The 134,221-nt window shown below is 39.8% G+C and overlaps 1 protein-coding gene across 4 annotated transcripts; it reads left to right on the forward strand.

The window, feature by feature from the left end:
• The first annotated feature begins 15,749 nt into the window (after positions 1–15,749).
• NFU1 (NFU1 iron-sulfur cluster scaffold) lies at positions 15,750–69,267 on the forward strand. 4 transcript variants are annotated; one of them, XM_043980247.1, is made up of 8 exons: positions 15,750–15,877; positions 29,558–29,661; positions 36,544–36,679; positions 52,142–52,208; positions 55,218–55,332; positions 58,740–58,800; positions 66,238–66,412; positions 68,983–69,267. In XM_043980247.1, exons 1-8 carry the CDS (start codon positions 15,819–15,821, stop codon positions 69,025–69,027), a joined length of 762 nt encoding a protein of 253 aa, XP_043836182.1. In that variant the 5' UTR covers positions 15,750–15,818; the 3' UTR covers positions 69,028–69,267. The 4 variants fall into 4 exon arrangements, with proteins under 4 accessions (XP_043836182.1, XP_043836183.1, XP_043836184.1 ...); XM_043980248.1 differs by lacking the exon at positions 29,558–29,661 and having other exon boundaries at positions 15,763–15,877; XM_043980249.1 differs by lacking the exons at positions 29,558–29,661; positions 36,544–36,679 and having other exon boundaries at positions 15,819–15,877.
• Positions 69,268–134,221: the final 64,954 nt, after the last annotated feature.

The raw sequence follows: 134,221 nt of genomic DNA on the forward strand, positions 1-134,221 counted from the left end.
CCGGTGCTGCTGACTAGCAGGTATGTCTGGTTGTGACTATTTAATAATTAGCATCTACGGGAAACCTGCAAGTCTTCCAAAAGCTTTGCACACCCCTCATCTGACCCTCATCACAAGCACATAAGCAAAGTACCAAATACTTTGGTCTGAACCACTGGCTAGAATAGTATAGAGAATGAGTCCTCAGATAAGTAACCCTCTTTACCAGTGCAGATCAGCAATTACTCCGCAACTTAGGGAATTTTCTGGGGCTCTGGAAGGTTGTTCCTAGCCGAGGTCATAGCCAATATTTCAGAAGTGAGGCTTGGAAGAAAGCCGCTCAAAGACAGAAGGTTAACTCACTGTAGACATTAAACACTTACTATGTGCTAGGCAGTGGGGAATAAAAAATGAATTAGCTCTGTAGGCATCTGAGAATGCGGGAAATAAGGTTGACCTCCAAGGAAACTAGAGAGAGATCTTGCTGCAAGGAATTCTTGAACCCTGCCCAGATTTTGTTTTGAGTTCAGCTGGGTTTTGGGTCCATCCCAAATTCTTATGTTTGGGGTCTGCCTAATAGCTTGTTTTATTGCAATAGCAACAACTTTTATTTAATGTTTATCCTTACCTGCTGGTGTATGTCTCAAGCAACATCTGGAAACTGCCCTCTTTTAAAACTACCTATTCCATGTCCCTCAGTTTGTATCCTCCCTTGAACTCGATGTGATGTAAAACTCACAGAGACTCCAGAGTGGGAGTCAGCCACACTGTAACCATCTCTCCTCTGCAGAATGACTAAAAAAAATGATTTCTATAAATTTTAAAAAGAAAAGAAAGGAAGGTTGAGACTGTTGGCAAACTTAGAGAATTATTGCATTATCCCATCTTAAACCACAGAGGTCTGATCTAACCTTTTTAATTCGGCAAGCTTTAAGTGCTTTCTATTGGCTAGATGCTGGGAGGGATATCGAGATTAAAGGAAGATAGAGCCCCCACTCTTGTGGGCTTGCCATCTAGAAAGGGGATTGTACACAGATAACGATAATACTTGCTCCATGAATGAAGAAAATGAGGGCCAAAAGGTTAAGTGATTTCCTCCCAAGATCAAAACATTAATGTCAGGGCTAAGGTTGGATCTGGGCTGCCTGTGTCCCAGCTCAGCGCCATTTTAACTAAACCGCATTGTGCCTAGCCCAAGAAAGAACTGAGAGTTTTTCAGGTGGCCAGGTTTAGAAGCAGGTAGAAAGAGGTGAGCCAAAATTTACATCAACACATTTCACTGCAGTAGGAACTACCTCCATTGGCATATATTTTAACTGCTATAATTTTGTCAGCAAGTTTTGGGAGTTGTTTGAGGATCAGAGAATTAAGTGGGTTGTACATGTTCATGTCAGACAGGATCTGAAGCCAGATCCTTCTAATGCCAGACTGGACACTATATAACACTGCCTAGGCAATGAGGCAGCAGGTGGTGCAGTGATTAGAGTCTGGGCCTAGAGTCGGAAAGACCTAAGTTCAGGTCCAGCCTCAGATACTTGCTGGGTGACCTTGGGCAAGTCATTTAACATGTCTGCCTTAGTTCCCTCAAATGTAAAGTTACGATATTGGTGCCCATCTCCCAGGGTTGTTGTGAGGATAAAATGAGATAATTTATGTAAAGTGCTTAGCACATTATCAGATAGTATTTAATAAGTCCTTCCTCCTTCCCTTCCTTCTTACATACATACATACATATAAACTATGTATGGAACATATAAAATATATGTATATACAAATGCATATATGTCTATGCATATATATATATATATACATGCACTAACAGGAAGCTTCTACAGTTCAGGGGGCAGGGTTAGGAAGCTCATTTTGACAGCTGAGTAGAGGATGAACTGGAGTCAAAAGAGATGAGGCAGGGAGACCCACCAGATAGCTGCTGCAATAGTCTAGGCATGAGGTGAAGAGGGATATGAGTGAAGAAAAGGAAACACATAAAAGAGATGGCGTGAAGGTAGAAATGATAAGACCCAGCAGCACATTGGATATGTGGAGTAAATACAATGGGGGAACCCATCTAGGTTATGAGCCTGGGTGACTAGGATGATGGTGATGCCCTGAGCAATAATTGGGAAGATGGGAGAAGGGAAGGGTATGTATAGAAATGATAATGACTTCTGTTTTGAACATGCTGAGTCTGAGCTGTCTATGTGGCATACAATTCAAGATATTTAATGGATGGCAATGCAAGTGTAGAGGCCAAGAAAAAAGTTGAGGCTTGATAACTAGATCTGAGAGTCATTTACATAGAGATGATCATTGAACCCATGGGAACTTTAATCACTAAGTGAGAGAAGAGAAAAGGACCCTAGAAAGAGCTTTAGGGGCAACGTATGCTGGTAAATGTTAAACAATGAACAATAAACAATGAAACAAAAAAAACAGTATGCAGAACACACTTTTAAGTTTAATCTCCATTATTAACATTTTCTCCATCATGTTCTTAAGTCTAAACAATCAACAAAACTAAATAAAGCCCTGGTTTATCATTGCCAATGGTCACATTAAAAATTTACCAGCTCTCCAGGTTCAAAACCCAGCAAACCCCTCCTCAGAAGACATCCATAATCAGTGGATATGACCTGGAGGAAGAACTTGCAAAGGAGACAGAAGAAAAATTATTAGACATGTAGGAGGAGAACTAGGAGAGAACAGTTTCATGAAAACCTAGAAAGGAGAAAATGCCTAAGAGAAGGGCGTGTTTAATAATATAAAAACCTTCAGAGAGGTTAAGAAGCAGGGCAGCTAGGTGGCGTAGTGGATAGAGCACCAGCCCTGGAGTCAGGAGTACCTGGCCTCAGACACTTAACACTTACTAGCTGTGTGACCCTAGGCAAGTCACTTAACCCCAATTGCCTCACGAAAAAAAAAAAAAAAAGAAGCATAAGGACTGAAAAAGGCCAGTGGATTTGGCAGTTAAGAAAGTATTGGGGCAGCTAGGTGGCACAGTGGATAGAGCACTGGCCCTGGAGTCAGGAGTACCTGAGTTCAAATCTGGCCTCAGACACTTAACACTTACTAGCTGTGTGACCCTGGGCAAGTCACTTAACGGCAGTTGCCTCACTAAAAAAAAAAAAAGTATTGGTGGGGGCAGCTAGGTGGCACATTAGATAGAGCACCAGCCCTGGATTCAGGAGGACCTGAGTTCAAATCTGGCCTCAGACACTTAACAATTACTAGTTGTGTGACCCTGGGCAAGTCACTTAACCCCAATTGCCTCACCAGAAAAGAAAGAAAGTATTGGTAGTTTTGAAGAGAGCAGTTTCAGTTGATTGATACCATCAGAAACCAGCCTGCAGAAGGTTAAGAAGAAAGTAAGGAGAGAAGTCCAGATACTGATTGATCATAGCTTTCTGTCTTTAAGACAAAAGTGTTTATAGGCAGATTGGGAGAGATTGAAGTTTAGTGAGAGTGGGGATGATAAAGGGGGCAATGATAGAAAATATAGAATGGAATGGGATCAAGGATGCATGTAGAGGAGTCCTGCTGACTACAAAAAAGGACACCTCTCCATGTGAGACCAGGGGGAAGGAGGAAATAGTGATGGAAGACATCTGAATAAAGTGAGATGAAGAGGAAAGAAGAGGGAGCTCTTGACAAATGGCCTCAGTTTTCTAGGTGAAATGTGAGTGTTCCACATTTGAGGTTTCCATCTGAAATATTGAGATATTCACATTCCAGCTTTCCCAAATGCTTCATGCCCTCCATGTTCTTTGTAAGATGCAATATTACAATTGTTTTTTAAGCCTCTCTTGCAGTAAAGCACTGTGCTAGGTGGTAGAGGGTAGAAAAAAATGTAAAACGTAGTTGAGGGGGCAGCTAGGTGGTGCAGTGGATAAAGCACTGGCCCTGGATTCAGGAGGTCCTGAGTTCAAATCCAGCCTCAGACACTTGACACTTACTAGTGTGATGTTTACAATCTAAATTGTGGTCACCTTAAATTAGAAGCTTTAGCACCAGTCCTTGGGCATTAAACATTTATTAAAGCATACAGGTGTTCACAAGGAGTTCAGAAAATTAAGAAAAAGCCTATCTTGCATAGAGTTCAAGCCTGGTTGGGTTCTTCCTCAAGTCCTCCTCCAGGAGCCTGCTTTAATCAGGAACTGTCCAGCAAGCTGTGGAAGCTTTTTATAGGTCTGAAACAGAGGCGGTCCTTACACACTGCTTCAAGCTGATTGGTTGGCGTCATCCAAATCCATTGGCTTTGAAGGTGTTCTCAAATTGAGTTCACAGTCTAGTTTCTGAGAACAATACATTCTTAAGGGCTAGCCAGGTGTGATTACAATGCAGTTAACCTGAAGTAGGCTTAATCGGCAGTCAATCACTCTCACTTGATTCAATCAGTATAGATTAATCTCCAGGTGGGTCTTTGAGTATCTGCTAAATCCCATTATTTCATCACACTAGCTGCATGACCTTGAGCAAGTCACTTAACCCTCATTGCCCTGAAAAACAAAAACAAAAACAAACCACACAGTCGCTACCCTCATGGAACTTACACTCTAGTAGGAACCTGATTTCATTATACTTTCCCCTAACTCAGACATCAACAATGAAAGGGAAAGCATCTCTGGAAGCCCATAATAATATCCTGGAACCAGTCTATTAAAATTCTACCTAAGGAAGAAGAGCAACATGCTGTTGCATAAGTTTATTAGCATATTATAAGACCAAGTGATGTATGAAGTCAGAAGTTCAACATTCAAGAACAATGTTACCAACTGGGAAGTAACTGGTCAGACTTCTTGAAAAGTTGGCATTTGGGGCAGCTAGGTGGCACAGTGGATAGAGCACCAGCTCTGGAGTCAGGAGGACCTGAGTTCAAATCCGGCCTCAGACACTTAACACTTAATAGCTATGTGACCCTGGGTAAGTCACTTAACCCCAATTGCCTCACTTTAAAAAATTTTAAAAAAAAAAAGAAAAAGAAAAGTTGGCATTTGAGTTAGGTTTTAGGGGTTTGAAGTGGTGGTGGATAAGGCATAGGCATTATCCTAAGGTACCTAATACTATCAATCAAAATGCATTTATTAAGTGCCTACTATGTGCCAGGCACTGTGCTAAGCATTTGGGATATAAGTGCAAATCAGAAAACAATCCCTAATTGCATAGAATTTACATTCCAATGGGAGAGATTAGAAACACATGCAAATGTATATAAAATATATGCAAATGGGGGGCAGCTAGGTGGCACAGTGGATAAAGCACCAGCCCTGGATTCAGGTGTTCCCGAGTTCAAATCCAGCCTCAGACACTTGACACTTACTGGCTGTGTGACCCTGGGCAAGTCACTTAACCCCCATTGCCCCGCAAAAAAAAAAAAAAAAAAAAGAAAAGGAAAAAAAAGACTAAAAAAATATATATATATATATGCAAATGTATACAAAAGAGTAAAATATAAGGTAGTTTGGAGGGCATTCGCAGTTGCAAGGGATGAGGAAAAGCTTCAGGCAGAAGATTATATTGGAGATGCACATGAAGAGAGAGACTGTGAGGCCAAGGATGGGTATTCCAAGTGTAGAGGATACCAGGGGTACAAGGTACAGAGACAAGATTTGGGGCATCCTGTGTGAGGTACCTAAAGAAGGCCAGTCTGGCTGGATTTCAGAGTGTGGAGGAGGAGTCATATTAATCCAAAGAAGATGGAGAGACAGAAGGGAATAAGATAAAAGTACATTAAAAGGAGCACAGTACGTCATCTATGATTTTCTGGGGAAGGTTCTTACCAGCCAGGAGTCGGGCAAAGCTTTGTGAAGGAAGTGGCATTTGAGGAGAGTAGCCTGACATAACAGAAAGTACATTGGCTAGTTAGGTTTTAAAGGATAGGTAGAAATTCAGTGGATGGAGAGAAAGCGATCATTCCCCAAATCCAGGGAATGATAATGAAAAAAATGATAAATGGGAGACAAGCAGACCGGGGGCAGATAGTATTACAGTTTGGCCAAAGCAGCCAATGCATGAAGAAAAGTCATATGACATAAGGCTGAAAACACAGGAAGATACCAGACTATGGAGGGCCAACTGCTAACCCAAACAGTAGGAACAACAAACCCCTATATTTGCTGTGTGCTTACACGGAATCTCCCCGACAGAAAAAAACCCAACATATCAATTTAATATTTTGTCTCAAGAAGAAAGATAACACAACACGATCATGTGGAGACTCCCCTCCTCTAAGAGAGAAGCCTGGGGGACTCCCCATTTCTGAGGGTATATATGGTTTTAGTCCACTGACTACAGGGCGTTGTCAGTTTCAATGGTATGATACAGAAATCAACGAAGAAGCAAAAAGCAGTTATAACAAGTATGGAGGAACTACAGAAGCATCATAAGACTACAGGATTCCAAAAAAGGGTTTGGTAAGGATGAGGATGCCCAGATGTTACCATAAGATAGGGACCTACTATCCTGAGGGAAAAGAAGTCCAGAGGTAGGGTTTTTTATCTGCTAGCTATCTGAGTTCAGTTTGGAGTTCAGTTGAAGGACATTTTGCTCCTATTAACCCAGGATTTCATAAAAAAAATACTTTTGGATAATAAGGCACCTCCATCAAATCCAAGTGATCCATATATTCATATTAACATTCCCCACTTTTGGTCAAGGGGTCAATTTCAATGACAACCCCCCCCCCCCAGACCAAGGAGCTTGTTTGGAACCTAACTTTTACAGGAACACCATTTAATCTGGCAAAGGCATGGAGGTTCACTATAATGACACATGAGGGATCCCTGTCAAAGGGGTACTGATCCATAAATCAGAGTGGAATGGCCAGGCTTCTGAGTAGGTATACAGAGCCAAACAGGCAGATAGATTCAGGAAGGTTATAGCCTAGGGGTCTGAGAGGGTGTGGGGTCACATGAGAGGGACTGATCATTGTCAAATGGAGGGGGCAGAGCTGGCCACGAAGAAAGCCCCCACAAATACCAAACTTCATGTTGTAAATTAAAGGAGCCCAGCTTTCTGGGTGGCTGCTTTATTATTTGTTTGACCAACCACTATCTAGTTAACTAATTACTTTGCTTCTCCAAGGAAAGAGTAATCTCTAACTGACCCCAACAAGCTGATTAACCGTATTTCTCCATGGTCATAGTGTCTCCCTCAGGGCCAGAGCATCCCTAACTGGACTCAGGCCTACGAGGCTGCTACTACACTATACAAAACCCAGTCCAAGGTTTCTTTCCTTTCTCTCTTTCTCTCTCTTTATTCCTCCCTCTCTCCCTTCATTCTTTCTTTCTTCCTTCCCTTCCTTTCCTTCTTTCCTTCCTTTCTCTCCCTTCCTTCCCTCCCTCCCTTCTTGCTTTCTCTTTCTTTCTTTCTTTCCTTTCTAAGACCAACTAGAAGATACATTAGTTCAGAGTAAAAGACATTTAATTAAAAAGTCAAGCAAGATAAAAAACATGGGTAATCTATGTAATCTACATAATGTGGATATACTCTCCCATCATTCCCACATCACCAGTGGGAGACAGCATACCCATATGGAACATACATGGCCAGGGAACATAACATGCATTGGAGAGGACCCAGGCATAGGGAGTATAGGAGGCTATGCCAAGTCACACTGATAAGATTAGGACTCCTTTCTACTTCAAAGGCTAGCACTTAATATTTCCTTCAGTGTGCTGAAAACTGCTGTTATCCTCTGCCAAGGTACTCTATCTACTCATTCCCCATTAAATTACATCTGCCATTTAGCTTCTTTCCCACATGGAAGGGACCTCAGTTCTTTTTACCTCTTGTCTCAGGGGTTTTTTCAGCATTATCAGAGACACAGCTGTATCCATGCCAAACCCTATATTGAAATATTCATCTCAGCTCCACAGTAGAAATGCTTCATGTCTAGTACTGTGTTAATCAAATTTTAGGGATTATGTGAACCAAATCAGATGAACTGATAACTTTCTCTACCACTAAGAAAAACAAAATTGACACCTCTACCCCCAGAAAGTGAGGAAAGCCATAATCCATAATATTGCTACCTGGAACTACAGTCTTATTAGGACTCTACCAAATGAATGAGAAGATCCTAGGATAAATCTCATTTCTAAAGCAATTTGAGATTTTTTTTTTAATCCCCACTATAACCTTACGGGGTTGGAAGTAAAAGTATATTGTCACGGGGCAGCTAGGTGGCACAGTGGATAGAGCACAGGCCCTGGAGTCAGGAGTACCTGAGTTCAAATCTGTCCTCAGACACTTAACACTTACTAGCTGTGTGACCCTGGGCAAGTCACTTAACCCCAATTGCCTCACTAAAAAAAAAGAAGTATATTGTCCCCATTTTACATTGGGGAAAGCTGAGGCTCAAGGAAACATACCCAGGTTAACAAAACCAGTATCAGAGCTAGGAATTCAAACCACACTTGGACTATTGCAATAGCCTTCTGGTTGTTCTCCCTGCCTCAAGTCTCTCCCCACGCTAGTTCATCCTCCACTCAACTGTCAAGCTGATTTTCCTAAAGCCCAAGTCTGACCATGTCACCAGTCCATCTCCCATTCCATCACTGGCTTCCTATCACTTCCATGATCAAATATAAAATCCTCCTCCCTGCAAATCTTCCTAGTCTTCTTCCATCACTCTCCCCACTCAGGTACTCTATAATGTAGTGACACTGTCTTCCCTACTGTTCCTTACAAAGGGCATTTCATCTCTTGACTCCCTTCAGTTTGTGAGCTGCTTGAGAGCAGCCTGGCTTTGTCTTCCTTTGTGTCTCCCCAGTGCTTAAAACAGTTTCCAGCACATAATAGGTGATTAATAAATGCTTATTGATTGTTAACTGCTAGATTGACTCCTGACTCCAAAGCCAATACCCTTCCATAACTACTTCAAAGAAGATTGGGAGAAGGGTAAAAAAAATGGGTTTCAGTTAAAAGTGATTATGCTATTATAACCCCATGTTTTTACCTGTCATTCTAGTGCCAAATTCTGGTGGCTACAGATGTCTCTGTGTATATATCAATAAATCCTTTAGTTTATTTTTCATTTCCTTGGCATGGGTACTTCTCTATAGAGAAGCCTGTGATTTCTGTTCATATATCTCCATAAATCCCATGTAAGTTTGTCCATTGTGGGGAAAGTTTTCCTCTTAGATTTTTAATATCTGAGGAGTTCCACTTGGGCTATAAATAGCATTCACTAAAACTACAGACTGCAGTTGTGGGCCATCTCTACTGACATAAAGTTTAATTAATCAACAAGTATTTCTTCTTCTTTTTTTTTTTTTTTGCGGGGCAATGGGGGTTAAGTGACTTGCCCAGGGTCACACAGCTAGTAAGTGTCAAGTGTCTGAGGCCGGATTTGAACTCAGGTACTCCTGAACCCAGGGCTGGTGCTTTATCCACTGCGCCACCTAGCTGCCCCCTCAACAAGTATTTATTAAGGACCAATTCAAAAATGTAAAGTCATAGCATGGTTTCTAAAAGTCAGTGGCAATGGACAGAATGGGAAATGCATGGCTAAGGAGCAGTTCATGTGAGAAGAACCCAAGTTGGAGTACAGCAAGTGCTTAGCAGAAGACAAGCTTAAGTCAACAGTGTGAGGTGGCAATTTACAAAAGCTAATGAGAGCTTAAGCTGAAGTGACAGAAGAACAAGATGAGAGTCCTACTTTTCTCTATCCTGGTTAGTCCATATCTGCTGGATTATGGACATTTCTGCACACCACATTTTTTTTGGTTTGTTTTTTGCAGGGCAATGGGGGTTAAGTGACTTGTCCAGGGTCACACAGCTAGTAAGTGTCAAGTGTCTGAGGCTGGCTTTGAACTCAGGTCCTCCTGAATCCAGGGCCAGTGCTTTATCCACTGCGCCACCTTGCTGCCCCCCTGCACACCACATTTTAAGAAGGTCATTGACAAACTTGAATGGGTCCAGAGGAAGGTGATCAAGATAGTGAGGGGACTTGAGACTATGCAATCAAAAGGGTACCAGAAAAGTGTTACCTACTTGAGAGAAGCCTCTGCTTTATTTTCTTCTTTGTATCTCTAACACCTAGCACAGTGCTTTGCACATAGTAGGTACTTAATAAACATTTGTCGAATTTAGCTGATTGGTTGTAGAAACTGAAGCAGGTTGGCTTGAAGAAGGGAATATAGGAGGTAGGGGATGTTGTTCAGTCATTTCAGTCATGTCCAACCCTTTGTGGCCCCATCTGGGGAGTGGTTTGCCATTTCCTTCTCCAGGTCATTTAACAGATGAGGAAACCAAGGCAAACAGGGTTGTGATGATTAAAATAATGAGAAACATAGTATCTGGATAATTTAATCCTTTTATTAAGATGGCTGACAGTTTATTAATAAAATTGAGGTCCATTGCCACTTCTCTCAAACCAAAGATCCCTTCCTCGATGTCAGTTCTGGTTCATATACTTTTCCCACTATAGGAGGTCCATCACACAGCAATCAAATCTAATTGGTTAGCATAATTTGGAAGTGGGTTATATTAAAATGAAGTGGGGGAGGAGATACATGACTCAAGTAAAGATGATATCGGAGAGAAATGTAGAGACCCCTACCCCACAATGGTTCCCACCTGGAACTGCTTCATGCAGGACAAATCTCAACAGTAAAGTCCTTCAGCTCATCTAGACAAAAGAATCTGTCTTCACCTAAGGCCCCTTTTGTTAGCTTCAGTTTGGGTTGGGTTTGACCTAGATGAGATTTGAGGAAATCTCTCAAGGAGACCTTGCCTTTGAGTGGGGGAATAAAGAGCTTGAGAAAGAAAGGGAGATCACTGGGTCCCTCAACATATTGATTAGTAATCATTATTTCTCACAGGGTTAAGTGACTTGCTCAGGGTCACATAGCTAGTAAGTGTCTGAGGCTGGATTTGAACTGAGGTCTTCCTGACTCCAGGCCCAGTGCTCTATGTACTGGATTGGAGGGGGGAGGGGAGGATGGGAGGAAAAGGGCAGTGTTGGAGATGATAACTGTCATCAAAGATTTTAAGGGTTATCATGTGGAAAAAAGGTTAGTCTAGTTATGCTTGGTACCAGGAAAAAAACAACTGATATAAATTGGGAAACTTACAAATAAGCAGATTGCAACTCAATCAATATAAGGAAATTCTTTCTAACAATTAGGGCTGTCCAGAAATTGAATAGGCTGCCTCAGGAAGAAGTCAATACCACTAGAAGTCACTGGGCAAAGCTGGATGAACATTTATCAGAGATGCTGTAAAAAGTTGTGCTTGAAATAGGGATTGGTTTAGACAGCCTATAGAGTCTCTGTGATAGATAGTGCTTTGCACCACACATCAGGGAGAATCACAGGACATCAGAGCAAGAAGAAGCTTTCAAGATCACTCAGCCCAGCCTCCTTATTTGTCTCATAAGATCCACAGAATACAAGAATATTTATAAGAAGTTTTAGGATTTGCAGTTTTATATACAGGCAGATATGCAACCATGTATGTGTGTATAAAAATTATGTCTATACATATGTCACATATGCATGCATGTATTTGTATGTATCTGTGTGTGCATATATGTATGCATATAAACACATAATCTCATTTAATCCTTGCAACTCTAAAGAAGGTATCCACATTTTGACAGATGAGAAAACTGAAAAGTAAAGTGACTTGCCCAGGGTCACACAGCTACCAAATGTCTCTGTCAGGATTTGAACTGAAGTCTTTCTGACTTGAAAAAGAAAATTATCTTTGCTTTCACAGAGTATTCAGCAGATTATTTTTTTTTTTGGTAATCTTTAAAAACTGGTTTTATATGAAGAGATAGACCAACCATTCAAATCAAATTAAATAATTTTTATAAAGGGCTCTGTAACCATTAAATACTTTGTTAAAGGTAAGAGGATGATCATTACTATTATTGTTTCATGCAAATATGTCTCACCTCCTCAACGAGACTGTAAATTCCTTGAGGCCAGGGACCCAGACTTATACTAACAGTGCCAACACTACCTAGTACTTTCCAAAAAAAGTAATGTTCGAGTTGTACTTTCAAGGATGAATAAAATAGGATTGAAGAGAAGAGAAAAAGTAAAAAAAAAAAAAAGAGAGAGAGAGAGATGAGAAACAAGATCAATCAATAAACATTTATTAAGTGCCTACTCTGAGCCAGGCATTGTGCTAAGCATTGGGGATAAGAGGCAAAAGACAGTCCTTGCCCTCAAAAAGCTTACAATCTAATGGGAGAAACGACTTGCAAACATACATCCATATACATATATATGTTTTACAAGCTATGTACATGATAAATAGGAAATAATTAACAGAGGGAAGACAGAGGGTTTGGAGAAGGCTTCCTGTAAAAGGTAGGATTTTAGTTGGGTCTGAAAAGAAGCCAGGAAGGTCGGTAGTCTGAGCATTCCAAGAATGAGGGACAACCAGAGAAAATGCTTGGAGCTGAGAGATGGAATGTCTTCTTTGTGGAAAAGCCAGGAGGCCAGCATCATTGGGTTGAAGAGAATATGTTGGAGAGTAAGGCATAAGAAGACTTAAGGCAGGAGGGGACTAGGTTATGAAGGGCTTGGAACGCCAAACAGAGCATTTTGCATTCTATTTTGGAGGCAATAGGAGCAACTTAGAATTTAGTTGGGGGCGGGAAGGGGATGACCTAATTGGTCCTGTGCTTTGGGAAAATCACTTCAGTGGCTGAATGGTGAACAGACTGGAGAGGGGAGAGACAAACCACCAGGCATGAGGTGATGAGATCCTACATCAGAGTGGTGGCAGTGTCAGAGGAGAGAAGAGGGCATATTTGAGAGATACTGCAAAAGTGAAATCAGTAGGCCTTGGCAACGGCTTGGGTATGGGGAATGAGGAAACCAGGATGACTATGGTGTTGCCCTCTACAGTAATAAGGAGGATAGGGGCAGGGAGAGTTTTAGGGGGGAAAGATGAATTCCATTTTGGACACACCAAGTTTAAGATGTCTACTGGACATTCAGTTTGACATGTCTGAAAGGCAGAGAGGTGAAACTGGAGGTCAGCTGAGAGAGCAGAGCAGAATGGGCAGATTTGAGAGTCATCACCATAGAGATGGTAATTAAATTCATAGGAGCTGATGAAATTACCAAATGTAGTATTCTAGAAAGAGTAGAGAAGAAGGCCTAGGACAGAATCCTACGGGACACCTATAGTAAGAGGGCATGATCTAAATGATCTAGCAAAGGACACAGAAGTGGTTAGATAGGCAGGAGGAAAACCAGGAGAGAGAATCAACAGTGTCCAAGGCTGCAGAGGGGTCAAGAATTGAGCAAAGACCACTGGATTTGGCAATTAAGAGGTCATTAGACAGCAGTTTCAGTGGAATGATAAGGAGAGAAAGTGAAAGCACCTATTGTAGCTGGTCTTTTGGAGTAGAAGAGATATAAGGATGACAGGGAAGACATGGGCATGTAAGTAGTTGGGAATGAGCCACTACCCAGGGGAAAATTAAAAATAAGTGACAGGATAGTGATGCCAGTGGAGGCAATCTGTTGGAGGAGACCGGATGAAATGGGATCATTTGAAGCAGTAAATCAGTTAGTCTTGGCAAGCAGTAAGGCCACTTCATGGTCTAAGATGGGGCGGAGGAGTTAGTGGCAGAATGCTTCTAAGTGAAAGGAGATAAGGAAGAGGGGAGAAGAGACTTCTCTGAGAATGGCTTCAATTTTATCTGTAAAATATGAGGGAGCTGAGAGAGTACAGGGCAGGGGAAACTATGGGAGATTTGAGGAGGTCTGAAAAGGTTTGGAAAAGCTACTGTGGAAAGTGGGATAGTGAGTTGCCTGGAAACAGTAAAGATCCAGTTAAGATTATGTAACAAATCATTCTAGTCAGGATGCATGATTTTCTCCACTTTTGTTCAGCAAGGCTTGTGTATGAAAAGGCAGCATATAGTGGGAATGATTTAAGACTGAGCATTGTGGGGCAGCTAGGTGATGCAGTGGATAAAGCACTGGCCTTGGATTCAGGAGGACCTGAGTTCAAATCCAGCCTCAGACACTTGACACTTACTAGCTGTGTGACCCTGGGCAAGTCACTGAACCCTCATTGTCCTGCCCAAAAAAAAAAAAAAAAGAATGTTGAGGGGCATGGAAATGAGGAATTGGGTGGTGGTTAGAGAATGGGGTGTGGATGATGACCTACAAGAGTTCAGAGTCATTGGAATAAAAAGGGTATGACCAGGTATGAGAATGTTTATCATCAAGTAGAAAGTGCCACTCTTCTTCAAGTTGAAGATAAAGGTAGAAGCAATATGAGATGGGAGGCACAGGGTCAGATGAGAGGTCTTGCTTCACAAGTCCTCTTCCCTCACAAGACTGGAGATCAGGCAGGACAAGGGCACAGCTGGAGATGGGAAATTGGGAAGTCCCATTTCCCACCAGCTTTCCTCTTTTACTTCCCTCAAAGAACAGGTCCAGTAGGAGATGGAGGGCTTGAAGTCAGAGGGTAGATTGCTTTTCTTTTCACCTATGGAGGTTCTTGACATCCCTGTTGGAAGATTGGGCTGGCAGGAGGAGTTTGGAGTTGCCTTGTGCTGTCACAGATGGAAATCATTGCTTTCAGGTAGATTGAAGATACCCTGACAGGTCACTTTCCTCAGGGGACACACTTCACCCAGCAAGAGATGGAAGTCCCAAGGAGCTCTGGAGAGGGGGTCTGAGATCACCTCATTTGAGGAGCCTGTCTATGAGGTAGCAGTAGGGAGCGGTAGAATCAAGTTAGCTAACCAAGACCAGGATTATAAACTAGAGGATAGTAGGAAGATACACCAGGGTTTAAAAACAGCAAACTGGGCATCTGGAGGTGGAGTTGGACCCAAAGGGGACAGCAAAAAACACAGTGGTTTCAGGCCAGTTGGTCTAGGTTTGGATCCCAGCTCCTTTATGCATAACCTATGTGAACATGGGCAAATCTTTAACCTCTCTAATCAGAATTCAGGCCCTTCATCTATAAAAGGAAGGACCAAAGTTTTTTTTTAATTAAATTAAATTTAAAAATTAAAATAAATAAATAATAAATACATTTTTAAAAGAAAGGATCAGACCATCTCTAAGAAAAATAATAGCTCTCATTTAGATAGCATTCCAAATTACAGATTAGACCTATTCTGATAAATGTTTAACCTCTGACTGGAGGAAAAAAATGTACCCCTCACTTGTAAATTTCATCTGCGTTATTGACATTTTCTCAGTCACTTTTTAATGTATGAGACAATCAACTAAATAATAAATCAATCCAATTTCCTCATGCTGAACATTTAACAAGAGAGCTAGCTGCTTCCATCTGACTCCAATCCATCCCTGCCAGAATGCTTTCGTCACTACAGTCCTGGGAGGCAGAAGGGGAAGGATAATTATCTTTATCTTATGTATGAAGAAGAGGAGGTTTGGGGGATGGGGAAACAGCCTAGATTATTAAGGGTCTAAGGCAGGTTTTGAATTCAGGTCTCCGCAGTTTTCTGTCTCTATGGTCCTTTTCCGTAATATGTTCTATTTAACTTAGGATGCACCCTATATGAACTTCACAGATTTGTGTTGGTGTTGCTACGCATCTGAATTTTCATTCGTGGTAAAGAGCAAGCAACAAAACCACGTGGTTCCCCACGGGACCCGGCCACAACTTTCCCCCAAGGGCCTTGCAGTTTCTGCATTGACCAGCAGGGGGACATCAGTTCCACATACCTCTCCCCCGCCCGGCTTCTTTAAGGAGGTTTGGCCCTTGTCCGCCTCATTTCCGGCCTTTCTGAGCAGGCGTTTGGTAGGGCCTACCACTCGGGGGAGGGGGGGGGAGAGAAAGAAAAAAAGGTCCTCACTCCACGCCTGCGCAGCTAAGTAACAAAGATGGCTGCCGGCCGGCTGGCTTCGGGAACGGCAGTAGCTTTTGCTGGGCTGCGCGGGCGGTAGGTGATACTCCCGGAGCCTGTGGGCGGGGAACGGGAGGACGTGTGGCTGAGACAGCTCTGGGGGCTGCCTCTCCACCACACCCAGGCTAGGGACCGGAGTCGGCTGTGTCTCCTAGTGACACATCCTCGAATTTGCCCTGCCCTCTTGGGGGGCGGAGGGAATGGGACCCCCGGCTGGCCCCCTCTCCCCTCCCAGGCCCCGGGCGGAAACGGCGCCCTCGAGGGGCGGGGCTGCTTCAGTCCCTCCTGCCCCAGCCCGTGGAGCCTTGGGTGTCTGGGGCCCGCCTCCAGTGTTCTCTTCCGCTCCTTTCCCTAGAATCCTGGACACCCTGACCTTCAGTGCCTCCCCTTTGCTGCTGCCTCGGTTTGGGGTGGGGGTGGGGGTGTGCAGACCCTGGGGAATGTCAGCAGCAGGGGGCTTTCAAACACGGTAGAGCCAGAGAGAACTTAGTAGGGCCCAAGAGCAGCTGGAAGGGACAGATTATATCATAGATTATATTAGCACATAAATTATATCCAAGTTGGAAGCGGGTCTGCTTAGGATGCAGAATTTTAGAGGTGGAAGGGTCTTTGGAACAATTGGAATATTAAATTGGGAGGAACTCTAGAACATAGAATGGCCGAGTTGCAAGAGATCTTAGCAGACAGAATTTGGGGAATAGAAGGGACTGTAGAACGTACAATGTTAGAGCCAGAAGGGACCTTATATATAGTGGGACAGATAACCTATCAGAGCTTATAGGGACCTTAAGATTCTATAATGTTCGACCTGCCAACCAAGAGCTAGTCTGGAAGGGACCTTAAAACAGAATGTCAAGACTAGAAGAGGCAATAGCGATTGAATTTCTTAGAACAGAATTTCAGGGAATTTAGTTGCTACTTTTCACTGGTAAAAATTGACTCTCCCTCCAGCATTTCTGTTTAAACCTATTCTTGATATTTCTCACTCTCCCTCACAAGTTATTTGTGTCCCTATCACCATGTATCTATATATGTACATATCACCCCTAATAAAATGTGACCTCTTCAAGCAGCAAGGTGGCACAACGGATAAAGTGCTGTCTAAGAGTCAGAAAGACCTGAGTGCCAATCTGGTCTGAAACACTTTCTAGCTGTGGGACCCTGGTCAAGTCGCTGAACCTCAGTTAGCTTTATTTCCTCATCTGTAAAATGGTGACAATAATAGCACTAGCTTCCAACTGGCCCAGTGTAAATGTTGACTCTCATTATTGTGAGCAGAACTGATTTAGTTCTGTCTTTGTATCTCCAATAGGCAACACAGTGTCTAGAGTGCAGTAATTAGTAAAAACACTTCTTATAGGGCAACTAGGTGGTGCAGTGGATAAAGTACCGGCCCTGGATTCAGGAGGACCAGAGTTCAAATTCTACCTCAGACACTTGACACTTACTAGCTGTGTGACCCTGGGAAAGTCACTTAACCTTCTTCCCCCCTCCCCAAGAGTAAATGACATCAACAATAACAAAAAAAACACTTGTTGACTGATATCTCCTCATTCCTCCCTAATCCCAACCATTAGATTGTCAGCATCATCTAGCACAGTACCATTGTAGGTAGATCTTTGTGAAATTGAACTAAACTATTAATGCACCTCAAGTTAGCTTGGACTTACCAAACATGAGGAAAACAAGAATGTAATAATAGCTCATTTACATAATAAGGATTTATAGTTTATATAGTTCATTATATGCATGACTTCATTTGAGTCTTAAATTCTGTAAAGTAGCTACTACCAGTGTTACTGCACCCATTTTACAGATGAGAAGACCTGGGCTCAGAAAGAATAAATAAGTGACTTGCTCAAGATCATTCTCAGACCAAGGTCTTTTGACACAAAGGCTAATGATTTTGCTACTTTATCAACTATGGCTTAAGTAAGGGGAAATCCCTACCCAGGAAAAGCTTAAGTCAGAGAGAAAAGAGTTAGATATAGTAGAAAATAATTGTGGTTTTTTTATTATAAAATTATATAGGATGGTATTTAGTTAAATGCTCATGTATGCATTTTGCCATTCTTTCCCACCTTGTAATTTCTCATAGAATAATATGATCTTAGACCCGTGTTGTTCAAAAATCTAAATGTGGGTTCTAATCTGTCCCCCCCAGTTTTGGGAAGAAACTAGCTAAAATCACTGATAAATTCACCAAGAGTTTAGGCTTTTTTTTTTTTTAAGTGAGGCAATTGGGGTTAAGTGACTTGCCCAGGGTCACACAGCTAGTTAAGTGTCTGAGGTCGGATTTGAACTCAGGTACTCCTGAATCCAGGGTTGGTGCTCTATCCACTGCGCCACCTAGCTGCCCCAAGTTAAGGCTTTTAAGGGTTTATTAAAAGATATAAGATGGGGGCAGCTACATGGCGCAGTGGATAAGCACCGGCCCTGGATTCAGGAGTACCTGAGTTCAAATCCGGCCTCAGACACTTGACACTTACTAGCTGTGTGACCCTGGGCAAGTCACTTAACCCCAATTGCCTCACCAAAGGGGAAAATATATAATATATATATATATATATATATATAAGATAGTGAAGAGAGAGAAAGATTGAGAACAGATTCCTTATAGCATGGAAATCCTAGCATTCCTAACAGCCCACATGAAGTCCTGCCACCAAGTCTTTGAACCAAAAGAGAAAGATCCCATCCACTAGCTTCAGCTAGTGGTTCAGTGGTTCTGATGCTTCATCGTAACATGGAAATAATCTAGGGTTCATCAGAGTGTAAACTCTGGCAGGTTGTATCAAGTTGTAAAGGCCTTGAGAACAGGCCCAGGACTGGTACAAATGAATATAAAAAGCATTTATCAAATGCCTACTTTGTGCCAGGTACTAGGGTTAGGGAAAAGGAGAGACAGGGGAGGGAAGAAACATATATATATAGCACCTACTATGTGCAAAAGTGAGATGGTCTTTGCCTCAAGGATCTTATGTTCAAATGAAGGGGAGACAACACATAGGGGAGTGGTGACCAAGGAAGGCAATTCTGATCTGGGATTAAAAGGATTGTAAGTGGAACCAAAGGGTAGTGAATTGTTATTTCCTTTTTCAGTAGTAGTGGTATTATTGATTTAACTCTTTTGTCCAAAGCATTGGGCTTAGCTAAATTTAGAAAGACTCATCCACAGGTTGAGTTCAGGGTCATAAATTTTTTAGCCATTGAAACTTTTGAGGTGTATCTGTAAAAGTAATAATCATTTATTAAACACATACTATGTGTCATGCACTTCACTAAACATTGGAGATACAAAGAAAGTTAAAAGACAGTCCCTGTCCTCACAGAGCTCAAAGTATTATACCGGTTTTGTGACATTCCTCAGGAGAATGATGACCCACATTAATAAAATCATGGATTCTTAAATTATTGAAATATGTGCAGTCTGCTTTGAGAAGATTAAATAATTTGTCTAATATTCCACAAATATTTAATGCTTGATGTTGGACTAGCAACCAGATTTCCTTACTCCTGGCTCAGCATTATCTCTATGATAATGTTGATGCCACTCCCACTATTTTTCCATCTTCTTTCCCAATTCCTCCTCTATTCCTAAACCTGCTAATGACACCCACAAATGTTTAAATAGGTAGCACTTGGAATTCCTTTAACAGCTGACCAGTTAGCTATTAGTAGTAGAGAAGAACAAAGACAGCTGATCAAATTTTTGACATCTCATTGTTGCTGCAAATCTTTGGGAATTTGATGCCAAAACTGCTCAAGAAGTGTAAGTTCATCACAGGTATCACTATTCCTAATAATAATAATAATAAATAGCTAACATTTATATAGTTCTTACTATGCACTTAGCACTTCACAATTATTATCTCACTTGATCCAACACTGCATAGTCTAGACATACATATACAGTATGTATTTGTTGCCTTTTTATCTTATAGTTGGGGATGTTGCCCTTAGAAAAATCTTCTTGTATACTGCTGCTTTTGTAATGAATCCTATGGGTTTCCAGTTATCAGTGATTTCTTCTAGTCTGCTGATAATGGGATATCCATTTCATTTAGTTATACCTGTTTGTGAGTTGTATTCGTGTTCAACGTGCCCAATCACTGAAATTATTTAATATTCAAATGTATCTGTGATTTCAGAGATTTTAAGTCCTTTCCAGCACTATAGATCACAACTCATTCATACCTTCCCATCTTTCATGATTCTTGCTCTTCTTCTCTCATAAGGTCATCATAAGAGTCTATTTAAGGAGCTAGAGACTTTGCTCATTGTGTTGGGTGTTTTTTTTTGGGCGGGGGTGGGGGGGGTGGGGGTGGACAAGGCAGGTTAAGTGATTTTCCCAGGGTCACACAGCTAGTGTCAAGTGTCTGAGTTCAGATTTGAACTCAAGTCCTCCTGAATCCAGGGCTGGTGCTTTATATCCACTGCACCACCTAGCTGCCCCACATTTTTTCCCAATATAAGAGTTAACAGTAGAGCACTTTGGACTATCTTTCTATCATCCCCATTCCACATGACCAGCTCATCTTCTCTCTCTGTCATGCTGTTTCTTGATGAGACCTTTATGCCTCTTCTTCAGAATTCCTCATGGGTTCTATGTTTCAGATTGTTCATACCCTGATCCTCTCCATTGCTCTCTGGGTGAAAGCTATTTTTAACTTTTTTAACAATTGCCTCACTAAAAAAAAAAAAAGATGGGCTTTACTTTTTTTTTTGCAGGCAGTGGGGGTTAAGTGACTTGCCCAGGGTCACACAGCTAGCAAGTGTCAAGTGTCTGAGGCTGGATTTGAACTTGGGTACTCCTGAATCCAGGACCAGTGCTTTAACCACTGTGCCATCTAGCTGCCCCTTGGGCTTTACTTTCAAAGCTTGGGGTCTTTAAAGTAGCTTTGCAATTTCCTGAAGTGTTGGAGGAGGATAATGACATGATTGAAAAGGAATAGATAAGTGACCACTGTAGGAAGAAGCAAGAATTTTAACTCTGAGCAGAACCTGGATCTCTTCCAGGAAGCTCTGCAGTGTTCTGGGACTTGATGCAATTAACATAATATCAACAAATGTACATCTGAAGTACCTTACAATCCACAAGGAGGCCCTCCTCAACTTGGGACTCTGTGTTGGATCTCCTCCATCACAGTGGTGAACTTTTCTTGGCAAGCGTATATCTCCCTGTTTCTGCCTTACCTGATGTTTAGATTGGAGGGTCATTGAACAGGATTGTTTCTATTGCATATTTCTTTTTTTTTTCATTTAGAATTTTCTTTTCCAAATTACATGTAAAAGCAAATTTTGACATCAGTTTTTTTTAAGACTTTGTTTTCCAACTTCTCTTCCTCCCTCCCTTCCCAACCCCCCACCCCAAGAACTCAAGCAATTCAATTTAAGTTATACATGAGTAGTCATGGAAAACATCTCTACATTAGCTAGGTTGTGAGAGAAAACAGATAAAAACAAGACTTTAGATTAAGGAGTTGTCAAAAAAAAATGTGTTTCAGTCTGTTTTCAGATACCATCAGTTCTTTCTCTGTAGGTGTATTGCAATTTTCATAAGTCCTTCAGAGTTATATTGGATCATTGCCTTGCTGAAAATAACCATGTGCTTTCCAGCAGATTATCTTTAGACTATTGCTGTTATTTTGTATACAGTACATTTCTCTCTACTTCAGTTCATTTGGGTCTTTCCAGGTTTTTCTGATAGCATCCTGTTCATTATAACTTTAATATAGTACCTTAAACTTGATAAAGAATTTTCTTCACAATAGCCCAGTCGAGTAGGTACCATACATTTTGCCATTATAGTCAATCATCATAACTATTTCCCTCCATCCTATTCCCTTCCAGTGATATTTACTCTATTTTCTATCTTATTTTGCCCTATTCCTCCTCAAAAGTGTTTTGTTACTGACTGCCCCCTCCCCTGCTCCACCTTCCCTTCATTCACCCTTCCCTCCTTATCCTCTTCCCTCCTACTTTCTTGTAGGGTTAAATATACTACTCCTCCCAATTGGGTGTGTATGTTATTCCCTCCTTGAGCCCACTCTGATAAGGTTAAAGTCTTTGAGCTAATTCTGTTTTCTTAAATTTTTCTTCCTCCTTCCCTCCTCAACTCTCCCTATGAAATCAAGAAATTCAGTATATGTCATACATGTGCTGTTATGCAGAATATCTTCACCTTCCTTGAAAGTGTTTTGCTTTTGGGGCAGCTAGGTGGCGCAGTGGATAGAGCACCAGCCCTGGATTCAGGAGGACCTGAGTTCAAATCCGGCCTCAGACACTTAACACTTACTAGCTGTGTGACCCTGGGCAAGTCACTTAACCCCAATTGCCTCACCCAAAAAAAAAAAAAAAGAAAAGAATAAAATGGTCTTAAAAATAAAGTGTTTTGCTTTTTACAGCTCTGTCCCCCAAATTTCCCTTCCCTCCTTCCCTTCCTCTTCTCCCACCCTCCCACTACCCCTTATTTCCCTCCCCACCCACTTTTCCACAGGGCAAAAATATATTACCATACCCACTTGAGTATGTATGTTATTCCTTCTTTGAGCCAATTCTGATGATAATAAGGTTCACTCACTACCCTATTCCTTCCTCCTCTTCCTCCCTTCAATAAGCTTTTTTCTTGTTTCCTTCATATGAGCTACCTCTCCCCAGTCCATCTCTCCCCTTCCCCCTCCCCCAGTCCATTCCTCCTATCCCTCAACTCTATTTTAAAGATGTCGTCATGGGTTAGCTAGGTAGCACAGTGGACAAAGTACCAGTCCTGGACCCAGGAGGCCCTGAGCCCAAATCTGGCCCCAGACAAAGGATACCCCACCCTGTTTGCCCCACAAAGGACAAGGATAAACAAAAAAATGAATGCTTTATAGATATCATCCCTTCATATTCAGTTCAGACCTGTGTCCTCTGTGTATTCTTTACTGAGAAAGTTCTTATGAGTTGGAAGTATTATCTTCTCATGTAAGAATGTAAACAGTTTAAATTTTTAATGTCCCTCATGCTTTCTTTTTCCTTTTTACCTTTTTATGCTTTTCCAGGGTCTTGTATTCGAAAGTCAAATTTTTTATTCAGTTCAGGTCTTTTCATCACAAATGCCTGAAAGCCCTCTTTTTAATTTTTTCCTCTAACAGATTATACTCGTTTTTTCTGGGTATGTGATTCTTGGCTGTAGTCCCAGTTCCTTTGCCCTCTGGAATATTATATTCCATGCCCTCTGGTCCTTTAATGTAGATACTGCTAGATCTTGTTTTATCCTTATTGGAGCTCCATAGTATTTGAATTCCTTTTTTTTTAACTGCTTACAATATTTTCTCTTTGAACCGGGAGCTCTGGAATTTGGCTATAAGGCTATAATATTCCTGGAGGTTTTCCTTTTGGGATCTCTTTCAGGAGGTGATTGGTGGATTCTTTCAATTTCTATTTTACCTTCTGATGCTAGAAGATCAGGGCAATTTCCCCTTACAATTTCTTGGAAGATGATGTCTAGGCTTTTATTTTGGTCCTGGTTTTCAGGTAGTCCAATGGTTTTAAAATTATCTCTCCTGGGTTTATTTTCCAGGTCAACTGTTTTTCCAAGGAGATATTTCACATTGCCCTCTATTTTTTCCTTCACTTGGATTTGCTTTACTGTGTCTTGATTTCTCATAAGGTAGCTTCCATTTGTTCAATCCTAATTCTTAGGAAATTATTTTCTTCAGACAGCTTTTTTATCTCCTTTTCCATTTGACTTTTCAAGCTGTTGACTTTTTTCTCATGACTTTCCTGCATTACTCTCATTTCTCTTTCCATTCTTTCCTCCATCTCTCTAAATCTTCCTTCTATCTCTCCTACTTTCTCTTCAAAGTCCCTTTTGAGAACCTCCATAGCCTGAGACCAGTTCATATTTTTCTTGGAAGCTTTGGATATAGGGACCCTGAGGTTGTTGTCCTCTTCTGAGGGTACACCTTGATCTTCCTTGTTGCTGAAGAAACTATAATTCTGAACTTTCTTCGCTTACTCATCTTGTTGTCTTTTACTTGACTTTTAACTCCCCACTGGGGGGCCCTGCTTCTAGGCTACACTACTGTCCCCAGCTTCAGAGGGTCCCAGGTGTTTTGATTTGAAGGAGGGCAGATTTTTCTCTCTCCTGGCCTGTTCTCTGGTCTGAAGATAACCTCAAGCCTACTTACTTAAACAACCAACCAGCAAAGCTTTCTGTTGTGGTAAAAATTAGAGAACTCTCCATAGGCAGCTTTTGAAGGACCTCCCCTTTGTGGGAAGGAAAGATTGAATGCTCCCTGAAGGGAGGCGAAGGGTGCTTCCAAAACGTTAGGCTTAGGTGTCTTCTGGGACTTGGCCTTTTTCATGCTTGGCCCTTGTGGTGGTGGTACATGTTCGCTCTTTCTCTGGTGGCTGCTGTTCTGGTGGCGCAAGCAACTGTAGACTTTCAGGTTTGTGAGTTAATTACGGAAAACCCTAAATTCCTTTGAACTAGCTTAATTGGAAATGGTCTGGATATTGAATAGGTTAAGCTTAGAGTTAAGAATATTTATCTGTATTTCTATTTTCCTATTTCCTTATCTTCATAAAAAATTAATTATTAATAACTATATCTAACCTGGAAAATATATAATTGGATTTATGAAAAATTATAATTATATGAAAAATGATATGTTTAGGAAAATTATAATTGGGCCATAAGTCCCATCTGGGTCGCCATTCAATGTGAAATATTTTTAAATTGACTAGCTTAATTTTGGGGTTAAAGCTGACTGGAGGACTAATCTTGGGACTTTTGACTATTTGTCTGACTGCTGCTGTTAATTTAATGTAGGCCGATTATAAAGTTCCACCACACTGCTCCCAAATTGATAAGAAAAATATTAAGAAGCCTCTTAACTAAATAATCAAAGCAGAGTTTATTTATGAGATACTATTTAAAATTAAGAATACAGGGAAATAAAATGTACAACCTGACTGGTCTCTTTCCACTGTGTCTCTTTCCCACCTTCTGCGCTTCGAACTTCTTGAATACAATAAGGGCCTTAGCTGCCTCTTGCCTCAGGGCACTCAGGTACTTTATTCTAACTCCTCTTAATCTTCACTTTCTCCAACCTATACCCTGTGCTGTCCGCTTCTGTGCTCTCCGCTGCCTCCTGTTCAGTCTGTCTTCTGCCGCCTTTGCTCCTAGTCCTGCATTGCTGTTCTTCTCGTCCCCTATCTCTCCTTTATAATCTTGTCAGCCGCCACTTGACCTCTTCTCAGCCTCTCTCCCCCGTCCTTGTCCGAACCCCCCCCCTTGCTGTCTAACTCCCAGGTCTATATATACCTTTTCTTCTCTCCACTCAAATCTCGGGGCTTCCTGTGCCCCCACAGATCAAGCTAATCCGCCAGCCAGGGCTGTGGCTGGGGGGAGGGGGGGAGGGGGGGGTGCTCCAGCTTCACGTGCTTCAGCACAGGCTATGCCAGAGCCCAGCATCTCTCAGATACCTCCGCTCAGGTCGGAGGGAGCTGGGGGCTTTTTCCCCCAGCTGTCTGACCTGGCTTCTTGTATAGCCCAAGGGGCTTTTTGGCTCAGCTGAAGCTGAGGAGGAGGGGCACCAGCCCATCCCACACAAAAGAGACCCTGAGGGCCTAAGGCTTTCCAATCTCAGCCCAAAGTAGGGTCCCCAAATCAAAATAAATTTCCACATGTTTGATTTTTATTAGTTTCACCTTTGTTGTTTAATTAATTCCCAAGTAATAAAATCTGATCCTTTTGTGAACTAAAGCTTAGAGGCTCCTTTCTTATTGGCCTGAGAGAAATATCTGAAAAGGGCAGTTCAGAGGGGAGAGTGAACCTAAAAGGTCCCTCATATTTCCAGGACCCCAATATTAAGGCGAGTCACCCAAATAACACTCCATATATCAAATTTTGGCCCTCACACTGTGGTGTGGTTCTTAGCTTTGACGAGCCGGTGCCCCTCCCCCACCTCAGCCTCCTGCCGCTCAGGATTTCTTCCTAGTTCCCCCCTGGGGAGGGACAGCTGAATTCCTCCCTAGGTCCCACTGACAGCCCTGCCCTCCCCCCCACCCCCACCCCGGCCAGCCATTCAGCTCTCTCACCTGACCACAAGCTCAGTTACAGAAGATGCTGGTGCTGCAACTGATTTGGAGGCTCGGGGGTTAAGTTCCTCTGGTGAGGTGTGCCTGGGTCTCTGTCAGTAAGATCGCAGGGTTGGACTTTACTAGTAGCTCAGCATGGCCCCTTTTACTCTGTCTATGGCTGGAAAATAATCTCAGCCTGTATTTTTGTGCGTTTTTCTGCTCATGGGGTTCTTTTATTGCTGTTTTGGGGATAATTGTATCAGGAGCTCTGTGCGTTTAATGTCTTTCCTCTGCCATCTTGGCTTCTATTGCATATTTCAAGAGATCTTGATAGGAGACACACTGTTGTAAAAGACCCTGTAAGGTAACATTTTGTTCTACCAAATCCAGTACTCAACAAATGGAAAGCTCAGAAAGGATCTTAAGTACTCTATATCTTTCAGTTAATTATGAAATGATAAAGATGTAGTACATTGTTGAATATCATTTATAAAAGTCTCCTTGCTTGCTTCTAATACTCTCATCAAGGAAGCCTTCAATTCATGTATAAGTGACTGAAAGTGATTTTGTATAGGTGGGAAAGGAGGCATATAAGTTAGTAATTATTGATGATTTTCTTAGTCACTTTTTTGGACCTAAGATTTTTTTCTATGATTTTGGTAGTTTTCCCATCTTAAGTTATCTTGTATATTGTCTTTTCTTCTTATGATTATCTCTCCTGCAGTAGAGATCTCCTATGTACACTTGATCTAAACCAGCTGTTTTCCCATCTTTGTTCTCTTTAGTATCTTTTTTTTCCTTTTTCTGTAAGTACATTCTGGGCTATGACGTTAAGGTCCAAGTATGGGGATTCCATTGTTCTGAATGGAAAAAAGTTCAGATTTTTACAAGTGTTTTTCCATTTTTTTCTCTTTGTTGTCTTTCCATTTTTATCTTTAGATGTCTTAAATGACTTTGCTTAGTTGGGCATCTTGCCAAACTTTCTTTAAACTGGTTTTGCACTCCTTTTCTTCTCTCTGCTTTCTGAGCCAATAGTACCCTTAATCATCCATCTACCTTCTTTGTGAGATTTTACAAATAAAGTTATATTATAATCTGGTATTGCCTTTGGTTGCTGTTTCTCTATTGTTGGCAAGTAAGGCTCATGGTATATGTACTAAGATGCTTTCTGGGCTTTGTAGGTCTTATGGCAATTAATTTACATTGGTTAAATTTCTGTATAAAACTATAATTGGTGTCATTATTTTGGTTGCTTATTTCCCATTTTTGATTGTCTAGTTTGTTTAAATATTCAAGATTAAGTTATTTCAATTACCTTTTTTTCTCATTCTTAAAAATTAATTCTGTTATAAGCTCTGATGACTCAATGGTCTTAGCTAACACAAGGATAATAACTCCCATATCAGTACATCAATAACAACTCTTTTCCTCTTAAGATTTTTTTTTGGTGAGGCAGTTGGGGTTAAGTGACTTGCCCAGGGTCACACAGCTAGTAATTGTTTAGTGTCTGAGGCCGGATTTGAACTCAGGTCCTCCTGAATCCAGGGCCGGTGCTCTATCCACTGCACCACCTAGCTGCCCCCCTCTTAAGATTTAATATGTTTGATTTTTACTGTATTATCTAGATACCTAACATGACCAATATTTGGATTCTTTGACTTTCTCATTCTGTCTTCCTGAGTCATGCTTTCACATTTATTTCTCCTTGTTCCTCCTTTTTCCCATTGTTGCACCAAAGTCATCATCACTAAGTATTAGTGTGTGCTGATTTGATTTGAAGAGTATTAAGAAATTCCTCATAGAATTTCTTTACATATTTATCTTTAGCAACTGATGTTGATGTAAAAGCTGCAGTAAGTTTCATGGTAGTCTTTTTTAAAAATAGTTATCATTGAGCAGAACCAGGAGAACATTGTACATAGTATCAACAGCATTGTGTGTTGATCAACTGTGATAGACTTGACTCTTCTCCAAGATAGTTCCAAAGAACTCATGATGGAAAATGCTCTCCAAATTCAGAAAAAAAAAACAAAACAAAACTATGGAGTCTAGATACAGATTGAACCATACTATCTCTATTTTTTTTCCTTTTTTTCAGGTTTTTCCTTTTTGCTCTGGTTCTTCTTGCACAGCCTGACTAATGCAGAAATATGTTTAATGTGATTGTACATATATAACCCATATCGGATTGCTTGCTGTCTTGGGGAGGGAGGGAGAAAAAATTAAAACTAGTGTGAGAATTGGAATGACACTCCCTGCTGGGAGGGACATTGTGAGCTCTGGTCATGAAAAGAAAGCATGTGACTTTATCATCCGGAAGTGACCTTTTCTGGGGTTTCGAAGGTCAGATTGGCATTGGGAAGTGATGTTTGCCACCTGTGGGTCCTGTCAATCAGTGCTATCAACCATTTTGCTTGGAGCTGTGTATGTGGATGGCCCTGTTTCCTGTTTCACAGGATGCTTCTGGGAGAAGCAAAGCTTTTCATTTCAGGACCTCAGCTTGACAGGAGGACAGATGCTGGGCTATCTTAGATAGTTAGATGAAGTTTGCTTTTTACCTCTCTCTCTTCACTAACTTCTGATGCACTTTAATACATACTTAGAAGTCTAAACTCTTGCTAAAGCTTCTAATTTAAGGCAACCACTCATTAGATTTTAGACATCATAGCTAGAATTTTAGGCCCTTACACTAGAAATATTTGGGGGGGGGGTGCGCAGGGCATTGAGGGTTAAGTGACTTGCCCAGGGTCACACAACTAGTAAGTGTCAAGTGTCTGAGGCCAGATTTGAATTCAAGTCCTCCTGAATCCAGGGCTGGTGCATTATCTGCTCACCACCAGCCGCCCCCTAGAAATCTTATAAAAACAAATTTTGCAAACTATCTCTACATGTAACTGGAAAATAATAATATACTTTTATGGGAGAAAAATAGTTATAATTAGTACTACAATCCATGTTGACCAACTGTCCCAGGAAATGTTTCTTATTGCCTTTGAGGTTGACTCCTTTGACTCTCTGGAATAACTGAGTCATCTTTCCATTTAGCAATGTTCTGGTTTTGTTTATAGCAAGAATGTTGATATATAAGATTCAGCTCCTCAGCAGTATGTCCACCTATTCATATTGTATTATGGTCTCACATTTAAAGTACTAATAGATTAAAATTTGTTGACAAGTGTGAACACTGGGATTCTTGTCCTCTACCCCTACTCCTACTACTCTGTCACCACTGTAGAAGCAGAAAGGGGACTCGTAGTGTTGAAACTATTTCTTATTTTACTTTAATTCATTTCTTCATTAAGTGACCAGCCCACTGGTAATGTGCTTTTCTATACTTAGCTAGGTTGGTCCTCCGAAAATAGACTATGTCTATTGTCTGCCCATTTATAAAACCTTTCCAAGATTATAGAACTTGCCAGCCCTCATGTTCCACTGGCATAACCTTTGAAAACTCTGGTTACCTTCACACTTCAGTGAAGCATTGGAGTAGGACTTTATGGAGAAATATTATTATAACATGAAATGAAAAGCGAGTCCCATAATTATTGTGATTTTAATGCTTTGCATTGCTGATTACTTTTTACTTTTATGTCTTTTTAACTTTAAGTAATTGAAACTTAGATGTAATTTCTTTTTTTTATTTAGATTTTGTAATGTAAAGCTAAATACAAACAACAGTAGGAAGCAGCCTCTGCATCAATTTGTACAAAGACAACTTTTGCCTCCATTCACAGCATTATATAATACAGGTAAAGTTTTCCTTTCTAATATAATTGAGTTTCATAAAACTTAATTAAACTGTACTAATATTTACTTTCTCCAACATAAGAGAATAAGCTGTATTTTTTTTAACATATAAGGTATTTTATTTTTTTTGTTACATGTAAAGATAGTTCTCAACTTTTGTTTATACAAGCTTTACAATTTCAGATTTTTCTCCCTCCCTCCCCCCTCCCCTAGACAGCAGGTAATCTGATATAGGTTATATCTATATATCTCTATACATATACATATATATATATATATATATATATATACACACACACACATATATATATCCATAATAACATTAATCCTATTTCTGCATTAATCCTGTTATAAGAGAAAAAATCAGGGCAGTAATGCAAAACCTCAAAATAGGAAAAAAAAAAAAGCAGCACCCAAAACAAAAGAAATAGAATGGTTCAATCAGCATCTATACTCCACAGTTCTTTTTTTTTCTTGGATTTGGAGATCCTCTTCTATTATGAGTTCCCTGGAACTCTTCTGTACCATTGCATTGGTGAGAAGAATATAGTCCATCACAGTAGGTCAACACTCAATGTTGATGATACTGTGTACAATGTTCTTCTGGTTTTGCTCATCTCACTCATCATCAGCTCACGTAAGACCCTCCAGGTTTCCCTGAACTCCTCCTGCTCACCACTTCCCACAGCACAACAGCATTCCATTGCATTCACACACCACAACCCGTCCAGCCATTCCTCAATTGATGGGCACCCCCTCAACCCCCCAACTCCTTGCCACCACGTAAAGAGCAGCTATAAATATCCCTGCACATGTGGGTCCCTTTCCCCTTTCCATGATCTCCCCCGGAAAAAGACCCAGAAATGGAACCGCTGGGTCAAAGGGCATGCACAGCCCCATCACCCCCTGGGCATAACTCCAAACCGCTCTCCAGAATGGCTGGATCAGTTCACAGCTCCACCAACAATGAATTAGTGTTCCAATTTTCCCACAGAATAAGCTGTATTTTTTAAAATTCAAAGATCCATAAAATAAATGCATTATTTCATAGGATTATAGAATTTAGAGTTGTAACAGCAGCATTGTATGATGAACAATGGTGACAGACTTGGCTCTTTTTAGACCAAAACAATTTCAGAGAACTTCATAATAGAAAATGTTCTCAACATCCAGAAAAAAAAGAACTGTGGTTTAGGAATGCAGATTGAACCATACTGTTTCTACTTTGGGGCTGTGATTTTTTTTTTAAATTCTTTTTGTGTGTTATTTCCCTGGTGCTCTGACTTTTCTGTCACAATATGACTAATGCAGAAATATGTTTAATGTGATTGCACATATATAACCTATATTAGATTGCTTTCTGTCCTGGGGAGGAGGGAGGGAAGGGAGGATGGGAGAAAAACTTGGAACTGAAAATCCTATGAAAACAAATGTTGAAAACTATCCTTATATGTAACTGGAAAATAATAAATTACTGAATAAAAAAAATAATTCAGAGTTGTAAGAGACTTAAAAGACAAACTTCATCCCCATTTTACAGATTTTTTTTTTAGCATTTCCTTTATTGGGCAAATATTACTATCTTAGCCCATAATAAGGTGATTTTTTTTGGTTGTATTCTCAAATAGATGAAATTTTTCTTTATATATACTTTCTCTTGGTTCTTTCTGCTACCTTTAATACTTCATTGTTGTATACTCCAGATGACAACTTGTTAAAAGGCAATAGAAGGGGCAACTAGGTGGCTCAGTGGATAAAGTACCGGCCTTGGATTCAGGAGTACCTGGGTTCAAATCTGGCCTCAGACACTTGACACTTACTAGCTGTGTGACCCTGGGCAAGTCACTTAACCCCCATTGCCCTGCAAAAAAAAAAAAAAGGCAATAGAAGTTTAAGTTTTTATTTAATTCATATACACACATACACATACATAAAAAATTAGAAAGGGAAAAAGTATTTATTAAGGTAGCTGCTGTGCTAGGTTCTTTTTACAAATATTATCTTGTTTGTTCTTCACAACAACATTACAAGATAGGTGCCATTGTTATCTCCATTTTTACAATTGAAACTGAGGCAAACATATTAAATGACTTGCCTAGGGTCACATAGCTTGTAGGTCTCTGAGGCCACATTTGAACTCGAGTCTTCCTGACTGCAGGCCCAGTGCTCTATTCATTAGTGCTCTGCCTCATTAGGGAAAGATTTAGACAGAAAAATGAATATTTCTTATTTTCTAGACTGTCTTATTTCTTTAGTGACTGATAGAGATAAAGGTTTCTAGTAAGAAAGGTGGTCAACAGTGTAAAAACCTTCAGAGGGTCAATTACTAAGAGAATTGAAAATGATAAGTGTATAGGAGAGGTCAAAAAGTATAATGAGACAACGTCTAATGCAGAAATATGTTTATTGTGATTGTACATATATAACCCATATCACATTACTTGCTGTCTTGGGGAGGGAGAAAAATTTGAAACCAGAAATATTATAAAAACAAATGTTGAAAATTATCCCTAAGTGTAACTGGAAAATAATAAAATATTTATTTGGGGAAAAAAGTATAATGAGAGATTTGAGAAGAAAGGAATCACTTTAAGCTTGGAGATCAAAAGAATTCACACCTGAATGGAAATGTTTTGCATGACTATACAAGTATAACTTATTTTTAATTGCTTGCCTTCTTAAGTGGGGAGTTGGGGGGGGGGGAATTTAATTTGGAGCACAAAGTTTTAAAAATAGAAGTTAAAGGAGCAGCTAGGTGGTGCAGTGCATAAAGCACCAGCCCTGGATTCAGGAGAACCTGAGTTCAAATCTGGCCTCAGATACTTGACACTAGCTGTGTGCCCCTGGGCAAATCACTTAACCCTCGTTGCCCCACCAAAAAAAAAATGGATGTTAAAAATTGTTTTTTACATGTAATTGGGGAAAAATAAAATTCTTAATAAAGATTAAAAAAAATAAAAAGAAGGAAGTTTTTTTTAGGCATGGAGGTGAGGTCAGAGGGGTACACAAAGGATTGTAACTGGCAGAAGTAGGGATACAATCTTTACACAATTATAGTTCATGTGGAACATAGAATACCGTGAAATAAGGCTATCTGGATTCATATTTTTGTGGACTTTGCAAGCCAGCTTAAGGAATTTCTATTTTATTTGGTAGGCTGTGGAGGGGGAAAAGTTGAAGTGGATTTGGGGAAGGAGACCTAGGAATTATTGGAGTAAGGTGTTGGAAGGGATAGAAGAGTGTGGGATTTGAGGACACAGGGAAAAGGGTTAATGACAAAATGAAGAGCTATCTATTTCCTTGAGACAAGAGGGAAGGAGTAAAGAGGGTATAGTTATATGAAAAAATGGAGGATAGAAGTAGGTAACTTACCTCTGATGGTCTCAGTCTTCTCAGTAAAGTAGTATATGAAATTATTTCCTGTGAGTGAGGTGGGAAGAGGTGGTGTTTGGGTCTTTGAGAAGAGGAAATGATTTAGAAGAGCTTCTGTGAACAGTGTGATTGATAGGGAATCCATAAGAGCTGAGTAAAAGAATTGCCCTGTAAAAGAAGGGCCCAGTTGAAATCAGATAGTATTACTTTGCATTGGACCCAGTTAATATGATTGATGCAGAAAAGTAAGACCTTCCCCTGTCTCAACTATTTTCTTTATCCTCCTTGTATTTAGGTAGATGAGCCACCTTCCAATTACCTTCCCAGTGGGACTGGTTTCCTCAAATACCCTTTTGTTTTTTGCTTTTCAACAAGCATTATTTTTTTTTTCAGTTATGTAACGATTGGAATAACGCCACCTGCTGGAGACTTACTGTAGAAGAGTTCTGCCCATGAAGTGAAGGTCTTTAAGGGCAAGACCAGGAGTCTTTTCTTTGGCATCAGGAAGTGACGCGGGCTAGTGGGAGGAGGAAGGAAGAGACTGGCATTCGCTCTCACTCTCTTTCCTGAGGACTCTGGTGGAGAGCGGAGCTAGAAATGTGCTCTCCCTTTAATAGATAGGAATCTAGGCCTTTCTTCTCTCTTTATCAAATTCTTATTCTCCTTAATAAATGCTTAAAAGTCTAACTCTTGCTAAAGCTTATAATTTATTGGCGACCACTCATTAAATAGTTTAGACAGTTTAGCTAGAATTTTAGCCCTTAAAAGTTACATGTAAAGGTAGTTTTCAGCACTCATTTTTATAAGATTTAGAGTTCCACATTTTTCTTCCTTCCTCCCTTTCCTCCTCCCTCCACAAGACAGCAACCAATCTGATATAGGTTATATGTGTACAATCCACAAGTACCTTTTTTTTTTAGTCTGTGTTCAATCAATATCAGTTCTTCCTCTGGAGGTGGATTGTATGCTTCATCATTAGTTCTTTGGGATTGTCTTGGATCATTGTATTGCTGAGACTAGTTAAGTCATTCGCAATTACTCATAGAACAATACTGCTGTCACAGTACACAATGTCCTGGTTCTGCTCATTTCACTATACGTCAGTTCATAGGAATCTTTCCAGGTTTTTCTGAAATTATCCTGCTTGTCATTTCTTATAGCACAACAATTCAAATACCCTTTTGTTATGGGGTTAGGACTACTAAAATTTAAATTGACCAACTTCTCCTTGGGAAAATGGACACACACTGAAGCAAGAGAGATAAGCCCCATAAGGCGTGGCTGCTGCCTGAGTGGCCATGGAGAGATCAGAGCCACCTCTTGCCCAACTTCCCCCAGCCCACCACCAGTGGGGGATGTGTCCCTTGGGTGATCACCCCAATAAGGGAACTTTCCACTGTCAGATTGATGTAGTAGGAAAAAAAGGGGTTAACAGAAAAACCTAAGACCCGAGTTCTAATTTAGATCTGAGCTCCAAGAGGGGCTATAACTTACAGACCCTAGCTCCAAAAGGGGATTAATGGATTACTTGGGCCTTCATTACAAGTCAGGGCCTAGGCTCTTGTTACCCACATTAATCACCACTCATAACAAGAACATAAAGAGGCAGGTCATAGAGACCTTAACTCTAACAATGATATACAGATAGGGCATAGAAATTCTAATTGGTAAATGAAAATATTTTGAAACGAGGCATGGGAATGAAAAAGGTGACAGCCAAGTTTGTCTCCAGATTCACCTTATGACAGGTAAACCCCAAAAACACACCTCCGCGGAAAAAGGTACCCACATCGGGGGTTGGCTTAAGCCCCCAGGAACTCCAAATTAGGATAACTTCTTCTCTAAGGAGGAGATTATTATAATGATACTGATAACCAGTTTATCCATACTATAAATATAACTATCTTTTCTTTCCTTATTTGAGAGACACCTCCATGAACCTCTCCCTGTGGTCACTCACAGTATTGCAATAAAACTTGGGAAACTGAGTCACTGAGTATTGTGATTCTTTTAGGACAACTCACAATCAATCTGACCCTAAATCCATCCCACATCATTGAAAACTGAGTCACTGAGGTTTTTTGGTTTGTTTTTTGGTTTTTTGTGTGTGTGAGAGGCAATTGGGGTTAAGTGACTTGCCCAGGGTCACACAGCTAGTTAAGTGTTAAGTGTCTGAGGCCGGATCCGAACTTAGGTCCTCCTGACTCCAGGGCCAGTGCTCTATCCACCGAGCCACCTAGCTGCCCGTCACTGAGTTTTGTAATTCTTTTGGGACAACTCACGATCAATCTGATAATTAATTCCAACCCACATCAAGGTGATCACCCCTTCCATCCCTCCACCATTGGTCCTCTATAAAAGTATTTGCCTTTCTCCTGCTTGAGGAGATAGATATCTTCAGAGAACCAAGTCTCTGAAACTATCTCCCAATGAAAGAAGCATGACTTCTTTCTTGGTCTCCTTTCTCCAGAGCCTAAATAAATATTATTTTATTCTAATTGGATTTGTGTGCAAGAGGTTGTAATTCTTAAAAGAGGAATTAATTCCTAAGGACCCACTCACCCCCAACACCAATTTTCCCCATAACACTTTCAATACAGAATTAAAACAAATAGTAAATAATAATAGATACCGAGATACCTCCTCCCCATTTTTTCACTCCCCTTATTCCCTCACATCCCTTCCTTCCTCTTCTTCTCTTAAATAAGGAGAAAGGGTCAAAATACCACAAGCTGACAAATTTGGAGTATTTTCAGAATGGTGAATATAGAGCATTTCCATGGAAACCACATTTTTTGCCAAATAGTCTTCCTTTTAAACTTCAAATAAAGTGTGTTGTTACCTTGTTATCTCACCATCTCCCTAAGATATAACACTTGTTCATCTATTTGAGTAGTTTTGCTTGTGCTAGGATAATTTTGATTTTTTTTTTCCAAAAGAATTGTTGCCATGATGGGTACCTGGACAGACAATTTAATACTATAAATTCTCAATTTATCATTTCATCCTAACTAGTCGTTATAATTGCAAGACAGGAAATGAAAATTACAGTTCTTTCTTCATCTCTGAGCAAAAGTAAATCCATTCTCAACCTAATCTGGGAACTGGAAGAAACAGTAAAAGATAGAAATCATCCTGATTCTCTGAAATCAGTAGTCCAGAAAGCAATTTGCATTCCCACTTATAAATGTTCTCCGTGTTCAGCTGCTAATCTTATTATATTTTCTTTAAAGAAATTATGCTGCTTTAGACAGAACAGAGTGAAGCACTTTGCTTCAGGATCAGGATTATAGAGAATATACTTGAGTGGCACAAGATGCTAAAATATGGTGCTAAAGCCACTCCGCAAAATGACCAGGGATTCTTTAATAACAGTGTTAGCTAGTTTATTAGACAACTACAATCTAGCTTTGAGTATATTTAGAGTTCTTAAGAGAAAACTTGAAAAACATTGAGCTTTGTAATGACCATTTTTTCCAGAATAACATAATTTTCTTTCTTCTGTCTTTCAGTGCGATGCATGTTTATTCAAACACAGGATACCCCCAACCCGAACAGTTTGAAATTTATCCCAGGAAAACCAGTATTGGTATCACAGACCATGGACTTTCCTACACCAGCTACAGCATTCCGCTCCCCTCTGGCTAGGTACTTTAAAATGTTTCATATATTTCCCCAAGTAATATGAATGGCTGATGAACTATTGTTAAGATAGTATATTTTATGTGATCTGGTTTTTCTCATTATAAAGTAGATATGTTTTCTCTCTAGAAGCTTTTATACTTTTGGGTTTAACCCTTATAATGTGGATTAATATTATAAGACATTTAGGGGCAGCTAGGTGGTACAGTGGATAAAGCACCAGTCCTAGATTCAGGAGGACCTGAGTTCAAATTCGGCCTCAGACACTTGACACTTACTAGCTGTGTGACCCTGGGCAAGTCACTTAACCCCCATTGCCCTGCAAAAACAAAAACAAAACAAAACAATAAAAAACCAAAATATTATAAGACATTTATCCCACATAGTGATATATTTAAGTAATTATAACACTTCCTCTCCCTTCTTATTGCTATCATCTGCCAGCCTCCATACAACTTCCTAAATTCCTCCATGTCTTTAGCACATTCTTTTGTGAGAGCCAAAATTAGATATACTGAGTGTTATTTGGGTGACTTGCCTTAATATTGGGGTCCCAGAAATATGAGGGACCTTTTTTTTTAAGTTTAATCTCCCCTCTGAGCTATTCTTTTTAGATATTTCTCCCAGGCCAATAAGAAAGGAGCCTCTAAGCTTTAGTTCACAAAAGTATCAGATTTTATTTCTTGGGAATTGATTAAACCACAAAGGTGAAACTAATAAAAATCAAAGATAAGAAAATGGGAAAATAGAAATACAGATCTCTTAACTCTAAACTTAGCCTAAGCTGGTTCAGAGGAATTTAGGGTTTTCCATAAGTAACTCACCCAAGCCTGAACAGCCTGCCAGACTGAGAACCAGCATGCTGCCGCCACCATGATCTCAGTCAACACTGGAGAGAGCGCATCGCCTCCCTTCAGGTCACATTCAATCTTTCCTTCCCCAAAAGGGGAGGTCTGGGGGCAGCTAGGTGGCGCAGTGGTTAAAGCACTGGCCCTGGATTCAGGAGTACCTGAGTTCAAATCTGGCCTCAGACACTTGACACTTACTAGCTGTGTGACCCTGGGCAAGTCACTTAATCCCCATTGCCTAAAAAAACCCAAAACAAAACAACAAAAACAAAAACAAAAGGGGAGGTCCTTCAAAAGCTGCTCATGGAGAGTTCTCCTTCTCATCTCAGTAGCATAAGTAATCTCAGGGTGGGCCAGGTATGGTCCCTCCCAAATGATTCAGCTAAAACTTGCAATATTAATTTTTACCACACTTTCTATATAGCTCATTTATCACCTTCCATCTTTGTGGACTTTAGTATTTATTTTTTAAAATAGAATGTATTTATACATCAATAATGAAGACAACTTAGTTTAAAAAGAAGAAAAATGGAAACACAGTCTGTGTTATTGAATCCTGTACAAAAAGAAGAAAAATGCTGTCCATACTGGAGAGGTGAGGGTGCTGGGGATAGGAAGACACAGACACACTCACCATGGAGGAAAGTGAGTCTTTATTACCAACCAAGAGTCAGGAATCATTTAATAAGCACTTACTATGTGCTTCCAGGCAATGTGCTTAGAATACAAAGGATACACTGGCATACAAAGAAAGGCCCCAAAACAGTCCCTGCCCTCTGGGAGCTTTTAATGTGTTGGGATAAATAAATAACTACATAGAAAATATTTTTTTTCCTTTTTTTTTCTTTTTTATTTCAGCAACAAACATTTATTTTATTTTCCATTTACATGTAAGGGTAGTTTTCAACATTCATTTTCATAAGATTTAGAGTTCCAAATATTTCTCCCTCCCTCACTCCTTTCCCCGCCCCCCCTCCACAAGATCACAATCAGGTTATATATGTACAATCCACAAGTGTTCTTTTTATCAGTTCTTTCTAGGGGTACATAGTAAGCTTCCTCATTAGTTCTTTGGGATTGTCTTGGATCATTGCACAGCTGAGAGTAGTTAAGTCATTCACAATTGCTCATTGAACAATACTGCTGTCACTACGCACAATGTCCTCCCAGCTCTGCTCACTTCACTATACATCGATGTTCATTAGTCTTTCCAGGTTTTTCTGGGATCATCCTGTTTGTCATTTCCTGTAGCACAACATAGAAAATATATACAGTGAAAATGGAAGGTAATCTCCAAGAGAAGGCTTAGCAGTTGGGTCAGAGGGACAGAGGGGCCTAGAGAAAGGAACCAGGAAAGGCCTCCTGCAGAAGGTGGGATTTGAGCTGAGGCTTGGAAGAAAGCTAGGGAACCCAAGAAGCAAAGGTGAGGTGAGAGCATTCTAAGCATGGGGGATAGTGAAGAGGAAGGAAATGAAGAGATGGTATGTGTGAGGATCACAATCCTTGGGATGGGGAGGGTTTGAGGTAGGGGAGTATGCTAACCATTGAGGAGTGAGTTCAGGCTGAGAGAGAGGCTGATGATTAGACTGATCAGAGTCCTCCCTTGAGGTCTGTGTAATTTAAGATTCTAAATGTGGATTCTAATCTGTTCCCCCAGTTTGGGGGAAACTGACTAAAAATCACTGATAAAACGAGTTTAGGTTTTTAAGGGTTTATTGGAAAATAGAAAGAAAAAGATTGAGAACAGAATTCTAACAGCCTGGCATTCCTATCTTTCCTCAAATTTCCTGTGAAGTCCTCTGCCGCCACCACCATCAAGTCAGGAAGCCAAAAAGCCCAGCGCTCTCTGCGTAGGCTCCCTTTCCTCCTTCCTGTCTCCTCCCAGACCATAGGAGGCTCCTCAAGTTGATTGGCTGGTAGCCTTGATAGACAGCACCCATGAGCAAACATCATTTCCTGACGCCAAGGAAAAGCCACAATGCCTCTGAGGCATTTCCTCATGGTGGAGCTTTCCCACAGCAAGTCTCCAGTAGGCGGCATCATTCCAATCATTACAGTCCCCCCTTTTGTTCCTCAAGAAACAAAATGTTTCCTTGACGGAACAGTAAAAATATAATAACTATTGCTAACTAATAATATGTGAACAACAATATCTGTTAAGGGCTAAAATTCTAGCTAAACTGTCTAAAATATCTAATGAGTGGTCGCCAATAAATTATAAGCTTTAGCAAGAGTTAGACTTTTAAGCGTTTATTAAGGAGAATAAGAATTTGGTAAAGAGAGAGAAAGGCCTAGATTCCTATCTATTAAAGGGAGAGCACATTTCTAGCTCCACTCTCCACCGGAGTCCAGAGGAAAGAGCCCGAGAGCGAGCGCCAGTCTCTTCCTTCCTCCTCCCACTAGCCCGCGTCACTTCCTGACGCCAAAGAAAAGACTCCTGGTCTTGCCCTCAAAGACCTTCACTTCATGGGTAGAACTCTTCTACAGTAAGTCTCCAGCAGGTGGTGTTATTCCAATCGTTACAGGTCTAATCTTGTGGCAGCTAGGTGACCCAGTGGATGGAGCAATGGGCCTGGAGTCAGGAACACCTGAGTTCAAATGTAGCTTCAGATACTTACTAACTACTAACTGTGTGAGCCTGGGCAAGTCACCTAACCTCTGTCTGCCTCCGTTTCCTCAACTGCAAAAGGGGGATAATAATTATACCTGCCTCCCAGGGGGGTCGTGAGGATCAAACGAGATTTTGTTTATAAAGCACTTATCACAGTGCCTGACACATAGTGCTATAAAAATGTTATTATTATTATTATGTTGTTGTGGTTGTGGTTCTGGTTGTAATGTTGTGTCCTGTGAGCACCTTGGGAGGCCTCTTTCACAGCAGAAAGAGAAGGTGGAGATAAGCAGGCAGGAACAAGTGGAGATATCGTTCAGGGGAGTCCAGGTGGGTCTGGTCCAGGGATGGCCTCTAGAACCCTGCTGAAAGCCCAAGATTATAAAGGCCAGATGCCTGAATTTGGGGCTATTCCATGTCAGCTGGTGGGAAATGATGAGGTCAAGTCCTTGAGAGCCCTCCTTAAATGGTAGAGAATTAGGGAGGAAATCTCCAGTGTCCAACTTTCACCCTCTCCAAACAGTGAGAGGAGCCCCTGGGATAGAGAGCAAACAAATAGCATATACAGACTCCCACACTATCTTGTCTTGATTCCTTTGCTCAAGCTATTTCCTATGCTTAGAATGCCTTCTTAACTTCTCCAGTCTCAACTTGTTGAAATCCTACCCATTCTTCAATGCACAACTTAAATATTTCCATTTGCATGAAGTCTTTGAAGATCATCCCTAGTCAGTAATAATTCTTCCCCTCTTAAATCTTATATAACATTTGGTTTGTACCACTATTATGTACATATATATTTTTTATTATAGTTATGTGTGTGTGTGTGTGTGTGTGTGTGTGTGTGTGTGTGTGTGTGTTATTTCTTCTAGATTGTGAGCTTCATGAGAATAGGAACTCTCTCTCTGGAAAAATCTTTGTTTCCCATCTATTTCTTAGCACAGTGCTTACCATTTAATAGGTGCTTAAAAAAATGTTCATTTAAGTTTGTTTAAGAAGTTCTACAACTTGGAGCAGCTAGGTGGCGCAGTGGATAGAGCACCGGCCCTGAAGTCAGGAGTACCTGAGTTCAAATCCGGCCTCAGACACTTAACACTTACTAGCCGTGTGACCCTGGGCAAGTCACTTAACCCTCCAATTGCCTCACTAAAAAAAAAACAAAAACAAAAAAGACAAAAAGTTCTACAATTTGAATGAGATTAAAGCTTCTAATGTTTCAAAATATTTTATTTTCCCTCAGTTACATATGAAAATAATTTTAAATATTTGTTAAGTTTTGAGTTCTTTCCCCCCTCCCTGAAATGGTGAGCAATCCAATATAGGTTATACACGTGTAATCATGTCAAATATTTCCATATTAGTCATTTTGTGGGAAAAACTTAAAACAAAAAAGAAAGGAAGGAAGAAAGTAAAAAATATTATTCTTTGGTCTGCATTCAGACACCATCAGTTCTTTCTCTGGAGGCAGATAGCATTTTTTTGTTTGGTTTGGTTTTTTGGTGAGGTGATTGGGGTTAAGTGACTTTCCCAGGGTCACACAGCTAGTAAGTGTCAAGTGTCTGAGGTCGGATTTAAATTCAGGTCCTCCTGAATTCAGGGCCAGTGCTCTATCTACTGCACCACCTAGCTGCCCCCCAGATAGGATTTTTCATCATGAGTCTTTTAGGATTGTCTTGGATCACTATTGTTTGATAAGAGAGAAGTCATTCACAGTTGTTCATTGTACAGTATTGATGTTAGCTATGTACAGTGTTCTTCTGGTTCTGCTTGCTTCACTTTGTATCAGTTCATGTAAATCTTTCCAGGTTTTTCTGAAATCGTTCTTCTGCTCATGATTTCTTATGGCACAATAATATTCCATTAATATCCTGTATCACAACTTGATCAGCTATTCCCCAGTTGATGGGCATCCCCTCAATTTCCCATCCTTAGCCACTACAAAAAGAGCTGCTATAAATTTCTAATGTTTTTAAGAAAAAAATGTGAATTGGCACATTACTGTGTTAAGTATGCAAAAAAAAACCTTTTCCATGTTTTTGTTGTTTAAAAGCAATTGAAACTTTTCTCCATATATTTAAAGATAGCTGAATTTCTAGACATTTCAAGACCAAGTTGTGAACCCATTCCAACTGGAACCAACCCAGAAATAAAGAGCATAAATGATACCAATTCTATTACTGACATCAGAAATAGCCCAGCTTTTGGAAGCTGATAAGGGAAAGTAATATAGAAAAGCCATTTTCTAAGTGTGAAATGTCACATCATGAAACTGTGAAAAGGGGAATGTTGGATTAAATTTCTTCTTGCTTGGTTTTCAGAGAAAGTATGCTAAGAGATTTTAGATTCAAACACCATCAAAATAAACTTTTAAGAATCTATAACTGATGCTAAATGCCAAATATAATTAGATAATATACATCCTCTTAATCTTTCTATCCCTCTCCAATGTATACCTGATTCAAGGCACCCAGAACAGGTATAGGTTCATGTGTAATTTTTTAAAATTTCTAATTAATTCGCATTCTAGCTCAAGTGATGTCTACCAAAGCTCCAGGTGTAAAACAAACAAACAAAAAAACTTTTTTTTTTTTAAGTGAGGCAATTGGGATTAAGTGACTTGCCCAGGGTCACACAGCTAGTAAGTGTTAAGTGTCTGAGGCCAGATTTGAACTCAGGTACTCCTGACTCCAGGGCTGGTGCTCTATCCACTACGCCACCTAGCTGCCCCACAAAAAACCTTTTTAAGTTTAGTCTTTTAGAATGTAACGATTGGAATAACGCCACTTGCTGGAGACTTACTGTAGAAGAGTTCCACCCATGAAGCGAAGGTCTTTGAGGGCAAGAACAGGAGTCTTTTCTTTGGTATCAGGAAGTGACGCGGGCTAGTGGGAGGAGGAAGGAAGAGACTGAGGCTCTTTCCTGAGGACGCTGGTGGGGAGTGGGGCTAGAAATGTGCTCTCCCTTTAATAGATAGATGAATGTAGGCCTTTCTCTCTCTCTCTTTACCAAATTCTTATTCTCCTTAATAAATACTTAAAAGTCTAACTCTTGCTAAAGTTTATAATTTATTGGCGACCACTCATTAGATATTTTAGACAGTTTAGCTAGAATTTTAGCCCTTAACAAGAAGCAATGTCATTTCCTGAATTTGAAGAATTCAGTTATAGGCTTCTGCTACCTATAGGAATTATTGACTTAATAGTGGAGTCAGGAATGAGAATAAGTTTTCATGCCAAACTAATGTCATTTCTAGGTTACTAAAGTGTTAGAGATCACAGGAGATGCCACAGATACAGTATAACTTGATTTTTTTTTTTTCGGGACAGTGAGAGTTAAGTGACTTGCCCAGGGTCACACAGCTATTAAGTGTCAAATGTCTGAATCCGGATTTGAACTCAGGTATTCCTGAATCCAAGGCTAGTGCCTTATCCACTGCACCACCTAGCTGCCCCCAATATAACTTGATTTTAACTAAATACTTGCAGAGGTTCTTGTAATAGTCTCATGAACAAGATAAAGCAATGTGAACTGAATAATAGCAGGTAAGCTTGATTTGGGACATATCAAATAACCATACATGAGAATATTGGCTAACTAATCAATGTTAAGGGGCAGCAAAATGGTGTAGAGCACAGGGCTTGGAATCAAAAAGATTCATCTTCCTGAGTTCAAATCCAGCCTCAGATACTTACTGTGTGCCCTTGAGGAAGTCACTTCACCCTTTTTGCCTCAGTTCCTCTTTGTAAAATGAACTGGAGAAGGAAATGGCAAACCACTCTAGTATCTTTGCCAGGTGGGGTCATGAAGAGTTGGACATGACTGAACAACAAAAAAATCGCTGTTAACCTGGAAGGAGAAAACAGTGACATGTCACACTCTATCCTCATGCCTCTTATTTGTACTCTTTTTTAAATGACTTGGATAAAAACAAACAAAAATTTGCAGATAATGCAAAACTGGAAGGGACAACAGGTTTGTTGGATGAGCTGATGACAATCAGAATTCAAAAAGGTCTTGACTAGTCAGAAAATGAACTGAAACTAACAAAATTTTATTTAATGAGGGTAAGTATGAAGTCTAAAAATGTTTGTGGCACATGTTCAGCATCCTTAAGACTTGGTTCATATGAAAAAAGACCTGGGGAATTTAGGTGACAAGGAGCTTAATCAAATCCAAGCCCAAAGTATAACCAGACTTCTAAAACAGATAGTACGTTCTTAGATTGTGTCAATAAAGAAATGGTGTTCAGATTGAAGGAAATAGTATTCTCAATGTACGTTGGTAAAACCATGATTTAGTCATATGTTCCATTCTAGGGGCCTCATTTTAAGAGGAACACTGACAAACTGGAGTTTATCTGGAGCAAGGTGACTGGGGAGGCAGGGAATGGAAACCCCTTGTGATGAGCAGTGCTTGGAGGAACTGAGGATAGGTATCCTGTATTATAGAAGATTTGGGGTGGGGGTCAGAGGCTGTATTCTAGGTTCTTCCAGGACCTTGCACAAAAGTCATTCCTGCCACCTCAGTAATCTTCAATCTCTTCCCCACTGCTGGCTCTTTTCTCTCTACCTATAAACATACTCAGGTCTTTCTGAGTCAATTACTAACCCATATCTCTTTTCCCATTATTAAATTTCTTTTAAAATTTGTAAAAACTATACCTCTACTTTCTCATTGTCTACTCTTTCCTTAAACCTTTTCACTCAGATTTCTTCCCACACTCCTCTACTGAAATTGTTCCCAAAGATCACTATTCCCTAGACTCAGAAGCTTTTTTCCAATCCTTGTCATCAACTTCAGTAGCTTTTGACACTGTTGACTACCTCCTTATAATATAGTTTCTTTTCTTCCTTAGTTTCAGATGCATTACATTCTCCTAGTTCTAGTTCTAATTGTAATTTCTTTGGATCTTCTGACTCAGTTTCTCCTAACCACTTACTATAAAGCATTCCAGAAAAGTCTGTCTTTAATCCTGTCTCTCTACATACCCTCCCTTGTCAAGCTTATCCACTTTGACTGCTTCAATTACCACGTCCATGGAGATCATTCTTAATTCTATCTATCTGCTCTTGACTTGTCTTCTGAGCTCAGCCTCACTTCTCCATCTGGCTTCAGGTAATCTCCATCTGGGTGTGCCACTAACATTTCTAACTTATTAACATGTCTAAAACCTAGTTCCTTATCACTCCCTCTTCTGATTTTATTATTTATTATTTCTGTCTTTGTCACTGTTATTCACTCAGTCTCTCATACTGGTCACTTTTAGATTATCTTTGTTTCTTTTCTCTCACCTCTCATTTAGTCACTTATGAACCCCTATTTATGAAATAATCTCTCAGATCCATCACCTATATTTTTTTTCCTATTGCTGTCAACTTGGTTTGACCCTTGTTACTTCTCACCTGTGCTGTTATATCACTCCTTTCTGGTTTCACTACTTTCAGTCTCTCCTACCTCCAGTCCTTCTACCATTCAGTACCAACCCAGGCAATCACTGCTGCTTTGGCTCCACTTTCCTTCCCCATCTTGATTTGGTTAACTTGTTCAACTTTGAATTGTTTTCTGCTTTATCTAATCATAATCTCCTTTCATTGTACCTGTGCTTCATTCCTCATATATCTGTTCATTCTTACTGTAGCCTCCAAGATTTAGCTCAAGTTCCACCATCTACAGAAGACCTTTCCTGGTCCTTCTAGCTGTTAATGCCTTCCCATCCAATAGTCATTCTTCTTTCCATTGTATCACATTGCCTTAATCATTAAGACTGTCACAAAGCTGTGACCCTGGCAATGATTGGACCCCGGGCGGTGAGAGGGCCAACATATGGGGACAGGACAGGGACCCATATTTGTCCCCTCCTGCCACTTTATAACAATATTAGCAGAAATACTGGTGATGAAATGCTGTAAAATTTATTTCATATAGCATGTCTGAAGCATAAGTTTTGGAGCTCCTAATAATAAGAAATTGCTTGAAAATCATAACATATGGTACCTGTGAGGCTATAAGATACTGTGATATAATTCTGTTCCAGAACTGAAGCTCTGGGTTTACATAGAACATGTTCTATCCTAGAGTGGTTCTATTAAATGACTAAATACTTGGCTTAACAAGACATCAAATGCGGGGGGTGGGGGGGGTGGGGGGGGTGAGGCAATCGGGGTTAAGTGACTTGCCTAGAGTCACACAGCTGGTAAGTGTTAAGTCCCTGAGGCCAGATTTGAACTCAGGTCCTCCTGACTCCAGGACTGGTGCTCTATCTACTGTGCCACCTAGCTGCCCCTAGAACTCTTCATCTCTAGAAAGGGACCTTTTCTTTTGGGGCCACTTTTTTTTATGAAGTTCTGTTTACTTGCTATCATGCCATTCACAATCTGAAACTATTACAGACATCAGATTTTATTCAGAGCAATAGATTAGGCAGCATTATATAAAGAAAGCATTATCTGTCTATTATAAGAGTACAGGACCTCTATTAGCTTGAACATGTGTCATTTCAAAGTAAAAAAAAAGTCTCTGTATTTGCCAGATAGTTTTCCCTAGCAGGAATAAGTTAGATTCTCATCTGTAGCTCTATTGCCTCAGTTGTTTCTGTGTACACTGTATCTAGTTATTATCTACACTTTTTTGGCTTCAGCCTCGTGTGTGGGTTTGGTTTTGATTTTTAATTCTTACGTTTATAAAGTGTCTTCCTTCCTTTGACCTGTCCAGGGTAGCTTATTCCTTTCTTCTGACTGGAGAGAGCATATTTGACTAGAGAAATTAGCATTAGCATCAGTTCTAATCAAGAAATTATCTGCTATCACCGTCAAGTCCTCCTTTTGTAATCTATTCCAAAAATATTTCCCTGAGGTTGTGTGTGACTCAGCTCCTAACCTTTTGGGCGCCATTCATCTTTTCTTCATTTTGCCATTAGTGGACTTATGGGTGACATGAGCAACAAGATGGCAGACTAGACATTTTCTCTGATCCCCATGACCTCTCCAAAACAAATTCTGCACCAAAAATAAAACCTCTTTGGCCGTTTGGTCTAGGATACCTGGAAGATGGTTTGAAAAAGAAGACAGTTTAAAAAAAGAGAGAGAGGCTTTAAAAAAAAATATATGGTTAAAAAAAAAAAGAAAAGAAAATCCAAGCATTAACACTCACTGACCCTGAGCTTACTTAGCAACCCTCCCCCACATCCCATGTTCCTGGCAGCAAGACTGCACTAGAAGATCCAAGGATGTGACACTGGTTCCCATCAGAACCTCCCCCAACTCCTGTTGCCCCCCTCCGTCTTTTCAGTGCCATAGAGACCATAGCTCTAGGCTGTGGAAGTTTATTTGGGCCTTGGTAGCCTGTTTAGCTGGAGCCCTTTAGGAACAAAAGCCTGCCAGATGCTATAACCCAGAAGCACCAGGGCTGCAAAGCTCTGAATTACTGATGTTTGGGAAAGTATACTCTGCTGGTTCTAAGGAAAGTAGGCTCTGAGCTTCTGGTGCTGGGCCAGAGAACTAAGGAATTGAGGGATTGGGACAAGTCATCAGCACAGGACACTGTACAGGTGGAGAGCTGTGTAGCATCCCGCCAAGCCTGAGGGAAAGAGTATAGCACCCAAGTGGGGCCAGTTCTGATCATCCAGAAAGTCAGTTGGGACAGAGACTAGGCTGGTGAACAATGAAAGTGTAGGATGAGGCTGAGAAACTTTGAGATCCAGCCCCCAAGGAAACCACAATCAGAGGGGAGGGAGTTAGGAAGTGAGGAAAGGAAAGGAAAATAAAGGAGAGGGGATAGGAGAACAGAGACTAAGGGTACCAGGAAGTATCCTCAGGAGGAGGAAATCTCAAAGATCTTGAATATAAACAGATACATCAACAGGAAAAACAATAACCGCAGAAGAAAATAATGGCCTCCATATCTAGTAAATGAGTTCAGGCATCTATGAATACATTCTGCAAAATGAAAGAAATTGTTCCAACACTTGATAAGACAGAGAACCTATGGAATTTGAGGAGAACGTGGAACCACATCATGCTGTTTCTGAGTGGTTTGAAATAAGAATTATGAAAGCAGATTTTCTGTCTTGCATAGCAAAATGAATGAGCAGAATAGAAAAACTTGAATCTGTGATGGCAAGCCTCACTAAAGAAACCAAAGAGAGACCAGTAGGTAGGGAATGCAGATACACAAAAGTGAAGGCCAACCTAGAAGAGGAGAAGCAAAAAACAAGAAAGAAAATATGCTCACAATGCAAGCAAAATGTGAAAATCAAAGGCAGGATGCATAGAAAACCTAAGGATCACAGGTCTCCTAGAAGAGGAGGGCAGGATAAAAAATCTCAACACCATAATGAAGGAAATAATAGAAGAGAACTGCCCAAAACTTGAGCATAGGAAATGAAATTTCAATTGAAAGAATTCATGGATTACATCCAGAAAAAAACAAAAAACAAGGGGCAAACTCCCAGACACTTAGTGGTAAATTTAACATTTAAATTCAGGAACAAGTTCTTCAAGTCATCAAGAAAAAGGCCATCAAAGACAAAGGAAAAGACATTCAAATAATGCAAGAATATTCCACATCCACTAGAAAAAAAAAAGAGGAAGGAATGGAATAATGTGTTCCAAAGAGCTTTGGAGCTCAAAATGCAGCCCAAGGTGAACTATCTTACAAATATGAACTTAACCATACAGGGCAAAATAAATAGTAATAATAAATAATAAAGAAGAGTTTGAAATATTTTTAGGAAGAAAATCAGCACTGAAGAAGTTGTTTGCTTCTCCAATTCCCCAAACAACAAAAATACATGAGAAGTCAATAAATTCAGCAGCCAAGGACAGCAAGTGCAACAGTGACAACAGATATCAGTAAGAGACTTCTTTCTAACTGTACTCAAAGAGACAGCAATGAAGGTGTTAATCTGGTAGAGATAACAATAAAGACATAGCCAGAGGACAGAACTTGGTGATATCCCATCTACAGGTGAAACAATGTTTTATTTTGGTTTTGGTGGGACTATACTGAAATATAGGAGGCTACATGAAGGGGGGAGGGGAGCAGGTAGTAGAGTAGTGAAAGATGCACCAGGGTGAATCAAGGGCAAGCAATTAGGGGAGGTTACCTCTGTGATCTCAGAAAGAAAAGAGCACTTTACCATTAGCACTTCCTTAGTAGTGTCTGTCCTTAAGTTTGCATAATAGGGCACTACTTTCAAGGAACCACAGGCTTCATTTTTTTGGTCTTTTGTCCAGCAAACTGGAGCATAGCATGCATTTCTGTCTCATCTTTGCATCTCTCAGCTCTCATACTTTTCATTCTCAGATCTCTGCTTGCTCTCTTTTAAAGACTTAAGTCTAAGATGTGACTCAGATATACAGTCCACTAGCCATGTCTCAATCCACGATTCCTTAAAGCCATTCAACTTAATTCAAGAATTTATTAGGCAGGTACTGTGTATCAAATACTGTGCTAGCTGCTAGGATTACAAAGATAAAACAGTCCTTACCCTTCAAAAGTTTTAGTTCTTCTGGAAAAAAAAAACCAGCATACAGGTGGTACAGTGGATAAAACACTGGCCTTGGATTCAGGAGGACCTGAGTTCAAATCCAGCCTCAGACACTTGACACTAGCTGTGTGACCCTGGGCAAGTCACTTAACCTTCATTGCCCCACAAAACAAAAAAACAAAAACAGCATACAGAAATATATAATACAAAGTATACACAAAATAACTTTGGGGCCTGTAAGATTCCTTCCATTTCTAAGATTCTGGGATTCTTTGTTTGTTTGTTTTTTTGCGGGGCAATGGGGGTTAAGCGACTTGCCCAGGGTCACACAGCTAGTAAGTGTCAAATGTCTGAGGCCGGACTTGAACTCAGGTACTCCTGAATCCAGGGCTGGTGCTTTATCCACTGCGCCACCTAGCTGCTCCCTCTGGGATTCTTTGAATAGAAACCTTCTGGGGCTGGTTTGTTTTAATTATTTTAACTCTCTTCCCAGTGACAGTTGTACAGTTCATCATGCAGTTCTCTATTTTAAGTGGGCATGAGTCATAGAAAATCTTTCCTTTTGATTTTTAAGGAAACTCAGAAATCACATAGTACAACCTCCTACCCCATGTAAGAAGCTCCTCAAAAACACTCCTGACAGGTTGTCTTTGCTTTAGCACTTCCTGTAGTGGGAAATTCACTTCCTAAAAAAGCACCTCCATTCTTTTTTTTTTTTTTTTGACCAGCTCTAAATTTTAGAAAGGTTTTCCTTGTATTTCCTCCCTACAATTTTTACTCATTCATCATAGTTCTATCCTGTGGAGCTACTCAGAATAAATCTAATCTCTTTTTTACATAATAGTCTTCCAGATATTTGAAAATAGAAATCATATCTTCTAACTTTTTAACTTAAAACTTCTCTAGGATATCTAATTTAGCTATTATTTAAAGGAAATTCTTTCTAGATTCTTCACCATTCCATACCTGTTGACTCAGTGATACCAACACTAAGCCTACATTCCCAAAGAGAAAAAATAAAGAAAAGGACCCATATATACAAAAATATTTATAGTAGTTCTTTTTGTAGAAGCAAATGACTGGAAGCTAAGGTGTGCACATCATTTGGGGGATTTATGAACAAACTGTGGTATATAAATGTAATATATGATTATATCATAGAAATGATGAAAAGGTTAGTTTCAGACAAAGCTGGAAAGAAAGTCTTATATGAACTGATTCAGAGTCTAGTGAGCAGAACCTGGAGAACAGCTTATACAATAACAACCATGGGCTAAATAAAAATAATTTTAAAAGACTTCAGAACACTGATTAATGCAGTGAGCAACAGTGATTCCCAAGGACTGGGTGTTGAAACCTACTGCCAAAAAAAAAACCTACTACCTGCCTCCTGATAGAAACATAATGAATTCAAGGTGCTGATTGAGATGTACATTTTTGGGCTATGTAGGGATCTGTTTTGCTGGACTATACATATCTAATATAAGGGTTTTGTTTTTCTTTAAATCTTAGATGGAAGAGTTGAGGGATCAGAGGGGATCTAAAATGAGGGTGGGGGTAACAAAAGAGGGTAATTGAGGCATTTAAAATGCATGAAGGAGAATAGAACACAGACAAGCCAGACAGTTGTAGAAATAACATGTTGAATTTGTATACTTAAAGAGAAAAGTAAGCTGTTCATCATACCGATTTGTAGCTTCATAAAAAGTCTTTTTTAGAAATTTTGCCTTGTTATATGGGATTGATAATGGTCTGAGGTGGGGATAGATGTGAGAGATGTGGAGACAGAATAACTAATAAGAAATGGTAACTAGAGATGGAAGGCTTTGGGAAGTAAGAGTAAGGAGGATGATTCCAAGGTTACAGACTTGGAAGAAGAGTGGTGTCCTCACCCAAACAGTAAAACTTTGAGTAGGGGTATACTGTGGGGAGGAGATAGAAGTTTAGTCCTGACTACTGCTTTCAAACAATATGACTTTGGACAAATGAATGCACTTTAAAACTATCAGATATATGGGGCAGCTAGGTGGCTCAGTGGATAAAGCACCAGCTCTGGATTCAGGAGGACCTGAGTTCAAATCTTGCCTCAGATACTTGACACTTACTAGCTGTGTGACCTTGGGCAAGTCACTTAACCCTTGTTGCCCCACCAAAAAAAAAAAAAAAGAAAAAGAAACAAACAAAACTATCAGATATCATCTTGTCTTTTGATGTGGACAAGGTCATACTTCTAATTTAATTTAAAGTTCCCAAGATTCTTTAGTCTTTGGGTTGTTTTGACCAGATCTAACATTTCATCATTTAGAGAGCATCCAGTGAAGAGCTCTATTATTACAGGTAGACAACAGCTCTGCAATGTATAGTCATAGGAGTCTGGGAGCCCTGAGAGGCATCACACAGCCAGTATATGTCTGAGGTGGGACTTGGACCCAAGTCTTTCTAACTCCCAAGCTCCCTCTCTAGCCAATGTGCCTTTTTGAGCCTTACTGATGAGAAAATTCTTTTTCCCCCTTTGATTTTAGGCAGTTATTCAGGATTGAAGGAGTGAAAAGTGTCTTCCTAGGACCAGATTTCATCACAGTGACAAAGGTAAGAGGAAAAATCAGAAAATAGGCCTGGAAATGTTTTTAAATGTTTCCAAGTGCAATTTTCTTACCATCTAATTCTTCACTCTAGTTTAGTAATAGTGCTTCCTAGTCTATAATTAAACATCTTCAGTAAGAAATTTAAACTGTTTCATTAGAATATTCCTTTTTACATGCCAATAAATTTAACAATTTAAATTAAATGGAAGAATATGTACAAAGATATAAAGTGCCTAGATTAACAGAAAAGGAAATTAAATATCTAAGTAAGCCTGTTTTAGAAAAAAAATTGAACAGGCCATAAATGAGCTTGTTAAGAAAAAAAAACATCAGGACCAGATGGATTTACAAGTGAATTCTACCAAACACTTAAAGATCAACTAATTCCAGTATTAAATAAATTAATTGTAAGAATAGACAGAGAAGGAATCCTACCAGACTCCTTTTATGAAACAAATATGTGCTAATACTTTACTAAACCAGGTAAAGTAAAAACAGAAAGAAAATTATAGACCAATTTCACTAATGAACATGAATGCAACAATCCTAAATAAAATGCTAGCTAAGAGACTACAACACTATATTGACTAAGATTATGCATAGTGACCAAGTGGGATTTATACCACTAATGCAAGGTTGTTTAATATAAGGAATACTATTTACATAATTTATTTTATCAGTAACAAAAATCATATATAAATAGATGCAGAAAAAGCTTTTGACAAAATGTAGCACCCATTCCTATTAAAAACACTAGAGAGCATAAGAATAAATGAAACTTTTTCTTAAAATGATAAGAAACATCTACCTAAAACCATCTGCAAGCATTATTTGTAATGGGGATAAGCTAGAAGCCTTCCCAGTAAGGGTCAAGAATGAAACAAGGAGGAGCAGCTAGGTGGTGCAGTGGATAGAGCACTGGCCCTGGATTCAGAAGGACCTGAGTTCAAATCCAGCCTCAGACACTTAACACTTACTAGCTGTGTGACCCTGGGCAAGTCACTTAACCCCAATTGCCTCCAAAAAAAAAAAAGAATGAAACAAGGAAGCCTAATATCACCAGTATTGTTCAATATTGTACTAGAAATACTAGCAATGGCAATAAGAGAAGAAAAAGCAATTGAAGGAATCAGAATGGCCAGTGAAGTAGTAAAACTCTTTTTGCAGACATAGGATGATATACTTGGAAAATCCTAGAGATTCAACTAAAAAACTATTTGAAACAGTAATTTTAGCAAAGTATCAGGATATAAAATAAACCCACATCATCAGCATTTCTATATATCATCAGCAAAAACCCTGTAAGAAAAGATAATAAGAAATACCCCATTTAAAATAACCATTGACAGCATAAAATACTTGGGAGTATACCTGCCAAGACAAACCCAGGAACTACATGCACATAATTAATAAAACACTTTTTATAAAAATAAAGTCAGGAGGAAGGTAGGTGGTACAGTGGATAAAGCACCAACCCTGGATTCAAGAGGTCATGAGTTCAAATCCAGCCTCAGACACTTGACACTTACTAGCTGTGTGACCTTGGGCAAGTCACTTAAACCTCAGTGCCCCACCCAAAAAACACCAAAACCAAAACAAAACAACAAAAAAATAAATAAAATCAGATTTAAATAATTTTAAAAATATTAATTATTCATGAGTAGGCCATGTCATAATAAAAATGACAGTTCTACCTAAACTAATCTATTTATTCAATACTGTTCTGTTAAATTATCAAAAATTATTTTGTTGGGCTTGAAAAAAATGATAACAAAATTCATTTGGAAAAACAAAAGGTCAAGAATAGTAAATGAATTAATGAAAAAATGTAAAGGAAGAAGATCTAGCAGTACCAGATCTTAAACTGTATTATAAGGTGGCAGTTATCAAAACTATTTGGTACTGGCTAAAAAATAGAAAGGTAGATGAGTGGAACAGAGTAGATATATAGTACACAGTAGTAAATTATTATAGTAACCTTGTCTTTGACAAATGTTAAGATCTAGGATTTGGGGATAAGAATTCACCATTTGGTAAAAATTGTTGGGAAAACTAGAAAGCAATCTGGCAAAAATTAAGTATATGCCAAACAGAGCTTATATTTTATCCCTGGGAACCACTGGAGCTTTTTGAGGAAGTAAAATATGTGGTCAGACTTATGCTTTAGGAATATTCTGTATTTCCTCCAAAGCATCTCACTGCTTAATAGGAACTCAAGTGTTTGGAGGAAGGGAGTGAGCATGGGCTCTCTCTGGAATATTATCTTGCATTATCATGGGGCTTATCGGGGAGCCCCCTAAATCTGCTGAACTGGGGCTCCTTCCATAGAGTTTGGCCTTCAAATGCTGACTACATGGAAAGAGACATGTTCTGGCTTCAAACTGAAGGACTTGATTTTGGGGATGACAGGGGTTGTGGATACCTTTTGTTTCTCCATCACAGTCATTTCGCAGTGTACCATTCCTCTTCTCCTCCTTAAAATAAAAAACAACTCAGCAGCTACTTCTACAATCTTTCACACTCTGGAATATTTAAAGACTTGGTCACTACTAGTCTGGAGGACTCTTGGGCAACTGAAGCAGTTTTTGTCTTCCTCAGTTTCCCATTTCCAGTCATATTCATACTATTTTGGACTGGATGGTGTTGGCTTCCCAGGCTGGAGTCACTACAGACCAGAAGAAAATTCTGCAGAACTGAGCTCAGAACAAGAATCAGCCTCCAGGGGGCAGCTAGGTGGCGCAGTGGATAGAGCACTGGCTGTGAATTCAGGAGGACCTGAGTTCAAATCCAGCCTCAGACCCTTGACACTTACTAGCTGTGTGACCCTGGGCAAGTCACTTAACCCCAATTGCCTCACCAAAAAAAAAGAATCAGCCTCCAGAAATGAAAGCTGTCAAATGAAATCTGATTCAGAGTTTTAAAAATGAAATTGTTGTAAAGGTTCTTCAAAAATAGTTACATGTGAATGTAATTGGGCAGAAATATGGTAACATTTTTCTTCATACATTTATAGGAAAGTGAAGACTTAGATTGGAACCTACTGAAACCAGATATTTATGCAACAATAATGGATTTCTTTGCATCTGGTTTGCCCCTAGTTAATGAAGAAACACTTTCTACAGAAGCAGGTAAATAGAAATATTGGGAAAGTAGTTCTTGTCTTTCTAGTACTTCTACACTTACTATCTTTCCAAAGTATGTTCCTTTTGAGGTCAGAGAAATAAATGAATGAGAAGTTATTGGAGACTAAGTAATATATTTGTTTCTATAAATGACTTCATGCTCATCTAATACCCTCCAGCAATCTGGAAAATGTACATACCTTAAAAGGAATAAGGGGGGCAGCTAGGTGGCACAGTGGATAGAGCACCAGCCCTGGATTCAGGAGCACCTGAGTTCAAATCCAGCCTCAGACACTTGACACTTACTAGCTGTGTGACCCTGGGCAAGTCACTTAACCCCCATTGCCCCATTTAAAAAAAAAAGGAATAGAGAGCTCACTATTTAAAGGAGTCTTATAAAGTGAAGAATATTTTGTACCATGAATGATGACCATCCAACTTAGAGGTTTTGTAACTGTCAATTAGAGCTTATCTGTGTAAATTAATGTATAATGGAAAAAAAATTTGAGCATTCTAAGAAATTTTCAGTAAGGATTTGATGCTGTCCATGAGGGAAAACTCCAACAAATGATTTTGAATACAAAAACATAGACCTTTTGAAATTCATTCACCTGAGAAGCCTTTTTAAAAAAAAATCCATCTCCCAGTTACTATCAACTGGGGTGTGTGTTTTTAAAGCTGTACCTTTGGTTGTTTGGGGGGGAAACTACATTTCCTGAATAAACCTATAAGTTTAAATGTAAGACACCTCTTTTATCCTTGAGTTTTCTCTGTGGCTGTGATGTTGACATACCATATTTACTCAAATATACAAGTTAGCAAAGGCAGCTAGGTGGCACAGTGGATAGAGTACTGGTAGTCAGGAAGACCTGAGTTCAAATGTGGCTTTAGACACTTGCTAGCTGTGTGACCCTGGGCAAGTCACTTAACCCTGTTTGCCTCAGTTTCCTTATCTGTAAAATGAGCTAGAGAAGGAAATGACAAACCACTTCAGTATCTTCGCCAATAAAACTCCAAATGGGGTCATGAATAGTTAGATATGACTGAAACTACTGAACAAGTTGGTAGTATTTTAACTTGAAAGTTTTTCTAAATTTGTGCATTAGTGTCATCTAGTGGTAAAATAAGGCAACTGCTTTGTCATGAGATAAAGTCTTCAAGGGATCAGATAAATCCAGAAATTAAAGCCAAAAAGCATAAGAAATGTATTTCAAACTCAGTGGATATAACTAAAGGTCATTTCTTTTGTTCACAAAAGTTTAAGATACATGCTGGGCCCTAATAAATGTTTGTTGAATTGAATGTTAAATTCAGAATAGTGAAGATGTTAGTGCTGAAAGGCACTAAGCACTGAGGTAATCAGGAAAGTCCTTTGGAAGGAGGTGATGCTTAAGCAGCACCTGGTGTGGAGCTAGGGGTTCTAGGAAGCTGAAGTGAGGACATGGATGAACCTTTCTACCATTTGCCTTCCTTCTCCATAATTTTCAGCCTTGGAATCAATATTACTTAGCTTCAAGTTCTGCCTCTGACACATACAGCCTCTGTGACTCTGGGCAAGTCACTTCTCAGTGTTCCAGCCAACTCGACAAAACTTTCCTTGTCAGAGCAATTGGAGATCTGAATTGATCAAATCAGTTAACTCATTAGGAGGCTCCTATACCTTTGACATCACAGATATGATCCCTCCCCTTCCCCATCCTGCCTCCCTACCCCCACCAAAAAAAAAACCCCAAACTTCATATAGTTAGTAAAACAGCCAGTCCTTGACTTCTTTTTTTTTTTTTAGAGGCAATGGGGGTTAAGTGACTTGCCCAGGGTCACACAGCTAGTAAGTGTTAAGTGTCTGAAGCCAGATTTGAACTCAGGTACTCCTGAATCCAGGGCCAGTGCTTTATCCACTGTACCACTTAGCTGCCCCCAGTCCTTGACTTCTAAAAATGTAAAGCCTAAAACAGATATTGATGTGGATCAGCACAGTCTTTTTCCCCACAGAATCTTTTATTTAAAGATGTTTGACAGTTGCCCTCAACTCAAAAATAGATAAAACAGCCACCAGTGGGTTAATAACAGTACCCTAATCCATGCCGAGACAACCTTAGTCAGCTCTAAATCCCAACCACGCCCCTTCCCTCAAGACCTGGTAGCTCCTACTCCTGTTGGGCCCAGGGCAAGATAAGGACTGATGGGAGACAGAGAGCAGGAGTGGTGGCACACAGAGCCATTTGGAAACCCCTTCACACTCAAAGCAAATATTTGGATCAGAGCTGGGAGGGACGGGTTGTTGGGAGGAATGCTAGCATTGGGATTTTGGTGTAGAAAGTGAGCAGGAGACTCAAAAACTCACAGCTTTTATATATTCATATATTTGTTAGCTTTGTTGCCTTAAAAGAGAGTCTGGTATAAAGTTTCCAGCAGGGTCCAGATCACAAGTTTCCTTTCTCTTCCTCTTATAACCTGCCCTTTCTGGCTTTACCCACAAGGTCTGAAGCCGGGGCTTCATCCTCTTCTTTCTCCTGCCCTCTGGCTGCCTTTGCATTGGGGACCCAGCAGCCTGAATTCCATGCAATGTTGTATGGGATATTTTGCTTCCATAGCCAGTGCCTCAGACATCTCCATGGGGTGTAGGCCTGCAGGGTCCAGTTGATTCTTCTATTCTTCTTCTTCATATAGCACACAGTCTTCTTTTTTTTTTTTTTGGTGAGGCATTTGGGGTTAAGTGACTTGCCCAGGGTCACAGAGCCAGTAAGTGTCAAGTGTCTGAGGCCAGATTTGAATTCAGGTCCTCCTGACTCCAAGGCTGGTGCTCTATCTACTGCACCACCTAGCTGCCCTTAGCACACAGTCTTATATAACACGATGATACCAAAACAAAAAATGAACAAAAGTGTTACTGATGGAAACAGCTGATATTAACAGCTTTAACAATTTTAAAGACCTTAATCATTTTGCAAACATTGATTCTGGGAAATTTTTTACCTAATAAGCCCAACTTTAGTGGGTTATCAAATATTAATTTTCATTAAAAATTCTCCACCAAGGACTAATGAACATTCTGGTTTTTTCCATCCTCTGGCTCATGAAGTTTTACAGTCTTTTTGGCTAAGATTTCACAATGTAGGCCTCTCCTAGGGCATAAGCAGTACCACTGTATCACATTGGTCATTCACCACACTATGTCAAATTAATCTCACTTCCTGGTTCCCCCTCTAGAGTATCATCAAGTAAGTGGAATTTTCCATTTCCAAAAAAGTTGTGGAGCCAACAAATTTTATTAAGATCCACTATACCAAGTTTCTGACTTACCACACAATGTGGCTTTGCTATAAAATGCGTATCTTCTTTTTAGTCCTAAATTTTAAAAAATACTCAATCATCTTGCTGCTATTAATACTTTGATTTGTGCTTGTTTCTAGCAACTGAAGAGGATGATGAAGTTGTAGCAATGATTAAAGAATTGTTGGATACAAGGATAAGGTATCACCCTGGGAATGATTTTAATAGTTTGAAAGATTTGTAGTTATGAACAAATGTGCAAATTCTTTTATATAAAATATTTAATTTATAAGTATATGAGCTTAAATTCTACTTCTCTGTACTTACTCAAAACTAATTCACAGGATAAAACAGTCATAAATGTAATTTTGAAGAATATATGTCAAACTGTATTATATAGGGATATAAAAATTTAACGCCATGGTTGTTTGTCCTTTGTTCAGCGCTGTTTTAAAGTAGAACCTTTAGAGTTAAACTGGAAAAAACTATTAGAGATTTACAGACTTAGCAAAGAGACAGGAAGTGGGGAACATGCTAGATATCTAAAGAAACAGCCATAAGTACCTCTACTGCAGTCCTTCTTTTGTCACCCTTCAGGTTTCAGAGGTAGCTATGAGTTCTTGAAGGCCACTCTTTTGGAGTATAAGCTCTGGGAGATTGAACTTGAAAGGCTTCCTAGTGACAGACTGTGCCTTTTGTCTGGACACCATCTTAGGTGCCCAGAGAGGTGCCAAGGGAGATTGGGTGGGGCTGCAAGACTTTCAGCTTTTTTGGCCGGAAGAATTCTTAATGACGTGCCATGAAATCATAGTGTGGTTGTGATCTGAGTCTGTTGAGAGAATCCTTTTACCCACAGATCCTTGAAGTAAGCCTGAATTTTGGGGGGGGGGGGGTAGGGGGCTGGGCAATGAAGGTTAAGTGACTTGCCTAGGGTCACACAGCTAGTAAGTGTCAGGTGTCTGAGGCTGGATTTAAACTCAGGTCTTCCTGAATCCAGGGCTGGTGCTTTATCCACTGTGCCACCTAGCTGCCCCCTGTTGTTGTTGTTTTAATGAGAAATATGTCACCTTGAGAAGGCAAGATCAGAAGAGGAGAGAGTTGCAAAGAAGGCCTATTGGGATACTATGTAAGTTATTCAGATCAGTGGTTAGGGGAGCCTGAACTAGGGTGATGACAGTAGAAATAGGAAAGAGGGGTGGATATGAACGATGTTGCAAAGGCAGAATCAACCTATCTTGATAACTGATTGGATGTAGGAGGTGATAGAAAGTAAATAGTCAAATATAACACTCTATTTTTCAGTGTGGGTGACTAGAGAAAGGAAAGATCATTTTTAAGTAGGAGTCAATGAAAGCTTTAAGGAAAAAATGATGTTTTAATTTAGCCTTGAAAGTTGGATAGGATTTTTAAAAATAGAGTTGGGGGGAAGAGAACATTGCAGAAATGTTTTTCTTCCTAGCCATTGGAAATCAGTGAAAATGGCTCCATTTTGTTTCCTAAATTATTTAATTGTTAATCAAGAGTCTCAAAACACTCTTCAAACTCTGATTTGTATAAAACTTTTTAATATATACAGAAAGTATATAAAATACTGAAAGGAAGAGAAGTTTTGAACTATGTGATTGCATGTTTAAGAGATTTATTTTGGGGCAGCTAGGTGATGCAGTGGATAAAGCACTGGTCCTGGAATCAGGAGGACCTGAGTTCAAATTTGGCCTCAGACACTTGACATTTACTAGCTGTGTGACCCTGGGCAGGTCACTTAACCCTCATTGCCCTGCAAAAAACAAAGAGAGAGAAAGAGAGAGAGAGATTTATTTTTTGGTTTGTGTTTTTTGAGGAAAGTGAACTTGAAAGTATTTGCACATTCTTTAGTTGCTTTCATATAATTAAGAAAATTGTGTTGGGGAAAGAACAACAAAGTTGAAGTCAGAAGAGGGAAGGTAGGGGACAGCTAGGTAGTTCAGTGGATAAAGCACTGGCCCTGGATTCAGGAGGACCTGAGTTCAAATCCAGCCTCAAACACTTGACACTAGCTGTGTGACCCTGGGCAAGTCACTTAACCCTCATTGCCCCCCCCCAAAAAAGAAGAGGGAAGGTGTCCATATTTATTTGTTTGAAAAGTGTTAAATTCTTTGTAGAATTCCTCTAGCTTTTCATCAGATGTTGGTGTATAAAGTGCAATTATCTATGGTAATTTTTTTGGTTTTGTTTTTGCTCTGTTCTTCATGAGGAAACTAAGGAAACTACTACAGTACAAGATGACATCCCATAAAATTATGTTTCTTGTTGCTTTTAGACTCATGATAAAACTTAATTCCTTCATTTGCCTCTGATCAGAGAACCTGTGAGCCATACTTCTTTATCAACTCACTGTTCACTGAACAAAGATCTCACATTTAGAGAACTGACAGTTGAATTAATGTATATAGACACTATCAAAACTATTTTGCTTCATATCCACAGCCCCCTTTCCTGACTCTGCAACCCTCACTGCTGAAGTGGAAAGTGGGGATGCCTAGAATTAGAGCTGTATTTGTATTAGTTTTATGAATTACCATAAACCAAAAATTTATCATCTTATGTTCAGTCTACTGATGATACTTACCTAGACTTATCCTTGAGTAGCAGGCTGTTTGTCATTAGGATCTTTGTTGTTGTCGTCGTGGTCGTTCGGTTTTGTCCACCTCTTTGTGACCCCATTTGGGGTTTTCTTGGCAAAGATACTGGAGAGGTTTACCATTTCCTTCTCAAGCTCATTTTATAGTTGGGAGTCTAAGACAAACAGGGTAAAGTGACTTGGCCAGGGTCACACAGCTAGTAACTCTCTGAGGCCAGATTTTAACTCAAGATGATAAGTCTTCCTGACTCCAGTCCTGGGCATTCTATCCAATGTACCCCCTTGCTGCCCCACATCCGTGTTTTATAAACAAGTAAACTGAAGCTCAGAGAATTAAGTGCTCTGCCTTAGGGCACAATACTAAATGGCAATCACAATTCAACTCTCTAGGCCCTTTAATTCTGAATTTATTGCTTTTTCCACAGCAACATGCTAACTCTGTTTCCCTGCCTAGTCTTTCCCCCTCTAGTCTGTTCTGATGCCTGTTTGGGACAAACTGCCTCAGTTTATCCAAATAACTCAAGGAGACCACCAAGTCAAGCAGAGACAGATTTATTACATCCTCATGACGACAGGCAAAACCCAATTACACATTGAAGTCTTGCAAAGATATGCCCAATCCTCTAGGTTTTTATAGTAATCTTGAAAAGGACTGTCCCCACGTACACCTAGGGTGGATGAGCTCACAATCTAACATCCAATCCTGTCTCACCCAAGATGCGTACCCAGCTCGTGATCCATGTATGGAGACATGTCCAAGAACAAAGGGGAGAAGGGGAAGGGGTACAAGTCTGAGGAATGTCAAAGAAAGAGGGAGGCAGAAATCACTCCCTTATCTGACTGCAATTAATCCATGACAGGGACTGGGATTTGACATGTGAGAGGAGTAGGCCGACTACTTGGAGACACGATTTTTATTACAGGCCATAAACTAAGGTGTAGCTGGCATGTGTGAACTAAGCAGAAGTAAAGTAAATAGTGCTAATTGGTAGAACTGTGACAAGTAATAAAACTTAAGTGGGGGACTGGATATCTCTCAGACCCCATCCCCAAAGTTTACAGAACTGTCCCAAGTCCATTATCTCAACAATAAAACTTAAAGGAGACAATGAGAATTTGACAAGAAATTAACTTTTAGGCAAAGCAAGAGGCTAGCTATTGGGGGGGGGGGGGAGCCGGTTAGGTATCCTGCATACTCCATCCTCAGAGTTTAATCTGACTCAAATCCATAATTGTCCCACACATGCCCAACTGCAATCATGTCATTCTATTCCAAAACTTAATATGGTTCTTCACTGCCTACTGATTAAATTATTAAAGCCTTGCATTTAAGACCTTCCACAATTTACCTTCCACCTCCCTTTCCAACTTTATCTCCCACTACTCCCCTTCACACAGTCTGTGCTTCATCCAAATTAGGCTGTTTACTGTTTTCTAAACCCATCCTCATTCTTAGTCCCTATGCCAGGGAGACAAAACTCTATGTAGCCTATTCCTAACTATTAAAATTCTTCCATCTTCCAAAGTCACGCTCAATTGTCATTCTTCTCCATGAAGCCTTCAGCATGAATCCCTCAACATGGAAGCCCTCTCTCAACAAAAATTCTCATAGCATTTTTTTGGGTACCTCTGTTATGGCAATTATTAATTTACTTTGTCCTATGGTCATTGCTTATGTAATTTATTGCCCTGGCTAGATGATAATCTCCTTAAGGGCAGGAGCCATTTTTATCAACACCCTCACCACCTAGCACACAATAGATACTTTTTTTTTTTATTTATATATATTTTTTTTTTTGGCGTGGCAATTGGGGTTAAGTGACTTGCCCAGAGTCACACAGCTAGTAAGTGTAAAGTGTCTGAGGCTGGATTTGAACTCAGGTACTCCTGAATCCAGGGCCAGTGCTTTATCCACTACACCATCTAGCTGCCCCTCACACAATAGATACTTAAAACAATTGTTAAATTGCTGGGTCTCTATAAATAAATTCCCAGGTATTCCAGCAAGGGTTCTGAATTGCCCGTATTTCTCTTAAAACAGACAGAAAATTGGGGCGGCTAGGTGGCACAGTGGATAGAGCACCGGCCCTGAAGTCAGGAGTACCTGAGTTCAAATCCGGCCTCAGACACTTAATACTTACTAGTTGTGTGGCCCTGGGCAAGTCACTTAACCCCAATTGCCTCACTAAAAACAAAAACAAAATAGACGGAAAATGAGGAGGGGATATCAGAGATCTCCCCAGGGAGTCCAAAAAAGTCAGGTTTTTGAGGAAAGATAATGAGCTTGGTTTGGGATTTGTTGAATTCGAGGTGCCAGCTAGAAGTCCAGGTGGAGGTAGCTAAAAGGCATTTGAAGATGCAGATCTAGAGCTAAGAAGAAAACTGGAGAAGAGAGGTAGAAATTTGGGAGTCATCTATATGGAGAGAATAGCTGACACTATGGGAATAAATGAAATCACCAAAGAATGTAGCATAGAGAGAGAAAAGATGATGGCCAGTGAAGCTATCTTGTGAAATATCTAACTACTGTACCTTTTTTTTTTTTTTTTTTTGGTGAGGCAATTGGGGTTAAGTGACTTGCCCAGGGTCACACAGCTAGTAAGTATCAAGTGTCTGAGGTCAGATTTGAACTCAGGTCCTCCTGAATCCAGGGCCGGTGCTCTATCCACTGAGCCACCTAGCTACCCCTAACTACTGTACCTTAATAGGTTTGGTAGGAGCATAAGAAAGCTGGGAAGGAGATAGAGGAGCAATTAATAAGGTTGGTGTAGAACCAGGAAAATGTGATGTCTCTGATGTCAGGGGAGGAAAGTGACCAGGAGATACAGGTAATTCAAATGTCAGTTTGCTACAGAGAGGTCAGTGAGGATGAATAAGGTCCATTGGATTTAGTGATTTAGGAGACCATTGGTGTACTTGGAAGAATTTCCGGTTCAACAGAGTGGTGGGGAAAGAACCCAAATGATTAGGAACCAGGCAGTGAGTGGGTAGTATGTGTAATCTTTTTTTTCCAAGAAATTTCACTGTAAGGAGAAGAGAAAGGGGATTGTATAGAAAAAGCACATTAATGCTTTTTTTTTTTTTTGAGTATATGTAACCTCGTTTGTAGATAGAAGAGAAGGAGCCAGCACAAAGGATCAGTTTGAAGATATATGAGAAAGAAAATGATTGACAGAACAAGACACTAGAAGAAGCATTTGGGAATGGGATCAAAAACAAAAGGAGCAGAATTAGCTTTAGCAGAGAGTAACTAAAGAGACCTGAGAAAGGAGCCAACAAGGGATGATGCTTAAAGGTTAAGAGATAGGAAGTAGAGCTGACAGTCAGATGGCCTCAAATTTCTCATTGAAGATTAATTGTGAGGCAGCCTCACAGAGGATAGAGTGCTACATGTAGTTAGGAAGTCCTGGGTTCAAATCCAACTTGAGACACTAATTAACTACATTATTCCCTAGCAAGTCATTCAGTCTCTATGGGTTTCAGTTTCTTCATTTGTATAAAGAAAAGGTTGGGCATAGAGCACCGGCCCTGGAGTCAGGAGGACCTAAGTTCAAATCCGGCCTCAGATACTTAACACTTACTAGCTGTGTGACCCTGGGCAAGTCACTTAACCCCAATTGCCTCACAAAAAAAAAAAGAAAAGGTTGGACTAGAGATGACCTCTAAGGTCCCTTCCAGCTTTAAATCTACGATCTTATGAATCTGTGGTCTCGAAGCTCTGTGCAATTGTCAATTATTAGTAGTATGATTGTTAATCTGTAAGTATGACAGGATTGTGGTCTTGAGAGGAAAAGGTTCAGAATAGTTACTGTAGGTTATGAGGTAAGGGGGCTAATAAAAGGAAAATAAAATGACTAGTAACAATGAGGGCCCAGCTGAAGTTACACATCATAAATTTTTATAATGAGTAAAATCAACTAAATAGTTTTACTTTCTCAGCAGCTCCAGGCAGGAACAAAGAAATGGGTTGGTGGTGGGTTATCCAAGGTTGAGGATTAGGAGATAACACCAATGAAAAGTCTATAGATGAATGATTTAAAAGTTGTGACCGAGAAGTCATTAAAATGACAGACCATAGGTTCAATCATAGAATCTCAGAGTTTTAAACATTAGAGATTATCTAGTTTAATCCTTTCTTAAAAGAGGAATTCCCAATAAAGCACCCCCACCCCCAGCAAATGGTCATCTTTTTAAAGACAATTAAAGGGGCAGCTAGGTGGTGCAGTGGATAGAGCACCGGCCCTGGAGTCAGGAGTACCTGAGTTCAAATATGGCCTCAGATACTTGACACTTACTAGCTGTGTGACCCTGAGCAAGTCACTTAACCCCCATTGCCTTACAAAAATAAATAAATAAATAAAGACAATTAAAGATGGAGAACTCACTACTGGATTGGGATAGCCCATTCCACTTTGGACAACTCTAATTATATCCAGAGCACTGTGTCAGATGGAAGAATTGATAGAAAATTTAGAACTGAAATCTGTTTCTCTGTAACTTCAACCCCATGCTCCTATTTTTGTCTTCTGGGGCAAGCTAAAATAAATCTAATCTCTATTCCACAGGACTAAGTATGGAAACAAGTAAAACCAGATTGGGGAAGGAAGTCTGGGAGAATAAGGAGGTAGGAGTTACAGGACAGGAAGTCACAATAAGGATGAACATTAGGATTAGTGTGAATAAGGAAGTGAGTGAATAATATATAATAGGAAGCCATGGTCAAGGGAGTTGAATTCCAAGGTTCTGGAGTTTGGATTGGTACAATTTCATGAGATGGTAAGGTCCAAAATATTTTAGAACCATTTTAAGCTGAAATTTGGTTAAATAAGTAAAAATTAAAGGTATAAAGTAACCTCTGGCAAAAGTTAATGTTATCATTTACTTGGGGGGAAAAATTGATCACTTGCATCCCTCCAACTGAAGAGTAGCTTTAGCTTTCTTCATATAAAGCTGTTATTTGCCTAAATCTTTTCATTTTCTCTTTGAATCTGTTTCTTTTAAATATTCTCTTTCCAAAGACCAACTGTGCAGGAGGATGGGGGTGACGTGATCTACAAAGGCTTTGAAGATGGCATCGTACAGCTGAAACTGCAGGGTTCCTGTACCAGCTGCCCCAGCTCTATCATCACTCTGAAAAATGGAATCCAAAACATGCTACAGTTCTATATTCCAGAAGTAGAAGGTGTGGAGCAGGTAGGCCAGTAGTATCTTGCCATTTTTGAGAGCTTGCCTCATACTAGGCATTGTGCATAGGCACAGGGGACATAAAGACAGAAATGAAAGACTCTACCCTCAGAGGGTTTGTGTGTTATCTGACAACATGAACACACATGTATATATGTATATATGTATATATATATATATATATATATATAAATGTATGCATATGTATAGAATATCTGCAAAATAAATACACATAAATTTAGGAGGGAGGGTACAAGCAGCTGGGGGATCATGAAAACTTTAGTAGAAGGTGGGACTTCAACTGGGTCTTATAGGCAGTAAGGTATTCTGAAAGGCAGAGGGAAGGAGGGAGGGTGTTCCAGGCTTGGGGGATGGTGAATGAAAAGGCACTGAGGAAACATAAGTGTCAAGTATGAGGAACAACAAAAAGGCCATTGTGGCTGGTCCATAAATTGTGGGAAAGGGATAATGAAGCTGGAAAGGGGGGGCAAAATTGTGTAGGAGCTTTAAATAGCAAACAAAGGAGTTAATATTTCTTCTTCAAGGTAATAGGGAGCCACTGGAGTATATGGAATAGTGGAGTAACAGGAAAGAACTATGCTTAAGGAAAATCTCTCTGGCATCTGTGTGGAAGATGGGCAGAGACTTAGGGTAGGGAAACCAGTTAGGAGACTGTTAACAGTAGTCCAGGGGAAAGGTGGTGATGATAACTTTAACTTGGATGGTGACTGTATAAGGAGTAAGAATTGTTATCTGTGAAAAGAAAAAGGCTAATGAGCTAAACTTTATATTTGTAGCAAACCCTGATTGAATTGTAATGTACATTTTAGAAATCTTAATAACTTTAATCTTCCCAGTTGTTAATTTTGTGCTCTACTTATTTTTAGTTCAGCATTTTATAGCACATCGTTCAGGATGGAGCCTGTTCTTTTTAAAGCTGAGAGAAGGAAGATTATCCATAAATCCTATTTGTCATAACACGCTAGACTAGATTACTGAGGAAAATTGAATTACTTCTTTAGCAATTATTAGGAATAAAATACTCAACCATATACTTGGAGTCTCTGATAAATTGGTTTGCTGGAATAGATGATCTCCTGTGAAGAATCCCAGCCTGGAGCAATGTCCAGAGTCCAAAATTTTTGAACATACCCAAAAGAGATGTTTGGGGGGAAACAAGAAACTAATATGTTGGTCATTTACACTTGTATTAATTTTTCCAGTTATAAATGTCATTAGAAATGGACATTGCTTAGATTCAGTAATCTAAGTGCCCCAAATTAGTTTTTTTTTAAATGTCTTTCTTGTATAATATGATTTCAGAATTTATTTTTTCCTTTATTATCTTATGGTCATTTTTTATTTAGAATATCAAGAGGCACTTGATGAATTAACCAGGAAATGGTTGTATTTACTGACCTGGGTGGGGTTGTTATATGGTATTCAAGTTATAAACTTGAATTGGCACTTTAATTGCAATAGGCAGTGAAAATGAGGAAGTTCTTTGTTTATATGACCTCTTTTCCTTTCCAAAGAAAATAATTTACTGAATTATTCATCAACTTGTGCAATAAGACCAAAACTCTATGAGATCTCTCTCTCTTTCTCTCTTGGGGAAGGCAGTAAGGTATAATGGAAAGAGCCCTGGATTTGGAATAGGAAGACCTAGGCTTGGGTCTTAGCTTTGCCACTTGCTAGCTTTGGACAAGTCACCTCCCCTGGAGAACAGTTTACTTAGCTGTGAGATCTAGTCAGTAACGTGCTACCCCAGGGGCAGCTAGATGGTACAGTGGATAAAGCACCGGCCCTGGATTCAGGAGGACCTGAGTTCAAATCCAGCCTCAGACACTTAACACTTACTAGTTGTGTGACCCTGGGCAAGTCACTTAACCCCAATTGCCTCACCAAAAAAAAAAAAAGAAAAGAAAAAGAAGAACATGCTACCCCGGTCTCCTGGTTGTTGGGAATAAATACTTCCTAACTATCTCTGGGCTTCTTCTACTCCTTTCTTTCCTTCTCCCACTCCAAACCCCTCTCCCCTCCCCATGTCAGAATTCCTACTTATTTTCCTTAACTTTCTTGGACATAAGGGCATTTTCAAGTTTATTACTACTTTATAAATGAAAGACCTAAGACACTAAGAAGTTAAGGGGGCTGCCCAGGTCAGTAGGAATAAAAGCCAGTAACATTTTTCTGGCCAATGGAATCACATCATCTTATGCCCTTGTGACTGATACCAGAGAGACCTTTTCTGAGTGAAAGAGGTTGACTGAACTTCTGGTTTGCTATTTAAATATAAATGTTTGATTTTACTTCTTCCTGTTGATAACAGTATAATATGTACATTTTGAACCTACAGCCAAATATACATCTTATATCAAAGGTCACTTAAATATTTTAATAGAATTTTCTTGCATTTATACATCGCTAGAGATTAAATTCTCTCAGAAAAGATTATTGGAAAGACCATGTCCAAGAAAGTAGTTTCTCCTGAATGAATAAATATGATATTCAAAACAGTATAATAACAGTTTGAAACTCATTTTCTGAAATCTTTAATCCATTTTATTTGTCTTTAGGTTGTAGATGATGAACTAGAAGAAAAAGATGCAAACTCACCCTGAAACCCTGTTATTTCCTTGAGGTGAATAGCATGGACTTCTGAAGAAATTTATTGAGGATTAATAAAAGATGTCATTTTCTTCAAAGAACTATAATTAAATATGGCAATTATTTTCCTTTGTTTTATTTGCTAAATAATTTATTTCATTCTGATTGATATTCTGTAAATGTGACTTGTTTCTAAAATAGATATTTTCTTTTTTGTTTTTGATTTCAATACAATTCTCCTTTTGTACAAAGTATGGAAAAACTTAAAATTATTTTTCTTCATCTATTCTGTTCATCACTTAAGTACAAAAAAAAATTAAGAAAAAATTGTTTTTACATCTTGTGAATAAAATAAGACAAACTCTTTGCCCCCCAAAAAATTTCTCTTTACACATATTCCAGGTTTTTTTTCCTATTTTGAAACAGTGCTAAGAGAAGTATCTATAATCAGATAATGGTTTGTTCTTGAATATGAAAATAGAAGGTAAAATTAAAGCAGCCAAGTGCTTTCCTCAGGCCAGAGAGGGAAGAGTTCGTCTAAATTCACACCCCCTATTTCTAACTACCACTCTGGTTATTTGTCTCCCTCCAACCTACCTTTTATTGAGAGTTTATGGCATATGACACTCCCATTCTCACATAGGTCCTTGAAGTGACCTTTGAACTTAGAAATGTCTAGTAGAATGCTCTGAGGAGCTAGCCTTAGATCTTTTCTGTTCAACCTTTTTATTAGTGATTTGGATATTTGATACTTATCAAATCTGCAGGTGACACAAAGCCAGGAAAAGCTAGCTCACACATTGGATGAGAATCAGGATATAACAGAACGTTGGACTGAATTTCATAATGAAAACTCATAGATTTAGAGATGGAAGGGACCTTACGGGTCACCTACCTCAATTCCCTCATGTTGAAGGAGCTAATGTGCTAGCAAAGTAAATCAAGGTAGCAGAGCCGGAATTTGAACCCTGGTCCTCTGATGTCAAATCTAGCACCCATCGCACTGTAATGCTAGAGTGGTGAAAGGGTGGCTAGGCAATGGTTTTCAGGAAGAAGACCTAGGATTTTTAGTGGACTGCATGCTCAAAATGAATAGACAGCCAAAGAAGCTCAGGTTGTTTATGTTTGTGTTTTTTTTAGTGAGGCAGTTGGGGTTAAGTGACTTGCCCAGGGTCACACAGCTAGTAAGTGTCAAGTGTCTGAGACTGTATTTGAACTCGGGTACTCCTGACTCCAGGGCCAGTGCTCTATCCACTGCGCCACCTAGCTGCCCCGAAGCTTAGGTTGTTTACCTAAGGCATCATGTGGTAAGAAAATAATTATTAATAATGAAGCACTTGTCAGAAGTTCAGTTTGTCCTTTCTCCCCCACACCCCAGAAAGTTCAAATCTTATCTGGGACAAGCCCAAGGGAAAAAAAGAAATGGAAACTGATTTTTTTTTTTTTGTCTAGCTCAGTGAATTGAGGAGATTAAACCACACCTAGATACTGGATTTCCCCTTTGTAGCAAGGATCTCTTTCATTAGGTCATTGGTAGAGTTCATATTAATTTGGACCACCCTGGGGAGGCTAGGTGGCGCAGTGGATAGAGCACCGGCCCTGGAGTCAGGAGTACCTGAGTTCAAATCCGGCCTCAGACACTTGACACTTACTAGCTGTGTGACCCTGGGCAAGTCACTTAACCCCCATTGCCCCTCAAAAAAAATAAATAAATAAAATTTGGACCACCCTAAAGTCATGTCAAACAATGGAATTGAATGATGGTAACCAGTTAGCTTTGATCAATGTATAATGACCCACCGCTATCAAAAGAGAATTAAACCCTTGGCCAGGCCCCAAGGTTCTGGGTTCTCTTGGTGCTTGATATTTCTCTTAGGACAGTGTAGGTTTTGTAGGGCTTCTAAACTCTCCTTGAGACCACACCCTGTCTCTCTGAGAAACCACATGGATCTAGGGCTTTTCTCCTGCTTGTGCTAATTGCCACGTCGTCAATTCTTTACTGGTTTATATAATATTAATTAATAATAAATGCTCAGGGGCAGCTAGGTGGCACAGTGGATAGAGCACCAGCCCTGAAGTCAGGAGTACCTGAGTTCGAATCCGGCCTCAGACACTTAACACTTACTAGCTATGTGACCCTGGGCAAGTCACTTAACCCCAATTGCCTCACCAAAAAAAAAAAAATAATAATAATAATAATAAATGCTCACTGCCAAAACTGGTGCAATATATAAATAGCAATCAATTTATAAATTTGTTATATAACAATGATTTTTAAAAACAAATAACAAGTGATTTTTAAAAACAATGTCGAGAAAGATGGAAGGAGATAATAGTCCTACTGTGTGCTATCTTAGTCCAACCCCATCTGGAGAACTGTGTTCAATTCAGAACATTACATTTAGGTTAGACCTGGACAAACTGAAGGGTGGGTGACTCTCAGTGAGAAGACTAGAGACTTTGCTGCACGTGAACCAGAGGAAGGAATGTCAAATCCTTAGGAGACCTAGAAAGGAAAAGGTTAGCTGCCTTTGTTGTGTTTTGGTTTTTGATTTGGTGAGGCAATTGGGGTTAAGTGACTTGCTCAGGATCACACAGCTAGTAACTCAAGTGTCTGAGGCTGGATTTGAACTCAGGTCCTCCTGAATCCAGGGCCAGTGTTCTATCCACTTAGCCACCTAGCTGTCCCAGCTGCCTTTGTTGTGTAGAAATAGGATTAAATTTGTTTTGCTTGGATTTGGTAAAATGCCTCCATCTCCCCCAGCTCTCTTAACTACCCAGGAAGTACTCAACAGACCTTTCCTCCCATGGGATCTGTACATACAGACTTACATGGCTTGAAATTCCCCCCAAATCTGATAAATTCTTACCACTTTATGAGCTCACTAAATCCTGTGTTTGCAACATTTCTACCTGCTGAATTTCTTCTTGGAGCCTCTGGGGGTCCACTCCACTCAACTATTGTTAATAGTTCAGAGAGACATCCTGTCAAAAGAGCTGGACCCAGAAGCTGGAAGCTCCTTTCAAATCATAATATAATAATCATTTCCTCCAAATTGTGAGGAAAATCACTCCCCAATAATTTTCTGGAACTCATTGATGGTGATATGTCAAAGGTTCATTTATTGTCATACTTGCAAGAATGGGCCACCCGTGTCCAACTGGTGGGTGACCACAAAATGGAGGCTTGCAGGCCTTTTTATCTCCTAGTCCCTAATGTGAATGGCCTCTCTCCTTTTTCACCATTATTTCAATTACTCAAGGGTTACAATCTACACGCAAGAACTGGCTAATCAGATGCAGTATTTCTTAGCCAATGAGGTAGGTGATAGAGGGACAATTCTTCAATTCCTCCCTTATATGGACACAGCTCAGGAGCAGACCTAATTGTGACCAGCTCAGGGTTTCCCTGAATCATGTGATTTTGTTTGCTGGAGGGGAGATGGGGGGGGGGGTTTGAAGAGGAGACCTTCCTCAAACAGGTCCAGAGGAATATAATTTGAATAGTGACTATTATATTCTTTTTTTTTTTTTTTGGCAGGGCAATGAGGGTTAAGTGACTTGCCCAGGGTCACACAGCTAGTAACTGTTAAGTGTCTGAGGTCGCATTTGAACTCAGGTCCTCCTGAATCCAGGGCCGGTGCTCTATCCACTGCGCCACCTAGAGGCCCCCAGCCTCTCTTCTCTTGATGCTGCCTTCTCCTAGGTTCTTCTCCTTATCTTCTGTTACTTGGGTCTCCCTTGTTAAATCCTCATTCATGTCACACCCCCTAATTGTATCTGTACTCCAAGGTCTTGTTCTGGGACATTTTCTCTTTCTACCTTCTCTCTTGGTGGCCTCATAAGTTCCCATAGGTTCAATTATCATCTCAATGCAAATGTATATAGCTAGCCTTCATATCCTCCTGAGCTCCAGCCTGCTCAGGTAGTGCTGGAGAGATTCTCTAATATCATCCATTTAAACCCCAACTAGTGCACTTCACCTCAATATTATTAATTCAGAGCCTATTTAGTCAGCGAGCTTTAAGTAGCTTGAGTAAGAGAAGAGCTGGTCTTTTTGTATGTTTACAAACAAAAGCTGTCAAAACTGCTGGGAGGGGAATGCAAAGCAACTGGGAGAGGATGCAAAACAACTGAGAAAGAGTGCCTGTAGGGCCCCTAGATGGCAGTGGATAGAGCACCGGACCTGGAGTCAGGAGGACCTGAATTCAAATCCGGCCTCGGACACTTAACACTTACTAGCTGTGTGACCTTGGGCAAGTCACTTAACCCCCATTGCCTGCAAAAAAAAAAAAAAAAAAAGAATGCCTGGAGTACTCTTTTCAGGGTGTCTGTTCAGGGTGGAAGAGAAACTTGAGCTCCTGCACCAATTCACAGGAATATATGTCCTTTTCCCCACTGTTTGATTCTGAGAGGACAAAGGGTGTAATGCAAGACTCATGAGTCCATGTATTCTGCCCCTCAAGCTTTACAGCTGTGGGTATTGATAGGATGACTCAATGGGGACCCTCCCATAGAGGCACTAGTTAGTTCTGTCCCTCTGTTTTCCAGGTTATCAGAAACATTAGATTCCCTGACTGGGCTGCTTGTTGAAGTTCCCGCCAGTCCTCCTGTAAAGGCTTTGGGTTAAGGTTTGATTCGTATAATCTCTGAAGGCTTGGTGAATGGGCCCAAGTTGTTTAGAAAACTAAGTAAGGGAATGTGTTTTGGGGTCTGGGAGAGAATCCATAGTGAGAAAAGGTCTACCATAAAGGAGTTCAATGGAACTTACTCCAAGATTAGCTCCAGGAGCCATTCTAATTCAGGTGAGTTCAATAGGGAGGAGACCCAATCCATCTTTGCTTCCTCACAGAGTTTGGTAAGAGTCTTCTTCAGGGTCTGGTACATATGTTGCACTTTTCCTGAGGACTGGGGATGCCAGGCGGAATGAAGATCAGTAAAGGTATCTATGAAGACTAAAAAGACCCTATACCTTTTGCAAGGTGGTAAGTGAGTAAAATCTATCTGCCAATCTTCTCTTGTTTCCCCTTGCCTTTGGATTGACTTAAGGAGAGGGGAGGGTTTGAGGGTCCCAGTGGTATTAGTTTGGGCACAGAGGGCACAGGAATTGCAGATGGTCTTAGAGATTCCCTTGCCCCTAAAGAGAGACTTTACTAAAGTAGAGTTTCCCAGCCCAGGTGGGTGGAATTGTGGATGCCCATTGCAAATTTCCACATCATATTCCTGGGGAGAAGCAGCAAACTGGAATGAGAATGCCACCATCCTGTATCCTTGGTAACAAAACCTTGAATTTTAGCCTGTTTGGTCTCCTCCTTGGTGTAGGCAGGGGAAATACCTTAGGGAAGAGTAGGGTGCAAGGGGGCCAGGGGTACGGTGGACAGGTGAATGGACCTGGCAGCCAATTTAGCAGCAAGATCTGCCCTGTGATTCCCTTGTGCAATGGAAGAGTTGATAGTGTGGTGCCCTCGGGAGTGCATAACAGAGACCTGACTGGGCAGGTTTACAACCTCAAGTAGGCATGGAATCTCCTTTTCATGCTTCACAGGAGAATTCTTTGGGGCCAATAGTCCTCTTTCTTTCCAAATCCTATTTACCATTCCCGCCTTATCAAAATGTGTTCAGTTTCTTCTAAACCAAAAAGGAAGATACCCAGTTAATTTAGCCTTTTCATACCCTGTAAGCATTAGCAGGCACATGGCAAAATTGAGTATTAACGTACCTAGTTATTTTGCATATCAAGTGACCACACATTTAGACTGAAAATAGTAAGATCTTACATACTTACATTGTGCTCATACTATTTGCTCTGATTATAGAAATTTGCCATAAAAGAAAAGGTGAGGACATGATTATAACAGCATCAAATTGGTCCTTCAGGCTTAAGCCTAAGGGTACATATATGGCAAGATAAAGCATCCTTACCTCTGATTCCAGGTAAGAGTCACAAGCAACAACCAGTCATGCAGTAATAATTCCACCTCATAGCCAGACTCAGAAATCACCAGGTGGGAAACATTTCCTGTTCAGCAAAAACACAATGGGGAAATTGAGCCAGAAGAATCCTATCTTAGGCAAGACCAAGATTGTCCTCTCGGCTTTTTCAGGGACACCTCCACATATAGCAGCAATTTCCCTCTGAGTAATTTGTGGCATTCCCTCAAATGGTGGATTACTGGTTTAATGATCCATCAGACTATACTTGAATTCAAAACTCAAAACAATATCAAATACAGTACTCAAAAATTTAATCTCACCATAGGGCTAGATACAGTTATTTTCTACTCTCATGGAGTTGCAATGAGCAAAAAAAGTTTACCAGGAGATACAAACTGTTTACTCTCAAATTCACTGTTCACTCTGTCAGTGCAAACAAGTTACCACTTTTTTTCTACTTGCTTTTTGTTTCCCTGACTTGATTAAAACAACTCCAAATAGCTAGTTAACAGTATAAGTTCTTTTTTTTTTTTCAGGGCAATGAGGGTTAAGTGACTTGCCCAGAGTCACACAGCTAGTAAGTGTCAAGTGTCTGAGGCCAGATTTGAACTCAGGTCCTCCTGAATCCAGAGCCAGTGCTTTATCCACTGTGTCACCTAGCTGCCCACAGTATAAGTTCTTAATCATAGTTATTCAGAACATATGGTAAGTAGACCAACAGCTTCCTAACCCATTCAATCCATTTTTTTTTGCATTTAATAAATCTTTATTTATTGATTGAATGAACAGAAAAAAGTTAGGAGACATTCATTTCCAAATAAGAAAAGGTGAAGAATTTTGGTTCACACACATACATGAAGACAGTCTACTGGAGAATAGAGAATCTGCAGTAGAAACATAGAGATAGAAGACAATAGAAGACAACTCTATGACTAGGAAATCACAAATGTTTTAAAAGTTATGTGACATATAATATGTAATGGCATATTCTTTTGGAATAATCCATGATGGATTTCAATTGTTAATCTCATCAGTTTCCCTGGTTTCAGTTATTATCAAGGTAACTAATTCTCAGATCTACTTATCCAGTCCTAATCTGTCTCCTGACCTTGAGTCTCACATCTCCAACTTCCTACTATATATCTCAAACTGGAGGGCATGTAGGCATCTTAAACTCAACATGTCCAAAACTAAACTGATTATTCTCCTCAAATGCTCCACTCTACCAACTTTTCCTACTTTTGTTGAGGGTACCAGCATCCTCTTAGTCACAAAGGCTCACAATAACATAGGTGCCATTCTCTACCCTTTATTGTTTTTCCACATTTAGCTCATATTCAATCAATTATAAAGTCCTGTCATTTCTATCTTTTTTTTTTATGTATAAGGTATTTTATTTTTTCCGTTACATGTAAAGATAGGTCTCAACTTTTGTTTATACAAGCTTTCCAATTTCAGATTTTTCTCCCTCCCTCCCCTCCCTCCCCCCTCCCCTAGACAGCAGGTAATCTGATATAGGTTATATCTATATATCTCTATACATATACATATATACACACACATATATATACACATAATAACATTAATCCTATTTCTGCATTAATCCTTTTACAAGAGAAAAAATCAGAGCAGTGATGCAAAACCTCAAAACAGAAAAAAAAACAACAGCACCCAAAACAAAAGAAATAATATGGTTCAATCAGCATCTATACTCCACAGTTTTTTCTTTCTTTTTTTTTCTTGGATTTGGAGAACCTCTTCTATCATGAGTTCCCTGGAACTCTTCTGTACCATTGCATTGGTGAGAAGAATATAGTCCATCACAGTAGGTCAACACTCAATGTTAATGATACTGTGTACAATGTTCTTCTGGTTCTGCTCATCTCACTCATCATCAGCTCACGTAAGACCCTCCAGGTTTCTCTGAACTCTTCCTGCTCATCATTTCTTACAGCACAATAGTATTCCATTGTATTCATATACCATAACTTGTCCAGCCATTCCCCAATTGATGGGCACCCCCTCAACTTCCAATTCCTTGCTACCACGTAAAGAGCAGCTATAAATATTTTTGTACATGTGGGTCCCTTTCCCCCTTCTATGATTTCTTTGGGCAAAAGACCTAAGTGGAATTGCTGGGTCAAAGGGTATGCACAGCTTTATTGCCCTTTGGGCATAATTCCAAATTGCTCTCCAGAATGGTTGGATCAGCTCACAGCTCCACCAACAATGCATTAGTGTTCCAATTTTCCCACAGCCTCTCCAACATTTATTATCTTCCTTTTTTGTCATTTTAGCCAATCTGATAGGTGTCAGGTGGTACCTCAGAGTTGTTTTAATTTGCATCTCTCTAATCATTAGAGATTTAGAGCATTTTTTCATATGGGAATAGATAGCTTTGGTTTCTTCATCAGAAAACTGCCTGTTCATATCCTTTGACCATTTCTCAATTGGGGAATGACTTGGATTCTTATAAATTTGCAATCCATTTTTAACAGTAACCAAAATATAAACTATAGAAACATAGTACCTTAAAACAATATTAGGAATTTTTTAAATTTTATTTTTTAAAATAATAAACATTTTTATTTATAGTTTTGGGTTCCAATTTTTATCCCTCCTTCTCTCCCTCCCCTCCCCCTCCCTGAGGCAGTAAGCAATCAGATATAGGCTATACATGTACAATTATGTAAAACATTACCATATTAGTCATTTTGTATAAGAAAACTTGAATAAAAGAAAAAAACAAAAGAAAATGAAAAATAGCATGCTTCAGTCTGTGTTCCATCAATATCAGTTCTTTCTTTGGAAGTGGATAGTATGTTTCATCCGTATTCCTTTGGGATTGTCTTGGATCATTGTATTGTTGAGAATAGTTAAGTCATTCACAGTTCTTCATCAAACAATACTGGTGTCCCTGTGTACCAATTAATTACCCATCAGGTGTTCTTAATTTAGTTGCATGTGCTTTTACTTTATATTTTGTTTTTTGTTTTTTGTTTTTTTTAGTGAGGCAATTGGGCTTAAGTGACTTGCCCAGGGTCACACAGCTAGTAAATGTTAAGTGTCTGAGACTAGATTTAAACTCAGGTCTTCCTGACTCCAGGGCCAGTGCTCTATCCACTGCGCCACCTAGGTGCCCCTTACTCTATATTTTAAACAGAACAAATTGGGGTTAAAATGTGCAGGCTTGGGCAGCTAGGTGGTACAGTGGATAAAGACCCTGGGTAAGTCACTTAACCCTCATTGCCCCACAAAAAATAAATAAACAAACAAACAAATAAATGAAATGTGCAGGCTTTTTTCCCTTTTGCAGCAGCCCTTGCAAGCAGAAGCACTTAAGGAACTTGGTTTAATACTGAATTCTCAATTTGCATAGCACAAGGAGGTGTTTAAGATTTTATATAACACCCTTCTAGTTGCCTTGCAGCTCAACCTTCTAGGATTTGGAGTTAATTTACAGATTAAGAGAGCCTTCACCAACATTAATTACTTTTTTTTTGGGGGGGGGCAAGGCAATGAGGGTTAAGTGACTTGCCCAGGGTCACACAGCTAGTAAGTGTCAAGTGTCTGAGCCTGGATTTGAACTCAGGTCCTCCTGAATTTAGGGCCAGTGCTTTATCCACTGTGCCATCTACCTGCCCCATAAAGCTGGTTTTTTAAAAGTAATTAATGTAGGGGCAGCTAGGTGGTGCAGTGGATAAAGCAATGGCCCTGGATTCAGGAGGACCTGAGTTCAAATCCAGCCTCAGACACTTGACACTTACTAGCTGTGTGACCCTGGGCAAGTCACTTAACCCCCATTGCCTGCAAAAAAACCCCACAGCTTTTACAATATTCAGCCTAAGGCAGAGAATTTACATTCCAATGCCAAATTCAAATTCTGAGTACTTCACAATGTAAAGACATCTTGCAATCAGAGTCTGATCAGGAGGCCTGTCTACTTTAATTCTCCTCTCTCTTGCAGATTATGGCCATTTGGTGTTACAATAGAAAATCATCTGTTCCTTTTCACCTAAGTCCAATTTGTTCCAATTTTTAAGGATACACCCCAGGGGGAAGTCGCATAGAATGCTTTCTCCTTGTCCCTTATCATGGTGGGTTGGGCTAGACTGCAACTGAGAGACTTGTGTCCAAGTAAGTGCCTACAAAAACCTGAAGACAGAGGAAAGAGCACAGCACATACCCCACAGAATCTAAGAGCCAAATGAGCAGCCTAGTTTCTCACCTGTCTGACGATTTCTCCTAGGTTTCAACAGCATAATGTTGAGGGGACTTGTGACTTGGAGTGGGAGGCAGGGATAGCTCACCCCAAGAATTGGCCAAATGAGAAGTCCACATTTTTACCTGAACCTTTCAGATGACTTTTCCTGGGATTTGGCACCAAAATGTTGAGGGGACTTTCGACCTGGATCAGGGACTAGCTCACCCAAAAAACTGGAGGTTCACAGAAAATCTTGTAATTTAAAAATGTCATGGGAGGATTATGGGCCCCGGTCACCCCAACAATTCTCTGGGGGGTTCAAGGAACCTTTTCCTTGAAACCTCAGGGGTTTTCCCTTGAAATCAAGTAGGCCTCTCCTTGAACACAATCAAGGACACACACACTCACCTAACGGAGATAAGCGGCACAGATTGAACTGAGCATGCTCCAGGACCATCACCCCACATTCCAGTCCTCCTAAGCATCTGGATGAGGTAATCCAGGAGAAGACCACCTGGAACCGCCCATCAGCAGACTGCTTAGACCCATCAGGACAAAGTTGACACCCACCACCAGATCTCTCACGAGGGATTCTTCCTACCACAGCGCAACGCGGGAAGACCACCAGCCCCTCACCCAATAAGAGACTCTTACCCACCCCTCATCGAAACCCTATAAAATGGCACCCCACAAGTCAGTTGGGGGGAAGCGTTTTGTTCTGGCAAACCCTTCCTCCCGGCCGGTTTCTCTTGTACCCCAATAAACCTGTTCTCTTATTCCTGATTAGGTCTTGTGCGAGAGTGTAATTCTTTACAGAGGAATCCTAAGGACCCACGTGCTTTCTCCTATCGGCTCTCCCCATATCAAAAAGATTTATTAGGAGAGAGGAATATATGGCTGGGAGTCAGAATCATCATGGAGACTGTCTCACTGAGTAAGAGTAGAGCTGGTCTTATTGTATGTTTACAAACAAAAGCTGTCAAAACAACTGGGAGGGGCAAAACAACTAGGAAGGGAAACAACTGAGGAGTGCCTGGAGTATGACTAGCACCCATCCATATCAATGTTTCTTGCACACCAGGGTCTTTGTGCTCAACTACAATGAATTTCTGAGGTGGGAGGTGGAGCTGCTTTTCCTTTGGGAAAGTTTAAGGATTCCTTGGGGGTTGGGGTCTTTGGGTTTCTTGGGGTCCCTCATCCAACAACAGTGGTTGTAGGAAATGTGGGGCCCCCCTCAAAGTTAATTGGAACTGTCTGGGAATATCTGGGAGGTGGATTTGGGCTTGGCTGGGAACAGAGGTGGGTGCTTGAGATGCTAATGTCCACAGATGGGTGTTGGAATCCTCTCCTAGCCTGGGAACCCAAGACTGGTCATGTGGGGGAGGAGTTTAGAAGGCTGTCCCTATGTTGCTTCCCCCATTGACTATGCTGCATTCTGATTGGCTAGTTCCCTGGCTTGATGATTTTGGCTGAGGAAGAAGGGAGGGGCCAGTCACGGAATAAAAGGGACTGGGGAACCACCATTTCTGTGCCATTCTACTAGGGAATGGCCCATTTTCATGAGAGTGTAAATAAAGACCTTTGATACTTTCTCCAATGCTGTCTCAGAAATTTTTGAATGCTTTTGTTTTTCACAGTGGTATAATAAAAACAGTTGGTACAAATATTTTTCTGAACAAATATGATACACTCTCCTTCAATTACATACAGAGTCTGTGGGAAAGTGGTCTCAGAGTTTGGAGAGTACATGTGACAAAGGGGGTAGTTCACAGCTTCTGGTTGCAAAAGTGCCTTTCTCATTCATGGAGTGCTCACAAAGCTCTCCTTAGACAGCTGTACTTTCTTTGCTAGGCTCCTGTAGAGTCATGGGTCCAGACCATCCTTGACTTCTTTTTCTTTTTGATGATAAACATTTTTATTTAAAGTTTTGAGTTCCAAATTCTATCCCTCCTTCCCTCCCTCCCCCTCCCACTCCCTGAGGTGGTAAGCAATCAGGTATAGGTTATACATATGCAGTTATATAAAACAGTCATATATTAGTCATTTTGTACAAGAAAACTTGAATAAAAGGAAAAAAATAAATAAGGTAAAAAACTGCATGCTTCAGACTGTGTTCAATCAATGTCAGTTCTTTCTTTGGAGGTGAATAATATACTTCATCATTAGATTGTCTTAGATCTTATTGCTGAGAATAGTTAAGTCATTCACAGCTCTTCATCAAACAATAGTGCTGTCACAGTGTACAACATTCTCTTGGTTCTGCTCATTTTAGTATACATCAATTCACATAAGTCTTTCCAGACCTTTCTGAAATCATCCTGCTTGTCATTTCTTACAGCACAATAATATTCCATTATAATCATATACCACAGCTTGTTCAGCCATTCCCCAATTGATGGGCATTCCTTTGATTTCCATTTCTTAGCCAACACAAAAAAAGCTGCTATAAATATTTTTGTACAAATGGGTCTTTTTCTCTTTTTTGGGATGTCTTTTGTGATATAAACCTAGCAGTGGTATTGCTGGATCAAAGGATATGCACAGTTCTATAGTCCTTGGGGCATAGTTACAAATTGCTCTCCAGAATGGTTGGATCTTTTCACAACTCCACCAACAGTGGATTAGTGTCCCAGTTTTCCCATATCCCCTCCAACAGCCAACATTTTACTTTTTTGTTATATTTGCCAGTCTGATATATCCTTGACTTCTGATGCATAAATTGCCATCAACTTATCTGGAAATACTGTGAGGATACCAGTTAGAGGATGGGAAGCTGAATATCTTCTGGATCTTTTGAAGCTCATAAGTTACTCCTCCTGGCAAAGGGGGAGGGTGGATGAGACTTGGTCAAGGCCAAAGCTGAGGCCTTTTCTTTCAAGTCATTCTTGCTCTGACCTTTAGAACCAGTCCACTTCTCAAGCTGGATCATTTAGAGACAACACCTTGGAAGCCCATATTTCCTTAGCCTATCCTAACACTCTCCTTTTACAACATCACCACAGTTCAAAGGGCTTTTTACATTTAGTCTAAAACTTAAGATTGATTGAATGAACATCTTATCACAGGTTAGGGTAACTTGATTAACTATTACTCAATATCACCCTTACATGCGTCTCCTTTATTAGAAAGCATTCTCCCTGAAGGACTATTTTGCATTTTGTTTTTGTATGCCTAGCCCGTAGTATAATACCTGGCACATAATAGGTGTTTAATAAATGTTTATTACTTAGTTAATTGATTGATAAATAATCCATCTACATCACCAGAACCAAAACCAATAATTTTGGCATCTGAGGCAAGCAGCATGAAATGTACTTTTATATCAACTTTTAACAGCAGATTCAGTTGAAGTTGTAGGGTAGACTTTGGGACATAAGACACCGTAGAACAAGAGACCCTGGTGATACTGCCCTAGCAGTAGGGAGACAGAGACCCAGCTGAGCAAAGACTGAGGGACACCATGAGGTTGTTGCTGGAGAGGGACTGAAGGAGGGAAGCTTCTGGTGACCTATCTCTTTTAATTAATTATTCCTACTAGATAGCTAGCCACTAAGTTGATTTGTTTTTAAGTGATGAAGCATTTACATAGTGCTGGGCACTGTGCTAAGCCCTTTACAAATATTTGATCCTTACAACAACCAGGAGAAGAGATGCTATTATCTTAACAGTTGAGGAAAGTGAGGCAGACAGAGGCTAAATGATTTGCTCAGGGTCACAGAACTAGGAAGTATCTGAGACTAGATTTGAATCTATATCTTCCTGACTCCAGGTCTGGTGGTCTATCCATAGAACCATTTAGTTGCCTCTAAGCAGCTGAAGGCATCCTGAAAGGGTATATAAGTATTTAAGCATGCCTTCAATCTCAGTGTCCTGGGGCAAAGTCTCAATCACCCTAGCCTAGTTAATGTGTCACTACAACCTGTACCATATTTAACATATTGATTACTCTTTGAAATCACCAGAGACGATGTGCTGGTGATCCATCTTTAAAGCACATTATAAATGTGAGGAGTTATTATCATTTTTGAGAAGCAGTGTGATATAATGGAAAGTGAACTAGCTATCAAAATCCTGGGTTAAAGGGGCAGCTAGTTGGCAAAGTGGATAGAGCACCAGCCCTGGATTCAGGAGGACCTGAGTTCAAATCTGGCCTCAGACACTTGACACTTACTAACTGTGTGACCCTGGACAAGTCACTTAACCCCAGTTGCCTCATCAAAAAAAAAAAAAATCCTGGGTTAAAGTCTAGCATTTTTCACTATTGGCTTTGTGACCCTTAATAAGTGAATTAACCTTCTAGTGCCCCAGGCAATTCTGTAAAACTGTAAACCGCAGAATAATGTTATATCTGCCTTGGTACAGGGAGTTTTCTCATTAGGGAGTTTCCTATATAAATTAAATCATTGATCTAGATTTGGGAGAAAAAGGGTTCTAATATATTTTCAGTTCCTGGTGATGAACATTTCAACATTGGTTTAAATATAGCTGCTTGTGTTAAAATGACAGCCTTAAGGAAGAAAAAATAAACCAGAAAAAAAAAAAACTTCTCACCATCTTAAATATTTTCAGATGATGCCTAGATAGTGGAGGCAAATAGCAATGTGGTATTTCCTGTTGGAAACAGTTTTGCTGAGTACAGACTTTCTTTATAGTTAACATCCTTTACTAGTTCCTAGTGTATCAGTCACCACAAGACCAATAAGGTATAACCACTGAAGTTAAACAGAGAGATGAATAGGGTATTGTATATTGTTCAGAGTCTCTCAGCATTTATCTAAAAATTTATCTAAAAATAAAACCTTTAGAAAAGTACAAGATCCAGGGGTGGCTAGGTGGCGCAGTGGATAAAGCACCAGCCCTGGAGTCAGGAGTACCTGAGTTCAAATCCGGCCTCCAACACTTAACACTTACTAGCTGTGTGACTCTGGGCAAGTCACTTAACCCCAATTGCCTCACTAAAAAAAAAAAATCCAGAAAAGTACAAGATCCCCACAAAGGTCCCCACATAATTCTGACTCCTGACTACCTCCCAAGTCTAATGTACTCTTTTAAGTTAGCATCTATTTGAATTCACAGCTCTGAGCTCCCACCCAATGACTCTTTGCTACACTGAGCCAGATGGACTGTGAAATCAGAGCAAAAAATATTTAATTGAAGCAAAATAACAGAATCATCCCACCCTTCCCATTCTTTCTTGGGTTCTATGTCCTATAGGTTGCCATCCTGTTAGTAGGAGAGCAGATACTCTCCAGAAAATTTGCCTACCTAGGGCTATGTTTCCTCCCTACCTAAGCCTTACACACACCTCTTCCATCTTTATCCCAGAACCTCCCTGCTGCACTGCACTACCTCCACAGGTGCACCTAGTTACTTTTCCACAGCTGCTTTAGATAAAGTGAGTAATTTCCTGGAGTTTTGACATCCTCATAAGAGGCATTTACTCTGGTGCTTTCTGCATTTCTACATCTACATTCAGGTAAATTACACTATGTTTTGCTTCTATAATTTTTTGACAAAGAAAGAAAACCATCCTTCTCTCCCCTTTGCCCTTTTGTCCACAGCCAGTACTCAAAAAAAATTTTTTTCTTTTACAAAAGTCTCATTTTAAGGATTTTAGGAAGTTGGGAATGTGTGGAGGACTGAGAGGGAAGTAATATACTTCTGTTAAAAAGTGGGAGTTTCCCAAACCCTCCCCTCTTTTAAACTTTTCTATTACTGTTACAAGTACCACCTTCCTCCTGGGCATCCTGGCTTGGAGTCATCCTCAGCTCATCTCTGATTTAAATCCCCTTCTCTGCTTATATGCAGAGGCTGTCATCTCATCTTGCTAGGACTGGTTCGGTATGAGCCTTCCGGTTGGTCTTCCTTCTTCAAAGTTCTCCTCACCCCAGTCTAGGCTCCACTTAACTGCCAAAGTGTTCTTCTTAAAGAGCTGGTGTGATCCTTACTCAATAAACTCCTGTCCTTTATTGCCTTCCTCATCATGGCTAGTCTTATCTTTCTGTGTGCCTAGTCTTTGTATTATCCCTCACACGTAATACGTCTTCCCCTGGCTCTATATATTTTCTTTTTTTTATACATACATATACACACACACACACACACACACACACACACACACACACACACACACACACACATTTATTTATTTATTTTGGGTGAGGCAATTGGGGTTAAGTGACTTGCCCAGGGTCACACAGCTAGTAAGTGTTAAGTGTCTGAGGCCGGATTTGAACTCAGTTCCTCCTGACTCCAGGGCCGGTGCTCTATCCACTATGCCATCTAGCTGCCCCCTTTAATTTTTATAAAAAGGCAAATAGGCCTAGCACAAAAGTTTTCTCCATTAAGCCTTATCTGACTAGTTCTTCCTCTGTATCTCTACAGTGCTTTGTTTATTCAATATAATTCAATATAGAATAAACATTTGTTAAATACCTACTGTGGGGGCAGCTAGATGGCGCAGTGGATAGAGCACTGGTCCTGGAGTCAGGAGTACCTGAGTTCAAATCCGGCCTCAGACACTTAACACTAACTGGCTGTGTGACCCTGGGCAAGTCACTTAACCCCAATTGCCTCACACACAAAAAAAAACCAAATAAATACCTACTGTGGACAAAGACTTTGAATAAAAATGTTTTTTTTTATAGTTTTGAGTTCTAAATTTTACCCCTCTTTCCTCCCTCCCCACTCCCTAAGATGGTAAGCAATCAGATATGTATGGGTTATATGTGTTCAATTATGTAAAACGTTACCATGTTGGTTATTTTGTACAAGAAAACTTGAATAAAAGAAAAAAATGAAAGAAAGGGGCAGCTAGGTGACACAGTGGATAAATAAAGCGCCAGCCCTGGATTCAGGAGGACCTGAGTTTAAATCCAACTTCAGCCTTTTGACACTTACTAGCTGTGTGACCCTGGGCAAGTCACTTTACCCTCATTGCCCTGCAAAACAACAACAACAACAACAACCCCCCCCCCAAAAAAATGAAAGAAAGTGAAAAATAGCATGTTTCTGTCTACATTCAATTAATACTAGTTCTTTCTTTGGAGATGGATAGTATGTTTCATCATTAGTTCTTTGGGATTGTCTTGGATCATGTACAAAGACTTTTAAGTAGGCATACCAGTTCCTGCCCTCAAGGACCTTACAATCTAATGTGGAAGGATAAGAACAAAATATCTATGATCCAAGGGAGTTGAATGGAAAAGATGTTTCCTGACAGGGTGCTGATAAGTTTGAGCAATCAGTCAGCAAGTGTTTATTAAGCACCTACTATGTGCCAAGTACTGTGCTAAGGATGCAAAGAAAGGCAAAAACATAGTACCTGACTTCAAGGAGCTCCCATTCTTTTTTTTTTTTTACTGTCTTTTTTTTTTTAATTAATAAAATATTTTATTTTTTTTCCGTTACATGTAAAGATAGTTCTCAACCTTTGTTTATACAAGCTTTCCAATTTCAGATTTTTCTCCCTCCCTCCCCTCCCTTCCCCCTCCCCTAGACAGCAGGTAATCTGATATAGGTTATATATATATATATATATATATATATATATATATATATATATATATATATACACACATATAATAACATTAATCCGATTTCTGCATTAGTCATGTTATAAGAGAAAAAAAATCAGAGCAATGATGGAAAACCTCAAAATAGAAAAAAACAACAGCATCAAAAACAAAAGAAATAGTATGGTTCATTTAGCATCTATACTCCGCAGTTCTTTTTTTTTTTTTCCCTTGGATTTGGAGATCCTCTTCCATCACGAGTTCCCTGGAACTCTTCTGTGCCATTGCATTGGTGAGAAGAATATAGTCCATCACAGTAGATCAACACTCAATGTTGATGTTACTGTGTACAATGTTCTTCTAGTTCTGCTCATCTCACTCATCATCAGCCCACTCAAGACCCTCCAGGTTTCTCTGAACTCCTCCTGCTCGTTTCTTATAGCACAATAGTATTCCATTGTATTCGTATACCACAACTTGTCCAGCCATTCCCCAATTGATGGGCACCCCCTCAACTTCCAATTCTTTGCCACCACGTAAAGAGCAGCTATAAATATTTTTGTACATGTGGGTCCCTTTCCCCCTTCCATGATCTCTTTTGGAAAAAGACCCAAAAGTGGTATTGCTGGGTCAAAGGGTATGCACAGCTTTATGGCCCTTTGGGCATAATTCCAAATTCAAGGAGCTCCCATTCTAATGGAGGAAACAACATGTATTCAGTTTAAATGGAAGGTATATAGAAGATTTATTCAGTTTAAATGGAAGGTGGTAGGGAGGGGATGAACAGTAAGGAGGGGGAGGAAGGGGTTAAAATAGAGGGTAGGGAGAGGTCTTTTGCAGGAGGTAGTATTTGAGTTGAGTCTTTAAGGAACCCAGGGAAGCCAGGAGGTAGAGGTCAAAAGGGAGTTCTTTCCAGGCATGAGGAGTCAGCCAATGAAGAGACAGGGGCTAGGAGATGGAGTGCCATGTGCAAAGCATGGTAAGCAAGCCATTGCAGCTGGATCATAGCATATGCAGAGGAAAGCTAAGTGTAAGAAACCTAGAAAGGCAGGAAGATTTACTTGCAAGAAGAAACTTTTCATTTATCAGATGGAGAAGGAAGGAATTCAGAAAAGGCTGCATGCAGGAGGTGTCATCTTTGAGTGGCAGGGTTTCAACAAAAGGTTACAGAGGCTTCCATGTTATACATGGCAGGGACATCAAGCACAGGCATGAAGATGAGAGAATACTAATACTAATAACAGTCATAAGAATGGAGACTTGGGAATAGTCTAGTGTGACTGGAATACTGTATCTGGTTATCTATCTACATATATGCAAATACATAATACATATCACCTATATATGTATACATATACACAAAATTACATATGTGTATAATGTACATGCATTTTATGTGTGTTTTATATGTATGTATATGTATACATACATACTGTTAATATGAATATATGGAGCACCTGAATTTGATAGAGGTACCTTAATATCCAAATGGATTTTATGAGACCCTAGATTAATAGGAGCAAAATGCCTTTTGGCAAAAACTTCAAAGTGAAACCAGACAGCCCTATTTACTTTCCCCAAGAGAATAAACAAATTTAAATACTCCTTTGAAATTCCCATTCACTATCTTCCCTCCCAAGGAAGTCAAAGGATCTTATTGTTCTCCAGATCAACTATCTAGACCCCCTTGTCTTAGATAATACCCTTCCTGTTCCACCTGATCTAACCAAAGCATCTGCTTTAAGTGGAGATGTTAAACTGATTTGTATTGTTTAACTGATTTACATTTGTAATGGGTTGATCTGTATCATGCCAATGACATTATTCTGTAACCTGTGAGCCAAGAAACCTTAAAAACCCTTAGAAAGAAGGGGAGCTTTGATCTCTCTTCTTAAGAGGGGAGGCTCCACATACGATCATGTGTTATGTATTTCTTCTTGGGACAAAATATTAAATTCATATTATGTTCTTTCTGTCTGTTTCTGATCTGGTTTGTCTTGTAGGAGATATTAAATTCTCTGATCTGGTTCTTAACCATGCTCTCTGATCTGGTTATATTTATAGGAGGACAGGAGACAGGCAGATCTAAAAGCTATATATTTTTTAATAGAATTTTATTTTCCAAAATATATGAAAAAACAAATTCTAACATCAATTTTTTAAAGCTGTGTTCCAACTTCTCTTCCTCCCTCCATTCCCACTCCGCACCCACAAGAACTCAAGCAATTCAAAGTAAGTTATTCATGAGTAGTCATGGAAAAATTCCCATATTAGCTAGTTGTGAGAGAAAACAGTAAAAAAAAACAAAACCAAAACCTCCGATTAAGGAATTGTCAAAGCTATATTTTAATATTCAACAGTACATATATACATATTTGTGAATGTGCATAAGTTCTTTCTGTTGAAGACTATCCTTTGTGTAATTTAAAATTCTAAATGTGGGTTCTAATCTGTTCCCCCAGTTTTGGGGGAAACTGACTAAAATCACTGATAAAACGAGTTTAGGTTTTTTTTTTTTTATGGGGCAATGGGGTTAAGTGACTTGCCCAGGGTCACACAGCCAGTAAGTGTCAAGTGTCTGAGGCTGGATTTGAACTCAGGAACTCCTGAATCCAGGGCCGGTGCTTTATCCACTGCGCCACCTAGCTGCCCCGAGTTTAGGTTTTTAAGGGTTTATTGAAAGATAGAAAGAGAAAGATTGAGAACAGAATTCCAACAGCCTGGCAATCCTATCTTTCCTCAATTTTCCTGTGAAGTCCTCTGGAGTCTCTGTCTCTCTCTGTCTCTGTCTCTTTCTCTCTCTCTCTTCCACCATGGTGAAGTCAGGAACCCAAAAGACCCAGAGCTCTCCGTGCAGGCCCTCCTTCCTCCTTCCTGTCCCCTCCCAGAAAATGGGAGGCTCCTCAAGTTGATAGGCTGGTAGCCTTGATAGACCGTGCAAACGTCACTTCCTGACACTAAGGAAAAGCCGCATGGCCTTGCCCTCTGAGGCATCCTCCTCATGGTGGAGCTTTCCTATAGTAAGTCTCCAGTAGGTGGTGTCATTCCAATCATTACACCTTTCTTCATCCATTCTTTGTCCTTCATTCCTGAAGAGGACCAATGACATCATGGGGTGATATCTTGACTCATGTGTGCATTGGATTTGTGAGGCAGAGTTGCACAAAGGCAACTCTGTAAGTAAGTGCCTTACTCTCTCTTCCACAATCATTGAAGTCCAGTGGCAAGACAATTGGCAGGAGAACTGGCCATGACCTGGGATACAGTGGATGACCTTAGCATCTTTGATGCCTGACCAAGCTCTAAGTACTCCACGGTGCCTGCTTTGTGGTCTTTAGAACAAATTGTTCTCATCCACCCGTTCCAAAGGAGGAAGTCTTTACATGCTTAAGGTAGCCATCCCCCTAACTCACAGACAGGTTTGAGGCCTGTCGGTTATCCTCAACCTGGAGCAGCCTGTCTGCTGAGATAGGTGTGACTGCTGTACGTGCTAAAACTTCTTGGAGCCACAGGTGGGAAGCAGCTCAAATATCACCTCTTCAGTGAAACCTTTCTTGACCTTACCCTCAGGTGAAAGTAATCTTTCCTCCTGGATATATCTCATAACACTTTTATTGGACACCTCTTTTACATTTATCCCAGTTATTTGTGTATGTTCCACCCTACTCATTAGCTTGTGAATTCCACAAGAGTAGGATCTACAGAAATAACTCCATATATTTTTGGATCTCCAGAGTTTCATAGTGCCTCACACAAAGCAGTTCAGTCAGTAAGCATTTATTAAGCACCTACCAAGGGTCAGGCATTGTGCTAAGCAACTATGTACAAACAAGCTCTATACAGATAAATTGGAGATAATCAATAGAGGGAAGGTATTGTTGGGAAAGGCTTCTTGTAGAAGATTATATTTTAGCTGGGATTTGAAGGAAGCCAGAGGCAGAGATGTGAACATAGAGCATTCCAGGCATAGGAGATAGCTAGGGAAAATGCCTGGAGTCAGGAGATTGAGAAAATGCCTGGAGTTAAGAGAGTGAGAAAATGCCTGGAGTCAGGAGATACAGAAAAAGTCTTGGAGTCAAGAGATAGAGGAAGTAAGAGTAAGGTATAGGAAGACTGGAAAGGGATGGGGTGGGGGATGGGGGGGACAGGTTAAAGAGTTTTGAAGGCTAAACATAATTTTATATTTGATCTTGCAGGTGATAAGGAACCCCCGGGAGTTTATTGAATGGAGGGAGAAGTGTGTGACAATTTGACAGCTGAGTTGGGCATAGACTGTTGTGGGGAGAGACTTGAGGCAGGGAGACCAACTGGAAAGCTATTGCAATAGTCCATACAGGAGGAAATGAGGGTCTGCACCGGAGTAGTTGCAGTTTTGTAGGAGATAAGGGGACATATAGCAGATATATTACAAAAATAGAGTCAACAAAATTTGGCAATAGACTAAGGCAGTCAAGAAAGTGAAAAATTGAGGATAACACTTAGGTTGTCAGCCTGGGTGACTAGAAGGTTGGTGGTGTCCTCAAAAGTAATAAGACAGGGGCAGCTAGGTGACACAGTGGATAGAGCACCCTCCCTGGATTCAAGAGAACCTGAGTTCAAATCCGGCCTCAGACACTTAACACTTACTAGCTGTGTGACCCTGGGCAAGTCGCTTACCCCCCCCCCCATCTCCCTGCAAAAAAAAAAAGTAATAGGACAATTAGGAAGAGGAGGGCAGTGTGGTGTGGCAGGGAGATGATGACTTCAGTTTTGGCTATGTTGAGTTTAAGATGCTTACTGGACCACCAGTTCCATAAGTCCAATAGGGGGATGGAGATAATAGTCAGGAAGTTAGGAGAAAGGTTAGGCTTGGATAAGTTGATGTGAAAATCATCAGCACAGAAAGAATTGAATCAATGGGAACTGACAAGATTACCAAGTGAAAGAATATAGAAGGAGAAGAGACTTGGGACATACCTACAGAGAGCAGGAGTAACATGGAAAAAGGTCCAGGAAGAGAGACTAGAAGGGACCAACAGACAGGAAGGAGAACAAGGATAGAGTTGGGCCACCAAAACCTAGAATAAAGAAAGTATCAGAGAAAAGAGGGTGATCAACAAATACCAAAGGCTGCAGAGAGGTGAAAAAAGGTTAGAACTGAGAAAAGGCCTGGATCACCAGTAACTTTAGAGAGAACAGTTTCAGTTGAATGATGGAAAGTCAGACTGCAGAGAATGAAGAAAGTGAGAAAAAAGGAAGTGAAGGCAGGTGCTTGATAAATCCTTGTTTAATTGGGGTCATAGGATTTAGGGCCACAAGCTAGCAACAAACATTTATTAAGCACTTACTATGTGCCAGGTCAATTACCTAAGCACTAAAGATACAAAGAAAGGTCAAAACAGTCCCTGCCCTCAAGGAGCTCACATTTTAATTGAGGAGACCAACATGAGAACAACTGTGTGCATACAAGATGGTGGAGTAAAGAGGAGGCAGTAAGGGAGAAGGGAGAGAGACCAAATGAAAAGGTGAAAATGTACAAAGTCCTGAGATAGTATCCTGTGCCAGAGCAAGCAAGAAGGCCCATGTCATGGGATTATTGTTTTTTTATTTTTTTAATTTTTTTTAGTGAGGCAATTGGGGTTAAGTGACTTGCCCAGGGTCACACAGCTAGTAAGTGTTAAGTGTCTGAGGCCGGATTTGAACTCAGGTCCTCCTGACTCCAGGGCCAGTGCTCTATCCACTGCGCCACCGAGCTGCCCCAAACGTCATGGGATTATTAAGTATATGGAAAAGAGGAAGATATATTGTGTAAATGGGAGAAAATCTTGTGGAAGAGGGGTTTGGCAGGGAGATGGTATCTGGGGAAAGGCCTCCTTCAGAAGGTAGGATTTGACCAGAGTCTTGAAGGACACCAGAGAAATCAGGAGGAAAAGGTGAAAGCTTTTAAAAGATAAACAAAACAAAATTAATGTAACCAAGATTATAAGGGAAGCAGAAAAGTGGGAAAGATTTTTGATACAAGTATCTCTGATAAAGGTCTCATTTCTCAAATATATAAAGAACTGAGTCAAATTTATAAAAATACAAATCATTCCCTAATTGATAAATGGTCAAAGGGTATGAACAGGCAATTTTCAGACAAAGAAATCAAAGCTATCTAAAGTCATATGAAAAAATGCTCTAAATCACTATTAATTAGAGAAATGCAAATTAAAACAACCCTGAGGTACCAACTCACATGTATCAGATTGGCTAATATGACAAAAAATGAAAATAAATGTTGGAGAAGCTGTGGGAAAAATTGGTACACTAATGCATTGTTGGTGGAGCTGTGAACTGATCCAACCATTCTGGAGAGCAATTTGGAACTATGCTCAAAGGGCTATGGGACTGTTCATACTCTTTGACCCAGTGGTACCACTGCTAGGTCTGTATCCCAAAGAGATCATAGAAAAGGGAAAAGGACCCACATGTACAAACATATTTATAGCAGCTCTCTTTGTGGTGGCAAAGAATTGGAAATTGAAGGAATGCCCATCAATAAGGGAATGGCTAAACAAGTTGTGGTATATGAATGTAATGGAATACTACTGTGCTGTAAGAAACAATGAGTAGGAGGAGTTCACAGAAACCTGGAAGGACTTACATGAACTGATGCTGACAGAGAGGAGCAGAACCAGGAGAATATTGTATATACTACCGGCAACATTGTGTGATGAACAGTGGTGATAGACTTGGCTCTTCTCAGCAGTGCAATGAACCAAAACAGTTTCAAAGAACTCATGATAGAAAATGTTTTTAACATCCAAAAAAAAAAACCCCTGTGAATTATGAATGCAGATTGAACCTATCCTTATATGTAACTGGAAAATAATAAAATACTTTAAAAAAATGCTCAAGATCACTACTGATCAGAGAAATGCAAATTAAAACAACCCTGAACTACCACCTCCCACCTATCAGAATGGTAAATATAACAAAAAAGGAAAATATTGCATATTGAAGGGGATGTGGGAAAACTGGGACACTAATCCACGGTTGGTGGAGTTGTGAAAAGATCCAACCATTCTGGAGAGCAATTTGGAACTATGCCCCAAGGGCTATAGAACTCTGCATACCCTTTGATCCAGCAATATCACTGTTAGATTTATATCCCAAAGACATCCCTGAAAAAGAGTAAAAGACCTATTTATACAAAAATATTTATAGCAGCTCTTTTTGTGGTGGCTAAGAATTGGAAATCAAAGGAATCCTATCAATTGGGGAATGGCTAAATAAACTGTGGTATATTATGGTGATGGAATATTATTATGCTGTAAGAAATGACAAGCAGGATGATTTCAGAAAGGCCTGGAAAGGCTTGTATGAACTGTTCAATAGTGGAGTGAACAGAACCAGGAGAACATTGTGCACAGAGACAGCATTATTGTTTGATGAATTGTAAATGACTTAACTATTCTCAGCAATACAATGATCCAAGACAATCCCAAAGGACTAATAATGAAGCATACTATCAACCGCCAAAGGAAGAACTGAACACAGACTGAAGCATGTTATTTTTCACTTTCTTTCATTTTTTCCTTTTATTCAAGTTTTCTTGTACAAAATGACTAACATGACGTTTTACGTAATTGTACAATTATAACTTTTGGCTTACCACCTCAGGAAGTGGGGAGGAGAGGAAGGGAAGGAGGGATAAAATTTGGAACTCAAAACTTTAAATAAAAGAGCATTTACTGAGGGGGGAAAAAAAGAAAAAGAAAAAGACAAACGGAAGGTTTTATATTTAATTCTGGAGGTAAGAGGAAAAAAATACTGGAACTCATTTAGTTTAACCCTCTCATTTTCCAAAACTGAGGATGAGACCAGAAATGTATTGACTAAAAGACACTTAGATAGAGATAATAGAAGGGCATCTAGGTGGCAAAGTGGATAGAGACCTGGGCTTGGAAGGCAGGAAGATTCAGCTTCCTGAGTTCAAATTTTACTTCAGACATTTCTTAGCTGTGTGACCCTAGGCAAGTCATTTAACCCTGTTTGCCAAGTCACTTAGACCTGTTTGCCTTGGTTTCCTTATCTGTAAAATGAGCTAGAGAAGGAAATGACAAATCACTCCAGTGTCTTTGCCAAGAAAACTCCACATAGGGTCACAAAGAGGCAGATATACTGAACAACAACAAAGAGAGAATAGAGTCAGAATTCAACCCTGGGTCTCCTGACTTCAAAATGAGTGCTTTTGATTCCACATTGCACCAAACTGAATTAATAGGGATCATAAATAATAAAAATAACAGTTGTTATGGGCCTAGAGTACCCCAGAAGTTCTCTGGGGCACATCAAAGAAACTTCTCCTTGAGAAACTAAACCAGAGGACAGACACGCCTAGAGAGATAAGTGGAACCAGATCAGACAGAGCTAGCTCCATGACCCCCACCCTTCATTCTAGTCTCCCTCAACCCTGGGGCCATAAGATTAGATGTGGCTGCTTCCTTTGTGTCCTGAGGAGTTGGCTTGAGATCTGCAGCCACCCCTCACCCAATTCTTCCAGCCACCACCAGTGGGGGATGGTCCTCCCTCACAAAAGGAACTTTCCACTGTTAGATGGTCACCCCCTTCAGTCCTCTATAAAAGTATCTACCTGTCTCCTGCTCAAGGAGATTGGTATCTCAGAGCCTCGCTCTGTGCCATGCCTTCTCCCATGAGAAGTCCAAGGACTTCTTTCATGGTTTTCCCTTCCCTTCCCTTCCCTTCCACCTTCCTCTAACTACCATCTTACTCTAACTGCTTTTGTGTGCAAGAGGGTGTAATTCTTTAAAGAGGAATTCCTAAGGACCCCAAACCCCTATGTCCTATCCCAAACCCCTCACCCTGTTTTCCCCATGACACAGTGTAGACAATCTTTTTAAAAAATTACATCTCTGCAAACATTCCCTTTTTGTGGAGTTACTATTTCAAGAATAAGGAATGTTGGGGCAGCTAGGTGGCGCAGTGGATAGAGCACTGGCCCTGGAGTCAGGAGTACCTGAGTTCAAATCCAGCTTCAGACACTTAACACTTACTAGCTGTGTGACCCTGGGCAAGACACTTAACCCCAGTTGCCTCACTAAAAAAAAAAAAAAAGAATAAGGAATGTTAGTAGATTCAAAGTTGTGCACCCACAGGTATTTTTAAACTACCACCTTAGGAAAGGTATGCACTGCTAAATGTTCTCAAGCACTAGACTTTAGTTATGTGACCCGAAGCCACATTCTCAGTGATCATTAACCAAAAAAGCCATTTGACCAAAGTATACCTTGTATAATGTGGAAGAAAGCTGCAGGTGTGAATCTTCCTGCCTCAATCTTTTCCAGTACTAAACAAGGCTACTTACAACACATTTTTTTCTACCACAGGGTCAACTGTTTTTTTCAAGTAATTTGCCCCATTTTCTTCTAATTACAGCACTCTTGCCACAGCCAACCTCTCAAAACATATTTGGTGCTGGGTTGGTAGGCAAGAGATCCCACAAGTAGGGAGGACTTTTGAAACCTAGATGGGATGAGATGAGACACCTTACAGCTGTCTAAATTTTTTTTTTTTTTTTTAGTGAGGCAATTGGGGTTAAGTGACTTGCCCAGGGTCCCACAGCTAGTAAGTGTCAAGTGTCTGAGGCCAGATTTGAACTCAAGTACTCCTGACTCCAGGGCCGGTGCTTTTTATCCACTGCGCCACCTAGCTGCCCCTAATTTTGTTTTGAAAGAAATAATCGAAATGAGACCTAGATGCTTCCATGACTTCTAACTGCAATTCTGATTTATCTAAATTCTTTATTCCTGCCCCTGCTCCCCTATTATGCTATGGTAGTACTCAGCAGGCTGTTGTTCAGTTGTGTCTTGACTTTCCATGATCTCATGGAGCATGGGGCTTTCTTGGCAAAGATACAGGAGTGGTTTACCATTTCCTTCTCCAGTGGATTAAGGCAAACAAGGTGATATGGGGGGAAATGGGGTATGGGTTGGTTCAGGAGTGAGGTTCTTGGGAATTCCTCTATAAAGAATTACACCCTCTTGCACACAAAAGTAGTTAGAATAAGGTGGTAGTTTATTTAGGAGCAAGGGAAGGGAAGGGAAGGGTGGGGGGGAGGGAAACCATGAAAGAAATCCTTGGACTTTTCATGGGGAGATTTGGCATAAAGCACATGGCTCAGAGGTACCAAATCTCCTCGAAGAGGAGACTGGAAAGTACTTTCATAGAGGCCTGATGGGGGTGGACCTTCTCTGCCTGTGGAAAGTTCCTTTAGTGAGAGAAGACCATCCCCCACTGGTAGTGACTAGAGGAATAGGGTGAGGGGTGGCTACGGAACCCTCTTCAGAACACAAAGGCTGCAGCCACACCGAAATTTATCTCCCCAGAGTAAGGGAGACCAGAATGAAGGGCAGGAATCCCAAGCTAGCTCAATCCGATTTGGTTCAGCTTATCTCTCTAGGCGTTATCTGTCCTCTGGTTTAGTTTCTCAAGAAGATTCCTTGGTGGGCCCCAGAGAACTTCTGTGGTGCCCTGCACCCCATGACAAAGGTTAAGTGACTTGGGGGCGGCTAGGTGGCGCAGTGGATTAAGCACTGGCCCTGGATTCAGGAGTACCTGACACTTGACACTTACTGGCTGTGTGACCCTGGGCAAGTCACTTGACCCCCATTGCCTAAAAAAAAAAAAAAAAAAATTTAATATGATGAATGTGAAGTCATACACATGACTCAAAAAATTAACTTTAAGAGGACAAAAAATCGCTTAGCAGCCATTGTTCTGAAAAAGATCTGGGAATTTTAGTGGACTGCAGGCTTAAAATGAGTCAACGATGAGAAACAGCAGCCAAGAAACAGTTTTGTACTGAATTAAAAGGTACATCATCCAGTAATAAGGACATACTGTACTGTACCCCAGTTAGAATATATCATGTTTATTTGGGGGCACCTTATTCTTAAGAAAAACACAGATAATGGGGCAGCTAGGTGGTGCAGTGGATAGAGCACCAGCCCTGGAGTCAGGAGGACCTGAGTTCAAATCTGGCCTCAGACACTCAACACTAACTAGGTGTGTGACCCTGGGCAAGTTACTTAACCCTAATTGCCTCACTTAAAAAAAAAAAAAAAAGAAAAACACAGATAAACTGTAAAGCATCCAAAGGAATGGCAACCTGCTGCCTTCAAACTTGCCCATGTTTCCTCTACTAATAAAAATAACTCTTCACTTGATCCTACCCTAGTCTCTGGTTACTCTCCCATATCTCTCCTCCTCTTCTTTTTTTTTTTTTAATTACTAAAGTATTGTATTTTTTTCCGTTACATGTAAAGATAGTTCTCAACTTTTGTTTATACAAACTTTACAATTTCAGATTTTTCTCCCTCCCTCCCCTCCCCCTTCCCCTAGACAGCAGGTAATCTGATATAGGTTATATATATATATACACACATAATAACATTAATCTTATTTCTGCATTAGTCATGCTATAAGAGAAAAAATCAGAGCAATGATGAAAAACCTCAAAATAGAAAAAAAAAACCCAACAGCATCAAAAATAAAAGAAATAGTATGGTTCATTCAGCATCTATACTCTGCTGTTTTTTTTTTTTCTTGGATTTGGAGATCCTCTTCCATCACAAGTTCCCTGGAACTCTTCTGTGCCATTGCATTGGTGAGAAGAATATAGTCCATCACAGTAGATCAACACTCAATGTTGATGATACTGTGTACAATGTTCTTCTGGTTCTGCTCATCTCACTCATCATCAGCTCATGCAAGACCCTCCAGGTTTCTCTGAACTCCTCCTGCTCATCATTTCTTACAGCACAATAGTATTCCATTGTATTCATATACCACAACTTGTCCAGCCATTCCCCAATTGATGGGCATCCCCTCAACTTCCAATTCCTTGCCACCAGGTAAAGAGCAGCTATAAATATTTTTGTACATGTGGGTCCCTTTCCCCCTTCCATGACTTCTTTGGGAAAAAGACCCAAAAGTGGTATTGCTGGGTCAAAGGGTATGCACAGCTTTATCGTCCTTTGGGCATAATTCCAAATTGCTGTCCAGAATGGTTGGATCAGCTCACAGCTCCACCAACAATGCATTAGTGTTCCAATTTTCCCACAGCTTCTCCAACATTTATTATTTTCCTTTTTTGTCATTTTAGCCAATCTGATAGGTGTCAGGTGGTACCTCAGAGGTGTTTTTATTTGCATCTCTCTAATCATTAGAGATTTAGAGCATTTTTTTATATGGGAATAGATAGCTTTGGTTTCTTCATCAGAAAACTGCCTGTTCATATCCTTTGACCATTTCTCAATTGGGGAATGACTTGGATTCTTATAAATTTGATTTAGTTCCCTATATATTTTAGAGATGAGGCCTTTATCAGAAGTACTGGCCTCAAAAATTGTTTCCCAGCTTTCTGCCTCCCTTCTAATTTTGGATGCATTGCTTCTGTTTGTACAAAAATTTTTTAATTTAATGTAATCAAAATCATCCATTTTCCATTTTATAATATACTCTATCTCTTGTTTGGTCAAAAACTGTTTTCCTTTCCAAAGATCTGATAGGTAGACTATTCCTTTCTCTCCTAATTTACCTATGGTATCACCTCTTATGTCTAAATCCTATATCCATTTTGACCTTATTTTAGTGTAAGGTGTCAGATGTTGGTCTATGCCTAATTTCTGCCATACTATCTTCCAGTTTTCCCAGCAGTTTTTGTCAAATACCGAGTTCCTATCCCAGAAGCTGGAGTCTTTGGGTTTATCAAACACTACATTACTAGTGTCATTTACTACTGCATTTCCTGAGCCTAGCCTATTCCATTGATCTACCACTCTATTTTTTAGCCAGTACCAAATAGTTTTGATGACTGCCGCTTTATAGTAAAGCTCCAGGTTTGGTGATGCTAACCCACCTTCCTGTGAATTTTTTTCCATTATTTCCCTGGATATTCTTGATTTTTTGTTTTTCCAGATGAATTTTGTTATTATTTTTCTAGCTCTGTAAAATAATTTTTAGGTAGTCTGGTATGGCACTGAATAAGTAAATTAATTTAGGCAGTATTGTCATTTTTACTATATTAACTCTGCCTGTCCATGAGCAATTGAAATCTTTCCAATTATTTAGATCTGATTTGATTTGTGTGAAGAGTGTTTGGTAGTTGTGTTCATAGAGTTCCTGGGTTTGTCTTGGCAAGTAGACTCCCAAGTATTTTATATTATCTACTGTTACTTTAAATGGAATTTCTCTTTCTATCTCTTGCTGCTGGTCTTTGTTGGTCATGTATAGAAATGCTGATGATTTCTGTGGATTTATTTTATATCCTGCTACTTTGCTAAAGTTGTTAATTGTTTCCAGTAATTTTTGAGTTGATTCTCTAGGATTCTTTAAGTATACCATCATATCATCTGGAAAGAGTGATAGTTTTGTTTCCTCCTTGCCTATTCTAATTCCTTTAATTCCTTTCTCTTCTCTGATTGCTAAAGCTAACATTTCTAGTACAATATTAAGTAATAGGGGTGATAATGGACATCCCTGTTTCAACCCTGATCTTATTGGGAAGGCCTCTAATTTATCTCCATTGCATATAATACTTGCTGATGGCTTTAGGTAGATACTGTTTATTATTTTAAGGAAAGCTCCCCCTATTCCTAAACTCTCCAGTGTTTTTATTAGGAATGGGTGTTGTACTTTGTCAAAAGCTTTTTCTGCATCTATTGAGATAATCATATGATTTTGGTTGGTTTTCTTATTGATGTGGTTGATTATGTTAATAGTTTTCCTAATGTTGAACCAGCCCTGCATTCCTGGTATAAATCCCACCTGGTCATAGTGTATTATCCTGGTGATCCCTTGCTGTAATCTCCTTGCTAATATCTTATTTAAGATTTTAGCATCAATATTCATTAGGGAAATTGGTCTATAATTTCTTTCTCTGTTTTTGCTTTGCCTGGTTTTGGTATCACCACCATATTTGTGTCATAAAACGAATTTGGTAGAACTCCTTCACCTATTTTTCCAAATAATTTGTATAATATTGGAATTGTTCTTTAAATGTTTGGTAAAATTCACCTGTAAACCCATCTGGCCCTGGGGATTTTTTCTTAGGGAGTTCATTAATGGCTTGTTCAATTTCTTTTTCTAATATGGGTTTATTTAAGGATTTTATTTCCTCTTCAGTTAACCTGGGCAGTTTGTATTTTTTTAAATATTCATCCATTTCATTTAGATTGTCAAATTTATTGGCATACAGTTGGGCAAAATAATTCCTAATTATTGATTTAATTTCCACTTCATTGGTGGTAACATCCCCTTTTTCATTTTTGATACTGGTAATTTGGTTTTCTTCTTTTTTTAAATCAGATTAACCAATAATTTCTCTATTTTATTGGTTTTTTCATAAAACCAGCTCTTAGTTTTATTGATTAATTCTATAGTTTTTTTGCTTTCAATCTTATTAATTTCTCCTTTGATTTTCAGGATCTCTAGTTTAGTATCTAATTGGGGATTTCTAATTTGTTCTTTTTCTAGCTTTTTAAGTTGCATGCCCAATTCATTAATCTCCTCTTTCTCTTTTTTATTCATGTAAGCATTTAGAGCTATACATTTTCCCCTAAGCACTGCTTTGGCTGCATCCCATAGATTTTGGTCTCATTATTGTCATTCTCTTGGATATAGTTATTGATTGTTTCTATGATTTGTTGTTTGGCCCATTCATTCTTTAGAATGAAATTAGTTTCCAATTGATTTTCATTCTACTTTTCCCTGGCTCTTTCTTACATGTAATTTTTATTGCATCATGATCTGAGGAGAATGCATTTACTATTTCTGCCTTTCTACATTTGACTATGATGTTTTTGTGCTCTAATACATGGTCAATTTTTGAAAATGTGCCATGTACTGCTGAAAAGAAGGTATATTCCTTTCTATCCCCATTCAATTTTCTCCAGACATCTATCATGTCTAACTTTTCTAGTAATCTATTCACCTCTTTCACTTCTTTCTTATTTATTTTTTGGCTAGATTTATCTAATTCTGAGAGGGGGAGATTCAGATCCCTCACTAGTATAGTATTACTGTCTAATTCCTCTTGTAACTCATTTAACTTCTCTTCTAAGAACTTGGATGCTATACCACTTGGCACATACATATTTAACATTGATATTACTTCATTATCTATAGTACCTTTAAGCAAGATGTAATTTCCTTCCTTATCTCTTTTAATGAGATCTATTTTTGCCTGCACTTTGTCTGAGATAAGGATTGCTACCCCTGCTTTTTTTACTTTAGCTGAAGCATAATATATTCTGCTCCAGCCTTTTACCTTTACTCTGTGTGTATCTCTCTGCTTCAAATGTGTTTCTTGTAAACAGCATATTGTAGGATTCTGGTTTTTAATCCACTCTGCAATTTGCTTCCGTTTTATAGCAAAGTTCATCCCATTCACATTCACAGTTATTAATACCGACTGTCTATTCCCCTCCATTCTATTTACCCCCTTTGTACTTTTCTCCCCTTCTTTCACCCTATTCCTCCTCACTGACGTTTTACTTCTTACCCCTGCCTCCCCCGATCTGCCCTCCCTTTTTATCACCCCCCTCTCTTTTCTTTACCCTTTTCTCCCTTGCTTTTGTCCTCCCTTCTATCAGTCCCCCCCTTTCCCTTCCCCTTTTGCTTCCCTAAAGAATGAGTCAAGTTTCTTTATCCCAATGAATGTATATGTTATTCCCTCTTTGAATCAAATCTAATGAGAATAGGGTTGAAATAATGTTCACCCCTCCTTTCTTTCCCTCTATTGTAACAGGGTTTTTTTTCCCACCTCTTCATATGATATAGTTCATCCCATTCCACCTCCCCTTTCCTCTCCTCCCCATAGATTCCCTTTTTAACCCCTTAATTCTTTTTTGTATCATCACCTCAAAGACAATTTATATTTATACCCTCTGTGTAAAGTCCTTCTCTCTGCCCAAATACATTTACAATTCTTAAGAGTTATGAGTATTATCTTCCCGTGTAGGGATATAAACAGTTTAACCTAATAGGGTAACCTTTTTCCCCCCTCTGTTTACCTTTTTAAACTTCTCTTGAGTCTTGTATGTTGAGATCAAATTTTCTATTCAGTTCTGGTCTTTTCACCAAGAAAGATTGAAAGTCCCCAATGTCATTAAATGTCCATCTTTTCCCCTGAAAGAAAATGCACATTTTTGCTGGGTAATAGATTCTTGGCTGCAATCCAAGCTCCTTTGCCTTCTGGAATATCATATTCCAAGCCTTGCGGTCCTTTAATGTTGAAGCTGCCAGGTCCTGAGCAATCCTGACTGTGGCTCCATGATATTTAAATTGCTTCTTTTTGGCTGCTTGGAGTATTTTCTCCTTCACCTGATAATTCTGGAATTTGGCTACAATATTCCTTGGAGTTTTCCTTTTGGGGTCCCTTTCAGGAGGTGATTGGTGGATTCTTTCAATGATGATTTTATCCCCTGATTCTATGATATCAGGGCAGTTTTCCTTAATAATTTCCTGGAATATGCTGTCTACATTCTTTTTCTGGTCATGGCTTTCAGGCAGTCCAATGATTCTCAAATTATCTCTCCTTGATCTGTTTTCCAGATCAGTTGTCTTTCCAGTGAGGTATTTCACATTTTCTTCTATTTTTTCATTCTTTTGATTCTGCTTGACTGATTCCTGGTGTCTCCTGGATTCCTTATCTTCCAAGTGTCCAATTTTAATTTTTAAGGCATTGTTTTCTTCAGTAAGATTATGCACTTTTTTTTTCCATTGGCCAAGTGAATTTTTTAAGGCATTGTTTTCTTCAATGAGATTATGCACCTTTTTTTCCATTTGGCCAGATGAATTTTTTAAGGAATTGTTTTCTGCAGTCAATCTTTGTGCTTCCTTTTCCAAGCTGCTGATTCTTTTTTCATAGTTTTCTTGTTTTGCTTTCATTTCTCTCCCCATTTTTTCTTCTACCTCTCTAAATTGATTTTTAATATCCTTTTTGAGCTCTTCCAGGAAGGCTTTTTGTTCTTGAGACCAATTCACCTTCCCTCGTGAGGCTTCACATGTAGGCAATTTGAGGGTATTGTCCTCATCTGAGTTTGCGTTGGCTTCTTCCCTATTGATACAGAAGCTCTCAATGGAGAGGGCTCTTTTTTGCTTCTTACTCATTATTGCAGCTTATTTATTTATTTTTTAAGTTGAGTTGAGGTCTGCTCTGGGGGCACCAGGGTCCCTGTTTTGGGCTTCTTGTGCAGGGGTATAGGTGCTGTGTGACCGGCTTTTTACTCTGAGGCCTTTATATTGTGTGCAGTTCGCGCCCCCTGCACTTCCTGTCTGAGTGTGCTCGGCCAGGCGCCCGATCCCAGTGCCTGATCCCACCTGCCCGTTCGTGGCCCTCCCGGCCAGTGCAAATAGGTTTTTCCACTGTCCTTCTTGGCCACCAGATTGTTGAGCCAGGTTCCAGGGGCCTCAGTTGTTCGGCTTTGGCCCGCAGCTCCTGCTGACTTGCCCTGACCCCCTGGGCACTGGGTTGCTGCCCTGCGCTGGGCCTCCCTTTTGCCCAAGTCAGACCGACCTTTTCCTTAAGTCTTCTAAATTATCTCTGGTTGGAGGACTGTGTCTCTCTGTCCCCTTGCAGGTTCTGTAGTTTCAGAATCCGTCCAGAGACTTGATTTAATGTTCTTTTTGAGGGAACAGAAGGAGAGCTCAGGCAGCTTGCTGCTTCCTCTCTACCATCTTCGCTCCACCCCTTGAAATCCCAAATTCTTAAAGTATTTAAGTATACATATCATATCTCCCCATGTAGGTTGTAAAGGACATGAGTATAAGGTTTACATTGATGCTCATCTTTTTATCCCCAGCATGCCTCACAATAAAAGGAGCTTAATAAATACCTTTTTAATCAATCAGTTAATAAGTATATGCCAGGCATTATTAGCCACTAGAGATACAAAAACAAAGAATGAAACAATCTCTACTCTCAGAGAACCTACATTTTTACATTAGAGTGAATTGAAGTACCAGATGGTGAGGATAATGTAATCAATAAAACCTAAATCATTACTAATTACTTGAAAATGTTCAACCTGTTAACCTGTAAATTAAGGAAACAATATAGGACAAAATGAGTTCTTTAATGAGGGCAGAGGAACTATAGCTCATGGTAAGACAAAGCAAGAAGCTAGGAATACCCAAAGATGGGAACAGAGGACAGGGTTTTTATGGGGTAACAAAACAAAAGGGAACTTAATGTAAATGAACCTTTAACAAAAGAAACCACAGAACTGTTCCAGAGTTAAGTATAGTTGTTACTTAATTCTAAATAGAAACTACTTAATGTAGGTGGACCTTTTTACATAATAATATAAAGTTCAGGGAGTAAGGTGGGGAACCATTGGGAGGAGATAGTTTGCTTGGGAGGAGGTGGGGGAAGTCCATAAATAAATGAAGAGTCAGAAACTGACAAAGATTGGTTAGCCCCAGGCAATTCATTTGCCAGGGAAGGGGGAGTGGGTGGGGATCAGTCAGTTCCCAGTAAATTTGTAGTTATCAAACCTTATTAAAGAAATGCAAATTAAAACAATTTTGAGCTATCACCTCACATTTACTAAATTGGCAAAAATAAGTAAAAATAATGAAATTAAATGTTAGAGGGACTGTGGAGAAACTGATATATTCATTGATTGCTGGTGGAATCGACAACTTATTGAGTGGTTTTGAAGGGCAACTCACCAATACAAAGTAAAAGAGTCAACATACCCTTTTAATTGGGAATGTATCCTGAAAGAGGTATCAAAAACCAGAAAAGAGCTTCCTGTCCAAAAAATTTCCTCACTAAATTAGATATAATTGTAACAACATCAACAAAAAATAGAGCAAATCCAACAATAGTGAAATGGTGAGATAAATTGTTGCACATATGTTATGGACCTGAGTTACCTCAGAAGTTTTCTGGGGGAAATCAAGGAAACTTCTCCTTGAGAAGCTAAACCAAAGGACAGACACACCTAAAGAGATAAACCCATTGGGTGTAGCTGCTGCCTTTGTGGTGTGAGGGGGGATGGAGATGGCTGGAGAGAGATCTGAGTTGCCTCTTGCCCAACTTCCCCCAGCCACCACCAGTAGGGGATGGTCCTCCCCCCTATAAAGGAACTTTCCACAGCCAGATGATCACCCCATTGGATCAGGATTGGTCCTATGTAAAAGTATTTGCCTGTCTCCAAGGAGACAGGTATCTCAGAGAACCATGCCTATTGTGCTGTGCCTTCTCCCCATGAGAAGTCCAAGAACTTCTCTCTTGGTTTCTGTGAGAAATGGGTCTCCTCTCAATGTGGATATAACAGTCAGTCATACTCCCCCTGACCTGTTTGTAGGACAAAGGTCTCAGATCCCCTCCTCCCCCTCAGGTTAGCAAGGTCACATGGTTCAAGGAGTCCTGGTTTCAATAAGGTCCACTCCAGAGTTGTGTCCATATAAGGAAGTATAAGGTCCACTCCTGAGTTATGCCCATACAAGGAAGAGGGGTGGGAATACTGCGTTCTGATTAGCTAGTTTTTGCGCGTAGATTGTAACCCCGACCAGTGATGAAAAAGGGGAGGGTCCATTCTCGTTAGGGACTAGGGTATAAAACAGGGCCTTCGAGCCCCCTTTCTGGGCACCCACTAGCTGCACACTAGTGTGAGATTAAAATTGGATATTAGATCATAAATCTCCCCTACTTAACCTTTCCCTTAATTTATCTCCCAGACTAGTAAATGGAAGAAGCTTCTGGTTTTCTAGATAGAGCCTTTATTGTATGGTAGTCACAAGGTGATGTTGATTAGAAGGATAGGAAAGTAGAAATACAATACAAATTGTCTTAAGTCTAGGCTTAGTCTATATTCTGTATAAAACTCACCAAAACCCAAGGCCACTTTTGGGGAGAGAGACCGAGTCAAGCGCTGTTAACCGAGAGCCGGGCCGAGTCAAACTCCAGTCCTTGTCTGTCTGTGCAGCGCAGCCAGGAGACCAGCGGAGCAGGAAAAAGCCCCACTTCCGTTCTCTCCTTGTCTTTTCAGCTCGCACCCCGGAAGTCGAGTGCATAGCAGGCAGTCTGACATGCGCAGCAGGCGCACTGGCGTGCGTAGCTCATGCCATTGGTCTCCTCCCCGAAAGGGTGGTCCTTAAAGAAAAACTGGCGTCTTTCAGTTATCCTAACCAACTGTTAAAAAACTTTCATATTTTTTTACCACACTAGGGTGCCTCCTTCTCATGAGAAGAAAATAAAGCCTTTGTCACCTTGCTGCTGAGTTCCTGAGAATTATTGAGAAGAGGATGAATTTTTCCCTCACAATTTCCTTTCCCTAGCACCTAAATAAAATATGATTTTATTCTAATTGGATTTGTATACAAGAGGGTGTAATTCTTTTAAGAGGAATTTTTTTTTACTTTTTTACATATTTATTTATTTATTTTTAATTAATAAAGTATTTTATTTTTTCCCATTACATGTAAAGATAGTTCTCAACTTTTGTTTATACAAGCTTTCCAATTTCAGATTTTTCTCCCTCCCTCCCCCCTCCCCTAGACAGCAGGCAATCTGATATAGGTGTTATATATATATATATATATATATATATATATATATATATATATATATATATATATATATATATATATATATATATATACACACATACATACATAATAACATTAATCCTAGTTCTGCATTAGTGATGTTATAAGAGAAAAATCAGAGCAATGATGAAAAACCTCAAAATGGAAAAAACAACAGCACCAAAAACAAAAGAAATAGTATGGTTCATTCAGCATCTATACTCCACAGTTTTTTTTTCTTCTTGGATTTGGAGATCCTTAAAGAGGAATTTCTAAGAAACCCCAACACCCCCAATCCCAGTCCCCATCAATTTCCCCCACAACACATATAACTAAGTGTGAGGAATACAAAGACATCTGGAAAAACAAGAAGCAGTCAATTAACAAGCTTTTATTAAGTGCTTACTATAAAGCTGGGTACTATGCTAAGTACTGGGAATATAAAATACAAGCAAAAAGATAGTCCCTGAGCTAAAGGACCTTAAATTCTAATGGGGAAGACAACACATAAAAGGAAGCTGAAAACGGGTGGGAGAAGTGATGGAGTAGTCTAGAAAAGGACAACCTGGTAGGAAATGAAGAAATGCCTGGCCTGGTGAGGTCCTTCAATGAAAGTTCTCAGGAGGAGCTCTACAAATAAAGGGAGGGACTCCAGGGGCAGAGGAAACTTCTAAAGTGTGACTTCAGGGCTGAAGTGCATCTTCCAAGAACTGTCTGAGGTGTGGTGGAGAAATCAAGAGGAATGTAGCCTGGGGGGAAATGATGATATGCATGATTTAAGCACCCTCCTTCAATGGAGAAAAGCCAAAACAAAACAAAATGCAATGCTGAACTGAGTGGTATATACCCTAATTATGACTATATAAGAAGAAAAGTGAATGAGAATGAATACATAGGGGCAGCTAGGTGGCACAGTGGATAGAGCACCGGCGCTGAAGTCAGGAGGACCTGAGTTCAAATCCAGCCTCAGACACTTAACACTAGCTGTATGACCCTGGGCAAGTCACTTAACCCCAATTGCCACACCAAAAAAAAAAAAGAAAAAGAAAAAAGAGAATGAATACATAGACAATCCTGTTGAGGACTTGAGAAGTAAGATTGTTCTGAAATGTTATACACTAAAACTCATTTAACTTTAGTTTTAATGTTCTTGGCAGTATATCCTAAACTATCATCAGCAATAGGTACATAGAGGGGCAGCCAGGTGGTGCAGCAGATGATCTGAATTCAAATCTGACCTCAGACCTCAGCTGTGTGACAAGTAACTTAACCCTCATTGCCCTGTAAAAAAAATGAAAGAAAAAGGAATGGGTACATAGGAGTGATATTAATATAGGACTGGGAGAAAGATAGTTTCCACGGGTGGGTGATCTTATGGTGGAAATGGTTTTCCCTTGCCAACCCCCATTTTTTGTGTGTAACAGGTAAGGGAGTAGTGAGTGGTTGGATTGTTCATAATATAAATGTAATGGGGGGAAATGGGGTATGGGTTGGGGTTCTTAGGAATTCCTCTTTAAAGAATTACACCCTCTTGTACACAAAAGCAGTTAGAATAAAATGGTAGTTTATTTAGGGGCAAGGGAGGGGAAGGGTGGGGGGAGGGGAGGGAAACCATGAAAGAAATCCTTGGACTTCTCATGGGGAAATAGGCACAAAGCATGTGGCTCAGAGGTACCAATCTCCTCGAGCAGGAGACTGGCAGGTACTTTTATAGAGGACTGATGGGGGTGGAAAGTTCCTTTAGTGAGGGAGGACCAATCCCCACTGGCAGTGACTGGAGGAATTGGGTGAGGGATCTCTCTTCAGAACATAAAGGCCGCAGCCACACCCAAATTTATGGCCTCAGGGGTAAGGGAGACCAGAATAAAGGGTGGGAATCCAAAACTAGCTCTGTCTGATTTGGTTCCCCTTATCTCTTTAGGTATATCTGTCCTTTGGTTTAGCCTCTCAAGGACAAGATTCCTCGGTGAGCCCCAGAGAACTTCTGGGGTGCTCTACACCCCATGACATAAACACAAGCCATTCTCCTATCTATAAGTCTGCTGTACAGAGGTCAGGTAAGGTCAGAATCCCCCACTTGCATGGACTTCTCCTAATTATGTAGAATGTAGCTGATAGAGGAAATAGTTTGGAAATGGGGTACTAAGGAGGCAGAGCCAGCCCTTGATCTCTAGGCTTTGCTGATTGGGCTACATTTGACCTCTTCCTTTGCCAGGTAGTATTTCATTAATACAAACTCAAGTTTGCAACTCAGACACTAATGAGATCAGATAAGATTGAGGCCTTCATTTGAACTAATTCATCTCAAAGGAGGTGAACTGGGTTCTTCAGGAATTAATCAGTCAGAGCCAGCTCATTCCTGAGTAGGTGCTGGATGAGAACCCAGAATGAGCCATCGTAATCTCGTCTAGCCTTTGGCCTTGTTGGAGCTGTCTGACTAACCAGTTGGCAACTTCCTTTCAGAGGAGATAGACAAAAACTTTGAGTAATTTCTGGTACTTTCCTGGTAGGGGAGCTGAGTTTCCTAATATAGATGAATTTTGACACATTTTCTCTAGATTCCATTTTCTCCCCATGGATCTGAACCCTTGGGGTCATAGGTTTGTTAACAAAGGAGCTGAATGAGGAAGCCAGGAATCAGATCTGGCTGAACCAAATTCCGACTGCTGTGCAAGTCAGTTTATTTAATCCCTCTTAATTCTAGTGCTTTCCCTCGGTTAATTATCTCTAATTTATCCTATATAGATCTTGTTTGTACAGAATTGTTTATATATTGTCTCTCCGGTTAGACTCTGAAAGGTCTTGCCCCTTCTGGGCAGGGCGGATTATCTTTTGCCTTTCATTGCATCACCAGCACTTTCTGCTGTGCCTCACACGTCTTGAGTGCTTAATAAATGTTTATTGACTCATTGACTTCCTTATTGGGTGTTGTCACTGTAAGAAATAAAGAGGTGGAGGGGAGAAGCATACATTTATTTTATTTTTAAAATTTTTATTATTTTTTAAAAATACCATTCCTTTTTTCTTTTCTTTTTTTTTTAGGGCAATGAGGATTAAGTGACTTGCCTAGGGTCACACAGCTAGTAGGTGTTAAGTGTCAAGTGTCTGAGGCCCGATTTGAACTCAGGTCCTCCTGACTCCAGGGCCAGTGCTCTATCCACTGTGCCACCTAGCTGCCCCTTGGGTTTTTCTTGACAAAGATACTGGGGTGGTTTGCCTTCTCTAGGTCTTTTTACAGATGAGGAAACTGAAGCAAACAGGGTTAAGTGACTTGCCCAGGATCACACAGCTGGTAAGTGTCTGAAGTTGGATTTGAACTCAGGAAGATGAGTCTTCCTGACTCCAGTCCTGGCACTCTTTCTACTGAGCCACCTAACTGTCCTCTGGCAAGTAATAGGACCTTTATAAATACTTGTTTCTTTCCTTTTGTATTTTAAGCTGTGTGTGTGTGTGTGTGTGTGTGTGTGTGTATGTGTTGGAGGGAATAAACAGCCATCCTATACCTTATCTACATTTTCAAATTGAGCAACCTTTTAATCTTTTGGGGGGAGGTCCTACATATGAGCCAAACCTCAGCTTTAAAAGATTTATCCCAGGGGCAGCTAGGTGGAGCACTGGCCCTGGAGTCAGGAGGACCTGAGTTCAAATTGGGCCTCAGACACTTAACACTTACTAGCTGTGTGACCCTAGGCAAGTCACTTAACCCCAATTGCCTCACCAAAAAAAAAAAAAATTAAAAGATTTATCCCAGAGCTCCAGAGTAGGGTGACCAAATATCAGTTGCTAAACTCTGCTTCATTTTTGGGCCTGCTCCTGGTGGTGAGCCTTCTGGAACTAGAAATCTGAAGGGAACATGCCACTTTTATTCAACAGTATATGTGCCACATAATTTTTATTTCATTTTCTATTTTTAAAAAAAACAAGTTTTATTGATGTGTTTTTAAACCTCACATTCATTTCTACATATGTTTTCTCCCCCCCCCCCTTCTCTTCACACATAGACACAAAGAGACAGTTCCAGGAACTAAGAAAAACAATTAATTGCAAGACCAGAAGGTACAGGGGCCACATGTAGCCATGTATACAACTTTCAATACAATAGTTCCCAGACCTCATTCGTTTTAGATGAAGGCAGAAGTGAATATTTGGAATAAGTTGGAGAGTGACCAGTGATAATCCACCAATACTGGCAATATGACATACAATGATGATGCCTAGGGAAGAGGTATATTGACATTTTGAATAGTTTTCTGAGCTACTTTTTAAAAGAAGTCTTCTCTTTCACACTCTGTTCTACTTGTGACATTTAGAAGCCATTCCTACTTGACAACATTTCTTCAGCCAGGAAGATATTTAAGCAACGTGTTCCCTTCTACTTTTCTTTGAAAATATGGCTAATGCAGGTGCCAAATGATTCATTCTTGATAGGAATTTCCTCTAGTTCCTTAGAGAAACATTTCCTTATTGGCCAAACTAATTGGCCTAACCTCTTGTCATCTACCTGATCAATGCAGGAAATGGAAATTTAAGCTTGATTCATGCAGAAGAGTTTAAAAGGAAAAATAAGTAGTTTTCTGATGAAAGATTACAAGAATCCTCTTTCAAACTCTGCTTGAGTTTTAAAAAAATTCCTTATTATTATGCACTTGATAAAACCCCAAAACCCCAGAAATTTCCACATACAACACTGCTTAAATTTTGATAGCTAAGCATAGTTTTAGGTGAGAATCTCAGGGAAACATGCCCACTTCCACTTTTATGCAACAGGCAACCCACATTCTTCATGTTGGATGGAGGTAGAAACAAACATTTAAATCTGGTTAAACTTCCAAGATTCACCTGATTCATGCAGCTTCATAAGATCACAGGTGCAGGGGCAGCCAGGTGGCACAGTGGAAAAAGCACCGGCCCTGGATTCAGGAGGACCTGAGTTCAAATCCGACCTCAGATACTTGACACTAGCTGTGTGACCCTGAGCAAGTCACTTGCTAGGGGAGAGTTAATAGAATAATTCAGCAGTAGTGAAGTTTCAGTAAGGTGACCCTTCACATAAGCAGAATCCTCTTTGTAACCCTTGGTTCTCTGGGCATAAGAAGATCTAAAACAAAGATGCATTCGAGGAGCCTTCTGATTATGCCCGGTTAGCCTAACCTGGGACCCACTCTGCCCCCTACCTTGTGGGAGGATTGATTGCATGCCTGCATCTTTAAAACTGGCAAGACTGAGCTGATTGTCCTTTTCAACTGCAGTGACTCTTATCTGCTATGTCCATGATGGATTCCATTGACTAGACCTTCCCAGTTCTCTCTCTCACTCTCTTATCCTAACTCTGAAAAAGTGGTGCGCTGGTGTTTGTTTTTGCCTTTGTTTTTGCCTTTGTTTTTGCTGGAGGTGATCCCTACAGGACTTGGTAGATTTGATAGTTGGAGGTATGGTGACCTTGTAGTTAAGAGTTATAGGTAGGATGTTGTAACAATATATAATCCCTTTCCCTTCTTGCACCACCTCAGTCTCTGGGGAGGGGAAGGAGATTAGTTTCATAGTTTAGCTCATTTCCCATACAGCATTGTCTCAGTTCCAAGTCCAAAACCCTTTTGGGCTCAAGTTCCAGGCACTCTGGCTTCTCAGGGCTTCCCTGCCAGGCTAACTGGCTGCACCATCCCTCCTGTAATCATAATATAATGAGAATTTATTGGTCTCTGATTGATTTCTATCCTCTCATACCACTAGTTGATTTAGTCACAGAAAGGAAAGGGTGGGTAACAAGATGTTAAACTAACCTGAAAGATGCTTCTGTGCCCTGTATCGCTTTACAAACTGTAAACAAGTTACTTGATTGGATTTTAGTCTAGGATCCATGAATTTTAAAAAAATATTAGATAACTGCATTATAATATAACTGGATTCCTTTGTAATTATATTTATTTATTTTAGGCACTTACAACTATTATTCTGAGAAGGGGCCCATAAACTTTAGTAGACTACTAAAGAGTTCCTTGACAGAAAAAATGTTAAAAATACATGTATTACATATATAAACAATAACAGATTGCTTTCTGTCTTGGGGAGGAGGGAGGAAAGGGAGGGTAGGAGAAAAATGTGGAACTAAAAATCCTATGAAAACAAATGTTGAAAACTATCCTTAGGGGGCAGCTAAGTGGTACAGTGGATAAAGCACCGGCCCTGGATTCAGGAGGACCTGAGTTCAAATCCAGTCTCAGACACTTGACACTTACTAGTTGTGTGACCCTGGGCAAGTCACTTAACCTTCATTGCCCTGCAAAAATTAAAAAAAACAAATTGGATAAGGAAAACTATCCTTACATGTAACTGGAAAATAATAAAATACTTTTATTAAAAAAACAAAACAAAAATACATGTATTAGGGGGCAGCTAGGTAGTGCAATGGATAAAGTACCAGCCCTGGATTCAGAAGGACCTGAGTTCAAATCCAGCCTCAGACACTTGACACTTACTAGCTGTGTGACCTTGGGCAAGTCACTCAACCCTTATTGCCCCACCAAAAATAAATAAATAAATAAATATACATGTATTATTCCCCCAAAGAGAAAAAGAGTTATTTGTACAAAAATATTTGTAGCAGTTGTTTTTGTGGTGGCTAAGAATTGGAAATCAAAGGAATGCCCATCAAATGAGGAATGACTAAACAAGCTGTGGTATATGATGGTGATAAAATATGACAAGCAGGATGATTTCAAAAAGGCCTGTAAAGACTTGTATGAACTGATGTATAGTAAAGTGACCAGAATCAGGAGAATACTGTGCACAGTGACAACAGTATTGTTGGATGAAGAACTGTGAATGACAACTATTCTCAGCAATACATTATCTAAGACAATCCCAAAGGACTAATGATGAAGCATACTATCCACACCTAAAGAAAGAAGTGATAGTGATTGAACACAGACTGAAGCATGCTATTTTTCACTTTCTTTCATTTTTTCCCTTTTACTTGAGTTTTCTTGTAAAGAATGACTAATATGGTAATGGTTTACATAATTGCACATTTATAACCTATATCTGATTGCTTACTGCTTGGGGGGAGAGGGGAAAGAGGGATAGAATTTTAAACACAAAACTTTAAATAAAATTGTTTATAATTTTAAAAAAATACATATATTAGGAGAGCTGAGTCCTCAAATTCTCTGGCAAATGTGGTCTTGGACTAAGGTGGAGTTTGTTTGGTTCAGAACACCTCCTGAAGTTTGAGCTCCAGTATAGAGGTTACCTGGATGACTGAAACTGTTCACAACTGTTTGCTTCATCCAGTTTTTCATAGAACTCTTAGATTTATTCTATATTAGGGTCCCTGTTGCACCTTGGTCTGTTAATCATTTGTGTTTTGTGTTGTGGTCCTTGCATTTGTAACTCTAGCTCCTAGATCTCCTTCAACTCATAGACCCCTCATGGGCACCTACTTCACCCCCACTCAGCAGGAAGCAGTTACAGAAGAAATGATCTTCGTCCCTTTTCCCAGTGTTTATTAAAAGGGGGAGTAATGGGGGGCAGCTAGGTGGCACAGTGGATAGAGCACCGGCCCTGGAGTCAGGAGTACCTGAGTTCAAATCCGGCCTCAGACACTTAACACTTACTAGCTGTGTGACCCTGGGCAAGTCACTTAACCCCAATTGCCTCACTTAAAAAAAAAAAAAAAGGGGGAGTAATGGAGGAGGCTAAAAAGGTTAACAGATAACCTATTGATGTAGGCTGGAATTTAGGGTCAAATTGATCATGAGTCCTCCCAAAAGAATTACAAGACTCAGTGACTCAGTTTCCCAAGTTTTATTGCAATGCTGTGGGTGATCACAGGGAGAGAACCAGAATATTGGAAAGGTATCTCTCAAATAGTGAAAGAAAAGACAGTTATATTTATAGTATGGATAAATTGATTATCAGTCTCATTATAATATTCTCCACCTTGGGGTGTTACAAGGGAGGGCTTATTCTAATTTGGAGTTCCTGGGGTCCTAAGCCAACCTCCAAGGTGGGTACCTTTTTCTGTTGGGGTGTGTTTGGGGGGTTTATATGTCATAAGGTGAATCTGGGGACAAATTTGGTCTTTTCTGCACATGTCTCTTTCTGATTCCCATGGCTAGTTTCAAAATAGAATCATTTTTCATTAGAATTTCTATAGGTTGTCTTTTTCCTTTATTGTTATTTTGACCTGACCCGTTCTGGTCTGTTATGGATGTTGATCACTATGGGTATAAGAACCTAACATAAGTTATTCATTAACTGGGATCTGACTCCCTTTTAGAGCTAATATCTGTATTAGAGCTTGGGTCCTAGATTTTTTCTATTAACCTTTTTTTCACCTCCTACATCACTATCAATAGTACCTAAAAGGAGTTAACAGACAAACCTAAAACCCAAGTTCTGATTTGGATTTGAGCTCTAAGCGGGATTCAGACTCCAGTTCTGAAAGGGATTAATGGATAACTTAAGGTTTGGGCCCTCATCAAAGTCAGGGCCTAGCTTCTTGGTACCTGGAGGTCTGGCTCCTATCAATTACTCCTATTAATCACCACCTATAACAAAAACATAAAAGAGGCAGGTCATAGAGACCTTAACTACAACAAAAACATAAAGAGACAGGTTATAGAAATCCTAATTGATAAATGTTAATACTCAGAAACTAGGCCTGAGAATGAAAAACACAGGGACACTCTGAACTTGGCAAGTTGAGGTAACATGTGCAGAAAAGGCCAAATTTGTCTCCAGTTCACCTTATGATATGTAAACCCCCAAAACACACCTTCACAGAAAAAGGTATCTGCCTCAGGGGTTGACTTAAGCCCCCAGGAATTCCAAATTAAGAGAGGCCCTCCCCTGTACTGTTAAGGGCTAAAATTCTAGCTAGTCTGTCTAAAATATCTAATGAGTGGTCGCCAATAAATTATAAGCTTTAGCAAGAGTTAGACTTTTAAGCGTTTATTTTTTTATTTTTATTTTTTTAGTGAGGCAATTGGGGTTAAGCGACTTGCCCAGGGTCACACAGCTAGTAAGTGTTAAGTGTCTGAGGCCGGATCTGAACTCAGGTCCTCCTGACTCCAGGGCCGGTGCTCTATCCACTGCGCCACCTAGCTGCCCCTCTTTTAAGCGTTTATTAAGGAGAATAAGAATTTGATAAAGAGAGAAAGGCCTAGATTCCTATCTATTAAAGGGAGAGCACATTTTTAGCTCCCTTCTCTGCCAGAGTCCCCAGGAAAGAGCGCGAGACTGAGCGCCAGCGTCTTCCTTCCTCCTCCCACTCGCCCGCATAACTTCCTCACGCCAAAGAAAAGACTCCTGGTCTTGCCCTCAAAGACCTTCGCTTCATGGGCAGAACTCTTCTATAGTAAGTCTCCAGCAGGTGGCGTCATTCCAATCGTTACAGTTCCCCGCTTTACATATTATTAGTTAGCAATAGTTATTATATTCTTTTCTTTTTACTGTTCCGTCAAGGAAATATTTTGTTTCTTGAGGAACAAAAGGGGGGAATGTGGTAAAAAGTTTTAACAGTCGGTTAGATAATGGAGAGATGCCAGTTTTTTTTTTTAGGACCACCTTTTTGGGGAGGAGAACAACAGCATGAGCTATGCACACCAGTCCGCCTGTGACGCAGGCCAGATTGCCTGCTGAGTACTCGACTTCCGGGGTGCGAGCTTAAAAGGCAAGGAGAGAACGGAAGTGGGGCCTTTTTTCCTGCTCCGCTGGTCTCCTGGCTGCGCTGCACAGACAGATGCGGACTGGAGTTTGACTCGGCCCGGCTCTCGGTTAACAGCATGCGCTTGACTCGGTCTTTCGCCCCAAAGGTGGCCTTCCGCTTTTGGTGAGTTTTATACGGAATATAGACTAAGCCTAGACTTAAGACGATTTGTATTGTATTTCTACTTTCCTATCCTTCTAATCAACATCACCTTGTGACTACCATACAATAAAAGCTCTATCTAGAAAACCAGAAGCTTCTTCCATTTACTAGTCTGGGAGATAAATTAAGGGAAAGGTTAAGTAGGGTAGATTTATGATCTAATATCCAATTTTAATCTCACAGTACCTCCCTAAGATAGAGATTATTATAATGAGACTGATAATCAATTTATCCATGCTATAAATATTACTGTCTTTTCTTTCCCTATTTGAGAGACACCTCCATGGTGCTCTTCCTGTGGTCACCCACAGTATTGCAATAAAACTTGGGAAACTGAGTCACTGAGTTTTGTAATTCTTTGGGATGCCTCATGGTCAATTAAACACATCCCACATCACAATCATGTTAAACATAATTTTATATTAGTCATACTGTGAAAGAAGAATTGGAACAAAAGGGAAAAACCATGAAAAAGAAAAAACAACAAAAAAGTGAAAATAGCATGCTTCAATCTCCATTTAGACTCCATAGTTCTTTTTCTGGAGGTAGAGAGCATTTTCCATTATGAGTCTTTTGACATTGTCTTGGATCATTGTATTGATGAGAAGAGCTATATCTATCACAGTTGATCATTACACAATGTTGCTGTTAGTGTATACAATGTTCTCCTGGTTCTGCTCCTCTCAGTCAGCATCAGTTCATGTAAGTCCTTCCAGGTTTCTCTGAAGTTCACCTGTTCATCATTTCTTACAGCACAACAGTATTCCATTGCATTCATAAACCACAACTTGTTTAGCCTTTCCCCAATTGATGAACATCCCCTCAGTTTACAATTCTTTTCCACCACAAAAAGAGCTGCTATAAATATTTTTGTACAAGTGGGTCCTTTCCCTTTTTTTTGATGATCTCTTTGGGATATAGGCCTAGTAGTGGTATTGCTGAGTCAAATGGTATGCACCGCTTTATAGGCCTTTGGGCATAGTTTCAAATTGCTCTCCCATTGTACTATTTTTTTCCCATTGTACTTTTAATTCTAACACTTTCCCTCCAGAGACAGGTCAGGGAAAGATAATGGTTTCTCTTTGGGACATGTTGAGTTTGAAATGGCTATGGGACATCCAGGTGGAAATGACTAGCAGGTAAGGCAGATCTGGAATTCAGGAGAGAGGTGATTTGAGAATTATTTGCCTAGAGATAATAACTGAACCCATGGAAACTGATGAGAGCACCAAGGGAAAAAGTGTATCCAGAAAAGAGGGTCTAAGAAGAGCATTGTGACACAAATACTTGGTGGGAAGAAGAAAAGATGATGATTCAGCTAGAGACCGAGAAAGGGTAGTCAGATGAGTAGGAAGAGAGCCCAGAGAAAGCAATATTGGCAAGACAAAGGGAAGAGAGTGGAAGGAGAAGGAGGAGGGTGTTCCACATCAACAAAAGGTGCAGAGAAAGTCAATAGAGGGGGCGGCTAGGTGGCACAGTGGATAAAGCAATGGCCCTGGATTCAGGAGTACCTGAGTTCAAATCCGGCCTCAGACACTTGACACTTACTAGCTGTGTGACCCTGGGCAAGTCACTTAACCCCCATTGCCCTGCAAAAAAAAAAAAAAAAAGAAAGTCACTAGAGGTAGAACTGAGAAAAGACCGTTGGATTTAGCAGTTAAAGAGATCCTTGGTAGCCTTAGAGAAAGTAGTTTTACTTGAGAGGGTCAGTTAATGCTAACGTTTTTGGCTACCACATTGCTTACTCGATCTTTTAACCCACTAAAAATCTCAGTCTTTTTTCATATATATTGCTCTGTTCCCTCACCTCCCCAGCTACAAGATGTATATTGCTGTGCAGATGATACTTAAAGTTAACTCTAAATAGAGCCCTCATTAGGGATTTTTATCTGTGGCAGGAAAGATGTCTCTAGTTGGGGTTGGGGATAGAGACTGTAACGATTGGAATAACGCCACCTGCTGGATACTAACTGTAGAAGAGTTCTGCCCATGAAGCGAAGGTCTTTGAGGGCAAGACCAGGAGTCTTTGGTATCAGGAAGTGAGGCGGACTAGTGGGAGGCGGAAGGAGGAGACGGAGGCGCTCTTCCTTTTGGACTCTGGCGGAGAGCGGGGCGAGAAATGTGCTCTCCCTTTAATAGATAGGAATCTAGGCCTTTCTTTCTCTTACCAAATTCTTATTCTCCTTAATAAATGCTTAAAAGCCTAACTCTTGCTAAAGCTTATAATTTATTGGCGACCACTCATTAAATAGTTTAGACAGTTTAGCTAGAATTTTAGCCCTTAACAGATGGCTGACCACGAAGAGGAAAGCTGAACCTCACTTCTGATCTTCTGGTTAGGTAAGAAATTTCCCCTCCCTCTCCCTTTAACTGCTAAGTACTGGCATACTGGCTGTGTTTTCCTTTAAATTTTTTCGAATGGACCTTTTAAACTCCCTAATTACCCTATTTTTGATTTTAGTCTGTTTAACCAGACAAATGGGAGATAAGATCATGTTAATGCTTTGTTTTTGTGGATTTTCTATTTTTCTTTTTCTTTTTGTTAAAAGAGCCAGCAACTTACTCACACAAGGAAATATCTCTCCCTCTCCCAACCATGCTTTTTCAGAGAAACCTGAAGAGATTCCTGCAGCTTTTCCCAGTTCTAACACTAATTGTTGCTTTAATTTTGCATGCCTGGAGGCAATGACCCACCCTCTAGAAGCTTTTAATCCCCTAGCACCTGGAGGCAAGGTGGGGGAAGAGGAATCCAGGCCTGAGTTCAAAATCAAGTGTGATTCAAATTGTGCTGGTCCCTCCCCTCCTCTCCAGACCCCACCCTCTACTCCTCCCATGGCCAAGCCCATTGCTTCCCCTGCCTGGGAAGTCCAGAGATCTGATGCGCATGCTCAGCTTTCTCTAACTACATTTGCAGCTTCAGGCTCAGCCCTTCCCCAGCCTGGCTGTGCTTCTGAGACAACCTTAGAAAACCCTTTAAATTCCAGATATGCTAGTTTTGTTCATAATTTTGCTAACCTGCTTTTGTCTTTAATTAGTAATCTTATAAAGCATTTGTATGGTGAAAAGCCCGACAGACAATATAGAGGGGTTAAAGAAGAAAAACTTAAGCTGAATAAGAATGACAATCAACATAGTTCAAGACTCTGCTTCTTTTGCCATGGAAGGGTATATATTGTACAGAAATGTAGAAGTAAGCAGCAAGGTATTGATATGAGTATTGGGGATTTTAGATATCGGAATCAAGAGTGTTCTGAATTCACTCAGATTATTAATGTCAGTTCAGAGGTTACATAGGATTTCTATGCTATTACATCTACATTTTGAAATTAATGGTAATGGGTTTATTTTCATAGAGATTTTCATGCTTTTGAGATTGTGTCTTATACTTAGTTTTTAAAACAAGGAGAATATTTGTAAAAGCTTTTTATAGTCATGTGATCAAGTTTATATTTTATAATACTCTTATTAATATTAAGTTCACATTCATTTAGTCCTAGTTTGAATTTCATTGTTTTTTATTGTTCCATGTGTATTTTCTTCTATTCGTTTTTATCTATCTAATTTAAAAAAATTGCAAGATGGTTTTGATTTCATAATACAATGTTAATTCTAGGAGTATTGTGGTCCCATATTCTGAGTTGTTTGTTTTTGTTTTTCTCAACTGATTATTTGATCAAACTCTTTAAAGCATTTCCTTGGCAAATTGGTTGCCATGGCAAGTGTAAATTGATTCTAGAAGTATTATTTTTGATAAGCACATTCCAGAAAAAAAAAAAAAAGAGGGGAACATTTGTAAAAGTTTTCTTTTTTCAAAAAAAAAGTTTTCTTTGAGATTCTGTTGTGCTTTAACTTGTATTTAAATATGTTCAGATTTTTCAAAAAAGTAATTGTATACTAAGTAAAAAAAAGGGGTATTATTTGAAATTGTTGCATAATTATATATTGTGTTCTGAGTCAAGATATATTCACATTTTTTGCAATCATTTATTATCCTCAATTTTTAAATCCATATGAGACTTGGATTATGGGAACTTATCATTTAAGACATTAATTGCCTTTATTCTGAGTTATCAGATGCCAGTTGGCCAAGATGCCATCCAATCACAAGAGGAATACATGCAAGAGCAGACACTGAATTGTCACATGAGGGGAGACATGCATGAAGTCAAGGTATGGCCGAGGGAACGGCTTTTGACTAATGTTGAGGTTGGAGTCTCTTGGTTTAATATTTTATTTTATTTTTCCCCACAATATTGTACAGATGGCTGGAAGTATTCATCCCACCCATCTTATTCTACGCCTGGCTTCTATGCTCCCTCCTATATGCCTGATGCCATGGACATCTCAATCCCATGCATCTGATTAAGTCTGACTCAGTTTCCTCCAATATGTTCGGTGGCATGGACATATATTCCATCCACCTATTTTAAGCCTGGCATACTGTATGGGCAGTACATATTGCTCAAGTGTGGGAATGCTCATATCCCATCATTTCTCTGTTCTTTTATGGTAACCCCCATAATTATCTCAGGTGTCATGATAAATACAGTGTTGAATTTGGCCTTGACACCTGTTACCAATTATATTAGATTTTTTAAATTTCTCATAATGGCATGAGGATGATTAGGCAGATGATGCAAAAAGTGATGAAACAAAGATAAAAATTATTTTGAAAAATTAATATCACAGCAATTGTCTTCTCAATTACCCTCCATAAGGGGGGGACTATAGTAACATTATATAATATATAATAGTAATATTATAATTTTAAAGAATGTTTCAATTTTTGTTTTATTATATGTTTCATGTGTAACAACTAAGATTCTGAATTCCCTTAGACATGTTTTTGAGAACTTTCATTCTTTGATTTGATTATTGACAAAGCTATTTTAAAGTTGTGTTAAGCTCAATTTTGTAGGAAATTTCCTGGCTGATTACCAGTATCCACACATCAACCCCTGAAAAGACTTCCATTCCACGACTACACCTAGAGGACATCTGAGAAAAGACTTTCAGAGACTTTAAATGAACAGTTTTGTTTTGTTTTTTTCTCTTTTCTTTTTCGGTTATAATATACACCATCTGTAATATGTACTCTCTGCAGAGGCCCTCCCTTTGCAAGACCAATGTCAAAGCGTCGGTTCATGAGGACAAAAAAAAAAATCGCCCCTCTGGACAAAACTTTCCTCTCTTCCTTTTCTATATTGTTGTTCACATATTATTAGTTAGCAATAGTTATTATATTCTTTTTACTGTTCCGTCAAGGAAACATTTTGTTTCTTGAGGAACAACAGGGGGGACTGTAACGATTGGAATAACGCCACCTGCTGGATACTAACTGTAGAAGAGTTCTGCCCATGAAGCGAAGGTCTTTGAGGGCAAGACCAGGAGTCTTTGGTATCAGGAAGTGAGGCGGACTAGTGGGAGGCGGAAGGAGGAGACGGAGGCGCTCTTCCTTTTGGACTCTGGCGGAGAGCGGGGCGAGAAATGTGCTCTCCCTTTAATAGATAGGAATCTAGGCCTTTCTTTCTCTTACCAAATTCTTATTCTCCTTAATAAATGCTTAAAAGCCTAACTCTTGCTAAAGCTTATAATTTATTGGCGACCACTCATTAAATAGTTTAGACAGTTTAGCTAGAATTTTAGCCCTTAACAAGACAGATACCCTGAAATACTGAGCATGATAGATAGGGTGGGGAGCTCACACAAATCAGATATTTCAGTAGTTTTTTTTTTTTTAGCTTTTTAAGACACTGCTTTATCTTCTTTTCCTATCTGTTTGAACATTTTTTCTCAGTATCTTTTGTTGGATTATGCATCTTTCTTTCTAATCTTTTTTTTTGTGTGTGTGTGGGGGCAATGAGGATTAAGTGACTTGCCCAGGGTCACACAGCTAGTAAGTCTTTCCTTCTAACTTTGAATACTGTCCCCTCCCCCCTCCTGCAAACGCTCAACTTTGGACACTCCTCTCTATATAACCTTTATCATGGTGATTTTATCAATTCCTATGGGTTTATCTCTGTGCAGAAGACTTCCAAACTGTCTATCTAGTTCTAATTCCTCTTGTAAACTTTATTCCTACTTTACCAATGAGGCACAGTGGATGGAATGCTGGCCCTGAAGTCAGGAAGACTCATCTTCCTGAGTTCAAATCTGACCTCAAACACTTAATAGCTGTGTGACCCTGAACAAGTCACCTATCCTTCTTTGCCTCAGTTTCCTCAACTGTAAGATGAGCTGGAAAAGGAAATGTCAAACCACTTCAGTATCTTTTGTTTTTTTGGTGAGGCAATTGGGGTTAAGTGACTTGCCCAGGGTCACACAGCTAGCGTCAAGTGTCTGAGGTCAGATTTGAACTCAGATCTCCCTGAATCCAAGGCCAGGGCTTTATCCACTGTGCCATCTAGCTGTCCCCACTTCAGTATCTTTGCTAATTAACCCCCAAATGGGTTCAATGAAGAGTTGGACAATTGAACAACATTACCAAAAGCCTGTTAGACATTTCTATGTGGATGTCTCATAGACATTTGATGTCTAAATATATATATATATATATATATATATATATATATATATATACTCTTTTATATTTTATCTTTAGATTGTAAATTCCTTGAAGGCAGGTACCTCTTTTCATGTCCCCAGAACTTAACACAGTGCCTGGCACATAGTAGGTGCTTAGTAAATATTCATTTATTAATTGCTCTTCACTACCAACCTGCCCTTCTTCTAAAATTTCCTTTTTCTTTGGAGACTACCACCATCCTTCCAATTCAGCTAGTTAACCACAGTGTTATCCTCACCTTTTTGCTCTCCCTCATCCCAATACTTAAACAATTGTCAAGGATTGTCATTTCTAACTCATGAGATATGCTTTCATATTAGTCCCCTCCCTAGTTTAGGCTTTCATTACCTTTCACCTAGGCCACAGCCACAGTCTCCTAATTGTACCCTAGGTTTCTAGCTACTCCCTATATTCATCCATGGTGTATAGCTGGCAAAACAATCTTCCTAAAGCACAAGTCTGGGCAGCTGGCTGTCAAAGTGGTTAGAGTGTGGACCTGGAGAGAGGAAGACTAATCTTTATGACTCCATTTGGGGTTTCCTTAGCAATGGAGTACAGTAACTTGTCCAGGGTCACACAGCTAGTAAGTGTCTGAGGTCAGATTTGAACTCAGGAAGATGAATCTTCGTAACTTCAGGCTGGGCACTCTATCCACTTCACCTTGCCCTCTAATAAGGATAGGCTGACAGCTGTTTAGTGAGAGCTATCACACCCAGATGATAAAAACCAGGTAGCTTGCTCTAAGGGACCCATTCTCCTTAAGGAAAGATTATCTTTTCTTTTCAATGGCTATGTTTGAATGAAGATTTACAGCCCTTTGTTCTAGTTATTTTATTTAGGGTTAGACACTATCAAAATCCTTTTTGGTTTAGCATTTATTTTATTTGGGGTAATGAAGGAGGAAAGATCACCACCCACCTAACCTGTGTTTCTGCCTTGATTTTGAATATTCGTTCACAGTAAGTTGCTTTGGGGCTGTATTTTAGCCAAGAAAAAAGACCTTGCTGTATCCCTTCATAATTTAGACTTGTAATTTCATTGGTATATATAGCTACCAGGTGAGAAAACTCTCCTTATCAGTGCAGATTGGCAATTGTTTTGCAATGCATTTTCTTAGATAGTAATCTTCAAACATATGTTCTAAAGTTATGTTGCAAAATGAAGTCCAATTCATCAGTCTATAGCTTGAAGACCTTTCTCATTTCTTCTTTCTGAAAACTGGGACTTTTGTATAGTTCTAGGCCTGTGATACCTCTCCTCAAAGGTCATTAATAGAAGTTCAATAACCATATATGTAAATTATTTTGAGTAACTTAGTAAGTATACCTGGGTCAGAGAATATAATTCACTAGTGTTAGGTGGTTTGAACTCATTTAGTGTAAAGCCTTATTATTGACTAACTTCTTTTGGGTTTCAATTCTCTCCTAAACATTAAAAAACAATCATTTCCAGATGACTTTTCTACTATACTCTATTATTATTATTATTATTACCATCAATTAGGGCATTAAAGAGAGAATCGCATATTTGCCAAAGGCATTTGCCACTATTAAGGAGGATGTAGCATAATGAAGTAGAAAGAATACTGGGTTTGGAATTAGAGGAGCAGGTCAGAGGGAACTTCATGGCTTGTTGTTCGTCCTTTATTCTGGAAAAGGACAATGACAATGACATGGGGTGTGTGTGATGCATTTGATGTGGGATGGAATTTAGGGTCAAATTGATGGTGAGTCCTCCCAAAAGAATTAAAAGACTCAGTGACTCAGTTTCCCAAGTTTTATTGCAATACTGTGGGTGACCACAGGGAGAGAACCAGAATAGTGGAAAGGTAACTCTCGAATAGTGAAAGGAAAGACAGTTATATTTATAGTATGGATAAATTGATTATCAGTCTCATTATAATAATCTCCACCTTAGGGAGGTGGGGGGGGGCCTGTCCTACTCATTATAATAATCTCCACCTTGGGGAGGTACAGGGGAGGGTTTATCCTAATTTGGAGTTCCTGGGGTCCTAAGCCAACCCCTGAGGTGGGTACCTTTTGCAGTGGAGGTATATTTTTGGGGTTTAGAAATCATAAGGTGAATCTGGGGACAAATTTGGCCTTTTCTGTGCATGTCTCTTTCTGATTCCCATGACTAGTTTCAAAACATAATCATTTTTCTTTTATTTCTAGTCTGAATTTCTATAGGCTGTCAATTCCTTTATTGTTATTTGGCCTGACCCTTTATGGTCCCATTATGGGTACTGATCACTGTGGGTACAATAACCCAGCATCCTGACTTGTAAGTTATCCATTAACTGGGGTCTGACTCCCTTTTGGAGCTAATATCTGAATTAGAGCTTGGATCTTAGGTTTTTCTGTTAACCCTTTTGTCACCTCCTACATCACCTTGACTTAAAAACAATTTTTTTTTAGTAATAAACATTTTATTTATAGTTTTGGGTTCCATTTTTTACTCCTCCTTCACTTCTTCCCCTACCCTTCTCCCTGAGGTAGTAAGCAGTCAGATATGGGTTATACATATATGATTCTGTAAAACAGTACCATATTAATAATTTTGTATAAGAAAACTTGAATAAAAGAAAAAAATGAAAGTGAAAAATAGTGTGCTTCAATCAATATCAGTTCTTCATGCCTTGACTTTTGAATGAATTGGATTTAAGTGAGGCACAGCTGCACAAAGTCTTCAGCCTCACTCACTCCTCCAGAGTCATCTAGCGATTTTGGAACACAACATAGCTCAGCAGAAGTATATCTATGTCTTAGCTGTCCAATATAATTTTATTTTCTTTATTTTGTTGTCTCTAATAGTACTTCAGACCCACCCACAAAGCCCGAAGACACCTCAATCTACCAATCATGACTGCCCTCCCAGACAAATATCTTGAGTACAAGGATATGTTTAACATCATAGTTGCACAATATGTCTAGCTCAAGGGTTGCCATTCTTGCATAGTGTATCACTCCTCTTTCAGGTCTAGATACATAAGCTCTTCAGGAATTTGTGAATTGTAAAGTAATAAATGATTCTCTAGTTATTTATTTGCCCAGATAGCATACTCTTGTTTGCTTATTTATTTCAAATGTGATGAAATGAAATTGTGCTCTGATTTGGGGACTCTCAGCACCACCAAGACAAAGGAATGGTACCCATCTCAATTTAAATTTATTTATTTATTTAATTTTTTGTGGGGGCAATTGGGGTTAAGTGACTTGCCCAGGGTTACACAGCTAGTAAGTGTTAAGTGTCTGAGGTCAGATTTGAACTCAGGTCCTCCCGAATCCAGGACCAGTGCTCTATCCACTGTGCCACCTAGCTGTCCCTCATCCTCAATTTTAAAAAAATTAATTTTTATTTATATCTTTTGTTTCTCATACCACCTACATTTCCCAAGGTATCCTTCAATCTCTACTTATAAAAATGAGTAGAAGTTGCAAAAAGGTAAAGTTAGGTTTGATTGTTAGGGAAACATTTTTCCAAAATTTAATTGCATTTAAAATGAATTTTCATTTTTAATTGAATTTTATTTTCTGACAAACAGAATATTTTCTTTTCCTCCTGCTTCTCATCCCACTGAAAAAAGAAAAAAATTGGTAACAGCTATGCACAGTCAAGCAAAAGAAATTCCCTTTTTCTGTGTTCAAAAAATAAATGTTTCATTCTGTATGCTGAGTTCATCTCTTCCCTTTGAGTAGGTAAATAACATGCTTCATCATGGGTCCTTTAGAATAAAGCTTCTTAAACTGTGAGTCAAGTAAATTTGGCAATGGTAAACGGTTGTACTTACCTATTTTATGTACTTACATAAATGGGGATCTTGTAAAAATTTCTTGGGCAAAAAGGGGTAGTGAGTGGAAAAAGTTTAAGAAGCCCTGCTCTAGAATCATGGATGGTCAATTGTGTGTATCAGAGTTTGTATAGCTTTCAAAGTTTTCTTTTATAATATGGTCATGTGATGAAATAATGAGATTTAGCAGCTACTCAAAGACCCACCTGGAGATTAATCTAGACTGATTGAAGCAAGTGAGAGTGATTAACTGCTGATTAGCCTACTTCAAGTTAACTGGATTGTAATCACACCTTGAGAACACCTTCAGAACCAATGGCTTTGGATGGTGCCAACCAATCAGCTTGAAGCAGTGTGTAAGGACTGCCTCTGTTCCAGACCTATAAAAAGCTTCCACAATAAGTTTGCTGGAGAGAGTTTGTGACTGAAGCAGGCTTGTGGCAGAGGACTTGAGGAAGAACCAGACCAGGCTGGAACTCTAGGCTAAATAGGCTTTTTTCTTAACTTTCTGAACTCTATGGGAATATCTGTATGTTTTAATAAATGTTTAATGCCCAAGGACTGGTGCTAAAGCTTCTAATTTAAGGCGACCACAATTTAGATTTTAAACATCACACTAGTAAGTGTCAAGTGTCTGAGGCCGGATTTGAACTCAGGACCTCCTGAATCCAGGGCCATTGCTTTATCCACTGCACCACCTAGCTGCCCCCTCAACTATGTTTTACATTTTTTTCTACCCTCTACCACCTAGCACAGTGCTTTACTGCAAGAGAGGGAGGAAATTTCTCTCTTCACATCCTTGCCTGGCCCTCTACTCCCACTTCCATGGCATTTTGTAGGGGAGATACTTGCTCATGAGGAAACACCACACCCAGCAGGGGTTGGGAACAGGGGGGAATCAGTCAGTTAAGACACAAAATCAGAGGATCTTTTGTGAGTTGAGAGAGTTAATCCTGTCAGTGGGAGGATTTAGCTGTGCCCAATGGGAGTAGCACGAGGACAGACCAAGAAGAGAAAGGACATTGGTCTGCAGCATCAAAAGAATGAGTTGCCCTAGCCCCTTGTGTTCCCCAAGTATGTGTGCTTTTCTCCTTGTGTATATTATGAGAGTGCCCACTCTTGCTGTTAATACTATGCAAGTTTGTGCACCATGCATATGTAAATCATGCACCATAGGTTTGGGGTGGGGGCCAGTGTTTTGTCCCTACTGTTCACGCTAAGCCATTTTTCCTCCTCCTCCTCCCCCACTCCCAAGTGAGCTCAGGAAAATGCTATTCAACAAGAAAGAGGTGTAATTCCTTAGTCATCTAATAGGCAAATGGAGTGTCCAGATGAATCTCCCCAAAGTGTATATGGTGTTATTATGGAGGTCTACCAAGATGATAAAGAACTGCTTAGGCTTTGGGAAAGTATTATAGACAGTCAACTAAAGGATACTCCTTCCCTGTAATCCCTATCATAAATAGACTAAATACTACCTCTACTGTCTGGATACAACAGGATCAGCATTCCAGGAGTTGAAAAGGAAGCTCACCACTGCTTTTCTCTTTGTATTCTCTGACCAGAGTCCTCCTTTGTTCAAAATAAATACTTTGGAGGTTAACATCCTTTTTGACTATTGACTTTTTTTATTTAAAAAAATTTTTTTCAGGGCAATGAAGGTTAAGTGACTTGCCCAGGGTCATACAGCTAGTAAATGTCAAGTATCTAAGGCTGGATTTGAACTCAGGTCCTTCTGAATCCAGGGCTGGCACTTTATCCACTGTGCCACCGAGCTGTCCCTGGTTGCCATCCTTTTTACAGAGGTACCTACCAGCTAGCTAACTTTGTATACACTATACTTCAGAGCTAAGTGCAAATATAATCTGGTAGGGACGTTATGGGATGGGTACAACCATTGACAAATAAGACAATTAATTAATCTTCAAAGGGTATAAATACCACCTTTAAAAAAGCTTTATACTTGCTCATTAAATGCACTGCCTTTTGAAACATGTAGCATCTAAGGAATATGCGCAACAACTAAAACAGTGCCAGGTTGAGTATGTCCTCTTTAGCTGGTTTGATTTTGAGGCTGAATAATACTCTAGAGGTCAGAACTGATGAATAGTTTTTCCATTACAAAAACCATAATTTGGAGGGATTTTGAGCCAGGGAAACCTCCACAGTTCCTTTGCCGTGCTGAAAATTTTGATGTCCGTCAACCTTGCTCATTGATGTGATTTGGCAGTGGCTGCAGAGGGATCTTGTTACAGTCCCTCCATTGCTACACCCCTCAGATCACCAGCCTGATTGGATGATATTACTCCTCACCATGAAGTTTTGCTATAATAACTCCATTCACTCCACTAAGAACACACCTTTCTTTGTAAATTATGTAGACAACCTCTGGTTATTTCCTGTACCCTCCACCAGGCCGACCCATAGAGACTCTGAAAGCATTTACATTAACTTGCAATTGGGCAGCTAACTGCTGCTAGATCCCAGGGGATTTCCTTTAGTTAGGGGACCAAGTCTGGCAGTCCACTCAGACCTTCTCTTCATCTGCCCTTGCAGAAAGCTGTTATCTCATGGATTTTATTCTTCTTATCAGAAAGTGATTTCATTAGGATTCCTCTAGTTCCCCAACTCTTTATGAATTCATTTTATTTTTCATTGGTCATTGCTGCATTTAATTTACCTCATTCCCAAGTTTTCCCTTGTTGTTTACAGAAAATCAGGAACCCATAAATCCCTTAACCTCTCTGAACCTTATTCTAGACCCCTAAAAGAGAGTATCATGTCCCTGTACTATCAATATTTAAAGTGTGGTATATAAATATGATTCTAGCCAGATCCTCCTCTTTGAGATAGGAAAGAAAGTAAAGGAGTAAGTGCTTAGTTATGGCCTAGTCAAGGGCAGAAACCTCAAGGTGGGTTGGGCCAGATCCCAAATTAGACATCTATCTATGCCCTGTATGGTCCAACTTATCTATATCAGATAATCCAACCATATATACAGGGTGTCCCAAAAATCTCAGCTATTAAGTCTTTTCTTTTTTGGCCAAGCAATGAGGGTTAAGTGACTTGTCCAGGGTCACACAGCTAGTAAGTGTCAAGTGTCTGAGGTCAAATTTGAACTCAGGTGCTCCTGAATCAAAAACCAGTGCTTTATCCACTGCACCACCTAGCTGCCCCTCAGTTTTTAAATCTTAAGCTATTAAAGCTTAAAACTGCACCGAGACTTTTGGGACACCCTGTATATTACACAAGAAAAACATTTTGTAAACCTTAAAGTACCTTAGAAATGGGAACTCATCATGATTGTAGTTACAGTTGCATTAGTATTAGTGATTTGTGGTGGTTGCTAAAACATAACTGAATGAGGCTGCTTGGGAGTACTGACTAGCGTTGGTGATTAATCCAACAAGGTAGCGTATTCAGAAAGGATGGAGAACTGGGAGCAAGATCTGGCCAAGGCTCAGAATCTCTGATTTGACTCTTTCCCTGAATGGCCCAGATGCTGTCTGATTAGGTAAGAGTGAGATAAACAGGGCTCTGGAGAAATATTTGAATTGGGAGTGCTAAGGAACTTCTTGTGGGAAGTTTGTTCATATCTAATTTTTGGGAAAATGTAGCCTTTGACTTTTTTTTTTTTTTGCAGGGCAACAGGGGTTAAGTGACTTGCCCAGGGTCACACAGTTAGTAAGTATCAAGTGTCTGAGGCTGGATTTGAACTCAGGTCCTCCTGAATCCAAGGCCGGTGCTTTGTCCACTGCACCACTCTAGCTGCCCCTAAATTTTTTTTTTTTGTAGGCAATGGGGGTTAAGTGACTTGCCCAGGGTCACACAGTTAGTAAGTGTTAAGTGTCTGAGGTCGGATTTGAACTCAGGTACTCCTGAATCCAGGGCTGGTGCTCTATCCACTGTGCCATCTAGCTGCCCCCAAGCCTTTGACTTTTTCTCCCTTTTCATCATTGGTCAAACAAGTTTTAATTGCAGTTTCACATGAAAGGCATTGAAAACTCACTAGGACTAGTAATCTTGATTAAGTAGCAGGCCTGAGTCAAAGAAAGCAATGGATGAGGCTGATTCATAGTTACAAAGTGACCTTGAAAGTGATAATGGAGTTGGAAGTCTCCATTTTGTGAAGCAGTAGAGTATTTTTTTTGTCCTAAACCAGGGAGTCTTGCTGGATTATTTGGTAACATTGTTCAAGCCCTTTCAAGGTTAGTTTGCCCCTCTGTCCTTGTCAAGTTAAAATACTCAAATATTTTATAGTTTGAATTGTATTGTATGTGTTGAGCATGGTACAGTTTTCATAGAGGAGCAATGAATCACCTATTAGAGATCTTTTTGGGTGTTAACTCTTGACCTAAATCACAGGTTCTTAATCTTATTGTGTGACAGACCCTTTGGCAGTCTGGTAAAACCTGAATGTTTATTAAACATTAGAACGTTTTAAAATGAATAAAATAAAATGTGTAGAATTCTAAAGGAGACTATATTGAAATGCAATTATTAAAATATTTTTTAAAAAGTCACAGACTTCATGTTAAGAATTTAAGCCATAGGCTAGGCAAACTTGGCTTAGATGGTTTGGGCAGAAGCTTTTTAGGGGCTAAAAGGTTGAGAAAAGGGGTCTGAGTTTAATAACCTCCTCCCCATCATACTATGTATCATTTTCCAGCTTTCCTCCCACTAAGTGAAACATCTAACAATATCTCTGAGAAAGGTTTTTTTTTTTTCAGGAGTCCTAGGAAGAAAAAAGGAAAAAGAACATAGTTTTTATGGCATCATGAGGCCCATGGGGAAGTAACTACAACTTTCTCCAGTTTGGGATTGTGTGAGCCTAAGATTCTAGTATACTAATCTCTTACAAGTATAAAAACGACTTACTATAAAATACCAGTGAGGAAAACAAAAATAGGTGAACTATAATAGCTGAAATGAACAAGGATTAGAGTTTACAATTACAAACACCTTAGAGTTTAATTTTGGTCCTAAGTAGTACCTACAAGCACTAGGCCATTCTTTTTAGCTCTTTTCTGCTTAATCAGCTATCTTGTTTTGTCCTTGATATTAACTCAGGTCTAAGTGGTTTTTTGTTTGTTTGTTTGTTTGTTTGCAGGGCAATGAGGGTTAAGTGATTTGCCCAGGATCACACAGCTATAAGTGTCAAGTGTCTGAGGCTGGATTTGAACTCAGGTCCTCCTGAATCCAGGGCTGGTGCTTTATCCACTGAGCCACCTAGCTGCCCCCAAATTTAAGGGTTTTGCTGTGTGGTTTAAGTATGTTTGCTGTCTAGGGCATATACATCAAGTTTCTAGTGTCTGTGTTAACCCTTATGAATACATTTTGGAGTCTAGGGTGTCTCTGCATCTTTCTGATTGACTCTTCCATTTGATTCTTCCTCTTTGGAGACTAGTCTGGTGACCTAGGCATCAAATAAACTTTAGGGGCAGGAAATAAATGGCTAAGAAAATGGTAAAGAAATGGGAAATAAGAAGGATTAAATAGAATCGTGAAGAATATAGGCACTTGCATTTTAGGATGTAAACAATTTGGCTATGAAAAGAAACAGAAAAATAACTTTTAAAAATTAAAAAACTAAAGGAATTTCAATGTGAAGAAATAATAGTTTTCAAATAAAGTGTGTGAGAGAGACACACAGACTGCAGGGGACCAAGTAAAGAACTGATAGAACCTATTTGACAATAGGGCACTATGGTCTTTTAGCTAACTTACATGTAACTTTTTGGAGCTTGAGTGGTTAAAACTCAGAAAGTGATAAATCAAATAGCTGTGGGAACACTATGATTAAATAAGGACTGTTCATTTCATAACTAACAGAAAGATAGATTTCATGAATTTTACTTTATAAGAGAAAGATGAGTCACTGAATACTAGGAGGTTCTGATTTGAGCCATAAAGAATATTGAAGAATCCATCAGGTGATGAATTACAAAGATAACAGGAGCCGTTAAGAAGGCAGCTGGAGATGGATGAGAAGATGTTAACAAAAGAATCAGCTAATAGGAAAGCTTTAGCTGCATATTGGGAGATGGCAGGAGAAAGGCTAATGCTCATTAGAAAACAGCTGTATTTTGCCTATTGCCATTTAGAGTCACCTATAATTAGAGAGAAGTGAAACCTTTCCAAAGGGCCTGGTTGTTGTCCACTAATCCTTTCTGATTCAAGATGGTAAAGTGGAAGGAAAAGTTAGGCCATGCAGCAGTTTTTTTTTTGTTATGAATATAAATGGAAGTTGATTGACAGAGCATGTTGTTGAACTGGCTGGGCTCCTCTGCATGGCCTAGAGAAAGAACCTGAGGAGATTTGCAGTTTTTTGGTTTAAAAGAATTGCTTATCATTATAATAATGTAACCCTCAGTTTCCTTTTAAGGGTGGTATAAGCTAAAAGAGCTTGCCACAGCTTCATCATCTTGTGAGCAGAAAAGAAACAGATTTGTCTAAAGAATGGACAGGAATTAGTTAGCAGAGAAGCAGATTTATGTGGTGCAGATTGTTCCTGAAAAGATCAAGGACATCAAGACCTATTATGTGGAGTTGTGAATTTCCCAGAGCACAGGGGTTGTCCTTACTCCTGTGTCTCCTAGGTTTCTATAAGTATCTGCCTATTCTTTTCTATGGTTACTGTGTATACTGTTGGGAGATTGTGACCCATGTTTATGTATGGACCATTTGGTAACTGATAATTTTCATTGCCTTTGTCTTAAAGTTAGTATTTTATGTTTGAGATAATGG

This window comes from Dromiciops gliroides, chromosome 2 (genome assembly GCF_019393635.1).
Source record: "Dromiciops gliroides isolate mDroGli1 chromosome 2, mDroGli1.pri, whole genome shotgun sequence".
Taxonomy (NCBI): Eukaryota; Metazoa; Chordata; class Mammalia; order Microbiotheria; family Microbiotheriidae; genus Dromiciops; species Dromiciops gliroides.

Coding starts and splice junctions, on each gene's coding strand:
- NFU1 (XM_043980247.1), top strand. CDS start 15,819: ATGGCTGCCGGCCGGCTGGCTTCGGGAACGGCAGTAGCTTTTGCTGGG. Junction 15,878..29,557: donor TTTGCTGGGCTGCGCGGGCG/GTAGGTGATACT, acceptor TTTTTTATTTAG/ATTTTGTAATGTAAAGCTAA. Junction 58,801..66,237: donor TTGTTGGATACAAGGATAAG/GTATCACCCTGG, acceptor CTCTTTCCAAAG/ACCAACTGTGCAGGAGGATG.